Genomic DNA, 144,179 nt, shown 5'->3' with positions numbered 1-144,179 from the left:
GCCTAATAACTCTTAAATTATGCTTTCGATCAAAAAATCTATCAAATCTCGTCGGAATGACCTAAAATTTTGCACACACATCCCAAATGATACAACGGAAATACTGCAACTTCCGGAATTTCATTTCGACCTCTATATTAAAATCTCACCTACCAACCGGAAAACGTCGAAATCTCAATTTCGCTAATTCAAGCCTAAACCTTCCACGGACTTCCAAAATGCATTCTGATCACGCTCCTAAGTCCCAAATCACCTAACGGAGCTAACCAAACCATAAAAATCCCGATCCGAGATCATATACAAACAAGTTAAATCTTGGTTAAACCTTTCAAATTTTAAGTTTCAAACTGAGGACTGTTCTTCCAAATTTCATGCAGATTACCCTGAAAATCAAAACCAACGATTTACATAAGTCAAAATAAACCATACGGGGCAAGTCATGCCCGAGAACTGGCGGTCAAAGTGCAAAAGCTCAAAACGGGCCGAGCCTCGACTAAACATGTAAGTTTTTTACTTTTCATTAAGTATTTTGATATACTTTTGTATAAATTTTGAAATACTAATTCAATATAATTTTTCTTATAGGTTCGCTTCATAGCTGACGAGGAGGAATTCATCTGCAGTCAACCACCTAATGAATTGGGCGAGGCAATCCAACTTTCAGACAAGGATGCTGAAAGAACACTCCTTGAGTACTTTATATACTTTGAACTAGACAATAGAACCAGTTTTCGAGTGGGCTTGTAATAAGTGTTAACTTAGTTTTGTTAGCTTAATGCGTTAGTTGTATTGAACTTTAACTTTATTTGTTTTAATGTTGTTGTTGTTGTTGTGTTGTTGTTGTTGGTGCTTGTAATAGGGAATTTGGTATGCTGGCAGGTGGTATAACTGCCAAAACAGGCAGTTTCTGCCAAAATTATTACCAGAAAAGCGGCCAACTTTGGTCGCTTGTTGGTCGCTTTTCTTATTCAAAAAAATATTTCCTGTGCAATAGCGACTAAGGTTGGTCGCTAATTAACCCAGATTTCTTAAAAAGCGACTAACTTTGGTTTCTATTCTATTAAAAGAAATAATTTCTGGAAAATATGTTTAAAAAATAATTAAATTCTTGCAATTAGCGCCCAATTTTGGTCGATTATGTTTAAAAAAAATTAAAAAAATTAAAAAGAGCGACCAACTTTGGTCGCTATTTTTCATATTTTAAAATATAACATTTGGTTTACAGACTAAAGTTGGTCGCTATATTTTGATTAATAATAAATAAATAAATAACGTAATTTAAATATAGAGAGCAACTTTGGTCGCTAAATTTATATTATTAAAATACTAAAGCGACCAAAGTTGGTCTCTATATTTAAAACCCGGAATATTTGGTCCTTTTACCTTAGAGACCAAAGTTGGTCGCTAATTAGCGACCAACTTTGGTCTCTAAGGTAAAGCGACCAGCAAAATAGTGACCAAGCCAGTTTGGATGCTTTTTGACCTGTAAGTTGGTCGCTTTTTGTGGTCGTTTTTTTCTGGATTTCTAGTAGTGTTCTTAAAGTCTATTGTTATAGCAACAGAGATCCTCGAGATCGGGTACCATCTCGAGGCTAGGTTTATACAGGGGTCTTTGATCCCTCGAACGTTTTACGACAGCGTCAATCGTATGACACGGCCATAAAATATATAATAGTTAATTTATCACTGCATTGTTCCAGTTCCTACTCAAATATATAATAGTTAAACCATCAAACATACAGTAGAAATTAGGAGTACATTACTAATACAATAGTTAAACCATCCTAATCCTAACATACAATAGAAATTAGGAGTACATTACTATATTAGGTAGCTATATACTCAAGAGCCTTATATACGATTTTGAAGATATTTCTAATCTAATACTATACTAAACTACAGTACTCCCTCCGTTCCAGTCTATGTGAACCTATTTTTTTTTGGCCCGTTCCAAAAAGAATGACCTCTTTCTAAATTTGGAAGCAATGTAGCTTAAACTTACAATTCTACCCTTAATGAGAAGCTTTTATAACCACAAAAATACTCTAGACCCCTTTTAAATTTGTTTAGGATCACAAATTCCAAAAGTCTTTATTTTTTTTTAAATTTCGTGCTCAGTCAAAAAGGTTCAAAAGTACTAAATAAGAGTAATATTTGCAGTCAACAAAGCAGAAAGAGTAGTAATTAAAGTGGTCTATCGTGCCCACAGAAAGAACATTAGAGTGCTCAAGTGGTTCACCGTCCCCAACCCCACAAATAAAGAAAAAGTCGCACCAAGTACTCCAACCATTGGTCGATCCGTCCACTTTTATATTTTTATTTGGACTAGAAAGTTTGATCACTTTTTTAAATACTATAAATGGTCACAAAAAAAAAAATACAGGCACACACAATAGGAAAGGAGATGCTGCTGAACGAGTGAAGCCAATGACTCTCTCCGACAGGAATTTACTTCCGAATTCCTCATCCTTTTGACGTTCTCCGGCCACTTCTTCCGATCTTAGCTTGCTAACAATCTCCTTCACTATCTGCTCTATACATTCCGCTTCATTCCTACCAATATTAATGAATTATTTCCCATAATTCAACTCATCCACCAGTTGATAAATGACCTTAATTAATTAATTAAATTTGATTTGCTAGTATGAATTCAAAGAAAACAAATTTTTTCCATGAACAACCAAAGGTTAAACAGTATATGCATGCATGACCCCTGCAAGATTAATTTTATGCACAGGCACAAATTATAAGATAGAGTAAACTTAATTCTTTCATTCAAAATGAATATTCATTTCTGAATCTCAACGTCAATTTCGAATCTCTCTAGAGAAACAAATAAGATCAACAACTTTTCTAATATGGATGATTGATCTGTAATGACCCTATATTATTATTATTTTTTTAATTACATGATTCCTCACATAGATGTAAATATAACATTGAATCCATTTGATTTCTAAAAGGAATTACAGTAATACTAACCCGTCATGTGTCTTTCGGAGATCAAAGCCTGATATATTTCCTGCTTCATCCAAAGCATCCCTCCATCTTTTCACCCTTTCTGATCTTCCAATCTCATCATCATTTTCACTATCATCAGCAAATGCCTCGGCCAAGCTGTTCCTTTGCCTTCGTACTTCTGATGGTTCCACGTCGTAGAATATCGGTATAACAATCTTCTTTAACAGTTTCCTGCAATCCATAATCTTTACAACTTCATCCAAACAATCTTTAGATAAAACAAAATTCTCGCAGAAGACAACAACTATAATCTGGGACTCTTCAATAGCTCTCGACGAATCCTTTGAAACCGATATTCCTCTATCTTGGTTCCGATCATCTTTGAAGGTGTAAATCCCTTCTTGTTTCAAAGCTCCATGCAAATGGCTGAGGAAGGTTTGGCCTATATTTCCCGTCTCGCTAAAACTCAAATACGCGGCATAACTGAGTTCTTGTGCCATTTTTTGTTGATCGATGGTGAAGGAATTGCCGGAAAATTAATGATTATTGTGCAGTTGGCCGGAGAGGAAGACTTAGCTTAGAATGTGTGTGCAGTACGTATTTTTCAAACTTCTAAGGAAGACTTGGGGTCAACTCATCTCAAGTCTTTTGTCTTCTTCAAATGACTTGGGGTTTGTTTAACTTTATATTCCAACACTAATTGTTCTTTTCTATTGTTGTATTTTACCACTTAAAGATAAGAAATTTACTTACAATAACTCCAATCCATTACACTATTTTTTACACACACAAAAAAAATATTCCTTTTATATTTTTCTTTCTCTTCTATATTATATTATATTTTTTATAAAACAAATCCATTCTTTTTTCTTTGATATTTATCCCATATAATTCATATTTCTTTCTTATATAACCAGTTAGTATAAAATTATTTTATACCTTTAATTTTTAAATAAATATAAATTATAAGCAAATATTATACATTATACATATTAATGTATAATTCAAATAAAAATGAAATCATTGATAAGATATAATTAAATAAATATTACATTATGGTAATATTTAGTTTAATTTTACATAAATATTCAACTTACAAGACTAGTACGTTGCTCCCATAAATGCTCTGTTTACCGTGAAAATGGTAACAACAATTAAATTTGTGAATGAGATTCTAATTAAAAATACCTGATCTATTCTCGAGCTAGTTGTTAGAGCAGATGATGCTTAGAATGTGGAGTTTAATGATGAAATGCAAGCTAAAACGAGGCACTAATCAAACCAAGGGGCCTGTTGCCCGGATGCAGGATTGGTCAATGGGGGACCTCGGGGTCGATGTTCTGGTCGAGCTCGAGCTATCGGGGGCGATCGGGAATGGGATAACAATTAAGATATGATTAAATAAAGCTCTTTATGGCCAATACCGAGCGATAAGATGAAGAACAAGTAAGAGAACGATGAATATTAAAGTGGCCTCAGGCCAGTGAGAATGAGCAAATTAGAAAGAAGAGAGAGAGAGAGATGTATTATTGATCTTGTGGAGAAATGGAGCAACATCAATCCTCTATAAGGTAGTGTGAGTTCCCTTTATATAGGAGGGGAACCCGACTACTAGTACATGGGCATTAATTATAAAGTATGGAGATGGGACGGCTTGACGTGACGCCTCAGCATAGGCTCAGGATAGGCCGGCCCTGTCAGACTTAGCCGTGTGCCTTGGGAGCTTCCCCCTCTGTCCTGGCTTCGATCTCCGTCTTTCCTGAGTCGGGCCTCGATGAGCCCCGAGGGAGGGGGTTCGGTCGTGGCTCCACGCCCTCTTGGTCTCGAGGCATTCTTCCGAAATGTCTTGATAGCGAGAAATTAAGTCCTCTGATTTTCTCCGCATACAGATAGTCTCCGCGTTTCCCAGAATGAAGCGAAGGGAAATAATTCTGACGCTTGACTCCTCGAGCTTCTTACAGCGACGTCACACCAGTGATGCAACCTATGGCGCGAGCTTTGTGGCAACTGGGGCATTCCATGGATCTGTGTTTTTCGACTTCATTCGATGCACTGCCGATTCCCGTTCCCCAAGGTGAATGTACCGCCGTCGATTCGGTTTTTCAAGAATGCAGTAACTGCGTCTGCAGGTCAATCTTCCAAAGCCTCGATGACCGTATCATTACCCCCTATAAATGGGGGTGCATTGGTGTTGTTTTTCCTATCCTAGTGCTTTCGTTGGCTCATTTGCCCATCTTTTCTTACCATCTTCCTTTATCCTTGAAGATCATGCTTGGGGCTCATAGCCTCAAGACCGTTTGGCGGAGTTCCCTTAGATTTTGTTGTGACCTTTTGCCGGGGCTTCCCTTTGTCGAGCATGATTGTGCCACCTCGTTGCTGCTGTGGTCGTTGATATGTTTGTTGTGGCTGTTGCTGTTGGCTCGGGATGATGACATACGAATGTTGATTTTCCTTGTTCGTAGAAAGATCTTCAGATTATATACCGCTGCTCAAAAGGGGTCTCAGATTATACACCGCTGCTTACCTTTATACCCCGGCTCGACGTGGTGCTCTACCCCGAGCTGGGGGCTTGCACAGCTAGACGTTCCAAGAAGTGGATTCTAAGTAGCCGTGCAAGCGGGACCGAGGTTTGTTCGGTCCGCTGTCTCTCCGAGGTTCTCTTGGCCAGCGAGGGTCCTCGAGCTTCGGAGAGCTATGACGTTTTTTCATCCCTCCCTGCTACTCGCTTTATCCCTTGGGGATATCAGTATGGAAGGCTGGGATGAAGCTTTCGAGGATGTGCATCCGGAGGCAACTGTTGTAGGAGGTGGGCCTTCGAAGGTTGACTGGTCTTCGGGCTTTTACTTCGCGTGTGCATCCTTTTGTTTCTTCCTTTATGCGTAGGGATCCTCTGTAGGCTTTTGTAATTGTATGTAATGACCCCTCGAGGGCTGTTGTACATGGATCTTTATGAATATGAATATACCCCATTGACTTCTACTTTCGATTCTTGCCATGTAATCGCATGATCTCATGCCCTTCGAGGCCCTTTGAATGTCTTCCTTTACTGTTGACCACTGATATCTAACTCGGGCGCGAGCATTCTTTCCGATCCTCTACCGATCGACGTGACTTTTTTCTGAGCCCTTCGTCGTACCTCAGACCAAGCCTGAATAGATCTGATAGGTTCAGGCTGTTGGGCTCTCTGAGTTGTAAGGAAATAATATGCTGAGTTTCAGAGCTTTTCGAGAATGTTATCCTGAATGGAGGTCAGTTTTGGGTACCTGGGGGTCCCTTTTGATCTTGATGCAGATAGCTTTTTGAAGCGTATAGGATAGACTTCTGTTGAGGAGTTGCCTGTACTCAAGCGCTGCCTCGAGCCCTCGTGGAGCTTTCATGATCGGAGCTTCCCGTGCTCATTCCTCTTTTTAGAAAAGGGAACCATGAGACCGGGTACTGCCTTGAGTCAAGTGATGAAGTTGAACGCTTCCCAAAGTCCGACTTCTTTTTGGCGGGGATCCTCGAGGTAGAGTGATGCATCAAAATTGGAGATAATACGGCCGACTCCTTGAGTCCTGGCTTTTCATCGAAGGATGCTTCCGGGATCAGATATTACCCCATCAATTTGTATCGAGGCTATTGTCTTCCTAAGGCTAACTCTAGGTAGGCGAGTCATCGCTGCTTCTCACATCTTCGACTTTGGCATAGGGTTCTTCATTTCTTCAGGCGCAAAAAGCATTGGTGCACGTCCTTGCTCTTATCTGTTAGTTTTACCATAGTCATGGCAACTACTTCGGGGCCGGCCCGACAGGGAGTGGGGAGTGCTGCTCCAGGCGCTCAGAAACCGCGAGGTTTGCTCTGAAGACCGTGTCTTTGATAAGAGAGGGACATCTAGAGATGGTGATGAGATATTGTGGATGGAGCGAGGGGATAACGCTGCAGGTGATTTCCCCGGATGAGAGTATTACGGACTCCACTGATGGATTCTTGAGCGTATACCTATATCCTTTCCCATTTGGCCCCCTTGATAGGGTCGTGGTTGATTTTTGCTTGGAGTATCGGGTTACTTTGGCGCAGATACATCCATCGTTTTGGCGAGTGGTGCTGATGATGAGGTTCTTTGCGGAGAAGGCTGGGCTTGAATTCACGCTTAACAACCTCGTCAGGCTATACCGGCCCTTTCAGCACCAAGGCCTGCTAACCCTAAGGTGTTGTTCGTCCACGCCCTTTGCTGTCGATGATGAAGAAGATGGGGATTGAGAAAGGGCCAGTTGGATTATCCAAGTCCGGACGGCCAACATTATCCTTGTGGAGCTTTTGCCATTTCCCGAGGGATGGAATTATGCATGTGAGCGGAGCGTCTGGAGCTTTTTCAGATTTTGCCTATAGCGAAAATCAGTTGAGTAATCGTGTTTTTTCCCTTTTCGCAGCAACTTTATGGATGTCGAGCGAAGTTCTTGACCTGCCCGGCTGGATCTGGAGGCTGGTAACCCATTCGACCTGCGATGAGCGTCGGTGGCAAGTTGTATTCCGTATTAGATGGGGAACGAAATACCAAGGTATGCGCGCATGTTTCCTTTGCCTTGGCATTCGTATATTTGAGGTAATATTTCCTTCCTTTCTTTTGTGCTAGCTTTGCCGTTTGCAGGTATCAGGCGGTTCTTCAGGATGAGGTAGTGCTCTTTCGAAGGGGAGAAGGAGGCGTTGGCCTCCGAGCCGAGGGATGACAGAAATAAAAGGGATTGGTACCCGCAATGTGATGGAGCTTTTAGTGGCGCTGAACGGGCCTGTGTACTCGAGGAGAGGGCATCGTCCGAGCTTGCTATTCCCAGAGTATCTACTTCCCGGGCGGCGGTTCCTCCGAGTCAATATGCTTTGCCCGAGGTTGGTTCTCCTGGGGCTGAAGAGGTAGGATCAACAGGAGTGTGCTATGACTTCGAGGAAGTCCGTCGGCTTCACTTCATGGTAAGCTTAGGTACAGTTTTCCTGTATTCCACGTCCTCCTCCCTTTATTGAGTTTTCCTTGTGCAGGCCTGTGATAGGTTTATGTCTGAGCTGCTCCGTCAAGGGGCCAGGCTTCGGAAAATTCTGGACGAGGGCGAGTCCCTTAGGCTCCTTAGCGATGAGAAGGAGGTCGAGTTGATGTATTGGCGATATGAGGCGTACCGGAGCACGAATTACGAGAGCTATTTGATGGAGTAGGTAACCTTTTGTGGAACGTGCTTCGCTCATTTTGGACCTTAAGGTTAACCTCTTTTTGTTATATTAGCTGTAAAGACGGAGGCCTTGAAGTACCTTAAGGGTGACATTGACCGCGTCAGAACTGCTTGTGGTTAGCTAAGAGCTCAAGTGCAAGCTCAAGCTTTAGAGGAGACAGGCGCCTCGGCCAAGGTCCCTGCCTTCAAAGCCCAACTCCGCTTGGCTCGTGACAACACCAAAGTTCAGGCGGATATGATGGGGAAACTTGAATCTGATCTCTCGAAGATTAGGGATGAGATAATTGATGTCCGGGCTAAAAGCGGCACTAAGCCGAACCAAGGCTGATCAAGAGATGGTGATTGATATGAAGGATGCTACTGATGCACAAGCCGAGCTAAAGCGAGCCCTCGACCAGAAGAAGAGGATCGAGGAATATGTTCGTTGCAAATCCCGAAGAGAGGTACTGGAGGAGATCAGTGCAATGGGCTTCGTTCTCTTGGAGGAATTGGCTCGAACAAGGGCGGACGAGCATGACGCTCGGTCACTTCTTGCTGATATCGCAGAGAGCGAATCTGGCAAGCTGTAGCCCTTTGGATCAGAGTGTAGATTTCGCCGTTTTTTTGCTTTGTATTTGATACTTGTAGAGCATGTTTGTAGATGGAGAGTGCGCCTTTTTTGCGTATGTAAGATAAGAGGAATTTTGAAGCTTCATTTCTTCAGTGTCTCTTTTTGTACTGCTTTTGACCAGGCAGGCTGGTTTCGGTATTTGGCGGGATCCTCATAGGTCCGGAACTGATCTGGAAGGACCGGAGGCTTTCAAGTACAATACTTGATGTGAACAGGCATTGGGGCCTTTTTGTTTTGCCCTGCTGTTTAGGCTTAGTCTTCGAGTCAGGCCTTGACTCGAGCTTGCCCGATCTTCAATCTTTTGTGCCCGTGCAGGCAGATAGTGATTGTTCTTATTACTTGCCCTTGGGCATTTTCCGTTTCAACTATTTTGGGTCCAATCTCCGAGTTGCATTGCGATTCGAGCTTTAATTGACCCTCAAGTTCTTTCCTGCCTGCATGGGCAGACGACGGTGGCTTTTTGTGCTTTGGGTTGAAGTGATCTTACAGGCGCGTGTCCCGGAGGCTCACTCGACTGGCGACAGTGGCATTTATGTCGTGCATTTAGGCATATTGCAGTTTAACTATTTCGGGTCCAGTCTCAGAGTCGCGTTGCGACTCGAGCTTTAATTGACCCTTAAGTACTTTCGATTTTTAGACCGGCGATAGTGCCTGTTACACTATTTTGGTCCTTGAGACCTTTTAATATGTGGCTCCAAGGCTTGCATAGTTAACTTTTTTGGATCTGGTCTCCGAATCGGGTTACGATTCGAGCTCATTTTAATCCTCAAGTTGTCAATTTTTAAGCTGGTGACAATGGCTCTTACGTTGTTTGGTCGTAGAGACCTTTTAGTGTACGGCCCAGAGGCTCGTTTGGCTAGTGACAATGGCTCTTACGCTATTTTGCCCGTGGGCTTTTTGTAGGCTTCCGCTCGTTAAGGTCTTTTGAAATAATTTTGCCTGACCCGTCATCGGTTCTGGAAGAACCTCAATTTCAAGTCGTTATCGGCGATGTTTGAGCACCTCAGAAGGTTCATAGCTCGTAGGCTGAGTAGATCGAAGTCTTGTGATTTGAGCTGACATGGTCGAAGCTCGTTTTGGCCTGTTGAGTGAAGCCTATTTTAATCGGTTCTTTCCGAAGTATATTCGAAGCGGTGGCCTGTGATTTTGTTTAGCGACAGTCGGTCATCCCCGAGTCACATTTTGACCGTAGTTATATGTGTTTGGCCGGAGCCATTTTTGATCTCGAGTGATAGTTTAGGCATTTACACCGAGGATATGCCCTTTCGGGATTCTTACAAATGCGACATATAGCCTAAACTTCGAGATTTTCATGTCTGCTGAGGTCTTACAGTTTGTCATGCCTATGAGGTCTTACAGTTTGTCATGCCTGTTGAGGTCTTACAGTTTTTGTTGTAATATAGAATAGATCTGGTTACGCTGAGTCTTCCCGCTAGGGGTCTTACAGTTTTGGGTTTTCCAGTGCATGGCGATTAATGATAGTCTCTGAGTCACTGAGTTTGTTTAAGCTCGAAGGCCGTTTTTCGTGAGCTCGGAGTTGCCTTGCAGGGGCTTTATGAGCCCGGAGTTCCGACCCTGGGGTCGTGCGGGTGCCAAATTGTTTACATTAAGTCTACGAGTATTTCGGGATGCATTTGATGGAGGGGTCCCTGCCAGGAGTATACTGAGGTTTTCTTGTCCGGCATATGAGATACTGAAAAGATATCCTTTTATTGCTTGGCATAAACACACATTGTTTCATTGTCATGAGCTCGGCCCGTGCGGGCGCGGCTCCTCGGACCATTCGATCCGGTACATAATCCACTATTGTAACTTAGTCTGAGGTTTTCTGGTCCATTAGAGGGGATGGTGCCCTTAAAAGAAGATCATCGCTTGTCATTTGTCTGTAGGAGAAAACTTGTGATTTTGTCGGATCCTCCTCCGGGGGTACGTTGCTCCGCTAATAATCTTGCTAGCGAAACCCTCTTTAGGGCGAAAATCTGATCGAGGGAAGAGAGCGCGGCGGGCCCTGCTAAGGCCTTGGGATTTTCGGGTGGAGTAAGAACTTTCGAATGTCCTGGCCGATTATCAACATATAGGTTAGTGAAAAATAATCAAAGGAGTGAAGCAACTCTGCATCACTGCGGCATGTATAGGCGACGTTTCGAGATTTGGTATGTTCCCTTTGATCCTCGTGTAAGCCCTAATATAGCCTTCCGCTGTGTTTAATCAGGCTTGGCCGAAGATGTGGTTGGTGTACCCTTTGATTCTTCCAAGGGTGGAGGCATTGAAGCCGGCGATGCGCCATATGGTGGGGAATTTCCCCTCGTCACGTATTGCTCCATGTCGACGTATTTTAATTCCGCCCTTTGCGTGGAATTTTATTCTTTTGGCGAAATAGGTCGACGCTGTCTCCGGGTGGTGCGCCCGCGGCCATTTGAATAAGACATCCGTGCCTTGCACCTTCTTTGATAGTACAGAGGCCGACATCCTAGCTCGAGCTTAGACGGGTTGTATCGAGAGAATGGTCTTCCTGCTTGCTGTGGTGATCGTCATTTGGAATCCGTCAAAGATTCGGGGCGCGAGAGCGATTTGGTTAGTTAGTCCGACCCTCCCCATCGACTTTGGTCCGACATCGTTGGTATGCTTGATCGAACCACTTGTATTCATGAACACATGTTTTATTTGGAGTATATCAAATGAGGGAGAGGGTTACCAATGCGTCAATACAAGGCCGAGGTGAAGTCTCGGTGTCCTTTACTCTGGATGTAAGGGTGCCTTCTAGAATATACCCCTGGACCCGTTCTTCCCTGGCGACAAACATTTTTACTTTCCATTTTATGAGTCCTCGGAGGGTGTCGCCGCTCCTCCACTGTCATGGTAGTACGTCGTGGTTTGTTTGCTTCGTTCTTTCTGGTTGCCTTCCTCCTTTGGGGCTGGATTCGAGCATGACCGCTCGACAGTACTCGATGGCGATTTTTATTGAGTAGTGCGGTTGTTATCCTCCTGAGCTGGTGGCTATTATTTACCCCACGGCCGCGCGCGCCCTGCGGTTCCCGCATTGTGTTGTGGTTCTTTTGAAGGGGACTTAGCCGAATAGGTCTTGTCACACCTCTTCTTTACACAACATCCCGGAGGAGGGCATAAGTAAAGAGAGTTTTTCCGATTAAAGGATAATCGAAACGGGATTCTTTATTAATTTCAGAGTCGCCACCTGGGAATTTTATGGCATCCCAAGTCACCGGTTTTAATCCCAAATCGAGGAAAATATGACTCTATTTACCAGTCTGCGAACCAGAAATCCGAGTAAGGAATTCTGTTAATCCGGGAGAAGGTATTAGGCATTCCCGAATTCCGTGGTTCTAGCACGGTCGCTTAACCATTTATACTTGGCCTAATTATCTTGATTTACTAAATACATTTTTTTAACTTGTTGTATAATTTTATTACCGCTTTTGGTTAGATTGTTTATAATTATAGACCTACCTTGAAATGAATCACGCGTACGTATATTCATTTTTTTATATATAAATGTAAGGGATCATGTCACGCATACGTGTACACAATAAGATTTATAGCATATTTTTATTTTTATTATAAAAATGAATTTATGGCCGAAATTGTGCGTGCTTAAAATAAAATTACGAAAACTCGTCACTCTTGTGTGATTAAATGGTGAACTGCACATCTCGGGTTATATGAAATAAATTAATTTAATAACCTCCGGAAAAAAACCCTTTTTATTAAGAAAGTTTGCTCGAAGTTGCGCGAACGCATACTCCGAGTTGTCTTTAGAAATGTAATCATGTCACGCGACCGTGTACACAATTACACAAAATATTCTTAATGGCAATATAAATTTTTTTTTTACAAATGTTTATTATGTCCGTCTATATTAAATATGAAAGCCATGGGAAATTACTGAATGGAGTGCCTCGAGATTTCCAGAAAAATCAAGATTTATTAGGTGTTGACCACGGGTTATATGATTTAAACGTGTAAATTATATACCTCAAAATTATTCAAATTAGAAGAGTTAATGATATAAAAAATAACTAAATAAGGTGCAACTAGACTTACCATTTTATCGTGAACACAATATCCGTAATTTGTTTATGTGCCCTAGAGCTTGATAATCATGTTCACAAGTTATTTATTTTCTTCTTATGCGTAGGACTAAGTGTATGTGTTTTAAAATTTGTCAAGTGACTTACTTGGAAAGCTAGGAAGAAGTTAATTGGTAAGAAAACCAATTATTTCATCGAATTTCCATTATTTTACTCGGAGCAAACTCCACATTGTATGTCTTTTAAAAATACTGAAATCAGTATTCCTAGATCCAAGCCTCTTGTGCACGATCATTTTAGTCCCAAACAACTAATTATTCTATGGATTTTGCTCATGACGATTGAGTTTTAGACGAACAAAATCAAACTGATTATTACTTATGCAAATCATTTATAAATGCTAAATCTATACTTTATAGTGACGTTGACATCATTTTATATTATTTTATAAGAAAATGGGTTAATTGCATTCCTAAATTAAAATGGGCCATTTTATTATTAAGAAATAGAACTGATTTATAAAAAGATTTTAATAGACAAATTTATACTACATATGCCGCAAGTACATGTTTGAATCTTTCGGGATACTCCGATACCTTAAACGTAACGGATTATGTCAATTTTCCTCTCACTTATGGTTATACAAATAACTGTTAACATGCCATATACAAACAAGAAACACTTACATCAACTAGATTTAAACAAAAATCTGATGCTTGACGAGATAAATGTGCAGAAATCACAAGAAAAGCAATAGCTTCTATTTGAAAGAACAAAACAACAATTTCAGCTCGATTTCATAGGCTTTTGATCTAGATTTACTTCAATGTTCAAATGTCTTTACATACCTGGAAATGAAAGTCAAAAGGAAGTAAGATCAACAAGCATAACAACAACTATCACCAGCAGCAACAAACAGCCCCAATCGAACAATATCTCGTACATCTTTAAACCAAATTTGAAGACCAATTCTAAAACCTTTCTCCCTCAGGTGAACTGAGATTGTTTCAGAAGTTTAAAAAAACAATTCTCAATCAGTAAAAAAACTTCAATGGAACAGCAGAAATGTCTTCCTATGTGTGTATATCCGTGTATGTCTTAGCCCTCAATTTTCAGAATTTTTTAGAGTTTTAAATCTCTTTCTCCTAAATCTCTTAAGCTCTCTCCCTGCCCTGAAATCAGTCCCAACACCCCCTCTTTATACAATTGACTCCCTTTCTCCTCTAGCCTACTGCCCCGTCCCCTTTCTGTTATCCAAAACAGATTTTTCCACTAAATCTGCCACTAAGACTGCTTTTCCAATTAATCAGCCACTAAGGAAAACTTTTTCCTTAATTTCAGCCCCTCCAATCCCTTTGGTTCCCCATTAGGATTAATTAATACCCCATTGACAAAGCACTAACAATAAAGTATCATACTAACTATTTTATTCCCCAAACACCCCTGAAATTCCCTTACTATTACTGCACTGAACTAAACTGTTCAAACTTAACAATTATCTAAAATTAATCTAATTAACAGCTATAACCAACTCCTAAGATTTTAAGGCAAAGAATACCTTAAATACTAAGATTCCCAGGATTCAGAACATTGTGTACAATCAAACAGAACTTTTAACTAATCAGACCATTAACAATTGAAATTAAAACCAAACAGAATGCCAAAAATGATTCAAACTTACATGAACAAACTGAACATTGACACCTAATTAATCAATTACATATACACAACACAAACAGAATTAATCATACCAACAGGGTAATTCATGGTTTTGTTCAACACAGGGGATTTATGAAGCTAACTATTCGACGACATTAATCAAATCGACTATGTAGTTTATAACATGTACAACTTAATTACGGAAGAGAAATCGACCAAATAAAAGGGTCATTGGGGATGAAAAGATGAATTGAAAAAGTGTGGAAAATTAATCAAAACTAAATTACACAAATACACAGATAAACAAAAATCATAAATACAGAAAAAGAAAAAAGAAAAATACCTCAAAAATATTCTGACCCAAGCTCAAACCCAAATTTGGACACTTTGAAGTCGAACAGACTTTAATCGAAGTATTCTCAATTGAGAATACCTCGATTAAGGTCTATTAGACCCCAATCTTTTATTTAATTTGGACAGATTCCATGGTTTGGATTTTTAGGGTTTTGTTTTTCTTCGGATTTGGGGTTCGAACATTTTTGGGCGGATTCGAAGGGAACCAATGACGACTTAGGGGTGAGGGAGGCCTAGGGGTCATTTGGTATGAATTTGGGACGGATCTGGGTGAGTTCATGTTTGGCTCGAATCTTCAAATGAAGATTCAGAAGCTCTGGATGATTCGAGCCAAACGGTTTGAAGATCCGTGTTGGGGGTGGCTGGAAGGTCACTGGGTGTTAGTTTTGTGGTCATCGGAGACGGTCGTGTCCTCAGGCCCACCTTCGATTTAAGATTCGAAGAGCTGGGGCCTGATTCGAGGGGAGTTATGGTGATGGTTAGAAAGAGGAGGTCGAGGGGGTTCAGGGGTGTTAAGGTGGTGATCGGCGGCGTCGTTGCCGCCGGGTTTCAGGTGAAAGGGAACTGGGGCGGCTAGGGTTTGGGGGGGTGTCGTCTCAGAGATGATGATGAACAGGAAAGCGGGGGGGGGGGTGCTTGGTTAGGGAGCTGGGGTAAGAATTTAGTTTATATAGGGGAGGGGTGGTCTGATCTTGACCGTTGGATCAGGTAAGATCTATGGCTTGGATCAATTCATTTAACCAAACGGTGTCATTTGTTTAGGTTGGGGGAATGGGTCGGTCTCAGACGGGAGTGGGTCGGGTCATGGGGAAGGCTTGGGAACCATTAGATTTAAAACAATGAACGGTCCCGATTAAATACGATCATACGTCGTCGTTTGGTTTAATGAAAGAGATGAAATGGACCGTTGGATCTATTTGATCAACGGTTCAGATAAAAATACCAATACGGCGTCGTTTGATTGTCTGGAAATTACCTGGACGGGCACCATCAAAACGACGTAGCTCTTTCCCTATACTACGTCGTTTGATGGTTTTTTGGTTTGGCAGATCTGGGCCGGGTAGGAGGTGTAATCTTTGGGCCTGATTTTCTTTTTTAAAAACTGGCCCAGTCCGAATCCTTCTTCATTTTTTGAATTCTTTTCCTTTTTCCTTCTTTAATTTTCACAATTCCTGAATAATTGTAAAATCTAAATACAACTACAAATATTAATTAACACTTACAATAATTAACATACAAAACAAACAAAAATAAAATCACACAATGGCACATTAAAACGACAAAATTACAACAATTACATATTTTTGTGATTTTCCTTCTTCTTTTCTTTTTTTTTAAAAAAACATTTATGATTTAATTAATTCCTAGTTGTAAGAAACAAGAATACTAAGTGCACTTACCACGTATTTTTTATTATTTCAATTAATTATAACAGGATAACCATTTATTGACAAAACACAGTAATTACTCAAAAATGCCACGCAAATCCTAAAATTGTACACCAAGAAAAATGGAGGTTTTATTTTTTGATTTCTTTTGGAGTAGTTTTGTGAAGCAAAAATCACGTGCTCACAGCTGCCCCTCTTTGTCCGAAAATACAAAGCAGTAAAAACTCTTTGTATACAAAGAGTTTTTACTGCTGTTGTTCGGTCAAAAATCAGGTCAATGTAGTTCGGGAAGTTTTGGTAGCTGGGACTACCATGGGACTGCGACGTTACTGCTGTTGCATGCTGCTTTTACTGCTTGCTGATCTCCTTATTACACCCTGCTTAAAGAAAAACAAAAGGCTAGACTAGACCATGGCATTACAAAATCTTATCTAGATCATGCCCTTATGTCTCTTGTTGCTTTCATGTCTTGGTGATTCCTTTGGTATCTTTGCTTCTGATTTGTCTTGTATTCTCTTCAGACTACCGATCTTGAACTGCTTGTTTCTTTTTTGTATTGTTTTTCATCGAGTCTTGTACTTCCTTCCTCTGCTTGGGATTCTTGTTGTTTCACGCTGGGGATTCCAGTTGGATTCCTCTGCCTTGTTGACTCTAAGTGTATTCCTCCATTAAATGGGCAGGTTCCTGACTTCAACCAACAATGTCAAAAATAAATTGTCATTCTGTTCTTCAGGGGGGGCTCCTGACCTCTACAACATCTTTTGAAAATAAATTGTCATTCCTCTCTTCGGGTGGGCTCCTGACCTTGACCACAAATAAATCGCCATTCCTTTCTCCGGGGGGGGGGGCTATTGACCTCTTGAAATTTGAATTATATTCCCTTGTTCTCCAGGTGGACGCCTGATTGCTGATACTTCAACTGTTCTTCCTTGTTCTCCAGGTGGACGCCTGATTGCTGATACTTCCAACTGTTCTCCCTTGTTCTCCAGGTGGACGCCTGATTGCTGATACTTAAGCTACTCTTCCTTGTTTTCCAGGTGGACTCCTGCTTGCTGATACTTCAACTGTTCTTCCTTGTTCTCCAGGTGGACGCCTGGCTGCTGATACTTCAGCTACTCTTCCTTGTTTTCTAGGTGGACGCCTGCTTGTTGATACTTCAACTGTTCTTCCTTGTTCTCTAGGTGGACGCCTGACTGTTGATACTTCAACTGTTCTTCCTTGTTCTCCAGGTGGACGCCTGCTTGCTGATATTTCAACTGTTCTTCCTTGTTCTCCAGGTGGACGCCTGCTTGTTGATACTTCCACTCCTCTTCCTTGTTCTCCAGGTGGACGCCTGCTCGCTGATATTTCAACTGCTCTTCCTTGTTCTCCAGGTGGACGCCTGACTGCTGATACTTTCAACTGTTCTTCCTTGTTCTCCAGGTGGACTCCTGCTTGCTGATATTTCAACTGCTCTTCCTTGTTCTCCAGGTGGACGCCTGACTACTGATACTTCCAACTTTTCTTCCTTGTTCTCCAGGTGGACGCATGATTGTTGATACTTCCAACTGTTCTTCCTTGTTCTCCAGGTGGACTCCTGATTGCTGATACTTCAACTACTCTTCCTTGTTCTCCAGGTGGACGCCTGCTTGCTGATACTTCAACTGTTTTTCCTTGTTCTCCAGGTGGACGCCTGACTGCTGATACTTCAACTGTTCTTCCTTGTTCTCCAGGTGGACGCCTAACTACTGATACTTCAACTGTTCTTCCTTGTTCTCCAAGTGGACGCCTGACTGCTGATACTTCAACTACTCTTCCTTGTTCTCCAGGTGGACGCCTGCTTGCTGATACTTCCACTGCTCTTCCTTGTTCTCCAGGTGGACGCCTGACTGCTGATACTTCAACTGTTCTTCCTTGTTCTCCAGGTGGACGCCTGACTGCTGATACTTCAACTGTTCTTGCTTGTTCTCCAGGTGGACGCCTGACTGCTGATACTTCAACTACTCTTCCTTGTTCTCCAGGTGGACGCCTGACTGCTGATACTTCAACTGTTCTTCCTTGTTCTCCAGGTGGACGCCTGACTGCTGATACTTTAACTGTTCTTCCTTGTTCTACAGGTGGACGCCTGACTGCTGATACTTCAACTACTCTTCCTTGTTCTTCAGGTGGACGCCTGCTTGCTGATACTTCCACTGCTCTTCCTTGTTCTCCAGATGGACGCCTGCTTGCTACTTGCTTCCCTCACTGGGTGTTTCCTGAAACAAATATTGTTTTTGCCCCTGTTTCAAATCAAGGAAAATCTTGTTAGTTTAAGGCGTGGTGGTTAGTTATGGCATTCTTGCTGGGGGTGGGTTTCTCTTTGTCCTGTTTTACTACCTTGAAACGGTTGAAAGGACTGTTTTGTCCTCATAATTGATCCTTAACTGTAGGATCCCCAACTGTTGTTTTCACTTCAGACCCTTTCAATCGTAACCATAGTCTCTCATGACATTACTGAACCACTTCTCTGATTCAACTTTTGCACACACCCATATCTTATTTTCATCTTATTACCTCCCGCCTATCATGGCCGTATTTTGCATTGTGCAATTTTGAATCTTGGTAGTATACCTTGACATTCCTTTTTATTTGTTGGAACAAAATTTACCTCAAAAGCTTTAGATGAGTAAGATTATTAGTGACGAAACATGACGATTTTGACAATTAAGAATGAAAAGAAAATCCAAATTTGGATGACTGTTGGAGATAGGAATAAGGAACTTATCTGATTGGAGTCACTGGCGCCAATGATCCGGGTATGCATTTTAGATTAATCAGCCCAGCCTATTTAACCAATCTCCTTTTCAATTGTTTTACTTTGCTTTCCAAAATTTCCACAACCCAATTTTACTTTTTGCCAACTTACGGACCTTGTTCGACTTGCAGTGTCCTAAAGAGTTTTCACCGACAAACCTCCCTCATTTGTTTATTTCTTAATTCCTTTTCGCCTTATGGTGCCTGCGAAGGTTTTCACCAATAAGACTCTCTCATTTTACTTTCTCTCAGCTTCCGTCGTCTCATGGTGCCCGTGAGGGTTTTCACCTATAAGACTCTCTCATTTTCATCGCTTTTTCCTGTTAGGACCAGAGTGTTATGAATCAACTCCATTTGCTCGACTCAGCATTTTTCTAAGATTGATCGAAAGGTCTTTTGGGATGTGGTTGGAATGAAAGGGTATCAAAAGCCAAAACAATTTGATATGGGTTTAAAATTACAACTCTTGGAATCATTTTTCTTATTGCCAGTATAATTCCTGCCCCAGTTTCTTGCTTGGGGGTCTTTTGATGTTTTATTTTACTATGTTACACTATGCACATTATGCATATTATGCACCCTATGACCGAGCCGTGAGGCGCCTACGTATCCTCTTTGAGGAATCAGGTCAAACGTAGTTCACACCAATAATCTTTTTTTTTATTATTGATTCCAAAAGAGGGTAGGAAAGAAACAAATGTGGCTCAAAGGGGGAACAAAGGGTACAGTGTTTAGATAGCAGAATAAATTGTCTTCGTCATTCCAATCTTCGAAATAATGCCAAATACAAACATTCAATAATTATACCAAAGAAAAATCATGCATAATATCTCTTTACTGCATCAGAATTGATAGTCATGTCTATGCATTTTCCTTCAATATCTGTTAAACATAATGCACCATTGGACAATACTCTGGTCACAATGAACGGTCCTTGCCAATTCGGGGCAAACTTGCCCTTTGCTTCAACCTGATGTGGAAGAATACGTTTCAGCACCTGTTGACCCACTTCAAACTTTCGGGGACACACCTTTTTTTGTATGCTCTTGCTATTCTTCTTTGATACAATTGGCCATGATATACTGCTGCCAATCATTTTTCATCAATCAAGTTCAACTGCTCCAAACGGGTTTTGACCCATTCATCATCATCAATCTTAGCTTTGGCGACGATCCGAAGGGAAGGAATTTCAACTTCTGCAGGAATTACCGCCTCAGTGCCATATACCAACAAATAAGGAGTTGCTCCTACCGAAGTGCGAACAGTAGTGTGATATCCCAACAATGCAAATGGTAATTTTTCGTGCCATCGTCTTGAACCTTCTACCATTTTCCGAAGTATCTTCTTTATGTTTTTGTTGGCTGCCTCGACTGCTCCATTTGCCTTGGGCCGATATGGGGTAGAATTGCGATGTATAATCTTAAATTGTTGACATACCTCTTCCATTAAGTTACTGTTAAGATTAGCATCGTTATCTGTGATGATCACCTTTGGGATTCCGAATCGACAGATGATATTTGAGTGAACGAAATCGACCATGGCTTTCTTGGTCACCGATTTGAATGTTTTGGCCTCAACCCACTTGGTGAAGTAATCAATGGCTACCAGAATGAAGTTGTGCCCGTTGGATGCTGTCGGTTCAATTGGTCCAATAATATCCATGCCCCAAGCGACGAAGGACCATGGTGCCGACATTGTGTGCAATTCGGATAGTGGAGAATGAATCAAATCTCCGTGTATCTGGCATTGATGACATTTGCGCATAAAACTGATACAATCTCGCTCCATGGTAAGCCAATAGTAACCAGCTTGGAGAATTTTCTTTGCCAACACATATCCGCTCATGTGGGGTCCACAAACTCCCGAATGTACTTTAGACATGACAGTCGTAGCTTGTCTAGCATCTATGGATCTTAATAATCCAAGGTCTGGTGTTCTTTTATACAAAACTCCTCCACTTAAGAAGAATCCATTTGCCAACCGTCTAATAGTTCTCTTTTGATCCCCTGTGGCTTGTGCTGGATATATCCCCATTCTGATATACTCCTTGATGTCGTGGAACCATGGTTCACCATCAAATACTTCTTCAACCATGTTGCAGTAAGCGTGCTGATCGTGGACTTGAATATGCAGTGGATCCACATAAGCTTTGTCCGTATGGTGCAACATTGATGCCAGGGTAGCCAATGCATCGGCGACTTCATTATGGATCCTTGGAATATGCTTGAACTCCACTGATCGAAACCGTTGACACAGATCATGTAAACATTGTCGATATGGTATGAGCTTCAAGTCTCGCGTTTCCCATTCTCCTTGAATTTGATGTACCAGAAGATCTGAGTCTCCCAAAACCAAGATTTCCTAGATATTCATGTCTGCAGCTAGCCTTAACCCCAAAATACAAGCTTCATACTCAGCCATATTATTGGTGCAATAAAACCGAAGTTGAGCCGTAACAGGATAGTGATGCCCGATTTCAGAAATAATCACAGCTCCTATCCCGACTCCTTTCATGTTAGCAGCTCCATCAAAGAAAAGTTTCCAACTAGGTTTTTCAGTTTGCTCCATCTCACCGATATGCATCACTTCTTCATCGGGAAAATAAGTTCTCAATGGCTCATAATCTTCGTTGATCGGGTTTTCGGCTAAATGATAGGCCAATGCTTGGGCTTTCATTGCAGTCCGAGTCACATAGATGATGTCAAATTCTGTGAGAAATATCTACCACTTTGCAAGTCTCCCTGTCAGCATAGGCTTTTGAAAAATATATTTCAACGGATCCAAACGCGAAATGAGGTAAGTAGTGTAGGATGACAAATAGTGTTTCAATTTCTGAGCTACCCAAGTTAGGGCGCAACATGTCCTTTCCAGATGAGTGTACTTAACCTCATAAGTTGTGAACTTCTTGCTAAGATAATAGATGGCATGTTCCTTTCTGTCGGTGATGTCATGTTGCCCCAGTACACAACCAAATGAATTTTCCAAGACTGTCAAGTAAAGAATCAAAGGTCTTCCTGGTTCTGGCGGAACCAGCACTGGTGGGTTTGACAAGTATCCTTTTATCTTATCAAGCGCTTCTTGACACTCATCAGTCCACCTGACCGCAGCATCCTTCTTCAACAATTTGAAAATAGGCTCACAAGTTGTCGTGAGCTGAGCAATAAACCTGCTGATGTACTTTAACCTCCCTAACAAACTCATTACTTCAGTCTTGTTCCTTGGCGGTGGAAATTCTTGGATGGCTTTGATCTTTGATGGGTCTAACTCGATGCCTCGCCGACTGACTATGAATCCCAACAGCTTTCCAGATGGAACACCAAATGCACACTTGGCAGGGTTAAGCTTGAGGTTGTATCTGCGAAGTCTCAGGAAACATTTTCTCAAATCCCCAACGTGGTCGGCTTGATGCTTTGATTTTATGATCACATCGTCCACGTATACCTCAATCTCTTTATGTATCATATCATGAAACACCGTAGTCATTGCTCTCATGTAAGTTGCCCCGGCGTTCTTCAAACCAAATGGCATTACCCGGTAGCAATAAGTTCCCCATGGTGTGATGAATGCCGTCTTTTCTGCATCTTCTTCATCCATTAGAATTTGATGATACCCGGCATAACAATCCACAAAAGATCCTATCTCATGCTTGGCACAATTATCGATCAAAATATGGATATTGGGTAATGGGAAGTTATCCTTTGGACTTGCTTTGTTGAGATTGTGGTAATCGACGCATACTATAATCTTGCCATCTTTCTTTGGGACAGGAACGACATTAGCCAACCAAATAGGATATCGAGTGACCCGAATGACCTTTGCATCCAATTGTTTGGTGATTTCTTCTTTAATTTTCACACTCATATCAGTCTTGAACTTCCTCAATTTTTGCTTGACAGGAGGCACCATTGGATCAGTGGGCAATTTGTGAACCACTAAATCAGTGCTCAAGCCTGGCATATCGTCATATGACCATGCAAAAACATCTTTGAATTCGATGAGTGCTTTAATTAACTCTTCACGGATCTTTGGTTTGAGGTGAACACTTATTTTAGTTTCTCGGATATTATTTGTGTCTCCTAAATTGACGTCTTCTGTATCACTCAGTTGGGTTTGGTTTTTTCTTCAAAATGAATTAACTCTTTACTAATCTCTTCGAAAGCCTCATCCTTATCATATTCTGATTCATAATCACAATATACTTCTTGAATTATTATTTCGGAATCAAATTGATTTTTGAGACTGGGCTGAGGATTCCTTATGCATGCCATATCACTAGAGCCAGCGTAAAAAGGACTGTACAGAAAAAAGAAGAAAAACAAAAGAAAACTATCAGGAATGATAATGAAAAGGAAACTGTATTTCATTGGATAATGAAAGATAACAAGGTTTGCACACTTCAAACAAACTGTAAGATAAAATTTTGGATTACAACCCTGAAGTAACCCAAACAAACTAAAGGAAAATCAAAATAAACTACCAAGACTCCTTTCGAATGGGGAGAGGAGTGGCTTTCCAGTTATTAAGCTTTGTCTTTGGCCCAACGAATTGAACTTCTGCGTCGCTAGAACCTTCACCGCTTTCCACCATGTTCACATCGTCAAACAGCTTTTCAAATCTTTCAATTAATTCCTCCTCAGGATTAATCATAGATTTAGGAATTGTTGTTATCGGGTGATTTCTGGTACCGGACTTGACAAAAGATTTTGACAGATGTGGGACTGGCTTTGGAAGGACCCATGACTTCTGTTTTAGCTGTCTGGCCTTTCTCACGTCTGTGACAGTGGGTATGAATCCCAAACCAAATGTTCTCAAGTTTTCGGGAAGAGATACTGGTTGTATAATGCCTTGCAAAGATGAGCCCAAACCTTTACCGAGTACAAAACCATTCTTCAACATCTCATAGGCTACCATGACTGATGCAGCGGTTATTTTTGGATTCGGAATGTATTTCCCCTCCGGAATTTTCTCTACCGACATTGTGTCAGAAACCTGGTAAACCCATGGTCCCTGGTCATTTTTTATTCCCTCGACCGGTACAATGGCACTGCTGTGAGCATCTAAGTTGTCTTCCCCATGCACAACTATTTCTTGTTTATCCCATTCAAACTTGACCACCTGGTGTAGTGTTGATGGGACTACTTTAGCAGCATGGATCCATGGTCGACCCAACAGTAAATTATAGGAAACAGCTATATCCAACACCTGAAACTCTATTGTGAATTCAACTGGCCCAATTGTCAGTTCCAGCACTATGTCGCCAAATGAATCTCTGCTTCCACCGTCAAATCCCCGTACGCAAATACTATTCTTGTGGATCCTCTCCTCTTTTATTTTCAACTTGCTCAGAGTGGAGAGAGGGCAGATGTTTGCGCTTGACCCGTTGTCAACCAATACCCGGGTGACTACGGAGTTTTCACATTTCAATGTGAGGTAAAGAGCTCTGTTGTGCTCAGTACCTTCCACAGGCAATTCATCATCAGAAAATGTGATTCTGTTTGCCTCAAAGATTTTGTTGGTTATTTTTTCCAAGTGATTCACGGAGATCTTATCAGGAACGTGTGCCTCATTCAAGATCTTCACTAAAGCTTGACGGTGCTCGTCCGAATGGATCAGCAATGACAATAATGAAATTTGAGCGGGCGTCTTTTTCAATTGTTCCACGATAGAATAGTCATGCAGCTTCATCTTTCTCAAGAATTCTTCCGCTTCTTCTTCAGTCACGGCATTCTTCATTGGTGTTGGATTATTTTTAGTTTTTCTTAACTTTTCGGGAGTAAAACATCTTCCCGAGCGAGTCAAACCTTGCACTTCACAGACTTCTTCCTTGACTTCTTTTCCTTTGTACATTACCGTCACCCGTTCGTAGTTCCATGGAATAGCCTTGTTGTTGATCACTGGTAACTGGGTTACTGGCTTGATAATAACCCGATCTACACGGGTTCCTTCCACGACTATGATGGGTTTGCTGGCCACCCCTAGTACAATCACCTTTAACCCTTCCTACTTCGTGGCAACTTTGCTCGAAGATTCCTTCTCAACTACCACAGATGGCTCATCACCATTTATGTTCTGCTTAGGTACCGACTTCTCATCTGCTAACTATTCATCTGTCTTGGCTTCATAAGACCGAATCATCATGGCGGTTTATGATGGTTTCTTTGTTTCCCCATCAGCCCGTACTATTTCTATCATATTGGCCTCCTGAAGGGCTGGCATTGGATTTCTGTTGATATTGGGAGCTTCGGGGGTTTGAACTTCAATTTTATTAGTATCAATCAGCTCTTGTATTGCATTTTTTAAATGCCAGCATTTTTCTGTATCATGGCCTGGTGTACCAGAACAATACTCACAGCTAACGGTGTAGTCCAGATTCTTTGGAGGAGGATTTGGCAGCTTGGATTGTATCGGCCTTAGCATATCTAGCTGTCTTAGCCTGTGGAACATACTAGTGTAGGATTCTCCCAATGGAGTAAAGGTTTTCTTTTTCTACAACCTCTCACCCTTGAGTGCTTGATTAGTCCTGAAACCTAGTCCGGGATAGGTTCGCGGATATGGGTAGGTACTTGGTATGACAGGAGCATGCCAATGAGCGTGGGTGGGTGGTTGATTGTATGCTTGCGCATGGTGGACGGAAAAATGAGGTTCCGATGGGTGATAGTAGTGTTGGGGTGAATTGTGGTGATAAGTTGGTTGGTGGGATCGAGGTTGATTGTAGTAATGAGGTGAACCTCTGGATCTGGACCAAGTTCCTGAATCAACTATTGCCGCTTCCTCTCTTTTCTTCTTTCCAATCCCTCCTAGTCCGCCTTGAATAGCTTGAGTAGTTGCTTTGATAACCGAATAGCTCATGATTTTATTCGACTTGAGGCCTTCTTCCACCATACCTCTCATCTTCACTACTTCGTTGAATGATTTTCCTATCGCTGAAACCAAATGGCCATAGTAAGTAGGTTCCAAGGCTTGTAGGATGTAATCTACCATCTCACTTTCCTTCATTGGGGGATCCACCCTTGCTGCCTGTTCCCTCCACCGGAAACCATACTCTCTAAAGCTTTCACTGTGCTTTTTCTCAAATTTTGTCAAGGATAGTCGATTTGGGATGATTTCCAGATTATATTGGAAGTGACAAGCAAATGCCTGTGCCAGGTCATCCCAGGTGTACCATCTCCCATGGTCTTGGTGGGTATACCATTCCAAAGCTGATCCGCTCAAACTTTGACTGAAGTAAGCCATTAATAATTCGTCTCTTCCCCCAGCTCCCCTCATCTTGCTGCAAAACCCCTCAAGTGGGCTATTGGATCGTCGTGCCCGTTGTATAGGTCAAACTTGGGCATCTTGAAACCAGCTGGTAATTGCACATTTGGGAACAAACATAGGTCCTTGTAGGCCATACTGAGCTGCCCTCCTAACCCTCGCATGTCTCGGAACGATTGTTCTAAGCTTTTAACCTTTCTGAACATCTCTTCCTGTTCGGTATTTTTGACTGGCTTGTCAATTTCTGTTGGGAGGTCAAAACGGGGAGTAAATGAATGGATTTCTGAAGCTTTGAAAGTGGGCTCCGAGGGGTAGTATTGGTTGTCCTGGGCCTGGAACATAGGCTCACTAGGAGATTTGTGGAGTGTAGCTGGGGGAGGTGCTACGAAGACAGGAGTTACTGGTGGAGGAGGGTATGGAACTGGTTTAGGGGGTGGAGACTGTGGTGTATGAGAAGTGGTGCCTCGGTAGTGCTGGTAAATGGGGAAACTCGGGGATAGTTCAGTGGCAGGATTATCCTGAGATGGAGCTAGTGGTGGGGTGGAGGCAGGGTTAGCTAGGTAAGATGGGGGTGATTGTCCTGTAGACCAAGCCCGATACATCTCGGCCATCTGTTGCTTAAGTTTAAGTATCTCTTCTTTCATTTTACCGACGTCCAACTCCTCTATCTCAATACCTGTGTCGACATCCGGGATAGACATGCTTTCGGGTATCGGTCCTTTTGATCTGGTTTGATAATGATAATGTGCCAGTATACTCTAGATAAACTAACTGCTTGAATTCTGTAAATGAACAAACTTGTTAGTTTTGAGAGTTTAACACATATACAATTACACGTTGAGATGCAATGTTCCTAGACAATTAACCATTTTCTATCATGTATTTGCTCGGTTGCTTGTGTCATCCCAGCTTTTCTTGATCTTTCTTTTTATTGTCACTCACTCTTTATTTTATTCCTTCTTTTGATTGTGGTCGAATCTTATAGAGATTGCCTAAGTATCGTGTCCCCGCATGAATCAGACCGTGCGTAGTTCTGGCGGAAGGCAATTATCAACACTTTTATTTATTCTTGAAACAATACAAAGACGGAAAGGATATTACATTTGGAAAACTTTATAAGAAAATGGTTTAAAAGACTCGACACAAACCCAAATTAAACAAAAAGACATAATTCTTAACAGCTGTGAATATGCTCCACTCCCCACTTTTGTTTTCAATCATTGGATCATCTGCTCACGGTGGGGCTTGACCCGGCTGACCTCCTAGTGTACGATACATTCTTTCTAACTCCATTGCCAGATGATGGGCAAAAGTAGGTGCATGCTCTAGAAACCTTTCATAATCCATCCCTTGGCAGTTCACATAACTTTGAGAGGTGTAAACCGCCAAATCATGGATTTGTGCCCTGAAATCTTGGAGACATTGGTCTTGGTTTTGCAGTTGTTGTTGGCGAGTGGTGGCTATATCTCTTATACGGTCTTCGCGATCTAAAGCTGACTCCAATTGAGCTCGAAGTCTGGCCTGATCGAGTCTTGCATGTGCTCTTTCTCTGTCGATGTCTGCGTGCTGAGGCTCTCTATTGTACCTTCTCGTTTCTTCCAATTGTCCATGGAGTTGAGCTTCTGAATGTATCCAACGGTCCTTCTCTTTCTTGAATTGTGCCCTGTCTTTTTCGGATCGCATTACTTGGCGTTCCTTATTAGATTTGGCCTCCTCGTTTAATTGTATGATTCTTTCCTTAGCTTTGCCTAACGCCTTTTCAGTCTTTGCCAAGATGGAGTCATAATCTTGCATTTTTTCCATCAGATTGGCAATGATTTTTTGATCTTTCCAACTTCTCACTGGTGCTTCAGAAGCTTTCTTCATCTGTTGAAATTGAGCGTGGAGATTTTTATTTTCACAAATCAGACTCTTATTTTTACCTTCTGCTTCTTGTGCTTGTAAGTCTTTCTCCAAATTGAGGTTCCTCAGACTTTCTTTTAAGGCATGAATAGTTGTTTTGTATCCCTTTTCCTTTTCTCCCCAAGCCAATCGTTCTTGGATTTTATCATCAAAGGTTTGAACATGTGGTCTTTTTATAGGCCTTCTAAGATCAGGTTCTGGTGCATCATCCACGCGGGACCTTTTCTCAAACCACCTAGCATATCCTGGATTTATCTCGCCCTTTGCAGGATCTGGAACTTGAGTATCATCTTTCAAGTATCGACACCCATTCCACATTTGCTGAATTAAAGCCTCGGGGAGAGTGGCTTCGGGGTGTAGCTCGATCACTTGCATACTCAAATCCTAATCATCAGGCACTACTTGGTATCTCCCTAGTTGTCTGAGAACTCTCTGTGGCGCATATGGCTGGACGCTTCTCAAACCCAATAGCAGCAAATAACTATTCAAGGTTGACATGTGTATCACTTCTCTTACCGGGAGCCATCCCAAAGTCCACTCAATTTGACTTGTCGTTAAAGATCTTAGACGAGATATCCATGCTTCCACCCTTTCTGGAGATTTATAATCTTTTATTCTTTCTTCATAACTCTCGATGAAATTGTCATTGCTTGGACCATACTGCATGAACTTGGGGTGATGTCGGAGATGTTCGATCATCCACATTTGCAACAAAATTTTGCACCCTTCGAAGACTTTTGCCCCTGATTTACATAAAGTCAACGCCCGATAAATGTCTGAGAGAATGATCGGGGCAAGGGTGTGATTTTCCTTGGTAGTGAGGACCTGTACGACTCTCGTTGTGCGAATATCAATTGTTTGTTCTTTGTTTGGGAAGACCATGATTCCCAGAAAAGCCACCATGAAAGCGAAGCGACGGTGAATCTGCCAGGTGTCTTTGTTCTGTTTGTTAGTAAGGCCCTTTTCATGAATTTCAAATCCATCCGGCTTTCGGAACCTTGAATACAGGAAGTTGAAAGAACAACACCCTTTGACAATGTTGTTTTTTCTGATTTGATTACTGATGTTCAGAAGACCAAAGAATCGATGCACTGAGGGAGCCTTTGGGAATATAAGATTTTGGTTTCTCAAATCTCCGTCAAACCGGCATATCCAGCTATCTCTTCTAATGTGGGAGTAAGCTCGAAATCAGAGAAGCGAAAGACATTGAGAACAGGGTCCCAAAAAGTTACTAACGCCGCAATCAAATCATCGCGTGGTTTAACTTTCATAATATCTGTGAGAGTTCCCAAATACTTAATGACCCATTTCTGACCATCTTCTCCTAACTCATGCCACCATATCTGAAGCCGAAATAGAAACTCATCTACATTTGCGAATGGTGGGTTTTGGGTGGTGCTCATTTTGTATATGCGATTAATTTTAACAAAATCAAGACTCCTTTTGAAAACAGACACTCGCAAAAAAAATCATTTTTTTTTAAAACAAAAAAAATTATTTTTTTTATTTAACACTTCTTCTCTTTATTTTTCAAAATTTAAAACTATTTTGGGAATTTTCTAAAATAGCCCATTTTATTTCTCGGCTCTCACAATGATTTTTTTTTTATCCTTTCCCAATTAAGCTGGTCAACATGCAAATCCGAGGCAAATGAATGCACAAGTAGCAAGTAAGATGCATCAGGATGGTCTTTTCATTTCGGGTGCACCTGTCCTAGACAGACTCAACCCCTGTGTTGAGTCTCCAAGGTCAAATGTACATGATGCAAACAGACGTTCCTACTAGTGATCCGGTACGATGCTGAGTTATTCTAAGTGAAAAACCTGAGTCATACTATTCTAGACCTGGCTTACCCCAAACGGACAGCTTGAGCCGAAGTGGGGGCAACGTACCGGGAGCACGAAAGTCTACCCGGCCTAGTTACTTGCCCCAACTTCGTCTTATTTGGTATGAATTCTAACAGAAAGGTAGGTCACGTGCACGTGTGCACCATAAATTCAGAAGACTCAGAAGGAAGAAGGGTTTCGTAGCAGTTTTATATGCACAATTCAGATAATATTAAAGCGGTAAAAAGCAACATTTAGCACATTAAGCATAAATATGTAAAAAAAATCCGATAACAAACAAAGCCAACCATAACAGTTATTTTAAGCTCGAATTCTTGAACCCTGAACCAGAGATTCTGGGAATGTTATTCCCCAGCAGAGTCGGCAGAGCTGTCACACCTCTTCTTTACACAACATCCCGGAGGAGGGCATAAGTAAAGAGAGTTTTTCCGATTAAAGGACAATCGAAACGGGATTCTTTATTAATTTCAGAGTCGCCACCTTGGAATTTTATGGCGTCCCAAGTCACCGGTTTTAATCCCAAATTGAGGAAAATATGACTCTGTTTACCAGTCTGCGAACCAGAAATCCGAGTAAGGAATTCTGTTAATCTAGGAGAAGGTATTAGGCATTTCCGAATTCCGTGGTTCTAGCACGGTCGCTTAACCATTTATACTTGGCCTAATTATCTTGATTTACTAAATACATTTTTTTTAACTTGTTGCATAATTTTATTACCGCTTTTGGTTAGATTGTTTATAATTATAGACCTACCTTGAAATGAATCACGCGTACGTATATTCATTTTTTATATATATAAATGTAAGGGATCATGTCACGCATACGTGTACACAATAAGATTTATAGCATATTTTTATTTTTATTATAAAAATGAATTTATGGCCGAAATTGTGCGTGCTTAAAATAAAATTACGAAAACGCGTCACTCTTGTGTGATTAAATGGTGAACTGCACATCTCGGGTTATATGAAATAAATTAATTTAATAACCTCCGAAAAAAACCCTTTTTATTAAGAATGTTTGCTCGAAGTTGCGCGAACGCATACTCCGAATTGTCTTTAGAAATGTAATCATGTCACGCGACTGTGTACACAATTACACAAAATATTCTTAATGGCAATATAATTTTTTTTTTACAAATGTTTATTATGTCCGTCTATATTAAATATGAAAGTCATGGGAAATTACTGAATGGAGTGCCTCGAGATTTCCAGAAAAATCAAGATTTATTAGGTGTTGACCACGGGTTATATGATTTAAACGTGTAAATTATATACCTCAAAATTATTCAAATTAGAAGAGTTAATGAGATAAAAAATAACTAAATAAGGTGCAACTAGACTTACCATTTTATCGTGAACACAATATCCGTAATTTGTTTATGTGCCCTAGAGCTTGATAATCATGTGCACAAGTTATTTATTATCTTCTTATGCGTAGGACTAAGTGTATGTGTTTTAAAATTTGTCAAGTGACTTACTTGCAAAGCTAGGAAGAAGTTAATTGGTAAGAAAACCAATTGTTTCATCGAATTTCCATTATTTTACTCGGAGCAAACTCCACATTGTATGTCTTTTAAAAATACTGAAATCAGTATTCCTAGATCCAAGCCTCTTGTACACGATCATTTTAGTCCCAAACAACTAATTATTCTATGGATTTTGCTCATGTCGATTGAGTTTTAGACGAACAAAATCAAACTGATTATTACTTATGCAAATTATTTATAAATGCTAAATCTATACTTTGTAGTGACGTTGACATCATTTTATATTATTTTATAAGAAAATGGGTTAATTGCATTCCTAAATTAAAACGGGCCATTTTATTATTAAGAAATAGAACTGATTTATAAAATGATTTTAATAGACAAATTTATACTACATATGCCGCAAGTACACGTTTGAATCTTTCGGGATACTCCGATACCTTAAACGTAACGGATTATGTCAATTTTCCTCTCACTTATGGTTATACACATAACTGTTAACATGTCATATACAAACAAGAAACACTTACATCAACTAGATTTAAACAAAAATCTGATGCTTGACGAGATAAATGTGCAGAAATCACAAGAAAAGCAATAGCTTCTATTTGAAAGAACAAAACAACAATTTCAGCTCGATTTCATAGGCTTTTGGTCTAGATTTACTTTAAGGTTCAAATGTCTTTACATACCTGGAAATGAAAGTCAAAAGGAAGTAAGATCAACAAGCATAACAACAGCTATCACCAGCAGCAACAAACAGCCCCAATCGAACAATATCTCGTACAGCTTTAAACCAAATTTGAAGACCAATTCTAAAACCTTTCTCCCTCAGGTGAACTGAGATAGTTTCAGAAGTTTAAAAAAACAATTCTCAATCAGTAAAAAAACTTCAATGGAACAGCAGAAATGTCTTCCTGTGTGTGTATATCCGTGTATGTCTTAGCCCTCAATTTTCAAAAAATTTTAGAGTTTTAAATCTCTTTCTCCTAAATCTCTTAAGCTCTCTCTCTGCCCTGAAATCAGTCCCAACACCCCCTCTTTATACAATTGACTCCCTTTCTCCTCTAGCCTACTGCCCGGACCCCTTTCTGTTATTCAAAACAGATTTTTCCACTAAATCTGCCACTAAAACTACTTTTCCAATTAATCAGCCACTAAGGAAAACTTTTTCCTTAATTTCAGCCCCTCCAATCCCTTTGGTTCCCCATTAGGATTAATTAATACCCCATTGACAAAGCACTAACAATAAAGTATCATACTTACTGTTTTATTCCCCAAACACCCCTGAAATTCCCTTACTATTACTGCCCTGAACCAAACTGTTCAAACTTAACAATTATCTAAAATTAATCTAATTAACAGCTATAACCAACTCCTAAGATTTTAAGGCAAAGAATACCTTAAATACTAAGATTCCCAGGATTCAGAACATTGTGTACAATCAAACAGAACTTTTAACTAATCAGACCATTAACAATTGAAATTAAAACCAAACAGAATGCCAAAAATGATTCAAACTTACATGAACAAACTGAACATTGACACCTAATTAATCAATTACATATACACAACACAAACAGAATTAATCATACTAACAGGGTAATTCATGGTTTTGTTCAACACAGGGGATTTATGAAGCTAACTATTCGACGACATTAATCAAATCGACTACGTAGTTTATAACATGTACAACTTAATTACGGAAGAGAAATCAACCAAATAAAAGGGTCACTGGGGATGAAAAGATGAATTGAAAAAGTGTGGAAAATTAATCAAAACTAAATTACACAAATACACAGATAAACAAAAATCATAAATACAGAAAAAGAAAAAAGAAAAATACCTCAAAAATATTCTGACCCAAGCTCGAACCCAAATTTGGACACTTTGAGGTCGAACAGACTTTAATCGAAGTATTCTCAATTGAGAATACCTCGATTAAGGTCTATTAGACCCCAATCTTTTATTTAATTTGGACAGATTCCATGGTTTGGATTTTTAGGGTTTTGTTTTTCTTCGGATTTGGGGTTCAAACATTTTTGGGCGGATTCAAAGGAAACCAATGACGACTTAGGGGTGAGGGAGGCCTAGGGGTCATTTGGTATGAATTTGGGACGGATCTGGGTGAGTTCATGTTTGGCTCGAATCTTCAAATGAAGATTCGAGAAGCTCTGAGATGATTCGAGCCAAACGGTTTGAAGATCCATGTTGGGGGTGGCTGGAAGGTCACTGGGTGTTAGTTTGGTGGTCATCAGAGACGGTCGTGTCCTCAGGCCCACCTTCGATTTAAGATTCGAAGAGCTGGGGCCTAATTCGAAGGGAGTTATGGTGATGGTTGGAAAGAGGAGGTCGAGGGGGTTCAGGGGTGTTAAGGTGGTGACCGGCGGCGTCGTTGCCGCCGGGGTTCAGGTGAAAGGGAACTGGGGAGGCTAGGGTTTGAGGGGGTGTCGTCTCAGAGACGATGATGAATAGGAAAGCGGGGGGGTGCTTGGTTAGGGGGCTGGGGTAAGAATTTAGTTTATATAGGGGAGGGGTGGTCTGATCTTGACCATTGGATCAGGTAAGATCTATGGCCTGGATCAATTCATTTAACCAAACGGTGTCGTTTGTTTAGGTTGGGGGAATGGGTCGGTCTCAGACAGGAGTGGGTCGGGTCATGGGGAAGGCCAGGGAACCATTACATTTAAAACAATGAACGGTACCGATTAAATACGATCATACGTCATCGTTTGGTTTAATGAAAGAGCTGAAATGGACCGTTGGATCTATTTGATCAACGGTTCAGATAAAAATACCAATACGGCGCCGTTTGATTGTCTGGAAATTACCTGGACGGGCACCATCAAAACGACGTAGCTCTTTCCCTATACTACGTCGTTTGATGGTTTTTTGGGTTGGCAGATCTGGGCCGGGTAGGAGGTGTAATCTTTGGGCCTGATTTTCTTTTTTAAAAACTGGCCCAGTCCGAATCTTTCTTCATTTTTTGAATTCTTTTCCTTTTTCCTTCTTTAATTTTCACAATTCCTAATTAATTGTAAAATCTAAATACAACTACAAATATTAATTAACACTTACAATAATTAACATACAAAACAAACAAAAATAAAATCACACAATGGCACATTAAAACGACAAAATTACAACAATTACATATTTTTGTGATTTTCCTTCTTCTTCTTTTTTTAAAAAAAATATTTATGGTTTAATTAATTCCTAGTTGTAAGAAACAAGAATACTAAGTGCACTTACCATGTATTTTTTATTATTTCAATTAATTATAACAGGATAACCATTTATTGACAAAACACAATAATTACTCAAAAATGTTACGCAAATCCTAAAATTGTACACCAAGAAAAATGGAGGTTTTATTTTTTGATTTCTTTTGGAGTAGTTTTGTGAAGCAAAAATCACGTGCTCACAAGTCTAAGTCATTTGGCGTCCCTGGTTTCGCTTATGGTGATCACGATATTTGGTATAGCAATGCTGAAATTATATTCTATTGGGTGGGGTACCCCTGCCGGCCATGCCTCATCGAACCTGGTTCTACTGAAGATTTCTCGAGGATGTTTCCCTCGAGCTATTTCCCGATCGTTGCGAGGTAGGTTACATCTTGTGGCGTTCCTCCTATCCGCGGGGCACGGGTGGTACCTCCACCTATTTGGCATTAATCTCTTTGCTGGGAGCCTGCTTGGGTACACCAAGCTCGAGAAGGCTTCCGGATGGTCGCCCACGGCCCTGATTCGTGGCTGGTGCCGGGTACAGGCACCCGACCAGATCTCAGTTGGGCATCTAGTCAAGCTTCGTTTGAAATGTCCTGAAGTAGTCGGGCACGGTTTGTTTAGGCTTCGGGCAAAGGCCTGTATCACCCAGTCATCTAAACTGGGGGCGATCTCGTTCGTTCTATTAGGGAACGAGGCGCGACTTCCTGTGGAGTTTCATTCTCTCTTTGTTCGATCTCAGATGTGTCGGGCTCTGCCGTTACTACTTCGATGGCATCGGCGTGTGCCTCTGCAGAGGAATCTGCTGGTACGGTAAGCGAGATTGTGAGGTCAGGCGCCAAGCTACGATGCCACATCATGGTTCCTTTTCAGCGTGTTTCCCCGAACTTCTTCAACGAGACGGGCTCAAACTCATCATCTTGAAGCTCGTTGCCTTTTACCGTGCACGTGTAAGCCGTGGTGCGCTCGTCGGGATACGAGGTCCTGTCGTACTTAGGGAGTTCCGGCGTTCCGGATTTCTATGAAATGGGTTCCGGGACAACTTCCTCGGGGACAACTGTTGCATGAACTTTCTCGAATCTACACCTTTCAGGACCCGGGAGTGCTCCCGGGATCTGATCCCCCCTAGAGTTGTAGGTCTCGACCTTTTTATCATTGGCTGCAATCATTTCCTCACCCAATTCGATCCTTTTAGTGAGCTCCTCGAGCATCTTCACTATGGAAGGGTCGGCCACTGACCCATTATTGCTTGACCTTATAGGTACTCGTTCGGCGCGGGGAGCTATTTCCAGCGCTACCGAGCTGGGAGTCTTCGGATGGCTCTGCAACTGAGCGATAGCCAACTGCTGTGCCTGCAACATTTCAAAAATATCGTGAAGACTAACTTCCTGTGTTTCCTGAGTCGGGGTTTGTTGGGCTTCATGTCGGTCGATATGTTGTTATATGCTCCCATCAGTGTGCAAGGCTTCGTCGACCTGCTGCGCGCCTTGCGAACCCACGTCTGCTGGAATCGGCCCAGATGCTTTATTGGGGTTCTGCGGCATCGCGCCAACCACTAGAACAGCCACACCGTTTCCGCCGTGATTTTCGGGGTAGTTCTTCTCGGCTCTGTTTACCGAGCCATACATTTTGACCTAAAATCAAGAGATCTTTGGACAAGAAAAAGTGTAAAAGATAACGTGCATTTTTGCAATTAAACCAACAAGAAAATAATCACTATTATTTTTAGCCCCACGGTGGACGCCAAACTGTTTACCGCGAAAATGGTAACAATAATTAAATTTGTAAATGATTCTAAAAATACGTGATCTATTCTCGAGCTAGTTGTTAGAACAGATGACGCTAAGAATGTGGAGTTTAATGATGAAATACAAGCTAAAACGAGGCAGTAATCAAACCGAGGATCCTATTGCCCGGATGCAGGACTGGTCAATGCGGGACCTCGGGATCGATGTTCGGGTCGAGCTCGAGCTATCGGGGAAATCGGGAATGGGATAACAGTTAAGATATGATTAAATAAAGCTCTTTATGGCCAATACCGAGCGATAAGATGAAGAACAAGTAAGAGAACGATGAATATTAAAGTGGCCTCGGGCCAGTGAGAACGAGCAAATTAGAAAGAAGAGAGAGAGAGAGAGAGAGAGAGAGAGAGAGAGAGATTATTGATCTTGTGGGAAAATGGAGCAACATCAGTCCTCTATAAGGTAGTGCGAGTTTTCTTTATATAGGAGGGGAACCCGGCTACTAGTACACGGGCATTAATTATAAAGTATGGAGATGGTACGGCTTGATGCGACGCCTCAGCATAGGCTCTGGATAGGCCGGCCCTGTCAGACTTAGTCGTGTGCCTTGGGAGCTTCCCCCTCTGTCCTGGCTTCGATCTCCGTCTTCCCTGAGTCAGGCCTCGACGAGCCCCGAGGGAGGGGGTTCGGTCGTGGCTCCACACCCTCGGTGTCTCGAGGCATTCTTCCAAAATGTCTTGATAGCGAGAAATTAAGTTCTCTGATTTTCGCCGCATACATGCTCTATTAATGCATTACAAAGTGCAAATGAGCATCTTTGTCCTTAATTTTTTGTGTTGGAGTTGGACCTTCCCAAGCATCTTAGTTTTATACAAAAATAAAATATACGAAAATTAATTTCTAAAAATTATACACCCAAATTAAAATATAAAATTTATATTATAAAGATATTACATAAAAACTATAATTAATTATAAAATTATAATATGTTAAATTAAAAGTATTATATGATAAAAGATAATATTAAAATAATGGTGAATAGTAATGGTGTTGATGAATAGTGTTACATCAAATTTGGTGTAACACTATTCACACACCAAAATGGTGTAAGAAATGATATTGAGTTGGAGCAAAAAAATATCAAATCTTACGCTAAAATGGTGTTTGGTGTAAAAAATGGTATTGGGTTGGAGATGGTCTAATAACAAAAAAATATCGTTATATTCTTTTCGAATACTGTAATAAGCCCAAACTAAATGTGATAAACTGAGTATTTAAAAGGATAATACATAAAACTCCTCTATATTTTGCTTCATTTGTAACGTTCATGACTAAATTATTGTTTAACTTAAAATCTGAATTGTAGATAAATAAACTAAAGTTGAATAGTAATGCCACAAGCAATTATTTTAACCAAATAAATAGTAGATCTTTGCTAATGGAAAACAAGAAGGCAATGTTAGCTAAAACAATGTAAAGAATTCTTAGTGAGCAATCCTTGGCTAAATGAAGCCTAAGAATAATGTTAACAATTGAAAGTAATGTTGTAATGGTTCCAATATAGTAATAGTAGGTGAGACAGATTGAGATTGGGGAACAATCATGGCGAAGGGGATATCTATAGCATAAACTAATCGTAAATGTCCCCTAGTATCTCTCTCAGACGGTGTATCCGTTATCTAGGGGTAAATGTGTATCGCGGCAGTTACATTATTTGGGGGCATAATTGTAGGAAGCGGTTATGGTGGATCTCGATGTTTGGGGATCCCATTGACTGTGAAAAGATATCTATCCGGACACTCATGAGTCATGACCCTCCGGGTTTGTTGGCTCACAGAACATATCTATCAGACGCCCGTGACTATCCGGGCTCGAAACGGCTTGAATTGGCAGATGATTCTGGGACTGCATCGTGCTAGTCATTCTTTGATCCAAAGGACTATAGATGACTTGATACTAACTAGGAAATACTTGATGAAATCCTTTTCCTTTGTCTTTACCCTACTCGTGTTCTTGAATTTTTCCCAAGTATAACAACTTGTTCCATGCAATCTTCTCTAGCATCAGTGCTTCCTTCTATGAATTATTTCAATTCATCCTTTTTCTTTGCAGAATTTGACTGAAGCCTCTGCTACCCCTAGTTCTGACGTTGAAAGGCATTCTCTATCGGCCGTTACCATCGTCAATGAGATAAAGGTGGAAGAAATTGGAAGCAAAAGGTCTCACGATCCAAATCCCACCATGTTTAACCAAAAAATGGAATTTTAGTCAAAGCTAAAATTTAGAAGAACACGGGTTACTGATAATCGAAAGAATATGTAAAAGAGAGTAATTTGGGTAGCAAGAATATAATCAGGAGAAAAATAAGTAAACCAAAGTATATTTCAATAGTGTTTCGTGTTCCTACAATTGATCAATTATCTCCCTTTTATAGCTATTTAGGAGATATGCGTTTTGCCCTTGTCTTAATAAGGCTATTATGAGTAATTAAAGACATTGAATGCTACGTTATACAATCACTGTATTTAATACAGATTCTCTAACGTATTCAGTATTTAATGCTCATAAAATACTGTATATGTACTCTCGTATATTGTCAGATTCATTCCCCTTGATTCCCTTACCTAAATGACTTAAATAGATACGGGCGCCGAGTCCTTTGAATATCTGCCCGTGTCTTTTCCTTTGCCTTTGCTCGTATCTGTTGCAACTCGTGTCTCTTTGCCAGTTGTAACTCTGTGACTAGTCTGCGTGTCTTGACACGTCATCTTTATTCCACTTTAATATGTAAAATTAATTTTTCTCAATACTAATAGTCCCTCCACTTGCCATTTATTCATCAATTGAATATTTTAGAAGTGGATTTCATTAAAACGAGAATTTTTGTCACCATTAATGCTATGACAAAATTGACGCTTCAATTGTCACTTCTATTTAATGCTCTTTACACGTGTCACCTTTTTATTAGTTCTGCAATTTTGCAGCCCTTTTTAAGGCTTTTTCATGGCTCCACTATTCACGAAGCGTCAGTTATCATTATTATGGTACTTCCATCATCACACTTTTTCCTTCGACGGTCGCTTATCAGTATAAATATAATTTCTTTCTTTGTCTTTTCCACATAAAGTTTACTGAATATTCAATCTCTCAAATCCTTGTTTGCTTCATTATCGTATCATCCTTCTTCATCATGTCTTCTTCAAATTCTAACCCTAGAAGGGTTCCCATAATTGATTCCTTCCCTAATGCCCCCATTAGAAGCAGAAGGGGAGGTAGGCTTGGTAATTTAGGATCTGTTCGTGATTCTTCCATTCCTTTACCTAGTTCTGGCCCTTCTTCTAGAACTAGGGGTTCACTTTCACAAAGATCTTCTTCAAGAGGTAAAGAACCTTCTGAACCTCTTCCTGAGCCTACAGTAGAGGAGATAGTTCCTACGGAACTATCTTTTTATCATGATAGAGAATCTCTTAGGAACCAATTCTCTGGTTTAGATCATGTTGATATTTATCTCACTCAAATTACAAAAGGTTTGATTTCTGTAGTTCGTAGAGACTGTCATTGGAATAGTGATTTCCATATTATTATCCCTAATCCAAATCAAAGAATCACCTCTTACATAACCGGGTTTTCTTTTATTTATACATACCCTTTCACCTTAGGGTTTAGACCATCTATTGACCCTGTTATTCTTGAGTTCTGTCGTTTCTTCGATGTTTGCTTGGGTCAAATTAGCCCAATCATATGGAGGGTTGTTGCCTGTTTGAGGCATTTGACCAACATAGTCGGTGTTCCCTTTACTTTCCCTCATTGATTCACCTTTACTCCCCTAGACTCTTCCGTAATGGTGTTTTCACACTAGTAGCCATGAGCAAGAGAGTTTTGGTGAGCCCTGAGGATGACAAAAACCGTGGCTGGTATGCCAGGTTTGTTGCTGCCCCTACTATTGGTTTAGTGGGTGATGATAATGTTCCCTTCCCTGAGAAGTGGAATTTTTCACGTAAGTCTTTTTAACTTTCTCATACCTTTTTTCTTCAAATTTGTCAACTTTTCTAATTTTGCTTCTTTTTTTTAGCAACCATAGGAGTTGTGGAAGACGTTTTCAATTTCCGTGATTGGGTAGATAAGTTATTGAGGATCACACCAATGATGGTAGGTCTTGGAAGACACTTTCTAACCGTTTTGTTTGGAAAGTAAAAACTCATGGTAAGAACTTTTATTTCATCTTTTCGTGTATATTTTTTTATTGCACTAATTTCAATCCATCTTTTTATCAGGATTTTCTATTCGCGGAGTCACTGTTGAGGCAGTCGCGACTTCCCGTATCTCTTTGGAAAGGGCTCAAGAAATAATCTTGGGTTTCTCTACAAAAAGAAAAGTCGTTGTCGTTGAGGAACAAGACTCTGAAGAGGAGGAAGACGGGGGCTCTTTGGTGACAAGGCCACGAGCTGGAAGGTGCATCATTTCTGATGATGAAGCAGAGGTATCCCCCTGTCGTTTTGTTCCTCTTACCGAGTCTGCTGAGACTCTGGTTCTAATTCTTGATGATGACGTTGCTCCCGCTGCTGCTCATGATTCTGCTGAGCAGCTTTTTATTAGCGGGTTTGGTAGTGAAGGCTTAGGTCCTGTTTTGGATGAAGTACCCTTGGCTTTTTTTTCGACACCCGTGTCTATAACTCATTCTTTGCCAGTTTTGATTGTTTCTGTTCCTCTCCAGACTATCTTTACCACCTCTTATGTTCCTCCTTCGACAATTCCTCCTCCAAACATTCATCGCACTGAGGTTGGCTCCTCAAGTAAGAATGTCGCTATGAGGCGAGTAGTCATTGAAGTTCCTGCTAAGGGCAGTATCTTAAGGAAATCAGGTCAAGCGGATGTATGGCTAGAGCCTTTAATTGGCCCAATTGAGAAAGCTAAGCTAGAGAGCCATAGTTCCTTGACCCTGATGAACGATATTGTGCACGCCACTTTGAAGGTATTCCCTTCTCTTCTTTCTTTTACTTTGTAATTTTTCTATCTTTGAGGATTCTTTTTTCTTTTTCCCCTTTTTAGGCCAACCTAATCGGCACAGAGATGATGAAAAGAATTGCCCACTCAGATCAATTAGTGCGTGATTCTAAGTTAGAGGCATGCAATTGGAAGGAACAGTTTGAGAGCTTGCAAATTGATGTAGAATATTTAGAAGAGAGCAAGAGTACCTTGGAGAAGCAGGTACGAGCTTTGACTTCGGAGTTGGCGGTTGAAAAGGCTTCCTTAAGCCAAGCAGATAAAGGAAAAACTCGCCTTGAAACTTCCTATTCAGAACAGTTGTCCAAGGCTAGTGAAGAAATCAGAGAGTTGAAGGCTCTTTTGAATAAAAAGGAAGCTTACGTTGGGGAACTCGTACAAAATTTGACTCAGGCATAAGAAGACCTTCGAGCTTTTTCTGATAAGGTGAACGCTTTAGAAAGCTCCCATGCCTCTCTCCAAACTTCTTACACATCTGCCTTGGCTGAAAATGAGAAGTTAAATAACGAAATTGCTGACTGGGAAAGGGATTATGAGATCCTTGAAGATAAATTTGCTATTGAAATAAGTTGGGCATTTTTGAATTCACGCCGTGATACCCTAATTAGAGCTGGCCAAGAAAATGTCAACTTGGAATCTGAGTTGGCAAAAATCAATGAAACTATTGAGAAAGTTTAGCAAACTTAAGATTTTCCTTCTCCCGTGGCCGAAGCTTCCGTGAATGTTGAAGTCGATACGGGTATCCCAACTATTTCAAGTCCAGTCGAGCCTATTGCTGCATGTCAAATTGAGCCCACAACTGTTGATACCCCTGCCCAAGTTGAGCCCGTTGTTGTTGATGCTTCTACTTCAGTTCCTCCAATTTCTCAGTGATCAGCCTTAGTTATTTGAATAACTTTGTTTTTGTTTCATTTGAAAAATTGTGGTGAAACCCTTGGTTCCATTTAAGGGTTTATTTTGAGAATTAAAGTCCCCAGACCTTTTATGGGGCAGCTTGTATAATCAATTCATAGTTTTGTGACTAAGTTCGTACTTAGTCTTAATTTTTTAAATATTAAGAAGTTTTTCATGTTATTATCTTGAACTTCTGTTTATTTTATTCTTGTCTTTATTTTTAAGGACTTACAGAATAATTTGCATTTTTGTTCTTCGAAAATGCTTTTGTTATCCTCATGACTAATTAATTTGAACATGAGTTTTATAAAAGAGAGCCCTTTTATACTTCGACACTTAATGAAGAAGACGTTTCAACTTCATAATGGTGTTAATATACGATAAAAGAAATAGGAACACACATGTTTCTTTGAAATAACTTTAACAAGTTTTTATTTGAACTTTGTCTAGTTTTGAATAATACTTTACATGTATTTAAAGTACATCTATAAATTTCTCATAACTGTTTTTCTTGTAACAGATTTAAAAAAGTAAAAATAATAAACACGAGGTTTTTATTTATAACCCATTTAGTACATAGCCTTTACCTAACTATAGTAAGGTTTTCTTTGGCCTTGGCTCGTGACTTCGTGACTTTTACTCTGCACTTGACTCTTTCAAGCTTGATTTTTCCTCCATTTGCTTTGCCTTCTTTATACACATGCCCGTTTATATTATGTAGTCCCCCAAGTGTTTGAGTGTTGAAGTATGAAGCCTCGAGCACTTGATTGTTTCTCTCATTTGGTCCTTTTCCTGAAAAGGAAAACATACGGGACCCGGAGGTACGATTATAGATGAAGACTGTTTAACCCGTTCGTATTTCTATTAGAATAATTGTAACCCTAGACCAGGAATTTTAGTTTATTCCGTGTGCCTTACAGGTCGTGACTCATCATTTAGTACGGGTTAGCATTTTGCCTATCATCTAACATCGTTAGTAAAATTTTAACAATTCAAAAATTAAATTCAAAATGTTGATACTTGACCGTGGGTATTCCTTAGAAATAGTATCTCTTCAAGTGAACAGCATTCCAATGTGAAGGTAGTATCTTTCCATCCATTGTCTCCAGTTTATATGCTCATTTTCCTGCAATATCACGCACTTTATAGGGTCATTCCCATGTTGGACTTAATTTACCTGCATTAGCTGCCTTTGTAGATTGAAAAACCTTTTTAAGCACGAAGTCCCCAATTTTGAAGAACCTGAGGCGTGCTTTCCTATTATAGTATCGTTCTATGACCTGCTTTTGTGCTGCCATTCTTATTAGTGCAGCTTCTCTCCTTCCTTCGAGTAAATCAAGATTTAAACGCATCTCCTTGTCATTGGACTCTTTTATCGCCTGCGTGAACCTTGTACTTGGCTCCCCTATCTCAACGGGAATTAAAGTTTCTGCTCCATAAACCAACGAAAATGGTGTTTCTCCCGTACTTGTTTTCGCCGTTGTACGATATGCCCATAAAACACCAGGTAGCACTTCTGGCCAATTCCCTTTTGACTCTTCTAATAGTTTCTTTAAATTGTTGATAATGACTTTGTTTGTTGATTCTGTTTGCCCATTACCCACTGGATAATAAGGCATAGACGTAATCCTTTTAATTTACCAACTTTGAAGGAATTTCGTGATTTGAGCTCCTATAAACTGAGGGTCATTATCACATACGATCTCCTTTGGTACACCGAATCGACATATGATATTCCGCCAAATAAAATCTTTGACTTCCTTTTCTCGCACTTGTTTGAATGCTCCTGCCTCTACCCATGTAGTAAAATAATCAGTGAGTACGAGCAAAGATTTTACCTGTCCTTTTGCTTGTGGTAATGGACCTACGATATCCATTCCTCATTTCATAAATGGCCACAGCGCGATGACCGGATGTAATAAATCCGCAGGTCTATGCATATTGTTACCGTACCTTTGACATTTATCACATTTGGCCACGAAACTTTCTGTTTCTTCTTCCATTTTAGGCCAGTAATAACCTGCCCTAATTAAGGTTCTTACCAGTGATCTTCCACCTGCGTGGTTCCCATAATATCCTTCATGTATTTCTCTCATTACATATTTCGTTTGTGAAGGTCTGAGGCATCTTGCTAAGGGACCACCGAACATTTTACGATATAGATTGCCTTGCTTTAAGCAGTACCGAGCAAATTTTTTTCGAAGCGCATGAACTTTTTTCTTATCATCAGGGACGGTACCATACTGCAAAAAAGCAACAATCTCGTTCCTCCAATCCCAAGATAAATTATTAAAATTCACCTCATTCTTATTAGGGTCGAGAACTGAATGAAATAAATGTATAACTGAGGCGTTTGCATCACTTGTCACATCAGCCGCATATGCGAGATTAGCTAGGGCGTCCGCTTCTACATTTTCATCCCTTGGTATTTGTATAACTTTCCATGTTTGAAATTGCTTTATCAATTCCCGTACCTTTTCTAAATACTGTTGCATCCTCGCTTCCCTAGATGTATAAGTCCCCAGCATTTGATTAACCACGAGTTGTGAATCACTTTTGATTATAATCTAATTTATGCCAAGTTCTCATGCCAATTCTAGACCTGCAATTACAGCCTCATACTCTGCCTCATTGTTAGTTATAGAATGACATTTAATAGCTTGTCGAATGGTTTCACCCGTAGGTGGTAACAAAACAATCCCTAAACCTGCACCTTTCACGTTAGATGAACCATCAATGAATAAAGTCCAAGTTCTTGGGTTAGCTCCATTGAACACCTGTAATTCTTTCTCTGTTTCTAATTCCATCCCCTGGCTAAAATCAGCCACGAAATCAGCTAACACTTGTGATTTTATAGCAGTTCTAGGTTGGTACGTGATTTCGTATTCACTTAACTCTATAGCCCACTTAGCCAACCTACCTGATAACTCATGCTTATGTAATATATTACGTAAAGGGTAGGCAATTATACAGCAATAGGATGACACTGAAAGTAAGGTCTTAACTTCCTAGATGACATGATTAATGCGAGTGCATGTTTTTCTAATTGAGGACACCGCGTCTCCGCATCTAACAAAGATTTACTAACATAATAGATGGGGGATTATTTACCTTGTTCTTCCCAGACCAAAACAGCACTTACCGCTACTTCCGAAACAACAAGGTAATTGAGTAGTCTTTCCCCAGCCTTTGGTTTTGCCAGCAAAGGTGGATTTGATAAGTATGTTTTCAAATTCCTGAGTGCCTGTTGACAGTCATCATTCCATTCAAAATGATCTTGCCTTTTTAGGGCTGAGAAGAATTTAAAGCACTTCTCTGATGATTTAGAAATGAATCTTCCCAAGACTGCAATTCTCCCTGTTAATCTTTGAACTTCTTTCTTGTTTGAAAGTACATCAGGGATTTCTTCAATGGCCTTAATCTGTGCAGGATTCACTTCAATACCACGGTTAGAAATAAGAAAACCCAAAAACTTACCTGATGCAACACCAAATGCACATTTCTCGGGATTTAACTTCATATTAAATTTGCGCAAAATTGAAAATGTGTCAGATAAGTGTAATATGTGATCTTTTGAATACTGAGTTTTAACAAGCATATCATCTATATACACTTCCATAGTTTTTCCTAAATGCTCTTGAAACATTTTGGTAACTAACCTCTGATACGTTGCACCTGCATTCTTTAGACCAAAAGGCATTACTTTATAACAGTATGTCCCCCTGTCTGTTATGAATGAAGTTTTTTCTTCATCTCCCGTATCCATTTTAATCTGATTATAACCTAAATATGCATCTAAAATACTTAAAGCTCATGACCTGCAGTTGCATCAATCAATTGATCTATGTGTGGTAGTGAAAAAGAATCTTTAGGGTAGGCTTTATTAAGATCTGTGTAATCTACACAAACCCGCCAATTACCGTTCTTCTTTGGAACTAAAACAGTGTTAGCTAACCAGTTAGGATACTTCACCTCACGAATGGAACCAATTTTTAGCAATTTTTGGACTTCTTCTTGAATCACCTGATTCTTGAAAGTTCCTTGCTTTCTTTTCTTTTGCTTGACAGGAGGGTATGATGGGTCTTCATTTAATTTGTGGTCATCACCTCCGGTGGTATCCCTATCATGTCAGAGTAGGACCAAGCAAAGCAGTCCACGTTAGTTTTCAAAAATTCAATTAACTTACCTCTCATGCCTTGGCTAAGATAGGCCCCAACATAGACTTTCTTATCAGGCCATTGAGCAAATAACACAATAGGCTCTAATTCCTCTATTGTTGTTTTGATATTTTCATTCTCTTTTGGTTTTTGAATGGTATCAGGCCTTGAATCTACATCTGTTTGCCCCTGTTCAGTTGAGGTTTGTGTTGTGGTGTCCTCAACTGCCTTCTGTGATTGCTATTTTTCTTCATTTCTCGTGCTTGTATCTGTAATGGAGTTGATAGTCCTGGATGTATATTGATCTCCACGAATTTGACAAGTTCCCCATGGCGACGGAAATTTGATAACTTAACGCAAGGTTGAAGGAATTGCATCCATCTCGTGGATCCATGGTCTCCCAAGGATCATGTTGTAAGCCATCTCTATATCTACTACCTGGAACTTTGTATCTTTGTCGACTCCTTCAGTGAATGTGGTGAGTGTTACTTCTCCTTTCGTCACAACACTAGAATTATCAAATCCAGATAGAGTATGCGCCTTTGGTATTACTTTATCTTCAGCTTTCATCTCACGTAATACTCTTAGCAAAATAATGTTCACGGAACTACCTGGATTAATCAAGACTCATTTTACATTAGTATCATATACAATTAGAGATATTACTAGTGCAACATTATGAGGGGTTAACACGCCATCTGCGTCTGCATCATTGAATGTAATATTGTCTTCCTCCAAGATATGCCGCACCCGTTTCATTTGGGTAATTGCAACTTTGGAAATTTTGTTAGCTGCAGTATATGATATACCATTGATGCATTCACCCCCACTTATAACGTTGACATTTCTTTTGGGGGAAGGTGGTTTTGGAGGTTCCTGCTTGTTCTTCATGTAAGCTTGCTTACCTTTCTCACTGAACAACTCAGTAAGATATCTTAATTTTAATAAATGATCAACTTCACTTTGTAAAAATCTGCAGTCTGCTGTTTTATGCCCGTGATCATTATGAAACTCGCACCAATGATCAGGGTTGCACCTATTTGGATTCGATCTCATTTCTTTTAGCCATCGAACCTTATCACCCATGCTTCTCAAAATATCTACGAACTCGGAGGTGCTGACGTTAAAATTGTAACTACCGAATCTTGCTTTTAAGTTTTTATCATCATCTCGTGACTCATAGTTGTTTCGATCGTTCCTAAATCTTGATGAAGAACCTGATTCTCTATTCCTTGATCTGTGATCATACCTTTGATTGTCCTGTTTTGACCGTGAGTCTTTTCCCGCAGGTCCCATATACGGCTCGTACCTGTTTTTACCAGATCTTTTTTCGGTCTCCGCACGTCTCGAATTTACCTTTTCTTCTTTTTGAAATCGCGGAATAGTATCTTCTTCGATCCTTAGATTCGTGCTATACCTGTTATAAACATCATTCCACGTTGTAGCTGGGAATTCACGAAGGCTTTCCTTGAGTCTCCCCGTAGCTTCCGAGCTTTTCTCATTCAAGTTGCGTGTGAAATATATAACTGCCCCATTATCAGGTACACGAGGTAAGGTCATTCTTTCACGTTGGAACCTGTCCACGAATTCTCTAAGCAATTCTGAGTCCCCTTGCTGGACCTTGAAAATATCTTCCATTTTTTTTTCGACTTTTTGTGCTCCCGAATGTGCTTTAATGAAAGAATCTGCAAGCTCAGCAAAAGAGTTCATAGAATTTTCGGATAAAAGAGAATACCATGTTAATGCACCCTTGGTGAGTGTTTCACCGAATATTTTGACTAATACTGATTCAATCTCCTGCTTAGTCAAATCGTTGCCTTTTACTCCTATTGTGAATGCAGTCGCATGATCTCGTGGGTCTGTTGTTCCATCGTATTTTGGAATATCAGGCATTTTGAATTTCTTTGGAATTGGAAGGGGAGCAACATTTGGCTTCCAAGGTTGTTGAGAATATTTATCCATATCTACCCCTTTGATTACGGGCGGCACCCCGGGTATTTGCTCTATGCGGTCACTTTGCTCCTTGAGTTGTTTCTGCAATGTTAGTACTAAATTTTACAAATCTGAATTAACTAAATTACCTGGTTCTCCCTCTTGCAATTCACTGGGGGTTCCACTGCTACCTGAATTAACAAGCCCGAAATGAGGTTTCTCCAGAGTGTAGTTATTTGGAGTAGGTGTGGGTGGTGCAGTAGGTAACTTGCTAACCAAGGCCTGAATGACTTTATTGACCTGTGCGGTAATAAGTTTTTGCAAAGCTTCATCCATGGCTTCAACATTTTCGAATTGAGCCTGTCCATCTGTATGAGATCCATCAGGAGTGCATTCACGAGATCACTGAGGAGAGCCTCGTGGAGAAATAATCAATGCATTATTATCCTGAGGGTCTCTCTGAAGTTGTTGGTTTTCTTGGTTTCCTTGACTGTTGTCATTGTTGTTCGACATAGTTGATGCAACAAGGAAAGTTAAGAGAAAAGAAAATATATTATCAGATTCTCGGTAACGGAACCAATTTGTGTAACAAAAAAATGAAATTTTAGTCAAAGCTAGAATTTAGAAGAACACGGGTTAATGATAATTGAAGAATATGTAAAAGAGAGTAATTTGGGTAGCAAGAATATAATCAGGAGAAAAACAAGTAAACCAAAGTATATTCCAATAGTGTTTCATGTCCCTACAATTGATCAATTATCTATTTGGGAGATATGCGTTCTGCCCTTGTCTTAATAAGGCTATTATGAGTAATTAAAGACATTGAATGCTACGTTACACAATCATTGTATTTAATACAGATTCTCTAACGTATTTAGTAGTTAATGCTCATTAAATACTGTATCTGTACTCTCATATATTGTCAGATTCATTACCCTTGATTCCCTTACCTAAATGACTTAAATAGATACGGGCGTTGAGTCCTTTGAATATCTACCTGTGTCTCTTCCTTTGCCTTTGCTCGTATCTGTTGCAACTCGTGTCTCTTTGCCAGTTGTAACTCTGTGACTAGTCTACGTATCTTGACACGTCATTTTTATTCCACTTTAATATGTAAACTCAATTTTTCCCAATACACACCATAGGGGTCGTGATGCACCTAATATCTAAGACTAGATAAGCCTATCACTTAATAACATTAAATTAATAAAAAATATAATATAATAAAGCAAAGTTTAATATAAAGACAGAAATATAGTCAATATAAGCCAAAGTGGCAATACTCAATGCCTTTCCACAGAACTAGGTTGTACAAAGTCATAAGCTCTAACTGAATACACATTGAATTAATATTCAAAAAAGATACAATATTGTTCGAATGTAAAATCAATAGTAATATAAAAGATGAGACTCCAAGGGACCGCGACATCATGCATCTCTACCTTGAATCCTCACAAACAAAGCAAGCTCACAATCTTGGGGTCCGCCGCCATTTACGTAACAATTCGACCGGCTATTTTGAGAGTTGTAGCCCCCCAATTTACTGCTCATTTTTGTGCTTTATAGCTGTTATGTGACTTGTCGGGGCAGTAGATTTGGGCCCGCAAGGATTTCAGAATGAATTAAGACACTTAGTCTCGAGGTTGAAGGCTTAAGATGGTTGATCGGATAAAGACTTATGTGTAAACGATCCTAGAATGGAGTTTTGATGGTTTTATTAGCTCCGTTGAGTGATTTTGGACATAGGAGTGTGTTCGGATTGTGATTTGGAGGTCTATAGTTGAATTAGGCTTGAAATGACGAAAGTTGAAAATTTAGAAGTTTGACCGAGAGTGGACTTTGTGGTTACCGAGCTTGGATTGGGGTTTCGAGAGTTGGAGTTGGTCCGTGCTGTCATTTGTGACTTGTGTACAAAATTTGAGGTCAATCGGATGTGATTTGATATGTTTCGGCGTCGTTTGTAGAAGTTGGAATTCCTTAGTTTTATTCGGCTTGAATTGGGGTGCGATTCGTATTTTTGATGTATTTTGATATGATTTGAAGACTCAACTAAGTTTATATCGTGTTTTAAGATTTTTTTATATAATTGGTTGAGGTCCTGTGGACCGCGGGTTGATTTTAGAAGGTTAAAGGAACGAAAATGAGACTTAGTGCATTGTTGAAGCTGGGCGTTTTCTTGTGTGATTGCACCTGCGAGGGATTGGCCGCAGGTGCAGCTGGATATGCACAGGTGCAGAGCTGGGTTGACCTGGGGCCGGACACAGGTGCCGGGGGGTAACTACAGGTGTGAGAAAGGCTCTGCAGATGCGGAATTGAGGGGCGTAGGCTATTTCCGCAGAAGCGCTTCCGCAGGTGCGGGACCTGGAGCGCAGGAGAAGGCCCTGGGGACTTTAGTGATTTTCACATAAACAGATGACTATCTGCAGAAGCGGGACCGTAGGTGCGAGGCCCCTGCAGAATATTTAAATTCAAGGGTTCGCGATTTTTCTTCATTTTGAACATTTCAAGCTCGGGATTGGGCAATATTTTAGAGGATTTTCGAGGGGTTTCTTGAGGTAAGTCACTTCTGCTCATTTTAATCAATAATTTTGTTTCCCCATTGAATTTTCCACCTAGTTTGTGTGTATTTATGGTGGAATTTGAGGGTTTGAGGCTAGAGATTTGGAGAGTTTGATTTCGGGATTTGGGTGACGATTTGGTGTCGGATTTTGGTAAATTTGGTATAGTTGGACTCATGGTTGAATGGGCTTTCGGGTTCTGTGACTTTTATCGGATTTTGAGACGTGAGCCTGGGGCCGGCTTTTGATCTGATTTTTGACTTTTGATTAATAACTTAGTGTTTTCTTATGGAATTAATTCCTTTAGCTCGTGTTGATTGTATCGAACTGTTTGTGGCTAGATTCAGAGCATTTGGAGGCCGATTCACGAGACAAGGGCGTGTTAGAGTAGTGATTTGCACGGGTTGAGGTAAGTAATAACTCTAAATTTGGTTCTGAAGGTATGACCTCGTATTATATGTCATGTGGTTGGTTTTGAGGTGACGCATATGCTAAGTGACTGGCGTGTGGGCGTGCACCGTAGGAATTGTGACTTGGTCAATTCCATGGAACTGTATAGCTAAAAAATCTATTGTTATCCGTACATTCTCCATGTGTTATAGAAATTGAACTACAAATCATGTTAGAAATCATAATCCGTACATTCTCCATGTGTTATAGCTGTAAAATCATGTTTATTTGCATATCATATCTCAGTCTCTATTGTTCTTTGTTGATACATTATATCATTTTTATTTGGGATGATTTTCATGATTATTGAGAACCCGAGAGACTGGAGAGGTTGATGACTAAGTGAGGCTGAGGGCTTGATAGTGGGGATATATTTGGGATTGGGCTGCAAACCGCAACATGTTTCATTGATTTATGTCATGATTGGCTTGTTATAGCGTTTGGACTAAAGGATTCCCTCCGAAGTCTGTACACACCCCCAGTGAGTGCAGGTACCTACTGAGTGCAAGTGTCGAGTACTGAGTGTCGAGTGTTAGTGCCGAGCAACTGAGAGGAAATGAGAGACTGTGAGGAATGAGTGAATGTGAGGTTGGAGCGAATAGGGGGACTGAGTGACTGTTGCTATGAGATTATGCACTTGATTTCATTAATATTGTACTTCAGCTGACATTTATCGATGTCATGTATTTTTGAGAGATGTTATATCTTGCTTCAATTGAACTTGACATGAATTAATTGTTTTGGCATTTATTGTCGAACTTGAAAGCATGCCTATCTTCCTATGTTGAAATTACTATAATTCAACTATAATTGTGAAGCCAATTACTACTTTCAGTCCTTTATTTAATCTTGTTACTTAATGAGTTGATTGTACTCACGCTACACGCTACACTTCGTGTGCAAATCCAGGTGTTTCTGGACACGATGGGTGTTGATTCTCTATACAGCTTGATCGTTTGGAGATTTCAAGGTAGGTGTCCGGCGTTCGCAGACCTTGTTTCTCCTTCCCTATCTTTCCGCTTTATGTGTTTCGTTTCAGACTAATACAGATAGTATTTCAAGACTTGTGTTGTATAGATGCTCATGTACTTAGTGACACCCCGATGTTAGGCGTTTTCGTATTGGGTTTGACCTTCTATCCAGTTTTTGAGAGTTTGATGAATTTAAACCTGTGTTGTTTTGCTTTTCATTTAAAAGGGTTGGAATTATTTTTAAATGTTGGCTTACCTAGTACCACGTTAGGCGTTATCACGATAGGCTAGGTTTTAGGTCATGACAAGTTGGTATTAGAGCCTAGGTTACATAGGTCTCACGAGTCATGAGCAGGTTTAGTAGAGTCTTATGGATCGGTACGGAGATGCCTGTACTTACCTTTGAGAGGCTGTCGAACCCTTAGGAAACTTCACGTTCTTGTATTTTTATGGTGCGGATTAGTTGATTCCGATAACTAAACTTCTATTATTCTATTCTCTCATAGATGGTGAGGACACATACTACCAGTCAGGACGGACAACCACCAGTACCACCGGCTAGGTCCATGAGAAGATAAGGTCGCGGTAGGGGCCGCAGTAGGGGTAGGGGTAGGGTCATACATAAGCTAGATCAGTGTCTGTAGATCCATCAGTCGCTCCAGCTTAGGAGCATGTACCAGATACGGTTGTGCTAGTAGGACCAGCTCAGGCACCAGCTGTGCCCATTGTTATTACAAGCCTTCAGGTGGCTTTGGCCCAGATTTTAACTGTGTGCACCAGCCTTGCTCAGGCGGTCTCTGTTCCAGCCACTTCTCAGGCCAGGAGAGGTACTTAGACCCCCGCCGCTTGTACTCCAGAGTAGGTGATGCAAGGACTTCAGACACTGGGGGTACTACCAGCCTAGCTGGTTGTAGCTGCTCTGACCTAGGTGGGTCCCGTTATGATTGATGATGAGCATAGTAGACTAGAGAGATTTGGGAGGCTTCAGCCTCCATCATTTAGCAAGGCTGAGTCAGAGGATTCTCAGGGCTTCTTGGATAAGTGCCAGCAGATTCTTCACACGGCGAGTATTCTGAAGACCAATGAGGTCTTATTCACTACTTTTTAGTTTACTAGGCCTGCCTTCAGATGGTGGGAGGCTTATGAGAGGCACAAGCAGTCTGTGCAACACCATTTTCAAGGCAGGAGTTATCAGTTCGAAGTTCATGCCGCAGTCTTGCAAGGAGGAGTTGTATAGACAGTTTGAGCAGCTACGTCAGGAGGGCATATCTGTAACCCAGTACGAGATGAGGTTTTCAGAGTTGTATCATCACGTATTTTGGTTGGTTCCCACTTATAGGGAGAAGATTAGGAGGTTCATTGATGGCCTCACATATCAGCTGTGGTTGCTTATGACTCGGGATAAGGTATTTGGTGCTACTTTTGATAAGGTCGTTGATATTGATCGGCAGATAGAGATTGTCCATAGTCAGGAGCGTGAGGAGAAAGAGGCCAAGAGGCCTTGAGGTTCGGGCTGTTTCAATGGTGTTTCTTCTGGAGAGCAGTCCAACCACAGCAGGGGTCGTCTCTATAGGCCCGCTCAGATGGCTCATCCAGTTCATCGTGGTGCATCATCCTGTCATGGTTCATACAGTGCTCGTTAGGGTCAGTCATCTCTCAGTGCCCTTCCAACTCAGAGTTCGTCCCGTGCTCCATCGGTTTAGGGTTCATCCATGTCAAGTCCTTCTAGCAATTATTCTCGTACCCGAGCCCTCCTATAGTCCCCCACTACCATCACCGATTAGTTGCTTCAAGTGCGGGGAGTTTGGGCATATGTGGAGGCAGTGTCCTCATCGCCCGGAAGGTCTAGTACAATAGAGGAGTCAGGCTGCGACTTCCGCACCAGTTACTTTACCACCTGCCCAACCAGCTCGAGGTGGGGCCCAGACAGCTAAGGGTCGCCCTAGAGGGGCAAGCCGATTAGGTGGCATCCAGGACCGATTCAATGCTATTTCTTCCAGGCTAGATATTGTTGCTTCAGATGCAGTGATCATAGGTATTGTCTCAGTATAGCACAGGGATGCTTCTGTATTATTTGACCCTGGTTCCACTTATTTGTATGTAGCATCGTATTTTGCTCATTATTTGGATATGCCATGTGAGTCCTTAGTTTCATCTGTTCATGTATCTACGCCAGTGGGTGATACTATTGTTGTAGACCACATATATCGGTTATGTGTAGTGACTATTGCGGGATTGGATACTAGAGTTGACCTTTTACTACTTAGCATGGTTGATTTCAACATGATCTTAAGTATGGATTGGTTGTCTCCATGTCATGCTATTCGTGATTGTCACGCTAAGACTGCGACGTTGGCAATGCCGGGGTTGCCATGGATCGAATGGAGAGGTTCTCTAGATTATGTTCCCAACAGAGTGATTTCCTATTTGAAGGCCCAACAGATGGTTAGGAATGGCTTTTTATCTTATTTGGCCTTTGTAGGGGATGTTGGTGCTGATACTCCCACTATTGATTATGTTCCGGTGGTGCGAGATTTTCTGGATGTGTTTCAGGAAAACCTGCCGAGCATGCCGCCCGACAGGGATATTGAACTAGTGTCGGGCACTCATCCCATTTCTATTACTTCGTATCGTATGACACTAGCTGAGTTAAAGAAATTGAAAGAGAATCTTCAGGAACTTCTTGATAAGGGGTTTATTAGGCCCAGTGTGTCACCTTGGGGTGCACCAGTTCTGTTTGTGAAGAAAATGGATGGTACTATGTGGATGGGCATCGATTATAGGTAGTTGAACAAAGTTACAATCAAGAACAAGTATCCTTTGCCGCGCATTGATGATCTATTTGACTAGTGTTTACCGTGAAAATGGTAACAACAATTAAATTTATATATGGGATTCTAAAAATACGTGATCTATTTTTATGCTAGTTGTATGAGCAGATGATGCTAGGAATATGAAGTTTAATGATGAAATGCAAGCTAAAACGAGGCGGTAATCAAACCGATAGGCCTGCTGCCCGGGTATAGGACTGGTCGATGGAGGACCTCGGGGTCGATACCTGGGCTCGATCTCGAGCTATCGGGGGTAGTCAGGAATGGGATAACAGTTAAGATACGATTAATCTAGGCTCCTTATGGCCAAGACCAAGCAATAGATGAAGAACAAGTAAGAAAGTTATAAATGCTAAAGTGGCCTCGAGCCAGAGAGAACGAGCAAGTTAGGAATAAGAGAGAGAGAGATAGATAGATATTATTGCATTTGTGGAGAAATAGTTGGAGCAGGATCAACCTTTTACAAGGTAGTATGGGTTACCTTTATATGAGAGGGGAACCGGCTATAGTACATGTGCATTAATTGTAAAGTATGGAGATGTGATGGCTAGACGCCATGCTTCGGCGTAGGCTTTGGATAGGACGGCCCTGTTAGACTTAGTCGTGTGTCTAGGGAACTTCCCCTTCTATTCTAGCCTCGTCCTTTGTCTTTTTCGAGTCGGGCCCCAACGAGCCCCGAGGGAGGGAACTCGGTCGTGACTTCACGTCCTCGAGGTCTCGAGGCATTCTTCCGAAGTGGCTTGATAGCGAGAAATCAAGTCCTCTGATTTCGCCGCATACAGATAGTCTCCGTGTTTCCTAGAACGAAGCGATGGGAAATGATTCTGACACCTGACTTCTGGAGCTTCTTATGGTGATGTTACACCAATGATGCAACCTGTGGCACGAGCTTTTGTGACAATCGAGGTTCCCCGTGGACTTGTGTATTTTCACATTATTTGACGCGCTGCTAATTCCCGTTCTCCAAGGTGAGTGTACCGCCATCGATTCGATTTTTCAAGAGCATAGTAATTGCACCCGCTAGTCAATCTTCCAAATCCTCGATGATTATGTCGTTACCCCTATAAATGGGGGTGCCTTGGCGCTGATTTTTCTATCTCAGTGCTTCCATTGGCTTATTTACCCATTTCTTCTTATCATCTTCCTCCATCCTTGAACATCATGTTTGGATCTCATGGCCTCAAGGCTATTCGGCAGAGCTCTCGCAAGCGGTGTTGTGTCCTGTTGTCGGAGCTTCCCTTTGTCGAGCATGACCGAGTTGTCCTGTCGCTACTGCGGTCGTTGTTATGTTTGTTGCTGTTTGCTCGAGATAATGACATACGAGGGTCAACTTTTCTTGCTCGCAAAAAGCTCCTCGAATTACATACCGCTACTCAAAAGGGGGCTCGGATTATACACCGCTACTCACCTTCATATCCTGGCTCGACGGGGTGCTCTTCCCTAATCTGGGGGCTTGCACGACTAGATGTTCCAAGAAGTGGACCCTAAGTAACCGTGAAAGTGGGACCGAGGCTTGTTCGGTCCGCTGTCTCTCCGAGGTTCTCTTGGCCAGCGAGGGTCCTCGAGCTTCGGAGAGCTATGGTATTTTTTCATCCCTCCCTGCTTTTCGCCCTATCCTTTGGGGATATCAGTGTGGAAGGCCAGGATGAGGCTTTTGAGGATGCACGTCCGGAGGCGCCCATTGTAGGAGGCAGACCTTCGAAGGTAGATCGGTCTCTAGGCTTTTACTTCGCATGTGCATCCTTCTGTTTCTTCCCTTTTTGGTGTAGAGATCCTATGTAGGATTTTGTAATTGTATGTAAGGACCCCTCGAGAGCCGTTGTACACGAATTTTTATGAATATGAATATACTTCCTGGACTTCGGTTTTCGATTCTTGCCTTATTATTGCACGCTCTCATGCCCTTCGAGGTCTTCGAATGTTTTCCTTTATTGTTGACCGCTGATATCTAACCCGGATGCGAGCGTTCTTTCCGATCCTCTGCTGATTGACATGTCTCTTTTTCGAGCCCCTCGTCATACCTCGGACCAAGGCTGAATTGATCTGATAGGTTCGGGCTGTCGGGCCCTCCGAGTTGCACAGAGATAGTACGCTGAGTTTTGGAGCTTTCGATAGCGGTAACCTGAGAGAAGGTCAGCTTTGGGTACCTGGGGATCTTTTTTGAACTTGATGTAGATAGCTTTTTCAAGCGTAAGGGATAGACTTCTATTGAGGGGTTGCCTGTACTCAGGCGCTGCCTCGAGCCTTCCTAGAGCCTTCGTGATCGGAGCTTCGCATGCTTATTTTTCTTTTTAGAAAAGGAAACCATGAGATCGGGTACCGCCTTGAGTCGAGTAATGACGTTGAAAGCTTCCCGAAGCCCGACTTTTTTTTTGGCGGAGATTCTCGAGGTCGGATGCTGCCTCGAGACTGAAGACAACACGGTTGACTCTTTGAGGCATGCTTTCTTGTCAATGGATGCCTCTAGGGTCGGGTATCACCCCATTGATCTGTATCGAGGCTGCTGGCTTCTTGGGGATTGCTCCGGATAGGTGAATCGTCGCTGTTTCCCGCATATATGTGGGGTAACTTTGGCTTCTTCAAAAGGCCTCACTATTTTAGATAGCTACCCTTCTGCCTTGGCGTAGGGTTCTTTATTTCCTCAGGCGCAAAAAAGTGTTGGCGCACGTTCTTGCTTTAGTCTGTCAATTCTACCATAGCCATGGCAACTAATTCGGTCCCGGCCTGGCAAGGAGTGGGGAGTGTCACTCCCATCGCTCAGGATCCGCGGGAGTTCGCTCTGAAGACCGTGTCTTTGATAAAAGAGGAACATCTGGGGATGGTGAGAAGATGTTGCGGATGGAGCGAGGGGGTAACTCTGTAGGTGCTTTCCTCGGATGAGAGTATTACGGATTCTGCTGATGGATTCTTGAGTGTATACCTATATCCTTTCGCATTTGGCCCCCTTGATAGGGTCGTACTTGATTTTTTCTTGAAGTTTCGGGTTACTTTGGCTTAGATACATCCGTCATTTTGGCGAGTGGTGCTGATGATGAGGTCCTTTGCGAAGAAGGCTGGGCTTGAATTCACGCTTAGTCACCTCGTCAGGCCGTACCAACCCTTCCATCACCGAGGTATGCTAACTCTGTGGTGTCGTTCATCCACGCCCTTCGTCGTCGACGATGAAGAAGATGGGGATCGGGAGTGGGCTAGTGGGTTCGTCTGGGTCTGGACGGCTGACATCATCCCCGTGGAGCTTATTCCATTTCCCGAGGGATGGAATTATGCATGTGAATGGAGTGTCTAGCGCTTTCTCGGATTTTGCTTATAGCAAAAAATCAGTTGAGTAATTGTGCTTCTCCCTTTTTGCAGCAACTTCATGGACGTCGGGCAAAGTTCTCGATCTGCCCGGCTAGGTCTGGAGGTTGGTGATCCATTCGACCTGCGTTAAGCATAGTTGGCAAGCTATATTCCGTATTGTATGAGGAGCGAGATACCAAGGTATGCGCCCACGCTGCCTTTGCCTTGGCCTTCATATATTTGAGATGACATTTTCCCTTTCTTTTGTACCGGTTATGCCTTTGTACGTACCAGGAGGTTCTTTGGGATGAGGCAGTGCTCTTCCGAAGAGGGGAAGGAGTCATCGGCCCCCGAGCTGGGGGATGATGGCGATAAATGGGATTTGCACCCGTAGTATGGTGGAGCTTTTAATGGGGCTCAATAGGCATGTATCTTTGCCCAGCTGTTTAGGCTCAATCTTTGAGCCCGACCTTGAATCGAGCTTGCCATACCTCCAGTGTCTTATGCCTGATGAGTGGATGATAATCGTTTTTATTTCTCGCCCTCGGGCGTTTGTTGCTTCAACTATTTTGGGTCCAGTCTCCGAGTCGCGTTGCGACTCGAGCTTCAATTGACCCTCAAGTTTTTTTGTGCATGCATGGGTGGATGACGATGGTTTCTATTTCTCGCCTTTGGTCGTTTGTTGTTTCAACTATTTTGGGTCCAGTCTCCGAGTCGCATTACGACTCGAGCTTCAATTGACCCTCAAGCTTTTTCGATTTTCAAGCTTGCGACAGTGGCTCTTACGCTTTTTGGTCATTGAGACCTTTTAATATGCGGCCCGGAGGCTTGTATAGTTAACTATTTTGGATCCGGTCTTCGAATCGGGTTACGACTCGAGCTCATTTTAATCCTCAAGTTGTCAATTTTCAAGCTGGCGACAATGGCTCTTACATTGTTTGGTCGTTGAGACCTTTTAGTGTGTGTCCCGGAGGCTTATTTAGCTGGCAACAATGGCTCTTACGCTTTGCCCGTAGGCATTTTGTAGGCTTTGTATTCCTCCTATTAAGGTCTTTTTTGAAATAATTTTGCCTGACCCATCGTCGGTTCGAGAAGAACCTCAATTTCAAGTCATTAGTGGCGATGTTAGAGTACCTTGGAAGGTTTTTAGCTCGTAGGTTGAGTAGGTCGATGCCTTGTGATTTGTAGTTGACATAGTTGAAGCTCGTTTGCCTATTGAGGGAAGCATGTTTCAACCGGTTCTTTCTGAAGTATATTCGAAGTAGTGGCCTGCAATTTTGTTTAGCGACGGTCAGGCGTCCCCGAGTCGCATTAATTTGGTTGGATCAGCTATTTTGACCTTAGTCATATGTGTTTGACCGGAGCCATTTTGATCCCGAGTGATAGTTTAGGTGTTTACACCGAGGGTATGTCCTTTCGGGATTCTTACAAATGCGACATATAGCCTAAACTTCGGGACTTTGAGTTTTATGACTGTAGTAAGGTCTTACAAAATTGTTCATGCCTGTTGAGGTTTCACAGTTTATGCTACTTTGTAGAATAGATCTAGTTATACTGAGTCTGCCCACTCGGGGTCTTACGGCCTCGGGTTTTCTAGTGTAAGGCATTTGGTGACAGTCTCCGAGTCATCGAATTTGCTTAGTCTCGAAGGCCATTTATTCGTGAGCTCAGAGTTATCTTACTGGGGCTTTATGAGCCTGGAGTTCCGACCCTGGGGCCGTGGGGGTGCCAAATTGTTGACGCTAAGTCTCCGAGTATTTTGGGATGCATTCGGTGGAGGGATCCCCGCTGCGAGTATGTCGAGCTTTCTTTTATTGGAGTATGAGGTACTTTTGGTGGCAGGTACCCTTCGATTTATTTACGTAAACATATATTGTTTCGTTGAATCGATCTATATTAGATCGATTTTGATCGCTTGACGATTTTCATGTTGCCTCGTTTGAAGTTTTTGTGGCTTCAGAGCTTTGACCCAGAGGTCGTATGAGCGTTTGAACTGCTAGCATCTGTTTCCGAGTTTTTGGGACGTTTCTGGGAAAAGAATTTATTACCTTACTCTGAGGAGGAGTCTTCTTTTTTCTTTTGACAAAAGGCATTCTTTGATTGCTCGATATAATAGTACATGTATTCGCCGACGGGGGCCTGACTATATGGTCATGGCTCGTTCGACCGTTTGGTCCGATACATTGTTTTCCTAGGGAACCTTATTTGGTGTTTCCAAAACTCCTTCGAGCGAGTAGCTTTCTGGGGGAATGCCCCTCGCCATTCAAAAGTCGTCCGCAAGGGAAGTCTTGAGAATTTTGCGGAATTCCCCCTTAGGGAGCTCGCAGACGTTGCCTCGTTAAAAACCTTGCCGGTAAAAACTCTTCTTTTGGGACAAAAACTCGGTCGAAGGAAAAGAGTGAAACGGGTGTGGTTTTAGAGCCTTGAGGTCTTCCGACAACGCTAGCGTTCCGGCAGCTCGGGTAGGGTGCATGCATAGGGTTAGTTCCAAATTTGAAAATAAAAAGGGGGATGGTCGTACCTTGAAGTGAGATATGCTGGCAATGCCTCAGAATTGGTTCGTTATAATTTCCTGGGGCGGAGATGCGGCATGGATTTCTATTTCATTTCGTTAAGCTCGATCGAGGGTGAGGCCCGATTCAGTTTTTGGTTTATTTGGGGACGGAGGTATGAGCGTTGGTGCCACGTCGTGTATTGCGAACATTTCCCTTGCCGCGTGTTGTTCCCCGTAGACGGTTTTGATCCCATCCTTTGTTAGGAACTTTACCATCTGGTGGAGGGTGGATGGTACTACTCTCATGCAGTGTATCCACGGCCGCCTAAATAAGGCGTTATACCTCATATCTCCCTCGATGACATGGAATTTGGTGTCTTGGGTCATGCCAGCCATGGTAACTGGAAGGACGATTTCTTCTTTCGTCGTTTCGCTCGCCATGTTGAATCCATTGAGGACTCGAGTGGCAGGCACAATCTAGTCGAGAAGTCCGAGCTATTTTATTACCCTTGACCTGACAATATTGGCCGAGCTACCTGGATCCGCGAGTACACGTTTTATCTGAAAAGAATTTACAATGAAGGAAATTACCAGGGCATCGTTGTGGGGCAGAGACAGGGCCTCGATGTCCTCTTTGTTGAATGTGAGGGCGTCTTCGGGGATATATCCCCGAGTCCATTTTTCTCTGGTGATGGATATTTTTGTTCTTCTTATCACGGGTTCCTACGGGGCATAGACGCCCTATGATCATGTGGATGACATGTTGCGGCTCATTTGCCTTATTTTTCTTGGTTGCCTCCCTTTCTCAGAACTGGTTTTTGGCCTGATCGCTAAGGAATTCCTGGAGGTGTCCTTTGTTGAGCAATCGATCCACCTCCTCTTGTAGTTGATGGCAATCCTCGATCCTGTGGTCGTGCGTGTTATGGAACTCGCATACTAAGTTGTAACTCCTCTGCGAAGGATCCAACTGTATTGGTTGGAGCGATTTGGCGTCTCTGATCTTACTGATAGCGAACATGATGTCCGACACATCGATGCTAAATTTGTATTCCGATAGGTGGGGCGCATTCATTGGTACTATGTTTCGATCGAACCTAGTTCTGTTGATGAGCCCTCTAGGGTCATGGCCTCGGTCCACCCTCCGATCGTTGTGAGGTAGGTTGCGCTTTGGGGCGTTCCTCCTATCTTCGAGGTACGGTTGGTACCTTTCTTTGTTTGGTTTTGATTTCTTTGCCATGATTCTGTTTGGGTATACTGAGCCCGAAGGGACTCCCAACTGGTCATCCTCAGCTCTGATCTTTGATTGATACCGATTGTGGACGTCCGACCAGGTCATGGCCGGATACTCGATCAAGTTCTACTTCAGTTGTTTTGAAGCCACTTAGCTTCGTTCGTTCAGGCCTTGGGTGAAGGCCTGCACTGCCCAGTCGTCGGAGACTGGCGGCAGCTCCATCTGTTCTATTTGAAAGCGGGACACGAATTCCCGCAGCATCTCGTTCTCTCTTTGCTTGATTTTGAAAATGTCAGACTTCCTCGTTGCTACCTTGATGGATCCGGTGTGCGCCCTTACGAAGGAGTCTGCTAGCATGGCTAATGAATCTATAGAGTTGGGAGCCAAGTTGTGGTACCACATCATGGCCCCCTTCGAAAGTTTCTCCGAATTTTTTTAGCAATTCGGATTCGATCTCGTCATTCTTTATATCGTTGCCTTTCACTGCGCATGTGTAGGCAGTAATGTGTTCGTTAAGGTTGGTGGTACCGTTGTACTTAGGGATTTCCGACATTCTAAACTTCTTTGAAATGGGCTTCGGGGCCACTTCCTCGGGGAACGGCCTCTGTATGAACTTCTTTGAATCCAAGCCCTTGAGGATCGGGGGTGCACCTAGGATATGATCGACCCTAGAGTTGTAGGTCTCGACCTTTTTATCGTTGGCCACAATCATTTTCTCACCCGATTTAATCTTTTTGGTGAGGTCCTCGAGCACCTTTACTATGGAAGGGTCGGCTATGGACCCGTTATTGCTTTATCTTTCGAGCACTTGCTCGGTGGGGGGAGCTGTTTCCGGTGCTGCTGTGCTGGGAGTCTTCGAATGGCTTTGCAACTGAGCAATGGCCAACAGTTGTGCCTACAACATTTCAAAAATAACATGAAGACTAACTTCCTGTTCTTCCCGGGCTGGGGTTTTTTGGACTTCCTGTCGGTCATTATGTTGTATGCTTCTATCGGTGTGGGAAGTTTCGTCGACTTGTCGTGCATCCTATGAATCCGCCTCTGCTAGAATCGGTCCGATCACGTTATCGGGATTCTGTAGCAGCGCTCCAGCGGCCGGGACAGCCATGTCGTTTTCCCCGTCGTTTTTGAGGTTGTCGTTCTCGATTCTTTTTACCAAGCTAGACATTTTGACCTGAAATCAAGAGATCTTGGACAAGAAAAAGTGTGAAAGGTAACTTGCATTTGTGCAATGAAACTACCAAGAAAATAATCACTATTATTTTTAGCCCCACGGTGGGCACCAAACTGTTTACCGTGAAAATGGTAACAACAATTAAATTTGTATATGGGATTCTAAAAATACGTGATCAATTTTTATGCTAGTTGTATGAGTAGATGATGCTAGGAATATGAAGTTTAATGATAAAACACAAGCTAAAATGAGGCGGTAATCAAACTGATAGGCCTGCTGCTTGGGTATAGGACTGGTCAATGGAGGACCTTGGGGTCGATACCTGGGATCGATCTCGAGCTATCGGGGGTATTCGGGAATGGGATAATAGTTAAGATACAATTAATCAAGGATCCTTATAGCCAAGACCAAGCATTAGATAAAGAACAAGTAAGAAAGCTACAAATGCTAAAGTGGCCTCGAGCCAGAGAGAACGAGCAAGTTAGGAAGAAGAGGGAGAGAGAGAGAGAGATATTATTGCACTTATAGAGAAATAGTTGGAGCAACATCAGCCCTTTACAAGGTAGTGTGGGTTCACTTTATATAGGAGGGGAACCCGACTATAGTACATGGGCATTAATTGTAAAGTATGGAGATGTGACGGCTAGAAACCATGCTTCGGCGTAGGCTCTGGATAGCCCGCCCTATCAGACTTAGCCATGTGTCTAGGGAACTTCCCCTTCTGTTCTAACCTCGTCCTTTGTCTTCTTCGAGTCGGGCCTTGACAAGCCCTGAGGGAGGGAACTCGGTCGTGGCTTCACTTCCTTGGGGTCTCGAGGCATTCTTCCGAAGTGGCTTGATAGAGAGAAATCAAGTCCTCTGATTTCGCCGCATACAACTAGCTTCAGGGAATGAGGGTATTCTCTAAGATTGACTTGAGGTCTGGGTATCACCAGTTAAAGATTTGGGACTCGGATATTCTAAGGACAACATTCAGGACTCGTTAAGGTCAGTATGAATACCTTGTGATGTCTTTTTGGCTGACCAATGACCCAGCAACATTCATGCATCTGATGAACAATATATTTCATGTTTATCTCGACTCATTTTTCATAGTATTCATTGATGATATCCTGATGTACTATAACAACAAATCATGTTAGAAATCATAGATTGTGAGGACACACACAACTACATTTGACGAAGAGACACTTGCGCCCTCTGCTAGAGCTGCAAGAGGCCTGGGCCGGGGTAGAGGCTGAGGATGGGCACATGGTGCAGCCAGAGCACCTGCCTAAGATGCTACAGAGGAGACATCAGTTGAAGAGCAGGTACCTAAGACGCCTGTTACTACCCTTCCACTTCAGGAAACTTTTGCCTAGTTTTTTAGCATATTTGGCACTCTAGATTAGGCACGGTTGATCCCAATTGATCCTTCCACATCTCAGATCGGGGAAGGAGCACAAACTCTCACCGCCTGTACCCTAGTGAAGCAAGTTCAGATTGACCAGGTCCTACAAGTCATACTAGTACAGCCGGTTATCCTAGTTCAGCCCGAGGTTAGGGCATCAGCTTCTGAGGGGGAGCAGCTCAGGCCTGAGAGGTACAAAAAGTACCACCCTCCTACTTTTAGCGGTTTGGCTTCAGAGGATGCACATGGTTTTCTTGAGGAGTTCCACCATATTCTCCGTACTATGGGTATTGTGGAGTCGAGTGGGGTTATTTTCACTATGTTCCAGCTTAAGGGAGCGACTTATCAGTAGTGGAGAGCATATGAGTTGGGTAGCCTGGCCGAGGTAGCTTCACTCACCTGGGCTCAAGTCTCAGAGATGTTCATGAGGGAGTTTGTTCCCTAGAGTCTTAAGGATGTATGGCGCAGAGGTTGAGCAGTTGTGGCAGGGTGGTATAACCATATTGGAGTATGCAGTCCGGTTTAGTCTTTTGTCTAGACATGCACTTGCTTTAGTCTCCACTGTTAGAGAGCGAGTCCGTCGATTTATCAAAGGGCTCAACCCTGGTATCAGATTTAGCATGGCTCGAGAGTTGGAGATGGACATCCCATACCAGCTGGTAGTGGAGATTGCTAGGATATTGGAGGGTATATGGGCCCGGGAGAGAGAGGAGAGGGAGGCCAAGAGGCCTCGAGATTCTAGCACATATAGTGGTGCCTACGCCAGTTGCAGCACGTCATGGAAGAGGCTATGTGAGCCATCCTGTTCATTCAACACTTCCAACTTTCTGTGGTATTCTGGCTACTTCGAGGCCTCTTGTTTCCTATTATGCATCGCCACTGTCGAATGCACCTCCTGTACAAGTTGCTTTCAGCGGTCCGTCTAGCCAATCAGGCCCGAGCCAATTCCAGTAGCCATATCCTCCGAGAGCTTGTTTTGTGTGTGGTGACACTCGTCATATGGTGAGGGACTTCCCTAGATTCAGGAGGAGTGCACCTCCATAGACTACTTAGGCCCCACATATTCCACAGGGCCTTCAGGCTTCTCAGGCCGTGGTTACCACACCAATTGCCACTCCACCTGCACAAACAGCTAGAGGTGGAGGACGGGTAGGTAGAGGTCGCCCTATAGGGGAGGCCAGGCTAGATGTTACGCTCTTCCTACTATGACGGAGGCGGTTGTATCCGACTCAGGTGCCATAGGTATTGTTCTGATTTTTCATAAAGATGCATCAGTCTTATTTGATCCAGGCTCCACTTATTCCTATGTATCACCTTACTTTGGTCCATATTTGGGTATATCCCGTGATTTTTTGAGTTTTCCTGTCTATATGTCCACACCTGTGGGAGATTCCATTGTTGTTGACCATGTGTATCGGTCGTGTTTAGTTGTTTTTGGTGATTTTGATACCAGAGCTAACCTATTGTTGCTCAATATGGTAGATTTTGATGTTATTTTCGGCATGGACTTGGTGTTGCCTTATCATGCTATTCTTGATTGTCACACCAAGATGGTGACGTTGGCTATGCCAGGTTTTCTGCGGTTGGAGTAGAGAGGTACTTTGGATTATGTTCCTAGGGGGGTGGTGTCTTTCCTTAAGGCATATCAGATGGTTGGAAAGGGATGTGATGTGTATCTATCCTTCATGAGAGATGTCAGTGTTAATATTCCTACCATTGGTTAGTTCCAGCAGTGTAGGATTATCCAGATGTATTTTTGGCAAACCTTCTTGGCATGCCACTCGATAGGGATATCAATTTTGGTATTGATTTATTACCGGACACTCGGCCCATTTCCATTCCACCATATCATATGGCCCTAATGGAGCTAAAGGAGTTAAATGAGCAATTGCATGAGTTGTTGATAAGGATTTCATCTGGCCAGTGTATCACCTTGGGGTGCTCTACTCTTGTTTGTAAAGGAGAATGATGGTTCTATGCGCATATGTATTGATTATCGCCAGTTTAATAAGGTTACAATGAAGAAGAGATATCCATTTCCACGCATTGATAACCTATTTGATCAGCTACAGGGGACCAGAGTGTTCTTAAAGATTGATTTACGGTCAGGCTATTGTCGGTTGAAGATTTGGGAGCTAGATATTCTGAAAACTGCCTTCAGGACTCGATATAGTCATTACAAGTTCCTTGTGATTTCATTTAGGCTGACCAACGCCCCAACATCATACATGCACTTGATAAATAGTGTATAGCCCTATCTTAACTCAGTCGTCATTATTTTTATTGACGACATCTTGGTGTACTCTCGAAGCCAGGAGGATCATCTGCAGCACCTGAAGACCATGCTCCAGACCTTGAGAGAAAAGAAGTTGTATGCAAAATTTTCAAAGTGTGAATTCTTGCTTGATTCGGTGGAATTTTTAGGTCATATAGTGTCGAGTAAGGGGATTAACGTAGATTTAAAGAAGATTGAAGCAGTGCAGAGTTGGCCCAGACTGTTTTAGCTAATGAAATCCGGAGTTTTCTTAGTTTGGAAGGGTATTACTGCCGATTCGTAGAGAATTTCTCATCTATTGCTGCACCTATGACCAGATTGACCCATAAGTGTGCTCCGTTCAGGTGGACCGAGGAGTGTGAGGAGAACTTTCAAAAGTTCAAGACAGCTTTGACTACAGCCCCAGTGTTGGTGTTTCCTACAGGTTCGGGGTCTTATATTATGTACTGTGATGCATCGAATATTGGTCTAGGTATTGTGTTGATGCAAGATTGTCGGGTGATTGCCTATGCTTCTAGACAACTGAAGGTGCATGAGAAGAACTATCATGTCCACGACATTGAGTTAGTTGTTATTGTTCATGCCTTAAAGATTTGGCAGCACTATTTGTATGGTGTCTCTTGTGAGGTCTATGCCGACCACCAGAGTCTACAACATCTGTTCAAATAGAAGGATATTAATATTCTCAATTGTAGGCTCATCGTCAAACAACATCTCCTTCACCCTGACAATGTATTCCATCATAGCCAATTGCTTGAAGATGTCACCAAATATTATTCTACTCCATTTTGAAAGAGCTGCCTTCACCTTCTTGAGCTTCTGCTTGAACATCAAAAATAGATCTCCAATGAAATCTGCTTCCCAATTCTGCCTCACCTCATCCATGAATGTATCATGCTTTGTCAAAAATTCAAAAATCTGAATGGCTTTACAACATTGGTAATCTGCTCCCCACATGTCATGAGTAAAGGTGCATGATCTGATCCAATCCTAATAAGATGATCCACGTTAATGGTTGGCAACATGTTTTGAAATGGAAGGTTCACCAGGATCCTGTCCAACCTCTTGAATATACATTGTGCATTAGGTCTCGCATTACACCATGTAAATGGTCTCTCTTTGTACCCTTGATCAAATAAGCCACATGAATTGATACAAAAGGCAAAGTCCTCATACTCAGAAGGATGTCTTAGGAGTCCCCCTATCTTCTCATCTTCATGTAGCAATACATTAAAATCCCATCCTACCAACCATGGCAACTCCATATCCCTTGCTAAACAATACAAATGATCCCATAATTCCAGCCTCTCTACTGCTGAGCATTTTGCATAAACAAATGTCATTATCATGTGCTACCCCAATTCACGATGAAATACTTTCAGAGTCACTTGTTGCTCTATATCCTCCACTAGTTCCCATTCCACCACTGTATTAAAGAACAACCATATTTGTCCATTAATATTTGAGTAGGCAGTCTCCATGTTCAACCTCCTTCTATATCTATTAATGGATCTTTTCTTTTTAAAAGGTTCCATCAATTCAATTACAATGAAATTGTGCTCCCTATGCATGATGATCACTCTAGGGAAGGCCTGTTGTGTTTTTACAGACCTTATGTTCCAAATAAGAGTCTTGATCATCATTATTTAGATTGAGATGCTGCCCTTTTGGGCATTATTCTTGAAGGTGGTAGTGGCTCTTTATTCTGATTCTTCTTAGTCTTTTTTACTGTCTTTGCACTAGTTGCAGGTGATAAGTCAGCTTCCCTTTCCCCTTATTTGAAATTTTCTGCAATTGATTCATTATCTACTTCTTTGTCCATATGATTTTGTCTTATTCTATTGGTGCTACATTGTGTGTCACTAGATCATGTAAGTGCTGCAAAGTGGTCCTCAGTGGAACATAAGTTGCAGTTCCATTATCTGTTCAGGGACAGATTCACAAGCCATTAGAACTACTTCTACTTCCCCAGCTGAACTTGGTATAATTGCTTACTCCAATTGTTCCTTAGTGTGTTCATTCAGCTCTTCGTTCACCTTACTCTGCTCCATGAAGGACACAACATTCTGCATCATTTTGAATTGAAATTCATAAACATTGCCAAGCCCAGGAAGTACTATAGCAGTCTGCCTAGGAAACACTGTTCCATAGGATCACTGCCCTTCCCATTGCCTGTTTTTTGGTCTGACCCCACTGTATCATGCCTAACTTTCATACATCGAGTCCTTTCTTCAAAGCATATCCTAAAACACCATCTACAAGAGCCAAACTCTCCCTAGATTTGCTAGGGTTTACTGTTCCACTGCCTCTTTTCTTGGTCACAGATGATTAAGCTGAACTAGCTAGTTTTCCATTTTCCTTAGATGCCCCTCTATCATCTCCAATTGATAGACATTATTGCTTCACCTTAGAACTCGATTTATCCCCAACCTTAATTTCTAAGTAGTTAGGGTTAGGGTTTACTGTAGCTGCCATAACATTGCCTGCTTCTTATGGATGATTGTTTTCCTCTTTTTCTTTGTGTAGTACTGTTGTTTTTATGTCCAGCTGAGCTTCCATACCTTCAACTTCATCACTCCATAATGTCTTTCCGGAATTAACTTCATTATTTTCCTCTGGTTGCCTAACATCATCATATGTTTGATAGGGACTGTCATGGCATGAATGATTTGTTGTTCCATTGAGTGTCCTCAACTCCTCCTTACTTGTACCAAACGTTCTATGCACCCACTCAATTGTAAATTCTTTTCTAGCATTCTCGTCAATCCTTTCCTCAACAGGATTAGTAGCATTAGCCTCAGCTAATTCTTGATCTCCTTTTGTAGCTGGAAATTAAATCCCAATAGGAGTAGGATTCCCGGCCCCTTCCTTTTCAAGAACATTCTCAACAACCTCTTACTTCACACACTTCAACTCTTAGAGCTATTGAATCCCTTCCCCTTTAGTACTTGTGATACCTTCCTTCCCAGCAACCCTAGTCCCACTTCTTTTAGTATTAGGGCTAGAAATTCCAGCTTTCTTCAAGTTCTCCTTCTCCTGCCCTTTTTTGGATTGTTCCTTGCCTTGTTCTTGTCTTTTATTCTTTCTATTTTCATCATCCATGCCATCAGTGATCCTTAAGATTGTTTTGTCTGATTCTTGATTTTTCGGTATCTCAAATGAATTTTTGGTTGTAACTACATCTTCCTTGGCCTTCCCTTTCAACTTGTCATCATTCTTGTCATTAGTTTCTTCAATAATGTACCCATTCTTATCCCTTTGATACCTATTCTTCCTTCTTTGCATCTATTCTTGTTTGGTTTGGTTGGAAATAGGTTTCCCAACAACTTTTCCACTGGACAACACCTTAGAGATGTTCGCAGCAATCCTGGTTGCATCACTACTCACCACCACTGCCCTCTTTTTACCTTGATCATCAACACCTTCTTCAAATTTCTTATGTAATTCAGGGTCTATTACCCAACATTCAAACTCATCATGTCCATGTTTCTTACAAGTCTTGCAATACTTCTGGCCCAGATTCATCAGCTTCTTCAACAATGTTAATACATTTTGGAAACTTAGCTAACAAGTTAACTTCCACCTTCAACTTTGCACAACTAGGTCTAGTTCCATTTTGAGTAGCAAGGTCCACATGCAATGGATTACCAACTGCACGAGCTAATGAGAATACACACTCCATGACAAAAAAATTAGGAGGCAATTCTGGGAAGCTAATACAAGCTATGACAACGAGAGTCTCCTCATCAGGTGTCCACCATGGGTTCCACTTTGTGCATCGCATTTTCCACATATATGACTGAGCCTTTAAGTAAAAAGCTAGCTTTGAGAGAAGATGAACATAATCTCCCAATAATGAAAGTCTGATCAACACATGATTGTCCTCAATCAAACTAATAGAACAAGGTCCTTTAATCTAACATTGAATGGGAATCACTTTACGTAATTCACCGGTGATAGGTTTCCCATATGAAAATTTACCAAGAACCGCTAGTTATGACCTTGTTGTACGATTGATTGCTTCACCTCTTGTTTCTTCCACTTCACAACTAGTTCCCCACAAAGTAATTCGACTGGTTTCAATGGTAGTGTGGTTAGGGTTTGCATGAGAGCATTAATGACATTAGGTTTTAGAAGATGTACGTATGTTTTGATTGGATTAGGGTTGTTAGGGATTGTTTGGGGCTGTGGAGGTTGTGGTGGTGAGGGAGACGACTGACCATCCTCCATTGGAGGCTGGCCAATGGCCGGCAAGGCCATCGAAGCTAGGTTTAGGCGTCAAGTTTAGGGTTATTTTGGAGAGAGAAGAGAGTTTTTTCCAACCTCTCTATAGTCTCTTTTCCGTGAAAAAGCAATAGTTTTGATTTTGGGTTCAATAAGGAAGAAAAGATGATAACATGTAACTTAAAATGTAATTAAGTTTTATAACTACCTTCTTTATATATACTAGGCAAACCCTTAGACAAGGCAACAAAAATTTGACTCAGCTTTTCTCGACATTTTCTTTCTACTATAATATGATCTTGAACTTGCAATGGTGTTCTCTTACTGTCCAATAATCGACTTGCTCTATGAACTTCATTTTTCTCTGAATTATACATATTATTACAAGATTTGAAGTTCATAACTTGAGCTGGGTATGAATAAAATTGCGAATTCTCAAATGAAAGTGTTCTTTGGCATGGAGGAGAAATTGGCGGCTGAAGAATTTTTCGTTGAGCTCTTTCTTCAGTATTATTATAAATAAAAATGGATCCATAAACTGTTAGTGACGAGTTAAATTCATCAAGTGCAACACTAAAATCATCAATGTCATGAATGGCTAGATTTTTGTCCATAAAGTTTTTCATGCCTTGTCATGACCCGGAATTCCCACTATCGGGATCGTGATGGCGCCTAACATTTTACTTGAAAGGCAAGCCAACGTCAAATGTAGTTATTAACCATTTTAACAAATTTCAAATACGACGACAATAAAGAAACTGAATAGTCTGTAACAAGGTAAATAAACTAAAAGTGACGAAATTCAAATACAAATCCCAGAACTAGTGTCACATATACATGAGTGTCTAAGACACTACAAATAATGGTCTAAAATAAACCTAACCGTCTGAATCAAATAAATAGCTAAGAGAAGTAGATGTCATGACCCAAAACTCAACTTGTCATGATGACACCTATCATGGTACTAGGCATGCCGACAACTCATACATTACCAACACTTTCAAATTAAAAATACACTCAAACCATTTTAAGTAAGTAAAACTGTCATAAAACTGGATAAAATGGTATAACTCAATACAAAAGTTTCACAAAACTAGGGTATCACTGAGTACATGAGCATCTATACACTACAAGTCTGAAATACTGTCTAGGAAAAATTAAAACTAAATAAATAAGACTGAGGGATAGGGGAGGAAAGTCAAGGTCTGCGAACATCGGGGCAACTACCTAGAATATTTTCGAATGAAATGAACTCTGAGAATTAGCAACCACCATATCTAGAAACACCTTGATCTGCACACAAAGTGCAGGGTGTAGCATGAGTACAACCAACTCAGTAAGTAACAAGCCTAACTATTAGGATGAAAATAGTGACGAGCTTTACAAGTACACAATTATAGAAATTTCAGTACAGAAATGTAGGCATGCTTTAAAGTTTAACAGTTAAAGCCCTAACAAATAAATCAGGTCAAGTTCAGTTGGAACAAGATATAGTACATCTTGGTATGTACATGACAATTATATATGCCAACTGAAGTACAAAATAGTAATGAAATCATATGTATACTCTCAAAATATCAGTCACTCAGTCCTTACATTCACTCCATCCTCACAGTCACTCATTCCTCATAGTCACTCTCTCCTCACAACCACTCAATCCTCTCAGTAGCTCGGCACTCGCACTCTGTAGGTACCTGTGCTCACTGTGGATATGCAGACTCTAGAGGAAAAATTCCAGCCCAAGCGCTATACTAAGAAAATAGTGGCATGAATCAAATAACATGTTGCATTATGCAGCCCGATCCCATAAATATCCTCACAATCAGGCCCTTGGTCTCACTCAGTCATCAGTATTTCTAGTCTCTCGGGCTCTCAACAAATATGATAATCATCCCAGAGAATGGTGATATAATTTATCAATAAAGGACAACAGAGACTGAAATATAATATGCAAATAATAGTTGTGACTGAGTACAAAATGACAAATTTAGCAAATAATTCAATATGTAACACGACCTATGTGGGTCCCAACAGTACCAACTTGTAGCCTAGGCAGGATTTCTAACATTACACGCAGTTCAATTTCTCTAACACATGGTGAAAATGCAGGTAACGACAAGATTATTCAACTATACAGTTTCATAGAATCGACCAAATCACAATTCTTACGGTGCACGCCCAGACACCTGTCACCTAGCATGTGCATCAACTCAACAACCAATCAAATAAAACATAATTTGGGGTTTCATATTCTCAGAACTAAGTTTAGAAGTGTTACTTACTTCAAACTCTACAAATCTCTACTCCAATAAACCTTTGCCTCGCGAATCAGCCTCCAAATGCCTCGAATCTAGCCACAAAAAATTCGATACAATCAATACGAGCTAAAGAAATCAATCCAACAAGAAAATACTAAGTTCTTAATCAAAAGTCAAAAAGTTAACTTAAAAGTCAATCCCCGAGCCCAAGTCTCAGGATCCGATAAAATTTATAAAATCAGAACACCCATTCAACCACGAGTCCAACCATACCAAAATTACTCAAATCCAATATCAAAATCTCGCTCAAATCCAAAAACAATTGGCCTAAGAAGTTTTCTAATTTTGTTTCAAAATTTTCAATCAAAATCACTAATTAAATCAAGGATATATTAATGTAATTTAACCAAGTCCGGGTTAGAATCACTCATCCCAATCAATTCCTTAAAAAACTCACGAAAAATCACCACAAACCTGTTACGCCCCGCAATATTACATTAATATTACGCCCTGCAGTAATATATTACGATGATGTTATGCCTTGCAGTATTACATTACGGTGATGTCATGCTTCATAGTATTAAGTTATGACAGTGTTGCACCCAGTATTATTATGCGTTGAATTTGTTGTAAGGTAATTGACATCAGTCCAAGGAAAAGATTATTTGGAGATTATAAGGATTGTAAGTGATGAATAAATTTGTAAATGCGAGAGGGGAAGCAAGTCGAAGAAAATGAATTTCATTGATATTTGGTATTTCGGGATAAAATAATTCCAACTTCAAGTAAATCCAAGCCAATTTTGTTCCTCAAGTTCAAAAGCGCAGAAGCTTAAATCCGATTTTTGGGTTCTAAGTTCAATCCACGAAACTTTCCAACGGGATAATTATACGGAGTTGTTCATACTTCAAGTATGTTAAGGCTATCCCTTCTTTCTTTTGGCATGATCCACACGATACGAACGAAACGTGTAAATGCACAAATTCCATGAATGACTCTATTCATAAAAGTATTAGAGATATCTATGTTCTTGAATTTTCGTGTGCCATAATATTTTATCATCTGTTCATGGGTATAAAAAACACGAAAGTTGAATGGATTTTACTTTGTGATATTGATCAAGAGGCAAAATGGTCTTATGACATTCCGAATGATTTTATTGACGTACTTTTCATGCATTGCATTCATGTGCATTGACCCATGACCAGATGGCGTTATATATGCGTATATATGTAAATATATGTATATGGGATATGGGAAAAGGTTACGGCATTATATACGCACCACCACTTGATCAGCTGGTATATGATGATGATGTTGCCCACAATGGCTGAAATATGATTCAAACGGCGTTATATACGCGTATATATGTAAATATAATTCAAACGGCGTTATATACGTTTATATATGTATATGGGATATGAGAAAGGTTATGGCGTTATATTCACACCACCACCTGATCAGCTGGTATACGATGATAATGTTGTCCACAGTGGCAGATATGATATGATGGGATGCCCTCAGAGGCTGATGATGTTATGAAACATGTATCTATGCACGACATGACATTCATACGCATATGCATGACGCTAAAAGTAATTTATGATTTACAAAGTTATTCAGACTTACAAGTTGAGTCATGTACTCTATATGTCTTCCATGTCTCTTATGTATTTAATTATGTGCGTTACATACTCGGTATATTATTCGTACTGACATTCCTTTTGCCTGGGAACGCTGCGTTTCATGCCTGTAGGTCCCGATAGACAGGTCGAGAGCCCTCCAAGTAGGCTATCAGCTCAACGGAAGATGTTGGTGAGCTCCATTTGCTTCGGAGTTGCTTGTTTGGTTAGTATGATTTAGACATGTATTGTTTGGTATGGCGAGACTCTGTCCTGACCCTTATGACATCTATGTATTCTTAGAGGCTTGTAGACATATGTCGTGTACGTGAAAGATTGTACGGCCTTGTCGGCCTATGTTTTGAATTTATAAAGGATCATGTTGGCCTATTAGGCCCGTATGTCACATGTATATGATGATGTAATAAGAAAGATACGTTACATTGGTACTTAGTTGAGTAAGGTATTGGGTGCCCGTCGTGGCCCATCGGTTTGGGTCGTGACAAAGGTGGTATCAGAGTAGTTCTTTCCTAGGGATGTCTACAAGCCTTGTCTAGTAAAGTTTTGCTTATAGGTTTGTCGTGCACCACACTTATAAGCAGGAGGCTACAGGGTATTTAGGACTGTCACTCTTTCTTCTTACTCTAGATCGTGTGGTAGATCTCAATTGTAAGAACTCATTTTCCTAAACTCTATCTTATTCATAATACGATGATGCCTACATCTAGAAAGATGGTTGGTAAGGCATTGAATGTGGTTGTGAAAGAGTTGAGTCAGAAAAACTTGGTGAACTTCTGGAAAAGGAGCCTTAAGGCAAGAATATCTACCCACCTTCATGGTGAAAGACAATAAGAGATTCATAAGATATATACAAGTTTCAACAAGTAAAGGAAGTAAGGTGAAAGAGGGTACGAGGTACCCAGCTAATGAAGATCATCCTTATTTACCATTCATGAAGAGAGATATAAGTATTTTGAGTTACATTCAACAGTAACAGAAGTATGTACAATTGGCCACACCGATCTAAGTTATGCATTATGGAACTAACAAATATGGTTTAAGAGAAGGACATAACATCACGATCCGGCTGGGTTTAAAGTAACCCAAAATGGTGGATGAATTGTTTGTATTAGTTAACATTGCTAAAGGATATTGTAAATGTGCTAATAAATCTTCTTGTGAAACACCCAGATGGTTCACCCTAAAATAGTACAGCTAGATATGAGTACTACAAAGACATGAACTATAAGCCTTGATGGGATAAATATTACCTTAAGTGTGGCTCTCATCCCTAGTAGGGCGAGGATGTTGAGCAACCCAAAGAGCCATTGGATGGAGAAAAAGGAAGCTAAAAGCGAAAGACTGTCATATTGAAGTTTTCACAGGAAAAGGGATATGCAGAAATATTAGCAGAGTAAAGAGAAGAGAGATAAGGAAGCTTATGAATAAGGTGCGATACATTGATGAAAATGGTAGAGTGTTACAGAACCTATAGTCAAATGAAGGAAGAGACGAAAGGTGATGTGCATTATGAGAACGAAAGAGTATAGGCCATAAGGTTATATCCTCATTTCGAGAAATAAGTTCGTGACTCCAACGCGACTACCAGAGGGGAGAGTTAATCCCCAGAGTAACAAAAATCAGTATGGACTGGTAAACAAGATAAACTATATATGAATTAGGAACTGAATGATTGGAAAGTACTCGGCATCATGGGAATTTCAGATTTCCTTCTGGCAGTAATAGATGGACCACAGAAGAAGATTCACGATGAATTGATAGAATAGTCATTCAGGGAGATGCTTCCCTAGAGCAAGCAATGTGAGCAAAGTTAAGTTTAAGAAACTATATGTGTCAGTTACGCTAAGTGTCACCCTCATGAGTAAGGGAATTTGTCATCCTTGGTACAGAAGAATTGTCGCAAGGCGAGTAAGGATCATTGATGTTGAGAAACAACGCTAAAGATGAAGAGGTAAAACATCTATAGGTAGATCCTCATGGCTTCAGCTTTTAGTACACCCCTAAAGGGGGGGAATATGGAGTAATATGGCATTAAGTCAGAATTAAGTGGTTCTAATGACTATGGAATGGTAAAGGACGAAAGTGATAAATGAAAGAGGAATGAGATGGCACTTATCCAAATCTTACAGATACACTACGATTTGGTACAAGCACGACGTCAAGGAGAGGAATTAAAGGTTCCTGCCCAAGCTGTTATTAATAAATAAGAGCCAGTACGAGACGTAAGTTAAAACAAAGTAAATAACCCAAGAAAGATTACGAGGAATATTGATATGAGAATGGGCCAACGAGTAGTTAGTAATTGGTCAGGAATATCTCAGTTATGGTTAAACAGGAGGTTACAAACGAGTAATCATATCGTGTAAGATAAACATAGTAGAACTCAACATGGAGAATTCAGCCTCGGAGAATATCATTATAATACTTGAGATATATTCAAACAAGAGTCGGGATAGTTAAAGGTACCGTATGAGTGTTACGGGGATAAAAGAATGTGCTACTAGGAAGGAAGTTAAGATATCAGCTTAGAAGCAACCATACAAGTACAAGGGCATGGAAGTAGGCAACTACGGATGATTATAGGCAAGTAAGGACATCAAAAGGGTCCGTAATAAGCTCACCGCTTTACGAGAGTCAAAGGTTCTCCCTAGTTACTACAACGAAAGACTAGCTGAAAAAATAAGGAAGAAGGATTCAACCTAAGCACAACGACCTAGAGAGAAAATGGTCATGTAACAACAGTCTCGCAACAACATTGTAAGCATTCCAAAGGAAACTGGCACCTATCGTGGTTAATGATACGGGAAGTAAGAATTAAAAGTAATATTTGAGATAATATGAGTTGTATGAAAACTCTGGCAACTGTGGGCACTAAGATAAGCTAAGTATGGACGCATCAAAGGGCAGAAAGACCAGGAAAAGTAATTGCACACGTTTAAAGAAAGCTGAGATGGAATGAAAGGAATTATTCGATCAATGATTCAGAGTTAGTACGTTATGGGTACACTTAAGATTTTGGAGCATTATCCAGGCAACATATTTGTTGATAATCATACAGCTATAGAAGACTTCGATATAAGTTCAAAGAAAGAATTGAGCCTAGGGCATAGACAAAAGATTGAATTGTTAAAAGATTGTATCATAGATATTCCATAACGCCCATGAAAAGCTAAGGTAATAACTGATACCATGAGCCACAGATCGGAAGATAGATTAAGCCTATGTAAAGGCTGATCATAAGGAAGAGGAAACTAAAGAATTACGTCACCTAAGTAAATTAGGAGTCTAATTAATGGACCTAGAAAAATTATAGAAGTTGTGCTGAAAAACATGACAGAATCACTCTTAATATCAGATGTTCACGGGAAATAACACAACAACCATAATCTATAATGGCTCTAGAAAGAAGCCAGTTAGAAGAAGTACCAGTCTCATAAGAAGTCAGTACGAAGCTCCCACCGGATTGTGTATGTACCAAAGGTGCGAGTATTATAATAGAGCTTCATGTTATGGACGTGAATTACACCTAGGTGGAAGGGAGGTTATAAAGGATATAAAAGATATGATACGAGATTTTATGGTAAAAGTGAACAACGTACGAGCTACTCAAATGCAAAAAGTTGTAAATAGTCCATACTTCGGATAGAAGGTTATAAGCATGGGGATCCAATAACCGAGAATGATAGCGGCATCGTCGGCGACATGTCTTCCAGCCTATGGTTTCTAAGTACTCAGAGATCCAGTTAAGAGAATAGAGAAAAGTTGGAGACGATGTGATTTCTTGCTTGACGTTCCAGAATAACATAAGAAAATCTATGGTGCAAGCAAGTTGAAGGAAAGTTTATAAATGGATATGTATAGGTCGTAAGCTAAAGTACTGTAGAGCGACAAAGTTTTAAGGAAACATGAGTAAGGATGAGGAAAGACAAGTGAAAAGGTGACGAGAATGGATAAGTCTTTAGGATTAAGCCCATGAAAACAAGAAGAGCAGACAGTTTCTCTATGTTATACAAAGCTCACTATAGCCTGAATGAACTCAAAGGAATCTAAGATTTATAGCATTTAGAAAGAATGAAATGCTAACCTAGTAATAAAATGAGGGTATAATTGTGACAGATAAAGGATGACATTCGGGCCTTTGTTTGAATAGTGATTTGAAAAAAAAAATTAAGAAGAGAAGGAGAAAATTTTTTGCTGGCGGCACGAAATTAGGATACCCCCATAAGGTGCATCCCACGGAGACACTATGAAATATGATTATGGAAATCACTTCAAATATTCCTCAATGCAACGTAAGCCCTAGCGGTAATGTATTACGTAAGAAGTTTCAAGTCTTAAAGTAAAGGATTATAAATCAACATTGAGGCGAATCAATAATGGTTAGATACAAGTTACAAAGTATGACATGAGATTAGGCCATGATTCTTAACATGAACGGCAATGAAGGATCATTGAAGGACTAGGGAATTATACCTAAAGGATAGGCAACAAAAGTATCTGGGAGCTTGGTAAGCATACCTCAGTAAAGATAGATTGAAGTAAACATTATTGTATAGTATAACCCATGTAAATGTAGTAAAGTCATATGAATAGATAACCAGATCTATGAAATAAAATATGGCCATATTCGCAAGTTCTACAAAGTATCGAGCAAAGGACTTCAGTACACCTATAGAGGCCCAGAGAGGCATCCTATTAAGACCTGTATATACAAAGTAAGGCCTAGATAATGACTAAAAGATAAAAGAAAAAAGGAAAGATGAATCGCATAAGTGCACTTACAAAGCCAGGGTCATACAGGTTGCATGATAGGACATAACAGAAGTTGCAAGATTAGAAAGATTTCGACCACATGTCATGATATGAGCAAAAAGACTAAAGGGGGGAATACCCTAGACTTTGGATTTATTCACAAAGCAACTACTTAAATGGAAATAAGAGTATAAAGATATTCACAAGAGCTATAAGTTACGAAAATGGTAAGAGTATCAATCAACATCCGAGGACGAATGTTCCAAAGGGGGGAATGATGTTACGCCCCACAATATTACGTCGATATTACGTCCTGCAGTAATATATTACGATGATGTTATGCCTTGCAGTATTACATTACGGTGATGTCATACTTCGTAGTATTAAGTAATGACAGTGTTGCAACCCAGCAGTATTATGCGTTGGATTTATTGTAAGGTAATTGACATCAGTCCAAGAAAAAGATTATTTGGAGATTATAAGGAATGTAAGTGGTGAATAAATTCGTAAAGGCGAGAGGGGAAGCAAGTCAAAGAAAATGAATTTCCCCCCGAGCTTGTGGTAATATCATCCTTTCTCTAAACAAAAAATGAATTGAACACACATTCCAAATTGGACCAAGGCACCAAACAATCTAGTAATAGACATAATGCAGAAAAAATTATCCAAAATAAAAGAATGTGGTTGCATTATGTAATTTTCTATTTAGATAATAGGACGTATTTGTTTTAAGGGAAGATCCTACTTAAATTTATTTTCTTAAACTCTTGTCCTGCTTCATTTTTTCCAAAGTAGATCCTTCATTTTTTAAATTGGACATTCTTTTATGTATTTACCTTGCATTCATCAATAAATAAGTCATGAAGATACACATCTGAATGTTCAGCAGCAGATATTAAGGAGTTCTCTTTGAAACAGTGTTCAACTCGTGCCTTGTATCCCAAATATTCGTAATGACCTTTTAGTACTTCAAAAAGGCTTACTGCATGACTGAATAAATATCTCGACTCTTATAAGGAAGTCAGGGGTTCAAGATCAAGTACAAGATTAAACCAGAATTTTCAAAGTCCAATTAGTTGATAGTCATTTCCTTTAGAATCAAAATGTGATGTTAAGACTAAAATAAGAAGAAGAAGAAGAAAAGAATCAAAATGTGAGGTTAGTTCCTATTAAGGTGAAATAGAAGATTAGACCAGAGTACTTATGTAACAGAGAGATCACTTAATAGTTCATAACACATTTTCATTCTTTTACCGTCAGAAGAAGCAGATTTCTATCACTATGAGATAAAATTATAGTTAATATCAGTCCTATAAAAACTTTTCATTATTTCTTAGCATTTCTAAATGGCATTGCACTGCATTATCCAACTCCAAATTTTGTCAAGAAGATGTGTCAAATTGTACCTCACAACCCCATTATATTATGTAACATGCAATAGCTCACAATCACCATTTCTCTCTTTTTTTCTTTTTGTCCTTCCTGTCATAGTGTCTTGCTCGTCCAATTTACACCTACTCAATCTATATTACAAATTATAGAGAAAATCAAGGAAGAGATCCAATTTCCAACAACAATCTGGATATTTCAGATTATTGCTTAAAAACTTCAATTTAAGAGTAATTAATTGATATCAAATGGCAAAAAGATATTGAACAAACAGTTATCCAAAATAATACACAATTACATGTATCTGAGTATCCGATTCTGAACATACATGTGCGAATAATATACATTTTTAACTAAATATAAATAGACAACAAAAATTAAATTCAAGAAGTCATAACTAAAGTTAGTAGTAAAAATAACAAAATCATATATCAACCCGAAAAAAGAGTACCATATCATGCTTACCCGGAAAAGTTCAGGACTACCCAAAACGCTGAAAATCAAACTGTAAACGACTTTGCTAAAAAAATAGAAAATTAAAAAGAACACAAAAAAAAATGAATACTTTGCTAAAAAATTAGAAAATTAAAAAGAACACAAAAAAAAATGAATACTTTGCTAAAGAATTAGAAAATTAAAAAGAACACAAAAAAAATGAATAAACAATAAAATTGACTATGCATTAAAAAGAAACTATTCTCTGACTGAAAGTGAAAGGAAGAAACTCAGTTAAACATAGAAGAGCCAAGGAGGTATACCAACAGATTCCAGCCACCAAACAGAAGTAGGGGAAGAGAGAAAAGAAAGGCTACTGGAAAAGCGAAGACTGGCCAAAGCTTACTGAATACAGGACTGAATAGAGTGGAATGCCGGCAAAACAAACATGGAGATGAAGGTCAGACATATGAGAATTGAGATGAACAAAAATGACATAGAAAATGATGTCCAGCTGTACTCCAAAGTGTAACAGAAAAAGACAAACTAAACTTGGCATCAACAATGAAATTACTAAATTGTCCTGGTTCGTCCCATCTAACTCCCATTTCTATATAGAACTAGATACGTATGCCCGTGCTATGCACGGGCCCAATATAGTAAGAACGTTTTTTAGGGGAAAAAAGTTACACAGGGAATTAATTAAAGATAATTAACTTGCTAAAAAATCATAATTTGGTATGAAAGGGGATTATCAACCCAAAGAAACTTCAAATTAAAAGCCAATCCATATCATAAAATAGAAGAGACCAAATCCAGTATAAATCAAATAACATCCACTAATAAAAGAACAAAAACAACAAAAATTTGTTCAAAGGAACTCTTAGGAACATTCTGTTACTACAAATTATAATTTTTATCTCTTGGATCAAACTCTTCTTCATAAGTCCAATAAATTAAGAGTTGCACGTTAGCCTTTATAAGGAGGGTTGATTTGCACAAAAAATGAAGTATTCTAATCTTTTACCTGCAGTGAAGAAGTAGCATATTTAGTGGGGTGAAAGGAGTCATAAGTAACGTAGTACATTTTAAAATTTAGAGAAAGGAAAAGAAATTTAGAGTAGTCTTGTAAAGAAGGAGCCCACCCTTCACAATATCCTTTCATAAAATGAATAAATTTGTACTATATATAAGTGAGAAAGGCAGGAACGAACACAACTGAAATAGTGCTATTGTGTGCATCATGTGCAGAGACATGATGACTTGAACATCAAACAGCATAAAGCCATAGAACTCCCATTGAAATATCTCTGGTTCCTTTCTTTCCACAAAACATATGCCAAATCATTTTCCTAGTCCTATTCCAAATGCAAAATTTGCACAATAGACAAAAATATAAGACATCTAGCATGCGGAATCATCATCTTAAGACGTCATATGAGACTTCTGCATCAATTTTTCTATCTTATAAAATACTTCTTCAACTGAAAAAGAAAGGAGAAACTTATTTGGATTTCAATAGTAATTTATCTTGTTCAATTATGGGATTGGTTTTATTAGGTTTAATTGTGGGACCTTAGGCACGAAGCTCGGGTTTTAAGCTTCTTGTATATTTTTCAAAAACTATAGTTTAACTAAGTAAATTAAAGTGCTTCGAAGCTGAGAAGGAATATGGGGTCATGGTTATGGATAGGGATAGTTTCTGGTACACTCCTTTACTGAAAAACTGTTGCGACAAATTAATTGAAGAATAGTATTTTCTCAACATTTCCCTAACAGTTCCTTTATAGCTCAGAGTAGATTAATGTGCGATGTCTTGCTGCTTTTCTTTTTTACATTACCAAAAATATAAAAAGAAGCTAGCAAGGACAACTTCTTCTCATTTCAATCAAATTAAAAAAATCAAAGGAAATGATCTTCTATTTTTGATGAAGTAAGTGGAATATATCATAAAATGCATCAGGAAAATGCAAAAGTTACAAAGGAAGTGAGTTTGACAGCTTATTTACAATTGAGTGCTACAAAACTAAAGAGCTGACAAAGTCCAAAAAAACATAAACATCAGAGTTGTTTACAGTAGTAAAGTTAGCCCAGTGAAACAAATTAACCAAACATCTAGCCTTTAAGCAACCTATTGAAGTTGATAATCCATCAAAACATCTACTATTCCTTTCGACCCAGATACACCAAAAAATGCTTGCAGGTACCATATTCCAGACTTTGGTTCTGTCAACTTCTCTTGAGCTCCAGCTCACATATGCCTCTCTGGCATTGAATGGCATAGTCCAGTGTAGACCAAAAATACTAAGAAACATGTTCCATATGTCTGTGGCTACTGAACAATGTAGGAAAAGATGGTTAACAGATACAGATTCTGGTGAGGTTGTCTTGGGTGAGGCATGCATCCTTTAAGGCCAACCAGCTGAAGCAGCAGACTTTGGGTGGCAGTTTTGTCTTCCATATTAGTTTCCAAGGCCATAGATCAATCATCATACTGTTGGAGCACATTTTAGCGTACCTTGCCTTGACAGAGTAAGTTCCATCCTTTGAGTTTCCCCATTTCAGTTTGTCCTTCAGTTGAGTGTTTATAGTGCGATTCTCCAATAACTTTAGCAGGTCTATGTAATCCTCCACCTCCCAATCTTGCAGGTTTCTTCTGAGGATCGGGTTCCATGTGTTGCCTTCTCTGTTATGAGAAACAAGGGATTCTGTATTTCCTGCAATAAGAAAGAGATTTGGAAAAGCTTCCTTTAGTGTTGAGTCCCCTATCCATTTTTCAGTCCAGAATTTTGTAGTGGCCCCGTCGCCAATCTGAAAATGAATGTTATTAGAGAAAGCTCCCCATAAATTGTGTATGCTCTTCCATAATCATGTGCCATAAGGAGTTCTAATTCTGTTGGTACACCAATGGTTGAGTCTACCATATTTTGCTATGATAACTTCCTTCCATAATCCAGCATCATCTTGATTAAACCTCCAGTGCCATTTCATCAACATACTTTTGTTATGTAAGGCTAGGTCTTTAACTCCAAGTCCACCAAGTGCTTTCGTAAGTGTGACTTTGGTCCATTTCACCAGGTGAATCTTGTGACTGATGTTATTCCCTTCCCATAGAAAGTTCCTTCTTATCCTGTCCAATTGCTTTTGAACCTTTGTTGGGATAGGAAAGAGTGCCATGAAATAGGTGGGTATGCTATCTAATACATTATTGATAAGAGTAAGCTTGTCACCAAGAGATATGTATTGCCTCTGCCACGTAGCCAATTTCTTCTCAAATTTTTCAACTACTGCATTCCATATCTCAGTAGACTTGTATTTGGTACCTAAAGGAAGACCCAGATATGTGGTAGGGAAGGAGCCTGTATTACAACCCATAATGTCTGCTAGTTCTAGCAAATTTGGTACCGAGTTCACTGGGTAGATAACACTTTTGAGCATATTAATGTGCAGGCCAGACATAGCTTCAAATAACATAAGAGTGATGTTTAGGTGAAGGACTTGAGACTTTTCTGCTCCACAGAAGATGAGGGTGTCATCTACAAACAGAAGGTGTGACACAGAAATAGGAGAGCTCCTGCTATTACCCACTGAGAACCCTTCAAACCATTGTAGTTGTTTAGCTTTTTCAAACATTCTACTGAGTCTCTCCATAGCTAGTATAAAAAGGAAGGGTGAAATAGGGTCCCCCTGGCCACTGTCTAATCCCTCTCTTTGGAGAGAAGAATCCCACTGGGCTTCTATTAACAAGAATGGAGTACTTGACTGTAGTGATGCAGTATCTAATCCACTTGATCCATTTCTCTCCGAATCCCATTTGTCTAAGTATTGAGAATAGATAAGACCAACCCAATTTGTCAAAAGCTTTTTCAACATCCAACTTGAGCAAAAGTCCAACTTCCCCCGTTCTCATTTTCCAGTCCAAAACTTCATTTGCTATAAGAGTAGCATCAGTTATTTGCCTCCCCTTGATAAAAGCATTTTGATGACCAGAAACAAGCTTCCATATCACCTCTTTGAGTCTTTCAGCTAGCATTGTAGCTACAATCTTGTAAATGCTGCCTATGAGACTTATAGGTCTATAATCTCTTAGCTCTATAGCTCCTTTTCTTTTAGGGATGAGTGCAATAAATGATGCGTTGAAAGACTTAACCATGTGGCAGTTTTGATGGAAGTGGTTGATGGCGGCAAGTACATCATGCTTAATGGTATCCCATGACTTCTGAAAGAAGGCCATTGTGAAGCCATCTGGACCGGGGCTCTTGTCAGTGGCACAACTGTTTATGGCATCTCTCACTTCATCTTCTGAAAAGACATTCTCCAGATCCACCCTTTCTTCAGGTGTTAGGCGCTCTAGACCCTCAAAATGTGTTGTAGGTCTCCAATCCTCATCCTCAGAGTATAGATTCTGGTAGTAGTCGAGTATTTTACCTTTGATAAAATCTTTGTCCTCAATGATTTCATCGTCCACCTTTAGCATGTCTATGCAGTTGTATCTTCTGTGGGAGTTAGCAACTTTTTGGAAGAATTTTGTGTTCCTATCCCCTTCTTTAAGCCACAAGCACCTGGATTTTTGTCTCCATGAAATCTCCTCTGTCTTTGCCAGGTGCTGTAGTTCAATCTTTAAGTTCAACATCGTTGTTTTTTCAGCTTGGCTCAAGATCCTGCCTTCAGTTAGTTGCTCCAGTAGCATCAGTTCCTCCAAAGCTCTGGCTTTCCTTGTTTCTATTTTGCCAAATACTTCTTTGTTCCATATGGCTATGTCTTTCTTCAGATGTTTCAGCTTTTGGAAAAGGATAAAGTCAGGGGTGCCATTAACCATGTAACTCTGCCACCATTCTGAAATTTTTTCCCTGAAACCCTCGTGTTGTAGCCACATATTTTCAAATTTGAAGTAGGAAGGATTTGATGACCAGTCACCACTTTCCAACACTATTGGCATGTGATCTAATATAACCTTTGGGAGAGCTAATTGCTTCACAGAGCCAAAGGTGTCATTCCATTCATTGGAGATGAGGAATCTATCAATCCTAGATGCTTGAGCAGAGTCTTCTCCCCTAAACCAGGTATATGTGGCTCCCTGGAGCGGGGGATCAATCAATTCCATCTCTTGGATGAAGTCAGAAAAATTTCTCATAGCTCCGGATCTTTTTATGCAATTGAACCTTTCATGCTCAAATCTACATACATTGAAATCTTCGCCTATCACCCAGTGTTCACTCCATAAGCCCCTTATGGCAGACAATTCCTCCCAAAAAACCGTTCTTTCCCAATTGGAGTGAGGCCCATAGACTCCAGTGAAGCACCACCTAAGATCCATCTGTACCCCTTCAAGCATTGTGGATAAAGAATAGAAGCCCTGGTGAACATCAATACAAGTCCATATTCTCCTGTCCCAAAAAATAATTATTCCCCCACTAGAACCATTTGCCTTTGAGTTCTGCCCTGTCTACCCATCTTGAACCTCAAATGCTCCTTGCCATCGCAACAATACAGTCTTCCAATTTTGTTTCCTGTATACACAAAATATCTGGCTTCCACTTTTGCACCAGAGATTTGATAGTGCTTCTTTTACCACTATCATGTAACCCCCACACATTCCAGCTAATAATTTTAACTCTCATTCAGAAAGAGCTTTTTGTTTCCTGCCCCTCATAAGCCTTTCCATTGAACTGCAGCTCCTATTTTCATAATTAATCATACTCCTGAGGTTGTTTACCTCAATTTCTCCTTTCTTTTTCGATTTCTTATCTGCCTTTGCCCCGGTTCTTTGAGATTGGAGTTGATCCCTCCTCTTTTGTTCCATCCTCAATATCATGTCAAGGATTTCATGTTCAAAACCTGAGACATTAATACCAAAAGCTTGGCATGCCTTTGCCATGATAATTTTTGTCCATTGAGTTGTCTCAATCACAAATAGGTCGGCAATAGAGCGGTTGTTCTGAGAGCTACCCTTGTACCAGGGTAGTGCCAAAACTGACCGCAAGAGAGGTCAGAATCAGAAGCACTAACCAGAGTAGGTGTCAGCTTCAGACATGGGAGCGAGGATATTGGCATGCATTGTGACTGGTCTGCTTCATCGTCTGCCTCGTTGGAAGTTTCCTCGGATGCTCCAGTAACGAGTTCAAAAGTGTCCTCCATCTGTGACTGAAGAGTGTTGGCCTATGGAGTTGGAGTTCTTTTAGTGGGTTTTGCACAGGCTGCTTGTATTTCCACCGATAGAGGGTCAAACCTGTTTTCAATCAAGAGCTCCATAGACTTGTTGAGGCAAGGATCAGAGATTGGCCCAACAGCCCTCCATACTGATTTATTATTTGCTCACCTTGCTTTGTTTTTTGGACTCTTAAGTAATAAAGTTGATCCAGTTTATGGCCTAAGACCTGCTGCTTTTCTTTAGGGATTTTTACCTACCTATACCATATATCAAACATTATTACCAAAAATGTTCATAATTTGTTATTTACCCATGTAGTCCACACTTTTACTACAAATTATATACCAATCCAAAAATAGGTAGATTTTGCCATTAAAAAGCCCTAAAATGAAGGCACCAAATCTGATGTGATTCTGTCAAGGATTTTATTCCAATTTTGAAATGAAGGAGATCTCTCTTCCTGATGAAGGCACCAGTTGCGTAATTCTCTCCTTCCTCAACAGAAAGAGATTTCACAAAAAACGCAATCAAATTGTACAATTACTGAAGAGAGACTATATCTGTTCTTCGTCTCAAATTGTACAAAATTGCTCTTCGTCGATATCAGTATTCAAATTGTAGAAACTATATCTCTTCTTCGTCTTTTTTCCTATCAACTACACGAAATCATGTCAAAAATCCCAATAATGCTGAAATCGAATGGTAATTGGGATAACTATGGCAGATTTAGAGATTTTGAAGTTGATGCCATTGTGGTAGATGATAATGCAAACTACGGAATTCTCAGTTCTACAATTGCAGAACAATTATCGATTGATACATCGGATAAAATTATAGAAATCAAATACATTGTGAACGAGAATTGTCCTCCAATGGAGATTAGGAATGATATGGGGGTTCGTGCTTACATGGAAACCAAAAAGGAGAATAAAAACTTAGGTTCGTATCCTTTATGTATAAGCGTAAGAGATTTCAATATGGAATTGGCAATCAACAATGAAAGCACCAGTGCAGGTATGTTTGATTCGACATTGCAGAGAGTTATGGTGTTACTATGTTATCTACAATATTACTACAATTACCTACAATTAAACTACAAAGCTCACATAGTACTGAAAAGGATAAAGCAATGTTGCTTTCAAAATTATCTACATAGAAACTACATTTATGAATTTATTGTTTGCAGGTTCGTCTGGATCCCTAAACTTACTTGAATTTCCATCCTCACCAGCTATAGAGGAATATCAAAGTGAAATAATAACTGAATCTACGCAAACATATATTGAAGAAGGACAAGTTTATCAGGACAAGCAAACAGTAGCTGCTGCAATGAAGAATTATTCAGTGATGCACAAGTTCCAGTTCAGAGTAAAAAGATCTAGTCATAGAAGGTATGTAGTTATTTGTGGATAATATATCAGCAAAATCAGTGTATGATTGAAGATAGGTGGGTTTTATAAATTGTAGTTAAATTGTAGTCAGTTTGTAGTTAATTGTAGTTTTTTCATAAATTTGTGTAAATATTGTATTTCTTTTGTAGCTACTGGCTTATATGTGTTGATGAAAGCTGTAAATGGCATTTCAAGGCAATGTCAATTAATGATTCGGCAATGTTCAAGATAAGAAGTTTCAATCGTCAACACACATGCTGCCTAATGGACGAAACATTCATACAGCGCAAACGTACTGCAGCAGTACTTGGTAGCATGGTCGTTCCAAAGTATTGTGATCCTAAGACTGTTTACACACCAAAGGACATACAAACTGACATGTTATCCGAACATGGACTGAACCTAAGCTACATGCAAGCATGGAGAGCAAAGGAAAAAGCTTTACAGTTTTTGAGAGGGAATCCGTGTGACTCCTACAACAAATTACCCAAATATTTTTATATTCTTGAGAAGAATTATCCTGGTTCTGTTGTTAAATTGAAGAAGGCAGCAGATGATTGCTTCTTATACGCATTTGTTGCTCTTTGTACATCAATAAATGGTTGGCAACATTGTAGGCCGGTAGTAGTGGTTGATGGGACATTCTTAAAGTCAGCCTACAGGGGGATTATGCTGACAGCAAGCACCATGGATGCAGCAGGTAAATAATGGAATAATTTTGTACTTATTTGTAGACAGTCTTGTAGACAGTCTTTAAAATGCAGTTAAATTGTAGTTATGTTGTAGTTATTTTGTAGTTATATAAAAGAATGTAGTTAACATGTCTATATTTCTCAATATATATTGTAGTTGTTATTTAATCATATTTTATGTCTTAAAAATGTAGGTACTATTTTTCCCTTGGCATATGCTGTGGTTGATTCTGAAAACGACGCGTCTTGGAAGTGGTTCTTTGAGCAATTCAAGGAGGCATATGGTGAAAGACCTTCAATGTGTGTTGTTTCAGATAGGCATGAGAGTATACTGAAGGCAACATCAGTTGTCTATCCGGGATTGGCACACTACTCTTGCATGTGGCATATATGGACAAATATAAGGTCAAAATTCAAGAAGGGACATCTACAATTACATGAATTGTACTTTGCTACAGCACGGTCATACACTATGGATGAATTTAATGAAAGGATGTTGAAGATTGAAGAGGTAGACCTGCGTGTAAAGTCTTACCTATATGATATTGGCTATCATAGATGGTCAAGAGTACATGCAACGGTAAATAGAACTTTTACTATGACGTCAAACATTGCCGAGTCGTTGAATGCTGTAACAAAAGATGCAAGAGAGCTTCCAATATTTGATCTATTTGAGTATATGAGGACTCTTCTTGAACGTTGGACAAAAGAAAAGTTATCGAAGGCAAAGGGTACTTTCACATACCTTGGTCACAAATACAACAAAGAATTGGAAGACAACAGTACATTATCTCAGAAACTAAGGGTAAGATATTTTTTTTGGTGCAGTAGAATCAAAAAAGTACTAGCTGCAGTTTTTCCAGATTGTAGTTAAACTGTAGTCAAATTGTCGGTAATAATAGTTTGTAGATGAGCTTGTAATATATTTGTTGTTGATTTGTAGGTAAATTGTTGATAATCCATTTTAATGATTGATGTATTATTATTTCTGTTTGGTCTTCAATTGTAGGTGAGGGCTTCAACAGATCATATACATACTGTGTTAGATGGTGTGAAGCGGTACATTGTGTGTCTAGAAAACAAGAAATGTAGCTGTGGACAATTCCAACTTGATGAACTTCCATGTGCGCATGCTTTGGCAGCATTAAGGCATAGGAATGAAACATACGAAAACTATTGCTCTCCGTATTACACAAGGAAGAGCCTTCTGCTTACCTATGAAATGCCAGTAAATCCTCTTCCTGATGAAGGCAAATGGGATGTGCCACAACATATTTTGGATGAGGTAGTAAAGCCACCGGCGGGAGATAAAAGGCAGCCAGGGAGACCTCACAAGGAAAGATATAAAATATTTGATGAAATAAAGTCAAAGAAATACAAGGTGTCATGTGGTAATTGTGGAGGTGAAGGGCATAACAAATGAACTTGCAAGAATGCGCCGAAAAAGAAATGAATATCATGTAGTTAGAATAGTTATTCAAAATAAATGTTAGTGAGCTCAAATTATCGGATTTTCTTGTCTAATTGTTTAAGTTTTTGAAGATGAATAAGAAGTATAAACATCAATTTGTGTATCTGCACTATTTATGTTTTTATGTATTCTGTCAAGCATCTAAAGTTGTCTTTTTTTTATAGAATAGTTAAACTTTAATATTTACTGTATACAAAAAAACTGATATTAATAAAGAATGCATTCAACGTAAATTGTATCCAGATTGTAGTGAATATGTAGTTTAACTGTGTTAGAACTGTAGTCCTGTTATTCATATGTAGAGGAGTTGTAGTTAAAATGTAGTTTGACGTAGTTTAAATGTAGATAAATTGAATTTTTTTGATAAACCTTGTTGATAAAAAATGGCTAAATTATTTATATGATTCCTGTATTTATTTTATCTTTCTGCTGTGTAACAAATGACAGTTATATACAGATATTACTTGGCACTTGAAGGTATTTATAAAAATAACTTGAAGATTAAAGTCAAATTGTAAGACAAAGCTGTTGCTGTAAAAATGTAATCAGAGTACTCGAGTATAATGTAATCAACAAAAAGTGTTGTAGAAAACCAAAACGACATATTTCCTACATTGTTTTCCAATTCAACTACCAAATTTCACAGACCAAACTAGGAACACAATAGTCTATTTCTTCTTTCGTTGCACTCTAGTCCTCTCGTTTTTTGCCGGAGCACCCTTCCTCCTTGCTAGCCTGCCAGTAACCTCACTCTCACTGATTGACCCATCTTCTTGCTTCTTTGTTGCATAGTCCCACAGTAGAGCTCCATAGCGTCTACGGTGTTGGTCAATATCAGAAAGATCTTCCTTTGGGATTGCCAAATCTCCAAGGCTAACATACTCCGCAAATGCAGCCACAAATACACCACAATCGCTGCATAAGATGAGAATTTTTCATTATATAACAAATGATTAAAATAAAAAAATTAAACATATAGAAAGGGAGATTATTTTTTTACACTGAGCCTTCCTTTTGTTGTGGAATCTCAGCAACCATCCATTGTATGTCGAGAGGGTCCGTAACTGGTTTTTCGATGTATGCCTTTGTGCTCTTGAAGTTAATGTCTTTACGTTTACCATAGAAACCAGTGCATGACAAATACAGAGGGATAATGATTGAAAACTTGTCAACCAATGTCTCTACTGTTTTATGACGGTTTGCTCTCACCATGGAATCATAAACATAAAGTTGCCTGTCCTTTATGTCAAAAACTAGCAACAACCAATGGAAGTTCTCTACAAGGTTCACAGGCATGAGCACATAGTCAACAAGATCCCAGGCAACATTAGCAAGAATTCTGTACCCAAGAATATATTCTCCAACATCATCCTCGGGTTTAACAACCGAATACCTTTGTTCCGGTGGAGAACTTATGAACTTGTCATAGATTCTTTCAATCTTTGTCTTGAACAAGCAATCCGTGGTTGTGAACCTAGTATTATTGTTGGGGCCATATTTGCCTCTTTTTCGCAGATAATACATAATAACATCAATGTGCTGCCAAAATAGAATAAACATATACAATAAGGTACGGTGTAACCACACTTGTCTACAAGACAGCTACAGATTAACTACAATTTGAATTTATTAAAAACTCTAACAGATTGCTGCAAATTAGCTACACTATAACTACAGAAATATAACAGTTAGTCCAAGTTCCTCACAAAATGTAATTTAATTGTAGTTTGTATGAACCATAGTGAACAAGTACTATATGTACAATTGACCCATCAGACTACAAAACAACTACACATTAACTATATTTATGCACTGTCTACATTTATTCACTATACAGAGGAACAAATGAAACATACCACCTAACTTAAGCTCCCAAAAATCAGCAAGTTCAACCTACAGTTAATATTAATAGGCACAATCACAAGCTCTACAATATTACTACAAGGTAACTACAGTTGTGGTACACGGAGATTCCAAGTCAGTCAAAAGTACCAAAATTCCAGTTTGTACATACAATCATCATCACATATGATACATAAGGTCCATAAAAAGCAAAATTTCACAGCTGAGACATAAATATAGTAACATATATATGTTGTCTACAATATTACTACAATTACACATCATAGCTGAAAAATAAACTACAATTACACTACACAGCTGAAGACAAAACAGATATTGTGAATGATTATGTTCTTTATACTTACTGTGTTATTGATGACTTGTCCGGGGTGAGCAAGGTCATAAAACCAGTCCTTCTTATCAATCTTTTCACAACCAAAATCCAACCAAGGCTTGATTTGGTTATCCTTCTTGGAAAAGTAATATTTCCTCCTGTAATAACAAAAAAAAGATGATCAAATACAAAAAATTTACAAAATGAATTACAATTTTAAAGTATAAAAATGGTGAACAGACAGTGTAAAATGAAGCATTCATACCTCCTAGATACTTTATCACTACGAATGTATAACCAGTTGGTGAACCTTTCTGTCAATTCAGGATCTACATTTTCACCTATGACACTTGTGAAGGGGTGCTTGAGGTAAAAAAATTTAGGTCCAACAGATGTGCTGCCTCCAGAACTATACAAAGATGTGAAAGGTGATCGTGCATGTTTTCCCGGTTGCCTTGTTCTACCGGGATGAACAGGGGTTGATTCATCTCGTATGGGCTCGCCATACATGACCAACTGTGATAAGTTTTCTGGCAGCTCAAAGTCATCCAATGTCAAACCTTTGTTTTCAATGCCTTCAGGAACAACTTTTTTATCAATGCATTCAGGAACAACTTCAGTCACAGTCACACCGCGAATTGGCGACTGTGGAACTTCACCTTCTGTAGATAAGTGTAGATCTATGTAGATATGAACAGTATTATGGAGTTATAGAGAATATATTACCTGCTTGTTGTGGCTCAGCCACTTCATCAATTACTGGTTCTTCCTCAATATTTCCTTGTAGATGTTCTGCTGAAACTTCAGCTTGAATGAATAATTGGAAATGAGAATTGTAGATATATGTAGGAATATGTAGTTAAGGTGTAAATTATTAAAATTTTGCATAAAAACCTTATTGTAATGAAGGAATGGTTCTGTACCTGCTTTATATGCCTCAGCTGCTTCTTGGAAGTCAGGATATAAGTCAACATGTGGTTGAAAATGTTCTGGAGAAATTGTAGCTGCAACACATAGTAAAAAAATGATTAGTATAATTTAATAATGTTGTCTTGAAATTTGTAGATATGTATGCAGGAATTTTGTAGATACCTGTATTGCTTGTGCTTCCATGCAGTTGATCACCAGCATTGAACTGGAATTGCTGGTTGTTATCTCCTTGATGTTGGTAATTATTTTTTGTTGAACTACCAGCAAACTACAATTTTGGGGAATATTTGAGACTACTTTATTCATATGTCTTAATTAGTCTTAGTACAAAATTATATGTAAATTCTTACCTTTGACTCGTCCAAATCAAACCTCTTGTTTATCACATTCATAACACCCTTCAAAGATTGATCTATGAACTCTCGAAGGCTTGAGAGTTCCTCAAAAACATCCTTCCTATAGGCATCTAACTTTACATCAACCTAAAAATTAAATATATAATTAGTTGGTAATCTTATTCTAACTGCTACAGTTACACTACAATTCAACAAACTATAATTGTTATAGATTTATACCACAAATTAACTACAATGTATAACATACTATAATTGTTATGTAATGAAGTCAAAATGTAGCAAATTATGTCAATATATTGTAGTTATTCATAATACCTGCACAATCCCCTTTTCCAACTTCATGAGCTTGCTACTGACAGATTCAATGTCCTCTTGACAATCTGTATATTTGGGTTCAAATGATGGAGAAGCAGCAGTTGGAACATGTGATGGTTGAGCACCATGTTCATCTTCATATTGAATCTTGTCTGGCAGATTAAGCACTCCAAGCTCTTCTCCAGATTCAATCATGTTTGTGAACTGAATGATGAAAATAACAGTTAATTCAAGTGACAAAAAAAATGTAGATTCAATGTAGTTATTATGAATGTAATTGTAGCATCATACAAAAGTGGAAAAAAATACCTTGATCCACTCAGGCTTGATCATCTTCTCTTCAATTGCAGTTAACCAAATCTGCCCCTTTGTAGCTGACCATCTTAAAATGCGAGGTATAGATTCAGAACATCTCGTAGCAAGCTCGGTGCTGACGGACGAGCAACACTCATATAGCCACACTTGCAAGGCTAATGAGCATCCCCGTATCAGATAAGAATGTACATGGGGATTAAGACGATGTCGGACAGATTCAATAACCTGCTTGAAGGATTTGATACCCCATGGGTATGACTCAAAATTACCAGACTCTATTAGAAAGAACATAAACTTGTCTATGAAAGTCACATGGTCTTTATCAGAAGGACAAACAAAAAATTCCAACATATAAAGAATGCACAACTTCACCGCATCCACATCGTTTGCCCATGCTTTATTAGTCACTACTTTTTTCAAATGCCATTTCTCAACCCTTTCTTTGTTCGGAAAATATGTATTCATTAAAGGGCTAACATAGGTGGAAGTGTAACCATAGTCTGAAAACTTATTCACACAATTAAGACCAGTTATCAACCCAAATTCTCTCAAGGAAAAATTCAATTTTTCACCCTTAAATAGTACTGAAAAATATGAGTCAGTAGACTTTGTCAATTCATACTTCATCAGAAGATGAAGTGATTGGTTTTGCATACAGATTTTGGGGAGACCTAATAAGTAACCAAAACAAGTTTTTCTGAAAACCCTTAAAGCATTCGGAGAGAGTAAAGCTTGTATCTGGCTAGGTATGCTAGGATCACACAAACTGTGGAATCTAAGCACACCATAATCAACATTTTGTTGTGCAAAGTAAGGTCCATTCTGTAGAAAATATAAAATTAATGAACATTAGTAGTTTGCATAAAAAGGAAACAGTAATCTACATATAACTACATGACAAATACAAAATATAACTAGAAGAAGAATAGCCTACCCACACCTATAACTACAAAACAATAACAGAAGAACAATGCACGTGTAAACATTATCTACAGGATGTAACAGTTACTTCAAGTATGTCACATAAATGTAGATTAACTGTAGTTAGAATGAAGTTAAATATATGAGCTATACAGGCTACAATAAAAAATAACATATCTACAATTTAACCATCAGACTACACATCAACTACAAACTAACTACATTTATACACTGTCTAAGAGTCACAGTTCCAATTAAACTACAAAATTGAGACAAAGAATCTACAAAATTAGGACAACACCACATTTTCTCACATAAATGTAGATTAACTATAGTTAGAATGAAGTTAAATATATGAGCTATACAGGTTACAATAAAAAATATCATATCTACAATTTAACCATCAGACTACACATCAACTACAAACTAACTACATTTATACACTGTCTAAGAGTCACAGTTCCAATTAGACTACAAAATTGAGACAAAGAATCTACAAAATTAGGACAACACCACATTTTACCAAAATACACTTGAACAATCAAAGAAGAACAATGCACTTGTAAACATTATCTACAGAATGTAACAGTTACTTCAAGTAACTCACAACATGTAGATAAATTGTATTTAGAATGAAGTTAAATGTAGCAGCAATACAGGTTGCAATGAAAAATACCATCTCTACAATTTAACGATCAGACTACAAATCAACTACAAACTAACTACAGTATACACTGTCTAATAATCACAGTTCCATTAAACCTACAAAATTGTGAAAAATAATCTACAAAATTAGGACAATACCACATTTGGCCAAAAAACACTTGAACACTAAATTAACACTTGAACAACAGATTTTTACAACCAAAATCAAACTACAAAACAGTGAGGAAACATAAATAGTGTTTACCTTTATTGAAATTTTTTCCTTAACCAATTTTGGTACTTTTTTTGAGGGTTTCTTCTTCTTTGGTTTTGATGAAGAAGGAGAGACCTTGTGTTTTTTCACAGATTGAACTTTGGGAGAATCATCTACAAAATCGTCATCTACACTCAACTCTTTCCCCTTGCGTTTCAGTTGATTGTCGACTAGTTTATCAACTCCACCAACATCAACATCGTGCAAATGCTTGCTTCTCATTTCCGCACGAATTTGTCTAGGAGATGAAATACCAGTAGTTTGTTCACTTGCATGCGTCGTTTGTGGGTTTTTTGGTGGTGATTTTGGTGTTAAAACACCCAAATCAAAGGTTGGAATATCAGCTAATATAGCTTTTGATGATTTTTTTGGGGAGTGTTGGTTTTTTTCATGATTTAGGAGTTGAAGACAAAGATGGAAGTGAATTCAAATCGTGGGGGATACTATCAACTGAAGGTAATTAAGTGGAGAAGAAAGTGATGGTAATTGTGGGTGAGAAGAGATTGTACGAGAATGGAGGAAAAACTGAAGGTAAATCGTGGGGGTGGGGAACTGAAGGTAAATCGTAGGGGGTGTGGGGGGGTGGGAGGAGAGAGGGGCGGGTAAACCAAATAACGTGAAGATACAGTCCTATAATTATGCCTAATAAAAATGAACCCTTAATTATATCCCTAATTTGAATTATGGTATAGAAATGATAATTTGGTATGCTTAAATGTAATAAACACAAACTTTAAAAAATTGAGGGTAATAAGTTCTGATATATGGTATAGATAGGTAAAAATCTCTTTTCTTTACTCTTTTGGGCTTTCATCAAGTGGGCTGGTTTGTTGACCTGGTCAACATGTTTTTTAACCACTTTATTTGAATTAAAGTGGTTCAAACCCAATTGCAAAAGCTTAGGTTTGACAGGCTGTACTTCAGTAGCCTTTGTTTGGCTCGAGGAAGCTACTGTACTTGACTTCATCTTCTTCACCTCCACTCCGGCTGTCTCTATTCCGCTGCCGGTGATAATTTCTACGAGATTGTCATCCAAAATAGTGATTTTGTACTTCAACTTCCCAATTTCTAGTACCAAATTGTTGGGTAAACCGCCTTCCTTAAATTTAACACATATTCTGGCCCAGAAAAAGTGTGATCTAAGCTTCGTGTCTTCATCAGTGTCAATGAAGCCACCACAGTTGTCTCCAATAAACCGAAAGGAATTGGGGTTCCATGCATGCAATGGTATACCAAAAGCCTTTATCCATTTTTGCACAGATTTGTTGTTGGTCGGAGCTGCACCATTTCCGGCGACCACCATTGAAGCGCGAGACGCCTGCCATTCCAGAACCACTCACCGGCTATGATTCGCACCGCTTCAAGCCTTGATGGGAACTCAAAGAGAAATTTATTGTGGCCTAATGGTGTAACAAAAAAGAAAATGATCTTCTATTTGAAACCGAAGCCATAAAACTATTGCATGTTCCTTCCAAAATAAATAATCAGAATGAGAAAACCAAAGAGAAAAGTGAAATCTTAGAAAAAGAGTAGCACAAAACAAAATTAAGAGTCTTTATATAGCAGTTTACATATTTATTGCCTCATGAAAACCAGACTGTCTTTTCAATCTTTTAGCTCTACAGAAAAGAACCTTAGATTGAAATAAAGCACATGCTTGATAATGTTTGAATCTCTTCAAAAAATTAGCAAATAGCAGAAATGCACTAAAATTTAAACTCAGAAGAATTAGAAGAGGTTCTTAGCAAGCAAAGTACCCCCTGTAATAGATGTAGCACCACCGAAAAGAGAGCTTGTGAATGTCTTTTGATCTTGCATCAACTTTCCTAACTCCTGCTTCTATTTTTTTAGGTTTTGGATCATGTGCAAGATTGTGAACTGAGTGGAGTTTATACTTTCCTAACTCCTGTCTCTTGTGCAGTTTATACTCTTCTCAATTTTCTATCTTTACCATTTAACCTCCAATTTTACCTTATACAATTTGATGCACCAAATCATAGTGGAATGTCATTTAGCATTAAAAAGAATATGCGGCTAACACCGAATGCAACGAAAAGATCATGCAGCTCTAACTGGCTTTCACCTGGCAGAAGGGTGCTAATTCTCAATGCTACTCATCGAACTAAAGCTAACCAGAAATCTATAATGTACTCCTCCCTCCATATTCTGTTTATCCTTCCTTCACATCATTTTTAGTTTCATTCTGTTTAGTTAAAAATTCCTCAATCCATTATTGAATTCTCAATTTTACTTAGATAACTCAGACAGAATAAGAAAGAGGAAAGGAAATAAGATGAAGAAAGAAAAGTGATGCATTGACGCTCACCTACAACTGCAATGTCTTTCCAGTTCACTCATTAAAGTGTCGAAAGTGGCGAATGAAGCTCACTGAAATTCATCAGAGAAGAAGGTAGAATAAAGTCATGTACCATTAAAAATTACATAAATAATGAAAATATATGGATGTAAAAGCTTAAATATGGAACATAGAGAAGAGTTACTTGGATTATAGAGAAAGGTCAGGCAATTCCAAGATAGGAAAATAAATTCCACCTAATTGTCAAGTTCTCACTTCCGTAATAGGTAAATAGAAACACTTAGTCACAAGGAAACAACTCAGTATCTAATGAGAATCAGTAACCAACCAAACAAAAAATGCTTAAAAGAAATCCTTAGAGAAAAATGCTTAAAAGAAAATATTATAAAAAATGCTTAAAAGAACTAATTCTAGGGCAATCTTGAAATGTCGATTCGTGAAACCATAGCACACTTCTTCCACATAATCACACATTCATGTGCACAACCAAGGAAATTACGCAATAAATTAATTATTGTAACAGAAAAATACAACAGAAAAGGTATCTTAGCTATAATGCAAACCTTTGAGAAGTTTTTAAACACGATCAAAAGTGTAATTATTGTTGAGCTAGATAATTCAATCATCATTACATACCGAATAGAAAAATGGATCAAAAAAAGAACTCCATGCCAGTTTGGATTGTATCTGATTTTCCCTGTTTATTTAGACAAACAGTAGTAATACTGCAATAAACATATAGGAAAATTAAATGCATTTCAAATAAATATAATGCACATTATTGCTCAGTATTCCTATCCAATAGAAATAAGTAATATACCTTTGGTGCCGCCAGATGATAGATCTCTGCCTTATAGATTACCTACAAGTAAAAAGAAATGAAATAAAAAAATTACAATAGTTGAGGCATATCGTCAAACATCTTTGCTGCATCTAAGTTCTTCCCTTTTCAGTACTATTTTCTCTTTCTGATGGTAAATTCACTGTACTTTTATAGAAGCATTTAAACAATCAACCACATGAATGTACAAAATCCACTAAGAGAACATTAAGAAAGAGCAATGTCCATATATGAAAGAACCAAATAACAAAAATTATATACGACTAACTGAAAACAAAAAAAAGCAAAAATACAAGGAGAATTTCAGAGGCAGAATGATAATTGTAGATCAATATTATCTAAAAAGGATAGAATCGCATGTTTAGATGTCCGTCGAGATATAACAGATAAAACTAAGCAAAATTCACAAATGCCACTAAAAACAGGAATCAAAATGTAAATGAATAAGACTGTAACATCGTGGTTACCTCATGTTTGTACTCCTAAATCCTAATGCACAATCTATCGTCTTAGTGACATTTCTCTATTATTATTTGGAATTGGGCCTCCATAGCCTGTGCCTAAGTGACCCTTTATTTATTAGTTAGTAACAGAGAAGTGTAAGTAAGAGAGGAAGGGAGAGAAGCGAGAGAATGAGGAGATGGAATTAGGTATTAACCATTTAGTTCAGTGGGAGAGGTAAGGGTTACACGTGTTTGTAGAAGCAGTACACGTCTTGGAGTGAGAGAGGTAAAGGTATACATGTCTATATAGAAACCAATCCGAGAATACAACTTTTAAGGCTTCTGGTACAATAACATCTAGCACATGTTCGTCCCATCAACTCCCATTTCTAAAATATAGTAATATATATATGTGCATGCATGTATGTACGGATGCAGGACAGCAGGGGCGGAGCTAGATCTTCGCGTACGGGTTCGGCTGAACCCAGTAACTTTTGTCTAAATCTTGTATTTGTCTTAAAAAATTATTGAATTATGTACAAATTATTAATTTAGAACCGAGAACTTAAAAGAATTAGAATAATGAACTCATAGGTTTCAAATTTTGACTCCGCCTCTGTACGTCTAGATTTTTTACAGTTGTGATATACTGTCTCGCTTTGGTAAAGTCACTAGCAATATTGCGCAACGAAGAGAGGCACTGGGGACAAGTTAGTTTTTGTTTTACCACACAACATTCTCCTGTTTTATCACAGATCATTCTCCCTCTCTCTTTCAAATATCGAATACATGTAAACTTTTTTATTTAGTAACTCAACATGGGGAAGATGGCTCTTAAAGCTGCAGTAATGACTTTGTCGGTCACCCTTCAAGTTTATTGGAGGTTATGTAAAACTTGGAGGTTCACTAACAAAGTCATTCCTGCAGCTATTAGAGTCATCCTCCACATGTTGTGTTACTAAACAAAAAGTGTATCTGATATTTGAAAGAGCGAGGGAGAATGGGAAGTGTATCTAAATGAAAGCTAACTTAGTGATTCGTCTCTTTGTAGGTGGCAAGTATTTATAATCGCCCATCGCCTCTCTTGGCTGCGCAATATTGCTAGGGACTTTAGCAGGACTACCAATATAGATTTGATAGCACCAATATAGCTAGCACACAGTTAACATGCAACAGTCATTATCTTTTATATATATATATATATATATATATATATATATATATATATATATATATATATATATATATATATATACTCTTTGTGAGGTATTATTGTTCGTGACTTTAGCAAGAGAGGTGCTTGTTGCAGGAGTTTGGTAGCAAAGCTACTTCGCATGAGGTTAGTTGGCTCATATTTGATGCCATTTCAGCTCTTTAAAAAACTAAGCAAGCTTAGTTTTTAACAAAAGAAAAACTTGTGGACTATCAAATACGTTAAATGATTGTTCGTCTATTTTTTAACTCATAGGATGACAAGTCACTGATTTCATCTCTCTGAGATGGGGAGGAATGGGAGCTAAAACTGACTATTGTTTGTTCGAAGGGTACAACTGTTAAACGGCAAAGGGCCAATATTGCCCACGAAACTATACGAAATGGTACAAGGATTAGAAGTTAGCAACCCAAAACGTGAGGGTACAAACATCAAGAGTAGGGGGTACTCAAAAAGTTAATGTCCTGAGCTAAATTCGCCATAAAAAATTGCACATTTTATTGCCAACTCACCACAATATTCCAATAAATATGCTCTCATCTTACGAGTATTCTAAAGGATTGTACAACCAGAAGCCGCTCTTTGGACTAATCTATTTTTCTGTTTCCCTTACCTATTGTATAAGAATCATTCTGCTTAAAATATGTAAATGCAACTTATTACAAAAGAATTGCGGTTTTCCAGGCTCTGCTCCAATGGGAGATCAGGCCGAGAGGATGGCTTGGAAAAAATCAATGCATCCACTCTCTAAATTATAAAAAGAAATTCCAGATTTACTATCTCTTGATTGTTAATTGCTTTCACTATGTCAGTTCATTCAAGGACATCCAATAAAATTGGACAATACTTGCTTTCACAATGTCAAGGCTTTCTGAAGTTGCAAAAGCCACACTGCTATATGCATTGCGCAAAGTCGGCCTTCCAACAAAATCTTCTGTACCCAAAAATTGATCCAAGATAACAACGACCTCTTTTGCGACAGCATAGACTCAAGAACGGCTTCAGATGAAACCCTTCCAATGATCAGGAATGACTCAAGAGAAGGTCCTTGAACCTGTTGATAAAGCATGAGAGAAATATCAGTTGATAATTCCTGAAGTCACGTTAGAGAAGGGAAGAAGAAGAATTTACAAGATGCTTCATAATATCAAAATAAAAAAATAAAGAAAAAATAAACCTTTTGGAGAAGGGATGAAAGTTTTTTCCTCAATTTGCTGTCTCAGGAAGGTTGACAGTTAACTAAAAAGTGTCGAGAAGCATTGAATTTCTTATTTCAAATAAGTTGGTTTATGAATCCGACAAAAGAAGGTTTTAAAAATGACTTTTTTTCTCTCTGACTTGGGAAATGTGTCCTCTCATTATTCACTCTGATTTTCTCTCCGGTGAATCCTCTTCTCCGGCGGAATTATTTCTATTATGGGGGAAAAAGCTTTCTTTATTTCAGGGGACAAATCTTTCGAAGTCATTAATATTGGGGATGATCTTTCTCGGTGGTTCTCACTCACTGAGAGAGGCAGACGGTTTACTAGCAGCATTAATATTGATGAACCTAGTCTCAGATGGGTCTGCGATACTTTAAAACGAGCTTCAAACGGAGTGGGTGATCTATACAGAAGATGGGGGAGAACACCACAACAATATCTCTACAGGGTCTATCAAAACTACAACATTCATGGCAGATTTGTAAGAATTGAGGTATGGCAAGGAGGGAGAAAGAAGGGAGTGATCATTCCAGAGATTGATTACAACAAGGGTTGGGATGCAATAGCAGAGAAGATTCTACGCTTCCTGGAGAAAACAAAAAAAATATTCCCAATCAGACCTCCAGCTCCAATGTTATGATCCTATCACGAAGCAGCAAGAATAGGAAGTTGGCCGGATACCTCCATGAGTTCAAGCTCTAACACAGGGACAATGGCGGATATACACCCACTTTCCAGGAGCTTAGTTGGGGTTTTCAATGACCCCTTCCATCACAGCCCTAATGCAGAAACCATTCAAAAATGGTTCACTACAAGATGGAAAATCACAGCAGGGATCAGAGTTACCCCAATAGATCACAATCGTTTCTTATTTGAATTCCCTTCTAGACAAGAGGCGATAAGAATCAAAGCTGGGGACTGATTTTGGAACGGCAGGCATCTGTCGCTAACGTGGTGATCGCCGATCAGCGGCACAGAAGGTACGGACAGCAGGTCGGAGATTCGATGGATTAAAGCTTTTGGGATACCTCTGCACGCTTGGTCATAAGAGACTTTCAAATTTGTAGGCGACAAGTGTGGAGGCTACATCGATGCAGATGAAGACACCAAAAACAGAGCTCACTTCTTCTGGGCCAGAATTTGCATCAAAAACTCAGACTGGACAATTCCGGCGAACTTGAATCTCGAAGTGGGGGACTTAGGCTTTGATATCCAGATTCTGCAGGAGGACCGGGCACCTCCAAAACCCATTGGTCACAACCTCGTACCAAATACAGCAGCAAAGCAGTTGGTGGAGACCTCGAACAGTGTGCCTATTGAGGTCGCATCTACCAGTCTGTCCATAGGGGATCACGTGAAGGAGAGAAATTGTATTTCAAAAAATCGGGTCATTCTAAATGGGGGAAAACGACCCGTCAAAGCTACTACTAAAGGTAGGTCAAACAAAGGGAATTTAAATATGGGCCTCAACTCTGGCTATTATTCAACAGGCCCAGAGCACAGGGTAAACCACAAAAGTCCCAAATCAAATCTTCTTTGGAGAGCAGTCGGGCCAATAAACGACTCATGCATTTTTAAGCCGTCTCCTTCACAGGCATCTTCCGACTACGATCCCCTCTCTCTCGAAATTCAAGCCTCCAAACTCACGGCAACCAACACCACAGGGGAGACGTCACACACTCAATTCGATGCCGATGATGAAGCTGAGACTTTGATTCATTTTAATCCTCCTCCTCTATTGCCACAATTATTATCTGCAAATTCACCAAAGGTTAGTGAACCGGAATCTGAATTCTCTTCTCAGTCACTCAATGATTTTCTCCCTTTGCCCTGGCATGAGAGAGAAGATCTTTGCATGCAAGTGGTGGACACATCAACAGTATATGAGGCATCAAGGTGGACAAAGATGGCAATGTTAAAAGCTTGTAAAGCTTTTGGGGTTAATGTTGCTGGCTTTGAACATGAAATTATGGGCATTATTTTAAGAATGCAAGAGAGAAGAAGAACTCAATTGCAGCAACAGTCACAAACTGAGGTGGAGTCTAGAAAAGGGAAGTCCAAAGGGGGAACTGAACTCAAAAAATTGGAATGGGGTTTACAGGAGGGTAGTGGCAAGAAGATTAGGGGCAGGTCTCAAAAAACACACTCTAGATGAAGATAAAAATATTAAGTTGGAATGTACAGGGTTTAACCAATAGGAATAAGAGAAGTACGCTAAAATCTCTCATTCACAAGTGGGGGCTGGACATTCTCTGTTTATAGGAAACAAATTGAAAACTGGAGCTCTTCATTGATCAGGGAAATATGGGGAAGCAGATGGGTGTCATGGGTTGATCTTCCTGTAAGTGACACCAAAGGGGGGATTCTAATTATGTGGGACAGGAGAATCCGGCACTGTGTTGATTCCCAATCTGGAACATTCACATTATCTTGCAGATTCGAGAGCTTAGCTGAAGACTTCAACTGGGTGTTCACAGGAGTCTATGGACCTCACACAAACCCAGAAAGAACTAAAATGTGGTATGAACTAGCATCAATCAGAGGGCTTTGGTCTGATCAATGGGTAATTGGTGGCGATTTCAACATATGTAGGTTTGAAAGTGAAAGACTTAACTGCACAAGGAGGTCCAAGGCAATGAAGGGCTTCTCTGATACAATTCTAGACTTAAGCTTGATTGATATACCATTACAAGGAGCAGAATACACTTGGTCAAGAGGGGAGGATCACCTTCAGGCTTCAAGAATTGACAGATTCCTGATTTCTACCGAATGGAGTGACACCTTCAAAGCTGTAAAGCAGACGGTAATGCCTAGAGTTATTTCTGACCATAAACCAATCATGCTGGAGGGTGGAGACTGGGAAAACTCACCATCTTATTTCAAATTCGAGAATATGTGGCTTCAAACAGAAGGTTTCCTGGACTTAGTAAAAGGTTGGTGGTAGTCCTACACAATTAGAGGCTCTCCTGACTTCATACTATCTCAGAAATTAAGGAGCCTCAAGAAGGACAATACAAAATGGAACAAGGAGATTTATGGCAAGATCGAAACTAAAAGAGACAGCTCTTGAAGAACTGGGAATGCTGGAGCAAATAGCAGAACAGAGGGCACAGACTGCAGAGGAAAAATTGAAAGCTTTCAACCTGCGACTAGAAATCCAACAGATTGGAATTGCAGAGTTTCTTCATGGAGACAAAAATCTAGATGTTTATGGCTGAAGGAGGGAGACAGGAACACCAAGTATTTTCAAAGAATGGCAAACTCTCAGAGAAGAAACAACCATATTGACAAACTCAAAGTGGGTGAAGCCATAATTGAAGACAAGATACGCATCAAGGAAGAAATTTGGATTATTACCAGAAACTATACCATGAGTTGGAACCTTGGAGGCCTACAACTAACTTTGGAGGGTTGTCCTCTTTAACCACTGAGGAGAGTGAAGGGTTAGAAGCACACCATTTGATGAATTAGAGGTTCTGGCAACTCTGAAAGCGTGTGCCCTTGATAAAGCACCAGGGCCTGACGGGTTTACTATGGCTTTCTTTCAACAGTGCTGGGATTTCATCAAGGCAGATATTTTGAATACTCTTAATTACTATCATCAGCATTGACATATGGTAAAATCTTGCAATGCCACATTCATTGCACTTATACCTAAGAAGAAAGGAGCAATAGAGCTAAGGGATTTCAGACCTATTAGTCTAATAAGCCGCGTGTACAAGATAACTGCTAAAATTCTGGCTGAAAGACTAAAGAAGATCATTGGCAAACTTGTTTCAGGTCAACAAAGTGCCTTCTTGAAAGATAGACAAATAACAGATGCTTCCCTGATAGCCAATGAAGTTTTGGATTGGAAACTCAAAAGTGGAGAAGCTGGGATATTGTGCAAGTTGGATATTGAAAAGGCTTTTGACCAATTAAATTGGTCATTTCTCATCAACATTCTGAAGGAGATGGGATTTGGAGACAGGTGGCTAAGATGGATTTTTTTCAACATATCCACAGTCAAATACTCAGTGCTGGTTAACAGAAGTCCTATAGGTTTCTTCTCCCCCGAAAAAGGCCTAAGGCAAGGAGACCCCCTCTCCCCTTTCCTCTTTATACTAGCAATGGAAGGACTCACCCAAATGCTGGAGAAAGCCAAAGAAATGCAATGGATACAAGGTTTCCAAGTAGGAAGGAACCCTGACAATGCAGTTACTATCTCCCATCTGTTGTACGCTGATGACACCCTAGTATTTAGTGGAGCTGAGAGTTCTCAAGTATCATATCTAAACCTCAGTCTTCTGATTTTTGAGTCTCTCTCTGGTTTGCACATTAACATGTTGAAGAGCATCATTTATCCTGTCAATGAAGTCCCTATCCTAGAGGAGCTGGCAGACTTACTATGTTGCAAAATAGGCTCTCTACCTACCACTTATCTATGGTTGCCCCTAGGAGCTAAATTTAAGTCAGTAGGTATTTGGGGTGGCATCATTGAGAAAATGGAAAAGAGGTTGGCGACATGGCAAATGCAATATCTTTCATTGGGCGGCAGACTCACACTGATCAACAGTGTTCTTGATAGTATTCCAACTTACTGTATGTCACTCTACCCCATGCCAAGCTCAGTTCTGAAGCAGATGGATACATTAAGAAGAAGATTTCTACGGGATGGAAACAGCACAACTCAAAAGTTCTCACTGGTGAAATGGTCCAAAGTCACTCAGCCAAAAATCCAAGGGGGTTTGGGTATCAAGAATTTGAAGAATCACAGCAAAAGCATGTTAATGAAATGGCTTTGGAGGTATGGGCAACAAGCAGCAGGTTATTGGAAGACAATTATAGATGCTAAATTTGGTGCTCATGGCCACTGGTGTACCAAGGAAAGCACATTAGCACATGGGGTTGTAGTTTGGAAACACATCAGCATTCGCAAGAACGAATTTTTCCAGAACACATCCTTCAGAGTTGGCGATGGTCAACACATCAAATTCTGGGAAGACAAATGGATTGGCAGCACAACCCTACAGGAATCCTACCCTGGGTTATATCAGCTTGCATGTAACAAGGATGCTTCTATTGTCCAATACAGAGAAAACAACAGCTGGAACCCCACATTCAGAAAGACTCTTCAAGATTGGGAAATCAATGACCTACTCACTCTCCTTGCAGCCTTGGAAGACTATAACTTTAGTCCACATATACATGACAGAATTTTGTGGGGAAGCTCTAAAGAAGGTAGGTACACAGTCAAAGCTGGTTACTATCATCTGTGCTCTCAGAATGGCATCCTGGAGGATTGGCCGTGGAAACATGTGTGGAAGATTAGACTACCTCTGAAAGTCTCATGCTTTTCTTGGATAGCACTTAATGGAGCATGCTTAACACAGGACAACCTCAACAAAAGAGGCATAACCTTAGTGAACAGATGCTATTTGTGCCACCAAAGTTCAGAGGATGTCAACCACCTATTTCTACACTGCCCTCTCACAGCTGATCTCTGGAACTTCTTCCTTTCTATTTTAGGTTTACATTGGATCATGCCTCAGAACATTAAGGAAGCATTTATTAGTTGGCATTTTTGGAGAGTTGATAAAACCATTAAAAGGATCTGGAGGATGATTCCAGCCGTAATCTTTTGGACTGTCTGGACTGAAAGGAATAGCAGATGCTTTGATGGGATCTCAACTCCAACTTACACTCTTAAGGCCAGATGCTTAGTTAGATTGTTTAGCTGGCATTTTCATTCCCCTGTAAACAATGTTGATAATTTTTTGGATTTTGTTAGCTCCTTAATTCTAGCATAGACATAGGTCTGGAGCTAACTTTTGGCTGCCTTGTATTCTGCATCTTCTGTATGCCTTTTATTAATGATAATTACTTCATCAAAAAAAAAAAAGGGTCTCAGAGTTTGTACGATTTTCATTCTAGTCTAACCATACTAATAATAGCAAAAATAAACCCGTACCAATGACCCGTTAACTGCTCGTAAGCAGTCATTTGTCTTGAGCATTAGAAGAATAACCCGGGGCAATCTCCTCAGTAGTTCAGTGATTTGCGGAAAATATTGAGAAGCATACATCTGCGGAACAACAGAAATAGTTGATAAAAGCAAATGAAATTAGAGAGATTCAGACCTTCAGTGACAGCAGGCACTAGGAAAAATTAAATAATAAGATAATACTTAGTGTTCTACAAGGTAAATAAGACTTCTCTGTCACAAATCACTTTCTCTTCCTAGCTTTATTTCGACATAGACCCAAAAAAGGAGGAGCACAGGCAGGAAGAAGTTACAAGAGTTAAGGTAAATGCACTATAATTTTCACACAAGCATTACATGATACAGTACTATAATATTATGTTTGCCCCACAAAATACAGCTAAAGCTAAATGAATTAGCCTGCATGACAGGAATATCTCTGTAACCCATTTTACTTACTGGCGTTTTTTGAAATATTCCATGCAGACTATCCAGAAAAAGTAAAAAGGAATTAAGGAAAATATTGCATTGCTAGATAATAAAGCTAAGCCACCAAAGCTAAGGAGAAATAAGAACTCATCCTAGATTCAGGGAGTGCTTATTTTATTTTCTCCCTGAATCTAGGACGAGATTCTTAGGAGATTCATAATCTTAACTAGCTCCGTGCTGATAGAATAAGTCACCTGTAGTTCTGAACGGTCACTGTCCGTGCCTTTGACAACAAGATGATCAACTGAAGGATCTATCACTTTATTCCATGGCCTCATTGTGAGAATACCAGCAAACAATGCGTAAAGATCGTCTCCAGCACCCAGCTTTACACAATTTTCCTTTATTCCATTGGCATCAGAATATACCAAAGCCTGCAGGAAATGCCACATTGTAATGTTAATAGAACGAGTAAACCAACGGCTGTATATACAACTTATCAAGGATATGCAATTCACCTTCCACAGTGAAGCATAGTTTATTCTGGTGTTGTAATCAAGTTCTTTGTATAACCCATGGTCCAAAAGTATCAACTGGGGTTTTCTCCTCCCTGTGCAAGATGGATAAATATTGAGAGAAAGAAACTACACGATGTCAGCTTTATTGCTCAAGCAGACATTGATTTTTTTTTTTTTTTGGCAACCACTAAAGCTCATCTAAGGACTGATTAAAAGAGCGGAAAGACTACTAATACGCACAACCGGAAAGTGGATTCTGAAGAACCACCTTGCCCATTCCTGAGAAAAAGGAGATTTTTGGATCCTAAATTGGAACTACTCCTAGACCGAACACTTTCAGGGTGAGGGACTAGGAAACACATGGCATACATGCATGAAAATACGCATTTTTTATGAGATATTAAAGGGTTTCACTGAAGCAAAGGGACAAAAAGGATACACCCGCATACTAGAGATTTTGAAGGGAAAAAAGCAACCAAAGAGGTTAAGAGTTCCCAATCACGATGCTCATAAGTCATTTATACAAGTTGGGGACAAGGAAACACATGGCATACATGCATGAAAATACAAGGGTTTCACTGAAGAGGGACAAAAAGGATACACCCGCATACTAGAGATTTTGAAGGAAAAAAACAACCAAAGAGGTTAAGAGTTCCTAATCACGATGCTCATAAGTCATTTATACAAGTTGGCATGAGAATTGTGCTCAAAAAAACAAACAGAAAACATCAGGATCAAGTCCTCTTTCACGCCATTTTGCATTATCTACTTCGGCCCAAGTAAAGGTAAGGTTTGACAGTTCTGAGGGTACCTAGGAATGGATTAGTTGATGGTCCATGTCTTTTCCATAGATTTGTAAATATTAACCCTTTCATAGTAATGAACAGTTAAGCCTGTTTATATCCTAACATGGTGATTGGATTCAAAAAGCTTATAAACAAACTTAAAACCAACTTTTGGGGGGTGAACAACACAATTTGGTATCACGATTGCGTAAGTTTTGGATATCCGCCCAACAGCTGATAAAATTTGAGACCCCCCCCCCCCAAAAAAAAAAAACCTTTTTTTTTCCTTTAGTGCTCCAAACATTTCTTAAGTGATTTTTTGTTAATTTTCCTACTGGTTCTCCAAACTTTACGGACAGTCCCTTTCTCCTCTTTTCTTTCCTTACCCATTTATTCAATTCGTATGGCCTACAAAGAGATTCTCTTTTTTGTTTATTGACCAAGTTGCTAGCAAATACAGATATTCAGTTGATATTTCTCGTGATCTTTTAACCAACATCTACAATGTCTTAAGGCTTCAGTCATAATGCTTCAAAAGTTTATAACTGAAATCCAGATATAGAAGTTTTTCAAAACCAAATCTTTTTAAAATTAAATCCAAATACACACAATCGCTTTCCGGAAAACAAATCCAAAATCAATTCTTTCCAAGCAAATACCTCAACCAAATCCAAATGGGATCATTTTTAGGTCCACATAGTAACTATAGCTTGACCTAGAACAATTGCATCTGCAATTTTGGAGGTGAAGTATCTTCAGTAGGGAGAGTGGTGGGTGGAGATAAGTCCCCCCACACCCATCCATATCCAACTTATCTCCATCCTCCAAGATGGCTCACATGCATCGTATTGACAAAGCCTTACCTCCCTAACCTATGTGCAGGCAGCCACAGCAAACAGCAATTTATTCACCTTTGAGGTATGCTGCCACAGATATAACCCAAAAACTGCCACCAATTTGCCTCTCTAAACTTTGAGGGACTCAAAACTATATCTCCTTAAATCCAGTAATTGGAAATGAGTTTGAATGGTAAGAAAAATATTAGAAAGAAAATGTAAGACAAGTGCACATAACTTCAATGCATGACATGTTTAAGATATTTCAACATTGGATAATTGAATTACACTTTTCACTAAAGCAAAAGGAAAAACAACTTTCAGCAATATCGAACTTAACTTGAAATTCCTTGGATAGACAGAAGGTATAAATACGATCCAACTCCATCAAGAAACATAACAACATTACGAGAGAGATGAAAGGCTTACCAAAAATGCTCCTACGCCCGGAAGGCGAAGGGCGGACTAGCAAGTTTGCAGCATGTGGATCACAATGCACAAAACCATGTTTAAACATCATTTCAGCAAAGGTCTCACTAACCTGCATATGTGGCATAATGAGCTTTTTATAATTACTTCAAATGAAAAGTATAAACTATATCAGAGAAACTGATGTACACCTATTGATTTAATCTTCTAAAAGAATGTCATGAGATAGAGACATCAAAGAAAAATCAACAGAAATTAAACAGAATGTTGGATAATGATTAACCAAAAGTAAAGGTCCTCGCATCAAGTCATGAAATACCCCAGTAAGGTAGAAATGCGAAATAGCATGATAGTTTCAATGAGAGACCAGTCAATCCAGGTACCTCAGAAGTCATCTATTTGAACATTGAAAATTGAAAAGCAGGCAACTATACCCATGGGACATGATACATGATACATCCAAAAAACATGACCAATATACATAAATTGCAATATACTAGAAATGAAAGCTATAAAGCATCTTGACCAAGGATCCATGAAAGCTTGCCATAAATCATAATCATAATGCATTAACGTGAAATCAAACAACTTACCAACTTTACAACATCAATTGGCTGAATTCCAAATCTTTGGATGCTCTTCAAGTCATTTACTTGCGCAGCCTCCATATATTCCATGGTTAACAGCTTTGATGTGCTTAAATTCCAATATACCCTTGGGGCATAAACATAGTGTGCAATATGAGGAGATAGCTTCCGAAAGTTATCCATACACTTTACGCTGTTTTTGGCCTCAACCAAAAAATCCAGTTCCTGATTAGACAACATTATAACTTATCAAGATTTTGTTAAAACCTTAAAAGAAAACTCTTCATGAAAGTAAAAGGTATGAAAAACATTAATATCACAACAAAAGAAAATAAGAGAACGTATAAAGCAGATTATTGACAATAAGTAGAAGATAATTAAAAGAGCAAGCATAAGAGACATGGGTGGCGGAAAAGAAGATAGTTTGCTGAATGCCTGAACCTTTATAATTTCTGCTAACATGGGAATAGCACCTGTAATCACAGACTAGACTAAAGGAGTACGATATGTTCATGTACCATCAGAACAATTCTACATGTTGCTGCAGCTTTTCCTTTCAACAACAACGTATGATCAACTAATCCATGAACACATTAAATTTTGCATCAAACAGGTGATACTTAGAAATGTACAGCATCAGCTTGGTCCTACTATAGTTCAAGACCTCATAACATGAGAATGAAGTCTCATATAGTTATAACATTTAAACATGCAAATGAATGTTCTCTGACAACTTTAAGGGAATAACAGTAACACACCTTCGATTAATTTTTCTGTAATATCTTAAAGAAACACAAAGTAATTTTTCAAAAACATTAAAAATCCATATCTGCAGCAAATATTGACTTGCATTCTCAAGCCTCAGCTTACAAAATTGTAATAATTGTTATTAACTGCTAATATGTTTTGTATAGATCGTCATGCGTCTGGCTATTTCAGGGATTATGCCTGCTTTCAGAATGTTGACTCCAAGCATTTCAAAATTGATACTTAAAGATAAAGAGTACTATCTGAGTTTCCTATGATGTTTAAATAATGTAGTACATACATTAGAGAAGTGCATCAAATAAGTTTTCAGAAGCTTATTTAGCAAAAGACTTTATTGAAACCGTTTTTTGAAGTTGTGATTTGAAAGTAACTAATCAAAGCAAAAAAAAGTTCTGCTTTGAGAGTGTTCCCCAAAGATTTTTTTCCAAAAAAAAAAAAAAAAAAAAAAAACTTACGGACAAAACAATCACAAATCTTCCTAATTGTTGTATTTTTCTTTTCTCTTGTTAATAAAAAACTAGCCCTAGGCGCTTGCCTAGCGGATTGCCAAAAAAAAAAAAAAAAATCACAAATCTTCAAAGAAGCTACAAATATTCAAACACATTTCCACGAACTCTTTTCCCAATTATTTTCAAAATTTATCCAATTTTTTTAATTTTCTTAAGGGACCTACCAAAGAAAATTTCCATTTTACAGGAAACACTAGAGAAATTAAACAGTACCAAAATCAGAGCACCAGCTGGTACCAACTTGCGCTAGGAGCATACTTTCTCCATAATTTCAGGAGAAGGGGAAACCCCGTGTGCAAATTGTATACACAAATATTAAAATCTTTGACTTTGAAAAGGAGCAATCGTATGTATATAGGAATTAATGACCACCAAAAATGTTCAGGAAACAAAAAGACTCCAGTACACGGGGACAAGAATTCTCAATGTTTTCTCAAGATGCAGGTTTAGAAGACGTCAAGATCAAAGGAGCTAAAAGGCGCAAGAAAAGTTGGAAACTTAATAAAAGTCTATCCTAAAACATGCAGTGCTCACAGAATTTAGCACCCGTCATGAATAAGAGAAATGGAGAACAGTCAAATTGATACTAGGAAGATTTGACTAAGTTTCAGCAGCTACCTTAGGTATACTTTCACGAACTTCAGCAACCAACCACCTGCATTCCTCAAGGAAGCTTGGTCAGAAACAACCGCAGATCATAGTCAAACAAAACAAACTAGGCATTGCATCATGAGTGTCCTTCAACTCCTTTTGAATTAAGGGTTTAGTTTTTACTTTGAAGCATTAATCTGATTAATGCAACATACTATATATTTTTTTATGCATACGAAGGCAAAACCAAACAGTATAATATATCGTGCAAAGGAAGTAGTTGGATATTGGTGTACACAATATATATGTATATATAAAAGAGTCAAATTCAGATAGGTGGAAACCTAGGCTCGTTGACAAAGAAGTCAATAGACTTGGTGGATATCTTTAAGAGAAGAGTTAATACTGCATGTCTACAAGAGACAAAAGGGAAAAGGCTAGAGAGATCTACAATACGGTTTCCAATTTGTGGTATTATGTGGTATAAAAACAGAAAAGGATGAGAATAATTGTAAAACGAAAACATAAGAATAAAGTTGCAGCAGTAAACAGAATAGGATTATCTCGTGAAGACTACTATGCAGATAAGAGACAAGACATAATTATTATTCTGCAAATAAGATTCAATGAGGCAACTTAAAGTAAAATCTGAAAAAGATACAGATATCCTGGTCTAACGGATCTGAATGACCAAATAGGTCTTTATTGAGGAATCAGAATGGACAAGCGGGTAAATATAGTGATGGCTTTGGATAAATACATGGGAATGTAGTTATGGTGCTAGGAATGGAAAATGAAAGCCTATTTTAGAGTTTAACTTAATTTATGATTTAAGTTTAGGTACCACCTACTTTAACTACAGGGGATCACACTTGATCACATTTAAGAGTTGATAGCCATAGCCAGCAACAGCCAGACAAACTTCATTCTTACAAGAAAAAGTAGAAGGGCCACAAGTAAAAACTGCAAGGGTATTCCAGGAGAAGCTGTAATCACCTAACACAGACTGGCAATCCTCTATGTGAAGTAAAAAACTAGAGAGGAAAAAGGGGAGTTACATTCAACCACAATTTAGTGGACACTAGAAGGCATAAACCAAAAGCATTTAAGGACAAGCAATTGAAGGGGAGAGCACGAGGCTTAGAAGCTAACGCAAATAGCGTGTGGAAGGCAATGACATGTTACATTAAAAAAGTAACAAGTTAGTCCGAGGGCTTCATGACTAGAATCATGGTGGTAGGATGAGAACGTGCAAAGATTATTAAAGTGAAAAAAGAGTGGTATAGAAACTTACCAATAGCAAAAGATGGAGAAGCATTTGAAGAATACAGGAGAACAAAGAGAAGGGTGATACAATAGAAGTATGGCCATGGAGGACCTTGGTGCACCAAACCAGTATCATCCCCACATGGAGTTGGTGTATGGAAAACAATCAGGGGACAATGAAGGTTCATTGCTAATCATTCTAGTATCAAGGTTGGAAATGGAAGAAGAGTTCTCTTCTGGTGTGACACATGGTTTGGGCACACTCCTCTGAAAGATCAGTTTCCAGACTTATATAACATTGCTGCGAATCCAAGAATTTCAGTAGCAGAAGCAAAATCCACACATGGGTGGAACATTGTTTTCAGAAGGAACTTAAATGACTGGGAGTTGCAAAGTGTGGCAGATTTCTGGGAGACCTTAGAAGCCTTCCAAGGTCTCACAGAAGAGGAAGATGCTTTGATGTGGAAGGGTCACAAATCAGGAGCCTTTTCAGTGAAATCTGCTTATCATTTCATCAACAATACTCCTAATCCTACTCAAGGATGGCCATGGGAACAAATTTGGCGGGTCAGGGTGCCACAAAAGTCTTATGCTTCACATGGTTAGTAGCAAGGGAAGCTGTTCTAACTCAGGATAATCTTATTAGGAGAGGAATTCAGCTACATGCTAGGTGTAGTCTATGTGGCAAAGATGGGGAGTCAGTTTTCCATCTCTTTATACACTGTCCAGTCACTACTCAACTTTGGCATTGCTATCTTAATTTGGATGGAATCACCTGGACAATGCCCAATAACACTACATCTCTTCTCAGTAGCTGGAACAATGGAGGGCAAATATTAAACAGAAGAAATGGTGGAAAGTAGTCCCTGCCTGTATCTGGTGGGTCATATGGAAGGAAAGGAATGCCAGAGTTTTTGAAGATAGGCCTAGCTCTTACCAGAAAATTAAGCTTAATTGTTTTTTGTTATTTCATTTTTGGTGCAAAGAGAGCTATAGGGAGGATGTACATTCTTTACTACATTTGCTAGAAGAAATGTAATCGGACAGAATAGGCTAGGCAGTCTCAGATCTTTTGGGGTCTGATTGTGGCTCACACAATCTCTTGTAAATATTACTCATTTATAAAATTTGTTACCATTATCAAAAAAAAAAAAAAAAAGAACAAAGATAGAAGCTAAAGAGGCGTTTCACGAGTCCCAAAGTAAGTGTGAAACGTTTTATTCCATATTATGAACAGAAAATGGAAAGTGTGAAATGTATAAGCTAACACAATTAAGAGAGTAGAAGGACAAAGAACATAACTAAACCAAGTGATTTTATATCACCAAGTTCTGAGAAAGAAATAATGAGATAAAAGAGAGATGAAGATGCTTTTGATCAATTGCCCAATACAAACCTTGAGAACAAGTTTACAGACCTTCATACATCGTTGACAGACAAATTGCCTTTGTTACGGTCGTGGAATTATATCTAAGTAAAAGGTTGTCATGAAAAATGTGAAGATTATTAGACTGTTCTGCATCGAATGAGAGAATAAGATGGTGTCTCTTTATATGGCATTGGGCTTGGGCAATCCTTGCTTTATGAATAAGTTTTTTTAGGTTGAGTTAGGCCCAAAGTCTATTTTCTTAACATCCTATCAGAGGCAGAGAATCCTATCTGCGGTTTACCTGATTACGCCCCTATGCTATGTTGTCAACGCTCTGATGTTCAACACTGGGCGTGTCAAAAGGTGTTAAGTTGTCTCACATAGGTTAAGGGAACGGCTGTTGTCTTCTTAAATGGTTTGGATGATCTGAAACTGTTATAGTCCAAATAGTCATAAAGTAGGGTCGATGCCTGCTTCCCAAAGGCTATCTCATGAGCATTTTCATAACATGGAATCAAAGACAGACCCATTCCTATGCTTGGTCTCCCAAACGTTGGACCCTCATATTATGTTTTCCACACTCCAAAAGTTCAATGCTCAATTGTTGGACTACCTCAAATTGGTTAAGGGAATGGGCTGTTGTCTCTTTATAAATCTTGGATGATCTTCACCTCACGAGCTAGCCTTTGAGGTTGAATTAGGCCCAAGGTCCACTTTCTTAAAGGTTACAAAAACATGTGGTTCAAATGATAAACTATAGGAGGTATTTTGATGGAGAGAGGAAACATATAGCAGTTGTAGAGTATAATTGTTTAGAAAATCTGTTTCAATGGTGTAAGGAGAGGACAGTAGAAGACTTCTCTGATGTTCATAGACTTTTTAGATTCATTGAGATGAGTGCACTTAATTGCTATATGGTGATTTTGTACTGTTGTAAAGTTGTTTTTGCAGTACCATCTTGGTACTAGCCTTAATAATCTTTACTTATCTTATCAAAAAGAGATACCCTATAAAGGTATGGAGTAGTTGGGGTTGAGGAATAGTTGATTGCTATTGATTGATCGATATACATGATCCTAAGTGCTTAATACTCTCCATGCGAAAAGTGAAGGGGTGGGCCCATTATCCACCAAGTTACAAACCGTGTGCCAGTGTTTCGTGAGATTTCTCGGTTATCAAAAAAATACTCTCCCCTGGAACAAATCGTATTAGGAGTTACATGAAACTTAGTAAAAAGTAGAATATTTATAACCTGTAATCAAAGGAAGGAAAATATCGATGCAATGTGTTTACTATCAACTCCACAGTTGCATAATCTGCAGCAGCAGTATCTGTCATGTGTGTGTGCTGAACCTGAAATTAGCGAAATGAGATCCCTAAAAGTTTTGAAAATTCTCCACTCCAATTTATAACAACATTAACATTTAGGACCTTGACAGCAACTTTTTGCCCTTCATGCGTTCGAGCAACATGAACTTGAGCAAGAGAAGCACTTGCTATTGGAACCGGATCAAATTCATCAAAGATCTGTAGGCAAAAGTTTTAACTTAGTTGAGTGCACAATAAAGCAACGAAGTCCAAGAATTTATAAGCCATTTGTTCACCAAATATCAGATTCACTGTGCTGGCAGATTAAACCATAACATCCGTTTTGAGGAGAATTTGATAAATTAACAGTTAAAACATACTTCGTCAGGTGCACCTCCAAGCTCTTTTTTGACAACTTCACGCACTTGATCAAAAGATGAATGAGGACATCTATTTAACATGGATTCCCTCATTATACGAACGTACTCTTCTGGTACTAAGTATTCCTGAGAAAACCAAAGGTCAAGTTGGATAAGCCCAAGGCCTCTAGTGCCTCAGAATAAATATAAATATGATACAGTTATCTATACAATAACCTAAGGAGAGAAGTAGCATACCAGCTGTCCTAAATGTTGACCAAGCTTAATGTAAATTCCACCATTTCTGAAACAAAGTTCTTCGAGCCTGAGTGCACCCCTCATGTGAACTTCATGTTTGACTTTTGCTCTCTCTGCGCTACCTTCTGGCAGTCCCCAGAGTGAATATTCATAATCTAACAAAAAGTCACAATTGGATCATATCTTAGTATATCGAAAAGTAATTCCCCTTAAAAAATGCCTAAAGCAGACCTTTTTAACTATCAAGCTTATCCTAATATCACATGAAGGGGTAGCAATGATTATGTGTACACGTGTTTATTTCATAAGATCTCATCAGCGACCTGAAAATCTTACAATAGCTTATATTGAAAGATAATCACCCCACAAAGCCAAAAAAGAATGCAAAAAAATTCATCCCCCCTGTAGCTTTATGATAGCAAGTTAACGAGGTTAAAGGAAAAGGCAACGAAATTCTCCAACAAAGCTCATAGCATGTATATCCAAACTGTCTAACTGTCAGGTAGGTCTTAACAGAAAACAGCTAAAATACAGAATGAGTCTGCATGTGCACTGCTAACTCATAGCTTCATTACTTGACATTCCGAATGAAACACTGAACTTTCAACTAAGAGCGCTACATAATAATGATCGAAGTAAGATGATGGTTAATAAAAGCCACAATCCCAGTCAAGTTTCTTCAAGATGCATTTTAGTATTTTCATCCCTCATGAGCACCAAAAATGCTCTGTCATTAATTTGCTCAAATGTCTAAAACCAACCCTTAACTTATATGCAAGGAAAGCATATGAAGGTACAACATACATGACAATCAAGCCTTCAATAACGCTTCATGAACCTACTAAATCATGCATGTTAAGCTGTTAAATATGAAACGGACAATTTACTCCAAGGATGTATAACTCAATACAAGCAACCATTTTGATCATCTAAAATACACCCAAATAATTTTTATGTATTACTTACACAAAAGCCATCATCTATAGACCTTACCCTTTGTTCCCACTATTCCCTCCCTGCTGTAACTAAGGGTTTATTCACCATGTTTGACAGAATAGACTTAAAGCCTACATACCGGAAACACAAAAATGAGTTCCCTACCAATCAAGCATACGAAAACTTAGTCATGAGATTTTTCAAAAAAGCAAGTACAACAATAAGATGAGATGAACTAATTCTTTGGTTAAAAATTTCTGCCGAAAAGCATATAGAAAATAGCATGAGTATGAGACCGAAAGTGTTCACATTATGTTTTTCCTCTATCTGTAGAGCGCTTTGAGCTCAGACTTGGGTATGTGAAAAAGGATCACGTAAATTTCAAACAATATGTCAGCTAGGAATACCTTCATTCTCTGCTTAGCTAATATGGACTTTTTCTGTGTTCGGTTAAGAGAAGAGGAGGGGTTGCAAAAATTAAAAGTAAAGTGAAGCAGTAGACCCCTCTTGTTTGTAAGAAAATACAAGGAGGTGATTAAGTGAAGCAAAAGAGTAAATAAAGACAAAGAGGAGTTTGGTTCCCCTCCTTGTCAACTTTTTCAATCTGTTAGAAACAAGGCAGAAAGGAGAAGGTATTACTTTTTATTGAGTTTGTTCCACGTCGGTTGTGGGATGGGAACTTGAAGTGTATAACCATCTCATCAAAAAGGTTAAGCTATTAGAGAGAGCACACATCTATCTATTAATTATGTCTTCAACACGCCCCCTCACGCGCAGGCCTATTCCATGTTTCAAATGTTACGTAGGAGTTGGCTGAAAAACTTTTGCTGCTTTATTGACTCCTTCCCAACGACTTATCTGGCCAATTAGGTGCTAACTACTGAGCTGCTGCTATCTGGAATGGTGTGATTGAGAAATTTGAAAAAAGATAGTTACTTGGCAAATGCAATATCTCTCTCCGGTTTGGGGGTTGGGGTTTTTTTTTTGGGTGTGTGTGGGGGGGGGGGTGCTTACACCGATAAATAGTGTCCTGGACAGCATTACAACATACAACTCTATTTCCCATTCCAAACAAGGTCCTGAAGCAGATTGATAGGTTCAGAAGATCCTTACTGTGGGAAGGTAACAGCAAGGAGCATAAATTTCATCTAGGGAATTGGTCTAAGCAAGGCCAAAAATTTATGGGGCCTTGGGCACTAAAAATTTGGCAATGTATGACAAAGCACTATTAATGAAATTGCTGTGGAGGTATACGCAAGGGATCAAGTCCTATGGAAAGAGGTAGTCAACACTAAAGATGCTATTTAGAATCACTGGTGTACCAAGTTATGGAGAGCCCCATATGGAGTTGGCCTTTGGAAGGGAATATGCAGACTTTGGGGAGATTTCTTCCAAAATTTCTCACTTTGAACTTGGAAATGGATCGGTAGCTGTAAGCTAAAGGATGATCATCCTAACCTGTTCCGATTTTCTTGTGATCCTGATTCCTCTATTCCCCAAGATAGAGAAGGTAGCACCCGGAACGTACTTTTCAGGAGAAATAAACAACTTTGGGCGTTTGAAGAACTACTTAACCTTCTCTCTAAACTGGAAAGCTGTGTTATCAATCCTCAGGCAATGGACAAGTAAAATGGGGCAACTCCAAAGATGGGAGATACTCGGTCAAAGCTGGATATGCATCTTTTTGTGCACAAAATAAAATGGACTGCTGGCCACGGAAGTTAATATGGACAACAAAATAATCTCAGTAAAAGAAGCACAGGTTGTGAATAGATTTTATATGTGTCTTTAGAGTATAGAAACCAACAATCACATGTTTCTGCATTGTGCAGTTGCAGCTGATTTGTGGAACATGTTTCTATTTATTTTTGGAGTTAGTAGGGTCATGCCACAAGCATTATAGCCTTTGAACATTGGAGCTGTTGGAAAGTTGGTAAAGCCATCAAGAACATTTGAAAAATGATCCCTGCTAGTATTTGTTGGTGTCTATGGACAGAAAGGAACAGAAAATGTTCTTATGTGTTTATTAAATCCTAATCACTCTATTAGGCTAGATGTCTCTTGTAACTTTTTTGCTGGCATAACATCTCCTGTAGATTCCCCGAGAGGCACTTTATTAGCTCCCTGGCCTTACAATAGCCAATTATGTTTTGGAGCTAACTTAATATCTTTTGTAACCTCTTTTCTACTACTTTGCATCTTCTTGACGCCAATCAATGAAACTTTTTACTCATAAAAAAAACAATTCTTCTTTCAGATTTTGTGTACCCAAACTACAATTTGACATATAAATGGACAAATTTGTTCCTTATACTTAAATATTATTCTTTGGCGTGCAAAACTACATTATCATATTTTATTGGATCATGAATTTAACCCAACCATTCTCCATTCAACTTCTTCGGATGATTTTGCATTACTAAAAAGATAAATAAATAACAAAACTATTAAAATTTGCAAAATAAAATAGACAAGAAAGAGAAAAGCAATAGGTTTATTTCTTATTTCTTCTGCACTTTTCTCTTTTGAATGAAATTATTTTGTATTTCTTTCTACTTTTCTTTTTTTTTTTAATCTATTTTTCTCATTGCTATTATTTAAGAATATACTCTCTTTGTTCCGCTTTGTTTGACACATATACTATTTGGAGAGTCAAAGAGATTCTTCTTAGACTATGCTTTTCTTAAGTATTTTTCTAACATTTTGGATTATTAACCACTCCGACTTATGGTACTTTTTCTTTAGTTTTAAAATGTGTAATTTTATTTTTAAAAACTTGAATAATTTAATTCACATCGAAAATAAAGTACTTTGACCCTCGCACTCCGAACCATAACCAAGCAAAGTGAATCAGGGGGAGTAATAGAAAAGTTTAGTGGCATAAGAGGACTAAATATATGCATAGAATGATATGATATCAGCCTAATAAAGTAATCTTGATACATGAAATAGACAACAACAACAACAACAACAACAACGACCCAGTATAATCCCACAAGTGGGGTCTGGGGAGGGTAATATGTACGCAGACCTTACCCCTACCCCGAAGGGTAGAGAGGCTGTTTCCAGGAGACCCTCGGCTCAAAAAAGCAATAGGAGATGATATATTAGTACCATAAAAATGCGTAATAAAAATAACAACAATATATAAGAGATATGAAATATGAAATACGAAATACGAAATACGAAATAGATGGCTGGTATAGTACAACTAGAAGGTACAGCCCTGCATCAATAGACGACCAATGACATTCCTAGTCTAACTCCTAACTAGATAGTCTCCCTCTATTGTGCTGTAGAAATATTCACACTCTCCCCTAACCTACAACCTTAATGCTCGACCTCCATAATTCCCTATCAAGGGTCATGTCCTCAGTAATCCTAAGTCGCGCCATGTCCTGTCTGATCACCTCTCCCCAATACTTCTTAGGTCTCCCTCTACCTCTCCGCGTGCCCACTACAGCCAGTCGCTCACACCTCCTCACCGGTGCATCAGTGCTCCTCCTCTGAATGTGCCCAAACCATCTGAGTCTTACTTCCCGCATCTTGTCCTCCATGGGGGCCACACCCACCTTCTCTCGAATATCTTCATTCCTAATCTTATCCATCCTTGTATGCCCGCACATCCACCTCAACATCCTCATCTCTGCTACTTTCATCTTCTGGGTGTGTGAGTTCTTTACCGGCCAACATTCAGTTCCATACAACATGGCAGGCCTAACCACTGCTCTATAAAACTTACCTTTTAGTAACGGTGGCACTTTCTTGTCACACAAGACTCCCGACGCTAACCTCCACTTCATCCACCCCACCCCTATACGGTGTGTGACATCCTCGTCAATCTCCCCGATCCCCTGAATAACCGATCCAAGGTACTTGAAACTACCTTTCTTGGGAATGACTTGAGAGTCAAGCCTCACTTCAACTCCCGCTTCCGTCGGCTCAACTCCAAATTTGCACTCGAGGTATTCCGTCTTCGTCCTACTCAACTTGAAACCTTTAGACTCAAGAGCATGTCTCCAAATCTCTAGCCTCTCGTTGACGCCGCCTCTTGTCTCGTCAATTAGAATAATGTCATCAGCAAATAGCATGCACCATGGAACCTCCCCTTGAATATGATGAGTCAGTGCATCCATCACCAGGGCAAATAGGAATGGGCTGAGCGCAGACCCTTGGTGCAACCCCGTAATAACTGGAAAGTGTTCAGAGTCGCCTCCTACTGTCCTAACCCGAGTCTTAGCTCCATCATACATGTCTTTAATCACCCTAATATAGTTACTCGGGACCCCTTTATCCTCTAAGCAGCTCCATAAGACCTTCCTAGGAACCTTATCGTACGCTTTCTCCAGATCAATAAACACCATGTGGAGATCCTTCTTCTTATCTCTGTACTGTTCCACCATCCTCCTAATAAGGTGGATAGCTTCTGTGGTAGATCGTCCCGGCATGAACCCGAACTGGTTGTCTGAAATAGACACCGTCCTTCGCACTCTCATTTCTACCACTCTCTCCCAAACTTTCATGGTATGACTTAGTAATTTGATGCCCCTATAGTTGTTACAGCTCTGGACATCACCTTTGTTCTTATACAACGGGACCATTGTACTCCACCTCCACTCTTCAGGCATTCTATTAGTCTTGAATATAACACTAAACAATGCAGTAAGCCATTCCAAGCCTGCTCTACCCACACACCTCCACAGTTCAACCGGAATTTCGTCTGGCCCGGTAGCTCTGCCCCTTCTCATCTTACGCATTGCCTCCATGACTTCATCGATCTCAATGTCCCTACAATTACTTACTTCATGGTGACTGTCGGCATTCCTCGATTCCCCAAGTATAATATCCTGATCCCCTTCTTCACTTAGAAGTTTATGAAAGTAGGTCTGCCACCTCCTCTTAATCTGGTCATCTCCCATCAAAACTTTGCCGTCATCATCTTTTATGCACCTCACTTGGTACAATAGACCCTTGTGGAAAACTAAATCCGTTTTTGGTGGAAAACTTATCCGTTTTTTATCACAGTATAACTTTAAAAAAAAAAGGCAGTCTGGTGCACTAAGCTCCCGCGCAGAAAGGACCGGACCACAAGGGTCTATTGTACGCAACCTTATCCTGCATTTTTGCAAGAGACTATTTCCACGGCTCTAACCCGTGACCTTATGGTCACATGATAGCAGAGTTGTATGTAATATTCGGAATCACAAAGGAGACATGTGTTACAAGCTAAGTTGCTCAGACTCGGGTGCGGGTATCCGATACGAGGACGGATCCGAGTATCGGATTCGGCAAAATCTAAATTTTAAGATTCAGGAGTGGATCTGGATATGGATACGGATGCGGGGATTCGGCTAATAAAAAATAGAGCTAAAAAAACAAAAAACAAAAAAAAAAAGAAATTCAATGCAACTAAAAGACAAAAAATGCTCTCTTGGGAAAAGTGCAACAACTCAAAACCCTCTCTCTCTCCTTTCTCTCCCCGGCAACATTCTCCGATGACTCCCACACATCTTGATAGCCATGGGAGAGAAAACTTTCTTTATTTCCGGAGATAAATCCTTTGGGTTGATAACTATTAGTGAAGATCTTGATAAATGGTTCCTATTGATCGAACGCAGCGCCAGATTTACTAGTCGTATCAAAATAGATGAGGAAAATTTGCGTTGGGTGTGTGAAGCACTCTTGGAAGCTTCACAGGGAAAGGGAGATCGATGAAGAAGGTGGGGGAGAAAAATACAAGTATATTCATACAGAGTTTTTCAAAACTTCAACAGCTATGGACGTTATGTACGAATAGAAAGCTGGTTGGGGGCCAAAAGATCTGCAGTGATAATCCCAGAAAATGATTACAACAGGGGCTGGGGAGATATCACCGGAAAAATACAACGTTTCCTAGGGAAGCCGTTTTACCCAAAATTCCAGCTTGCTAATCCACAACTCAAATCATACATCACTGCTGCAAGAATCCGTCAATGGCCGGAGGAAGGTGAAAATGCAGTTCATGAAAGCTCGGAGTTTCTCTCTAAGTGCCTGATTGGGTGCTTTAATGACTCTTTCAACAACAGCCCAAGCACAGAGGTGATACAGAAATGGTTTGTTACCCGGTGGAAAATCAGTACTGGCCTCAAAATCACACCCATCAACCATAATCAGTTTTTATTCGACTTCCCCTCAAGGCAAGAAGCAGTTCGGATAAAAAATGGTGAATGGTTTTGGAATGGTAGGAAACTGTCACTCGATTGGTGGACTCTGGTATCAGGATCGAAAATAGCTGCCCGAAATTCAGAGAACAGATGGGTTAAAGCATTTGGGATACCACTTCATGCTTGGTCGATTGTTACTTTCAGAACTATTGGGAACTCATGTGGTGGCTATATTGGTATTGATGATGACAACAAAAACAAATCTCATCTTTATTGGGCTCGGATTTGCATCAACGACTCGATCTCTGCCCTGCCAGCGACAATAGACTTGACGGTGGATGACTGGTGCTTTGAAATTTCCATCATGGAGGACTTTTCCACTAAACCTAGACCGATCAGAAATGTCAACTCCGGTGGTCCTCTGAAAAAGATGATGCCTCCCTCGAACAGTGGAATTCCATTAGTGTGTACCCACGTGGGTGGTCACGTGGTGCCCTCAAATTCAAATTCTACAACACGTGTTGGACCTTCAAATTCAGTCACTAAAGGAATACGTTTGTGGCCTGAAAAGAACAAGACTTGGGAAGTTCAGAAATTGGATAACACTTATCATAAAAAAGGCCCAAAGGGTAAGGCCCAGTCCAATAAGAAAAAGCAAAAACAAGGGAAAAAAATCTGGAAGGTCACTAGAACATTACCCAACCCAAGATCCAATAGATTTAGTGCTCTATCAGAGGAAGCTAACGTTGAAATAGTGGGGCCTGAGACTCAGACCATCGTCTCTCGTTCTTCCTTCCCCTCAACATCGCAAACAGTTCAATACAGCTCTTCTGAGGCCGACGATGAAGCAGAATCAGTCAAATTTCCTCTCTATCTTCCTTGCCAACCAATTCTAAGGATGGAACCTTCTCAGGTCAGTAGCTCAGATACCGAATTCTCTACTTGCTCTGAGTGAGGCTCTCCCTCTTCCTTGGTACAATGAGAATTCTTCAAAGTAGTTGGTACATACCCCAACTCTAATTGAGCAGTCCAAGTGGTCAAAGTTCACTATGGTCAAAGCATGCAAGGTTTTTGGGGTTAATGTTACTGGGTTTGAGCATGAATTGCTTGACATAATTTTGCGAATGGAGCAGCAGAAGCCATGCCATAAGTCAGGAAAAGATTTCAAAAGCAAAGGGGAGGTGGAACGAAAAAGATTAATATGTGGGATCAATTATGACGGGAAAGGAAAACAGGCAAATGGAAGTAGGGGCAGGTACTACAAATCCTTCTCAGGATAAAAGTAAAAATTTTGAGTTGGAATATCGGGGGTCTGAATGACAACAATAAAAGGAGTACACTCAAATCTCTTTTACACATATGGAAGGCCGACTTAGTATGTTTACAAGAAGCCAAAATAGAAGAATGGTCAGCTAATCCCTTGCATCAGATATGGGGAAACAGGTGGATTGGTTGGGCTTAACTAAAGTCTTGTGGCACAAAGGGGGGAATTATAGTGTTGTGGGACAAAAGGCAGTGGCAATGTATGGATATCCAGGTGGGTACATTCTAGGGGTGTGCATTCGAAATCGGTTTATCGATAAATCGAATCGATTATTTGTTATCGGTTTATCGATTTATCGATTTCGATTTCGATTTCGAAATTTTCCTTATAGAGTTATCGATTTCGATTTTGTCCTCTTCGATTATCGGTTTATCGATAAACCGATAAGATATACTAAAAAGACAAAAAAAAATTACTCTTATTCTATAATACCCTTTCCTTTACCCTAAGTCCCTAACCCTATTATTTCCTCTACCACATTTAAGGAATGATCATATTTAAAGTTCAAGGGAACGAAGTTCAAATTAATGGAAAACAGAATTAGCCTTGATGATGTATTTTGTTTTGTTTTGTTTTTTTATACCGTTGGAGTATTGGTGGCATACATTTGATCTCTTACTTTAGTTTTGTTACATGTGCTTGTTGACACAATTTTTATGTTATAAACGGTGTTCGTCTTATTTTAGCTTCTTTTTGTCCATATTAGTTAGGCGTGTTTATAGCGAATACTTTCCGTGGAATCCCGCAAATTTTCTTATTGATGTAATCGATAACCGAATCGATAAGCCCCCAAAATCGATAAATCGAAATCGAAAAAATCAAAACCTTATTGAAACGATAATGATAAGCATATGTACAAATCGATAATCGATAAGTAATTATCGATAAGGGTCAAAATCGAATCGATAAATCGAATGCACACCTCTAGTACATTCTCCATCTCATGTATGATGGAGTCCCTTCAGGAGGACTTCAGATGGTGCTTCACTGGCATATATGGCCCTCATACCAGTCCTAAGAGAGAAGAATTATGGCATGAAATTGCTGGAATAAGGGGAATCTGGGATAGTCATTAGGTATTGGGGGTGATTTCAATGTATGCAGGTTTGAAAGTGAGAGGCTCAATTGTGTAAGAAGAACAAAAGCAATGAAAGACTTCTCAGAATTGATCCAAGACTTATGTATCATTGACTTGCCATTACATGGTGCTCAGTATACTTGGTCCAGGGAAGAGAATCACATACAAGCATCAAGGATAAACAGATTTTTGATTTCAACAGAATGGAATGACAGCTTCAAAATTGTTAAGCAGGTGGCCTTACCAAAGGTTATTTCTGATCATAGACCTATTCTGCTCGAGAGTGGTGACTGGAGGCAACACCCTCGTACTTCAAGTTTGAAAACATGTGGCTTCAGGCTGAGGGGTTTCTTGACAAAGTGAAGGCTTGGTGGCAAAGTTATATAATTAGTGGTAGTCCAGATTTCATACTTGTTCAGAAGCTAAAGAATCTCAAAAAGGACATCACACACTGGAACAAGGAGGTTTTTGGCAAGCTAGAGGCGAGAAAGAACAAAATCTTAGACGAGCATTTTGCTCTTGAACAAATTGCTGAACGTAGACCACTTTCCACAGCAGAGAAATCACAGATGTTAGCTCTACAACAGGAATATCAGCAACTGATAAAGGCCGAGGAGATCTCATGGAGGCAAAAATCCAAGTGTTTGTGGTTGAAGGAGGGGACAGGAACACAAAATATTTTTCAAAAGATGGCTAACTCTCATAGGAGGAACAATTGTATTGAAAAACTCAAAGTAGGTCCAGAGATTATTGAAGACAAAGACTATCAAAAGGGAAATTCTGGAATTCTATGAGAAACTATACACTGAACAGGAGAGCTGGAGACCTTTTGCTGAATTTGAAGGTTTAGCAAGCATTTCAGAAGAGGAGAAAACAGATCTTGAGTTGGCATTTCAAGAGGAAGAGGTCCTGGCAGTAATTAAGTCATGTGCTCCAGACAAAGCCCCTGGTCCTGACGGCTACACTATGGCATTCTTCCAGAAGGCTTGGGAGTTCATTAAAACTGATGTAATGAATGCACTTGATCACTTCCATCAACACTGCTACATGGTAAGGTGCACAAATGCTTCTTTCATAGCTCTAATCCCAAAGAAAAAGGGAGCAATTGAACTAAAGGATTTTAGACCGATTAGTTTAATTGGCAGTGTATACAAGATTGCAGCCAAAGTTTTGGCAGAGAGGCTAAAAAGAGTCATGGGGAAGCTGGTTTCTAACCATCAGAATGCTTTCATAAAAAATAGACAAATTACTGATGCAGCCCTAATTGCAAATGAAGTCCTAGATTGGAGGATGAAAAGTGGGGAACCAGGCATCCTATGCAAACTAGATATAGAGAAGGCATTTGATCAACTCAATTGGTCATACCTCATTGCTATGCTAAAGAAGATGGGATTTGGAGACAGGTGGATTAGATGGATCAAATTCAGCATCACAACAGTTAAATACTCGGTGCTGGTTAATAGGAGTCCAGTGGGCTTCTTCTCCCCTCAGAAAGGCCTAAGGCAAGGTGATCCATTATCACCCTTTCTCTTTATTCTAACCATGGAAGGTCTTAGCAAAATGTTAGATAAAGCCAAGGAACTACAATGGATCAATGATTTTGATGTTGGCAACATAGCAGCAAACTCAGTCAATGTCTCGCACCTTTTGTATGCTGATGATACCTTAATTTTTTGTGGGGCTGAATCAAGACAAGTGCTTTACCTTAATATTACCCTACTAATCTTTGAAGCTTTATCTGGACTTCATATCAACATGCTCAAAAGTGTTATATACCCTGTCAATGACGTTCCCAATGTGGCAAAGTTAGCAGAAATTTTGTGCTGCAACACTGGCTCCTTCCCAACAACATATCTGGTACTTCCATTGGGTGCTAAGTTTAGAGCTACTTGCAGTTGGGGCAGTGTGATTGAAAAGTTTGAGAAAAGGCTAGCCTCCGGGCAGATGCAGTACCTCTCAATGGGTCGTAGACTTAGTTTGATTAACAACACTCTAGACAGCATTCCAACATACACTATGTCATTATTCCCCATGCCTAGCAAGGTATTGAGACAGCTCAACAAAATCAGGAGGAACTTTTTGTGGGAAGGGAACAATAAGGAACACACATTCCACCTTGTAAAATGGTCTAAATGCACAATGCCTAAGATACAAGGTGGACTAGGCATTAAAAATCTGGCTGCACATAACAAAAGTCTACTAATGAAGTGGTTATGGAGATACTCTCAGGAAAACCAAACACTTACAGCTAAGCATGGAGCCCAAAACCATTGGTGTACCATGTGAGAAAGCACGGGAGAAAATATTATTCATATGTATTGACAATGATACAATGAGTCATATATAAATAATACATGTCCTACTCCTAATACATATGAGATTAGAGTTATTTACTACTATTTAACTACCAAACTAACAACTTGAAACTTATGTGGTTCTTAACTTGATGTTTTGGTATTGTTTGAGGCTTCCATTGATCTTATGATTGTTCCTCCTTGTATTATTATTCATTCTATTAAGAGGGTATTTAGCTATACATACTAGTGCTATTCGACGGTACTAACGTCCCTTTTGCCGGGGGGTTGCATCTTTATGGATGCAGGTGGTTCCACAGCAGGCGGCATTGATCGGTGATAATAGTACACCCTTTTCCCAACTGACTTGGTGAGCCCCACTTCTTTTCGGGATCATGTATCTTTTGTTCCTTGTGTATTGTGTTTGAGGTATAGCTGGGGCCTTGTTGCCGGCACTATCATAGTACTCCTTTGTATCTATTAGATCCGTAGACATAATGTGGGTTGTATGTTGGTGTTGGGAAAGTCAAACAAGTTATGTTATGTTTTGATCACTTGTTCCACTTCAAATCATGAAAATGCGTGTATTTTGAGACTTGTTAAACAGAGTAACTAATGGTAATGAATTGGTATTGTCTATATGACCTCCCTATTGTTTAATAGATGAAAAATGCATTCGCTTTAATCATGAGTGACCTTGGGTAGAAAGTAATTAACAGGCTTGGTCAGCCAGGTTCACTCGGTTGAGCGCCGGTCGCGCTCCCGAGTTCGGGGCGTAACAAATAGTCTACTCAATGGATCAATCAATGGAAACACAAGCTTGAACACCACCATTAAAAAAAAAAATACTAGCAAATAATAAAATTGCATGTATTTGATTGTTCTTCTTGCCACAACTACCACCACTTCTGATGTTATTGTTCTCATTCCTACCTATTTTATCATATTGTATGCGTTATCATTATCATTTAATGTCCAAATTAACTGGAACTCCAAATGCATCTTATTCCACAAGGTTTCCTTAAAAGATGACTTACTTCACCTGCTCCCCATAAGTGTAACACTATTGACCGACAAAAAGAAACATTAATTGACTCAATGATCTTCTACCCACAATAGGGCGCCATGAATCATCTCATTTGATCCAAATCCAACTTATATCATGAGTGAAATGTGCACTCCATATAGAGATGTGATCCATTTCCAAATATTCCTGGAAACTTTAGCTGGGCACCTTGGATAAACTTTAGCATGAAACGGAACCTCAAAAGTGCAATCTCGTGCTTTCATATACTCCCGATTCCTCTTATGGCAGCAAATTTTGTAATCTTGATTTAATTGACCTAACATCCTGGTTCCATGTATATTCTGAAAGGGTTGAATCCACATATAAGAGAAACACCATTTAATCAAATGAAACGCATGCCATATGGAACAGACTGCAGAGTCCTTCTTACAACCTTAAATATATAAATGGGAGCAAGTGAAGAAATGACAGTCCTTCGCAAGTCTTTTTCTTTGTAGTCAGTCCTTCGCAAGTTATTAAAGCCACAGAAATTCAACAGGCTATGAAACTAATGTGCACCCCAGTTGTCTTTTATCTATTAGCAAATGGCTCGGAAGTAGCAAATTCTGCAAAAAACACGCTTCCAATAAACTCTTAATTCTGTTCATGACTAGGCCAAAGTAGCGACTAGCGGGGGACAAAGCACTATGGACCCACAAAAACAAAATAGCTCGAATTTAATCATATTTTGCCGCTAAGATCACACCAACATCATGATAATAATAAAAATTAAGAGTTACACGTTCTTAAACTTTAGGATGAAGCGCAACCCATCAGCTTGCGTGTCCATACAGGGCTTCAAATTTTCAGAAACTCACATACGATCCAGCATTAATTGTACAAGGAGAAATTTTCATAATATAAATAAAGCTATATGTTTCTAGCCAAGGCTACAAGCTTCATAGGACGGAAAACGAAAAAAAAGAGGAGAAATTGTGAGGATTGAATGAGAAGCGTACCGAAAGCAATGGTGGCAGCGGTGACGGCATCGCGATAGAGGCGGAGAGGGACAATTGTGCAAAGCTTGAGGGCCATGGCTGGGTCGTCAGAGCTGGCAATTGTGGCGGCGGCGGCTCCGCCACCTAGGGCGGTGCTGGCCACTAGCAGCTTGTTTGTGGCGCGCCACAGAGACCTACCAGCCATTTTTTTTTGTGGGGCCCCTGTCGACGGAGAATGTAAACAGAAAAAGATGCTAAATGTTGCTGTTACCTTCTCCTATATTCTATTTCTAACATTAGCCCCCGCTATTTTTGCGCTTTTTGGTCTTTACGACGCTTTAATGCCCGCTCCAACTGCCTAACTTCCCCGTCTATATTTTTCTTCCTTTTTTCCTTTCTTTTCTTTTCTGCCCTTTTCTCCAACCTACGTGTGACGTGTCTTTGTTTTGATCTTATTTTTTTAACTAATTTTTTTTTTTTTTGGCAACCCGCTAGGCAAGCGTCTAGGGCTAAGTTTTTTATTAATAAAAGAACAGAAAAATACAACAATTAGGAAAAGTATAAATAAGGGGGACAATAGCACCGGTATTGTTACCCATATGTCTTGGCTATATAATCACTCCTCTGCGCCTCACAATGCCTATGGCAGCCTCATGTAGAGGATTCATGGTGCAGCTGCCTGCAAAGTCTCACGAGGGCATATAATCTCATAGCCGTGTGGATAATTTCCAAAGGCATAGGATCAAGGTAACACAAACCGGGTTAAACCTTATCTTACTAATCCTATTGAGGCGTAAAATAGCCTCACCTACTAGCATGCATGTAAAAAATAAGAACTGGAGAGTACCAAATATTCAATGATCATCACAGAGTTTATAACATACTCTCTGATGATATTACAAATGAGTATACTAACATAATGGTAGAATAAAATGAAGAAGGAGTTAAATTGTTGTCCCTTCTTGCCCAAACTTGTAAATTCTTCAATTTGTAATTCTTTGTCATCACTGTCCCAACTCTTCAAAATGTCTTCAAAATTCATGACTTCTTTTTTGAACGGTTTGACCTCGTTGAGGTAGTTGGGGCAACCTTCTTTTGTTTGGCAACTCTCATTGGAGGTCGCCTAACATTTAAAAAAATACTGACCTTGTCGTCCCAACTATTTTTCCTTGTATGTGCTTTCATTATTTTGCCGCTATGCATAGGAGATAAATCACCTTGTTTTGCTGCATGTGCACGGCATTATTTCAAAACAGCATCTTCTTCTCCTTCCTCATACATATCTCTATCCACATTCACAGGATGCGGATAGTTGTCGACGAGGTCCCGTGTCATCAAATCATTTCCTTGTTGTGTATTTGCCAAAGTTGTCGTGTTGTGATGTTGCTTTATGACTTGCATTTTATTCCTGTTTTTACTCACATTTCCTGTACTAACAATTTGCATTGAACTTACTGAGTTTCGATGTGTAGAGTCTGCCAATGCATCAAGCAGTTTTCTATCTTCCTCATAAATCATAGGAGTACTGGAATCCTGTTGTTTCTGTCCAGCATTTGAGTTCATTATTGCAGTACTTGGTGTGCTTTCAAGTTGTTGTTGTCCAGTCATATTTCTTACAGTAATGTCCTGTTGTTGTCTTGAATTTGATGAAAGGACGGTTGCTCTTGATGTGTTTCCTATTTGCTGCTGCTGTTGGAGTGGAGTGTTAGCATTCTGCAGTTGTTGTCCAGATTCAAAGCTAGCCAAATATTCCTGTTGCCTCTGTTGCATAATAGCTGGTTTGGTTGTCACCACATATTGCTGCCCAGATTCAGTAACACCTCCAGTTGCAGTGTTTGCAATGAGTTGTTGTTGCTGCCCAGATTCAGTAACAACTCCAGCTACAGTGTTCCGAGCGTTCGCATCATTCTGTTGCATTGCATCCAAAAGCTGTCTCTCTTCTACTGAAAAGCTGTGGAGGTTGTCACAGGTTGCTGCTGTCCAGTATTTAGTGTTACTGTTGCTCCTCGATCATCAATAGGAATTGTAGCTGAGGGGTTTGGATTAAGCTGCTTCTGCTCTACATCAAGGATTGGGTTGGTTTCAACTATTTGCTGCTGTCCAGTTATCACTGCTACTGTTGTTCGATCATTAGCAACTGGAACTACCTGCTTTGTTTGTGTTGTTGCAGCTTGCTTTGAGCTTCCAGCTGGAGAATTTCTGGGCAGAAAAACTGGAGCATAAACGTTCAGTTTGCTTTTGGAAGTTGTTGCTCCTTCAGGTTTTGAAAATGGTGTTGAGTCAATCTCTTCACCTGCACTATAATGATCTTCTTCCTTGTCTGCCTCTTCCGATGAGTATCCAATAAAGCCATCTCCCCAATGTTCTTCATCATCCTCCTCACGTTGGTCACGCCACAACTTGGAATTAATAGTCATTTCCCTCACCTTGGCTTGTATAACATCATTATTGTTTCCAGTTGATAGCATTAACTGTCCAGATTCACCCTCAAACTCCCCAAAGGATTCCACTGATTGAGAGGGAACATCAAATACGGAAGTATTCAAGGTAACCAAGTGTTGTTTAACCAAAGTAGACTTCAACATCATTTCATTCTGTGCATCTTTAATTATTTGTTCTACATTAGGGTTGGAGAAATGTAAAGTAGGTGCATTGGAACTGTGTGCTTGAATACCAATTAGTTCAACCCCCAACCTGTTCTTTGAATCCTTATGTCGAACACCCAACTTTTTTTCCAAAATCAACACTGCCTGGGCCTTCTTGTTCATTGTTAGCTATTGGGACAATTTGTTTGCACGTCCCACTTTCATTTACTCATGTTGTAACAGTTTCTGAATCTCCAGCAGCAGCAAGAATTTCGAATGAATTTGAGCTGGAACCATTACCGAGGTCATTTCGTCGAAAATCTTGGGTCTGATTTTTTGGTGAAACCTCCTTCTTTGAAGGGGATTTTCTACCTGTTACGACCTTCCAAACTCCCTCCTTTTTGTTCATATATCCTCTCTTACTATCCTCAAACACCTTCCCAGTACTATTTTCCATTAACAAACTCTTTTTCCCAGTTTTGTTATTCCCTAAATTCTGGGCAGCTACTGCTCTGTCAGAGATTTGCCCTGTATTTTTTTTATTGCTCACCTTCAGCAATATTTTGTGAATTAGCCTTAACACCATCTTTAACACCTGAAGGCATTGATCCCATATCCATATTACCAGATCCTGCAACATGCTGATCTCCTGCTGCTCTATTAATTGCTTCATTCACATGAGGTGCATTACCTATAGCTCGATTCGCAGCAGCTTTCAATGCACCAGCAGTAGCTAGGTACATTCGTGCAAATATAGTAGAGGCAGGGACATCTCTAAAGGGTTTAGGAGGTCCCTTGTCCAACTTCAACACCTCTTCTATAGGCACAACTGGAACTGCAGCATGTGGTGCAGCTAAATCACTAACACCCACAGCATCACTCCTAGCCACTACACGACTTAGTCCTGCATCACCCCTGTCATTGACCTTATCTGAAGATTAATTTTGTACTTCATTACTCACTACTGCTGACTTCATAGGACCTTTGGCAATCTTGGAAGCTTCTGCTACCTGATTATCGTTTACTACACGATTCATAATTTTATCCTTGTTCCCAGTATCAATTAACATTCCACCCTCTGTGTGTAAAGCCTGCTGCTCTACAAGATTTTCCTTTGCCTCTTGATCCCTCAGTTGCACAGCTCTCTTGGCATAAGGTAATCCCTGGCATCACCAGCTAATTTGTCAAGACTGCCCAAGCCTTCCACTACATCTTCTCGAGCAACAGTTTCCTTACCATCCTCGGTCCTCTTACGGCATGAGTTTTTATCATGCCCTTGGTGCTTACAACAAGTACAATATTATGGTAGATTGTCAAACACTATCTGCTGATAATGTTCTACATTTCTCCCAGAATTCTTGTCAACGATATTTATTCGAACTCTCTTAGGATGTTTGTCTAATAAATTAATCAAGACTTTAACCCTTGCCGTACTTAGTCGTGTTCAATCTTGAGTCACTTTAATCTTATATATCATATTATTTTAATAAATATTAGTTATTATTTTATTATTTAATACAGTGCACATAAATATAATAAAATCTATAAAAAATCAAAGGATACAAAGTATTATAGTAAACAAATAAATTATTTATTTCTTGTTTATTCTTTATTAAATTAGTAAGTACTTAGTACCATACATTTACTAATGTGATTTTTTATTAATTTTTCAATTGGCTTAATATTTTGATACTACTTCTCTTCTAGTAGAACATACGTATATATTTTCTTATTCTGGAAATATATATTCTTATACTTATGTTATACTGCTTAAAATTCTTCAATCGTCTAAATTTATCAATAATTTTCTTGAGTGCTATATATTTATATTTTATTTATTAATTATTTTAAAATATAAATAATATAAAATTATCTTTATCCACCTCTTTTCGTACATTCTTTTCTACTATAATTTTGATTAGTTTTTTCATTTTATATTTTGCTGAAAATTTAAATAATATAATTTTTTTTACTAAATTATAATTTTGAATTCATCAAAAGTATAAAGAGATAAGCCTTTTATTATTTTTATAAAAAACGTACTAATATTTTTACTAACTAATAAAATGTGTTTTATGTATCATATATTATCTTATGTATAATATCCTAATAGTTTCTTTATAATTTGTATTTTTCATTATGCAATTATGAGTTCTATTTATTAACTAAATTTTCCTACATGAGAAATTTAGTTTGTATATGTATGTTTACGATATCATTTGATTTGTTTTTTAATATTCTTCATTTATGACTAATCGTTTATTATGATTTTAATTATGTGTATATGTACGACTTTTCTCATAATAATTATAATGATTTTTATAAGTCTCACACACACACGCACATATACACACTACTACAACTATATTAGGAAGAAATTATTCTCCAATTTGATTTGGTAGTTTTTTATTATTTGATATTTTTGTTTTTTTATTGTAAAATAATTTTAAAAACTCCAATTTAAATGAGTAGAATATTTTTTTGTATTTTTGTTTTTTATTGATAACTAATAGTCATACCCGCGCGATGCGCGGCCGATATTAAAAAATATGAATTAATTTAAATTGTGATCGGGGTTATTTGAACATATTAGATCGTATTGTTTTATAAATTTTAATTGTCATCTTATTTGTCAATACAATATACCCAATAATAAAATCTATATTAAATTAAATATACTTATATACAACAACAACAACATACCTAGTATTATCTCATACCGTGTGGTCTAGGGAGGGTAGTGTGTACGCAGACCTTACCCATTATATTAACCAATATTTAGCATTATTATATTGTTAATAAAAATTTTTATTAGCATATTACGTTGTTTAATATTTTTATCTGCTGCTATCTTTTTGTAATATAATAGAAATATATATTTTATTACTCTAGAAATATTTTTTATTTAAATTTTGTTATGTTGTTCTCAGCAATATTATTTGAATTTTAATGAATAAAATATCTATTAAATTAAAGGGACTTATATAGACATTATTTTGTTCTATACTTTTTCTTTCTATATATCCAATATTTAGTATTATTATATCGTTAATAGAAATTTTATTAGCATATAACTTTATTTAATATTTTTGTCTACTACTTTCTTTTTGTAATATAATAAAAGATATATATTTTATTACTCATGAAATATTTTTTTGTTTTAAATTTTATTCTATTATTTTCAATAATATTATATGATTTTAATGAATAAAATCTTTATTACATTAAAGGGACTCATATAGTCATCGAATAATTACGCGAATATGTATTTTTTATTATTATATTATCCAATATTTAGTATTATTATATTGGTAATAGAAATTTGTAGTAGCATATTAGTTCGTTTAGTATTTTGTCTGCTACTTTCTTTTTGTAATATAATAAAAGATATAAATTTTATTACTCTTAAAATATTTTTTTTGTTTTAAGTTTTGTTCTGTTGTTCAATATTGTCTGATTTTTAATGAATAAATAAACTTTTTATTTAAAAAAAAAAGAAAAACGAAAAAACATATTAAAAAAAAGAAACAAAGAAATTAACTAAGATAAACTAACCCTTACCCAGTTTGAGTGTTAATTTTAGGTAGTTAATTTCTTTCTGATTTTTTTTTCATTTTAAAAAAAATAAATTTTGAATATTCAAATTTGTTGGACGTTTGTCCAAAATTTGACAGTTGCTAAGTATTTGTTGTTACACTTGACATTATCACATTGATTTGCTTCTCTTATTCTATATAGATAGATGTTTAATATTACTATATTATTAATTAGAATTTTTATTAGCATATTATTTTATCTAATATTTTTGTTACTATTTAAATAATATTTTTGCTAATAGAAATTTTTATTAACATATTAATTGATTTAATATTTATGTATGCTACTTTCTTTTGTAATATAATATTTTTTTATATTCTTGATGAGTGAATCTATATATAAATATAGATATAGATATATAAATATATAATTTAAATTAATCAAAAATAGTTTAGATTTTATTCTAAAAGTGCCAAATCTCTCTTTCTTAATACTATCAAATTAGTACAACAATATTCTCTCTCTTTTAATGGAATGAAACAACTATTTATCTTGGTATACATTTTTTAACATCAAGGCATCTGATAAACACTCTGAATGTTTACTTTTGAAGAGAAAAAAGAAGGTTCAATTTGTAATGTGACGCTAATTCTAGAGTTCTCTTTCCATTTGTCTGATATCGGCAGTTAATTATTTAGACTTGGAGCATTTATGTTTTTCGAATTTTTAGGTTTAACAAAACATTTAAAAAACTGTCCATGTTGATGTTGTAGTAAAATGTATCAGAAGGTTTAAGATTTTTATTTTTTATTTTTATTTTAAATTGTTTTTGAATATTCAAATTTTTTGGAGGTTTGTTCCTAAAATTTGGCACTTGTTGAATTTGTTTGTGAAACTTGGCATTCTCGGACTGTTTTGCTATTCATATTCCCTATAATATAATAATAAATAAATATAGTAATATATATATATATATATATATATATATATATATATATATATATGTGTGTGTGTGTGTGTGTGTTTGTGTTGATCAGATTTCCCTATAATATAATAATAAATAAATATAGTAATATATAATAATAATAATAATAGCTATATATATATATATATATATATATATATATATATATATATATATATATATTTGGAAGAAACTAGTCCCAAATTTGAATTATTAATTTTTTTTTCTTATTTTAATTTTTTAAATTATTTTTGAATATTCAAATTTTTTGGAGGTTTGTTCCTAAAATTTGACACTTGTTGAATTTTGGTTGTGAAACTTGGCATTCTCGGAGTGTTTTGCTATTCCTATTCCCTATAATATAATAATAAATAAATATAGTAATATATAATAAAAATAATAATATATATATATATATATATATATATATATATATATATATATATATATATATATATATATATATATATAGTGTGTGTGTGTGTGTGTGTGTGTGTGTATTTGGAAGAAACTACTTCCCAATTTAAATTGTTAATTCTTTTTCTTATATTAATTTTTTAAAGGTATTTAAATTAAAAAATAATAATCAATAGCTAATTATTAACTAAATATGCTAAGTGGTTTTTTTTAGGCTGTCACTTGACTTAAAGAGATGACTTTTTCCTCTCCTTTTAATAATATATAGATTATAAGACTAATTCAAGTAGTGTAACCAATTAATTCAAAATTTAAAATTCAAAAAAAAGTTAATTAAAAAAGTAATTTATTTTGTCTTAACAATGCCACTTGGCTTTTTATGGTTAAGACACTTGTCTTAATATAATTTTTTTGCTTTTGCCATTCTATATAGATAGATTGTTAGAAGTTACTTACGCTCTTTTTTTTATGTTTTTTGTCTCAAGTTAGTAATTACGTGATGGCTAAAAAAATAAAGAAAGACTTTTAAAATTTATAGAATAAAATAAACTATAAATATTTATCTCATCATAAGTTATTTTATTAAGGGTAAGGAAAGTATGAACATAAAAGAGTATCACTTTTGACATATTTATTTTTTTTTTTGTTTAAAAAGATATTAATATAACTGGTTGGATAGTCCGTATGAACGACACAATTTTGATGCGATTAAAATATGGAATAAAAGAATTTTTTATTTTTCTCACTTCAAAAGAATAGAGAAGTTAGAAAGAATACACTCATTTTTACATTTGATTCGGACGTAGGGATAATATTATATAGGGGTGTTCAAACCGAATCGAAAAATCGTACCAAACCGAAAAGTCAAACCAAACCAATTCAAAAATCCAACTAGATTTGCTTTGGTATTGAGTAAAAAAACTTGAGCCAAACCAACATATAAATATATAATTTTTATATATACTTATATTGAATTTTCTTTAAAAAAAAATATGTAGAAATAAAGTGCATTCATTTTTATTTACTATAAATAATGGATTGTATCACTTTCTTATTAAGTGTTATTGAAATGCATCAATCATCTTTTTGTTCTTCCATATTCATATATCAAGATTTCTTATATCTTTTTCGAATTTGAAATGGTATTTCGATAATTTAAAATTAAATAGAATATATCATTACTTAGGTATCATCTTGATTTTTATGTTTAATTATTAAATTCGGTTAACCATGACAGCGTACATTAACGAAAAATTATTGTTAGACAATAAGAAAATAACTATTTTGTGTAACTAAAAAAAATTCTCCCATAAGAATATTTTTGGCCAATTACATATGCAATCCCTTAAACTTGTCCAACAATTCATTAAGACACCTGAACTTAGAACGGTACCTATTGAACACTTTAAGTTGCTAAAAATTGTGTCAATTAGGCACATATTTGGCAACTCCAAACAAAGTTAAGTGAGTGAACGTTACGCGCTATTTACATGGCAAATAAGACAAATGAAATTATGACACGTCAATTAATAAAAAAAATTCATAATCTGAAGGAGATTGAAACGTCGACCAACCAAAAATTATCGATGATAGCTAAGCTCTATTTTTTTTTTTTTTCCCATCGTCTTCATCAATCCACTATTGTTCTTTCCCACTTCATCGGATATCTTTTAGGCTTTCGTCTTTGCCCGATCCTCAATATACTCGATTTGATCCAACGGTATCCATTTTCATGTTATGTGAATTTGGATCCAAATATCATAGCTTTCTATAAATTTGGATGGAAGGATTGGAGTTTCAGTCTTCTCCTTGGAATGCCATTGATAGTCTAAACATAGTCTTAAGGTAGTCTAAACATTGTGAAATCTGTTAAAGAATATACCTGGGTTTTGGAGAAAAGTGACTGCATCTGCTGGAAAAAAAATGATGGACAGTAGGACTGTAGGAGGCTAGAATTTGTTGAAGAAAAAAGCCAATTTTGGAGAAAAAACAGCGGCCTAATCTGTCAAAAAATGGTGGAGGAGAAGAAGAAGATAAAAAGAGGGAAGGGGAATATGGGGGGGGGGGGGGGACGACAAGAGTGGTGGCGAGGGTGATGGTGGACGATGGAGGAGTAGGTGAAAGGGAGAGAGAATGAGGGGGAGGAGAGAAACTCTTTTTAATAAAAACAAGTTAAAGCTTTTCACGCGCCTAAAATAGGTGTGATCTATTTTCTGTGCCATGTCAGCAATATGTGTTGAATAGACAGTTTGAGTATAAATCTACTTGTTCAATAGGTGCAAGTGATAATTGAGCAAACTGAGCAAACATCAGATCCGGGTCTTATGTGGAAGTGATAATTTCACAATGCCATGGACAAATATGGTTTCATTAACTAATACTCCCTCCGTTTTAATTTATGTGAATTCATTTGACCGGGTACGGAGTTTAACCAAAAAGAGAAGACTTTTGAACTTGTGGTGTAAAATGAGGCATATATATTTTGTGTGGCTATAAATCATTGCATAAAGGTAAATTATTTTCAAATAAGGAAAATGATCATTCTTTTTGACACAGACCAAAAAGGAAATAGGTCCACATAAATTGAAACGGTCTCATGGGCCAACCTGTTAGCAGTTAGGCACTAAACCTGCAATGAAGTGGCAGCCCATTTTTTTTGTCTGTGCAGTTGCTATTAGGATTTAGGAGTGGCATTGGCAGGCCCAACCACAAAGCATATGTATAAGCGTAGAAAGGACTCTGAAATGTCAAAGTGGTTACTGGCCTAACAGCCAAACTAACAGTGCTAAAATCATAGTAGAACTTTGCTTTAAAAAGTTTGGCAGCAAGAATGGGACAAACGTGTCTTTACGAGAGGAATTTAAGTCAATATTATGGACTGGCTAACCATTTTGCAGCCGCCTTCCAGTTCTTACTACTGTTTTGTTCTTAAGCTTTTCACGAATTGTGAGAAGAGTATTCACGTAATTTGTTTACCCTTAAAAAAATGATAAAAATTGAATTTATACGCGATTTTAACGATATGTGGACTAATTCAATACAAGTGATTAATGATGTTAGATAAGCAGATAAAAATTAGATTAATAGCCAAACCAGTGATGATGCCGAATTCGGGCTCGGTTAAAAGCTTAACAAGTAGCCTGCTTCGATTAGGAGCCAACACCTATAAAGAACTTATGAACAAAAATAAGAACCTTGAATAACTCTAGAAATAGAGAAAACATATGTGGATTGCCTTGGTACGCATGTTACAACGTGTGCATTGAATAATAAACTTCCCCTTTATATAGTAGGAGAGTTTTACCGTAAGTACAATTCTAAGAAAGGTAAAGATCTTCCTTTTCGCTAATCACTAATCAACTGCTGATACGGGTCGAGATTCACGTTGTGATATCCAATCGGGCACGAATATCACAACCCTTTGTTAATCGTGTGCGGACATTTGGCAATGCTCTTCGAAGTCTCGTTATTCCAATTGGGGGTCCG

General features: G+C 39.0%; 7 protein-coding genes and 1 long non-coding RNA gene across 8 annotated transcripts; 1 reads left to right on the top strand and 7 right to left on the bottom strand.

Moving 5' to 3' along the window:
• Positions 1–2,289: 2,289 nt before the first annotated feature.
• On the bottom strand, positions 2,290–3,614 carry LOC104233815 (TMV resistance protein N-like). Its single transcript, XM_009787264.2, has 2 exons — positions 2,983–3,614; positions 2,290–2,553 (listed from the first exon to the last, which is right to left on the bottom strand). The coding sequence occupies exons 1-2, from the start codon at positions 3,459–3,461 to the stop codon at positions 2,364–2,366; spliced, it is 669 nt and encodes a 222-aa protein (XP_009785566.1). The 5' UTR covers positions 3,462–3,614; the 3' UTR covers positions 2,290–2,363.
• Positions 3,615–43,395: 39,781 nt separating this feature from the next.
• On the bottom strand, positions 43,396–43,960 carry LOC138887454 (uncharacterized). Its single transcript, XM_070169209.1, has 2 exons — positions 43,550–43,960; positions 43,396–43,467 (listed from the first exon to the last, which is right to left on the bottom strand). The coding sequence occupies exons 1-2, from the start codon at positions 43,958–43,960 to the stop codon at positions 43,396–43,398; spliced, it is 483 nt and encodes a 160-aa protein (XP_070025310.1).
• A 24,025-nt stretch (positions 43,961–67,985) lies between these two features.
• On the bottom strand, positions 67,986–68,426 carry LOC138887453 (uncharacterized). The gene has a single exon (XM_070169208.1). The coding sequence runs from the start codon at positions 68,424–68,426 to the stop codon at positions 67,986–67,988; it is 441 nt and encodes a 146-aa protein (XP_070025309.1).
• A 13,731-nt stretch (positions 68,427–82,157) lies between these two features.
• LOC138887452 (uncharacterized) lies at positions 82,158–85,417 on the bottom strand. Its single transcript, XM_070169207.1, has 4 exons — positions 84,706–85,417; positions 84,303–84,501; positions 83,992–84,190; positions 82,158–82,298 (listed from the first exon to the last, which is right to left on the bottom strand). Exons 1-4 carry the CDS (start codon positions 85,415–85,417, stop codon positions 82,158–82,160), a joined length of 1,251 nt encoding a protein of 416 aa, XP_070025308.1.
• A 5,280-nt stretch (positions 85,418–90,697) lies between these two features.
• Positions 90,698–91,441, top strand: LOC138887451 (uncharacterized). Its single transcript, XM_070169206.1, has 2 exons — positions 90,698–90,823; positions 91,028–91,441. Exons 1-2 carry the CDS (start codon positions 90,698–90,700, stop codon positions 91,439–91,441), a joined length of 540 nt encoding a protein of 179 aa, XP_070025307.1.
• Positions 91,442–92,157: 716 nt separating this feature from the next.
• Positions 92,158–97,643, bottom strand: LOC138887450 (uncharacterized). Its single transcript, XM_070169205.1, has 11 exons — positions 97,413–97,643; positions 95,576–96,403; positions 95,267–95,470; positions 94,946–95,077; positions 94,758–94,863; positions 94,589–94,669; positions 94,392–94,460; positions 93,931–94,327; positions 93,697–93,823; positions 92,490–93,028; positions 92,158–92,404 (listed from the first exon to the last, which is right to left on the bottom strand). Exons 1-11 carry the CDS (start codon positions 97,641–97,643, stop codon positions 92,158–92,160), a joined length of 2,961 nt encoding a protein of 986 aa, XP_070025306.1.
• Positions 97,644–98,060: 417 nt separating this feature from the next.
• On the bottom strand, positions 98,061–101,296 carry LOC104245374 (uncharacterized). Its single transcript, XR_715719.2, has 5 exons — positions 101,047–101,296; positions 100,559–100,600; positions 100,375–100,463; positions 99,748–99,809; positions 98,061–98,821 (listed from the first exon to the last, which is right to left on the bottom strand). It is a non-coding gene; the product is annotated as an uncharacterized lncRNA (long non-coding RNA).
• A 1,413-nt stretch (positions 101,297–102,709) lies between these two features.
• LOC104245376 (putative ABC1 protein At2g40090) lies at positions 102,710–133,486 on the bottom strand. Its single transcript, XM_070170797.1, has 12 exons — positions 133,212–133,486; positions 119,412–119,566; positions 119,175–119,300; positions 118,918–119,013; positions 118,739–118,839; positions 114,879–114,915; positions 112,990–113,208; positions 112,397–112,508; positions 110,347–110,438; positions 110,083–110,262; positions 109,388–109,501; positions 102,710–103,289 (listed from the first exon to the last, which is right to left on the bottom strand). The coding sequence occupies exons 1-12, from the start codon at positions 133,393–133,395 to the stop codon at positions 103,089–103,091; spliced, it is 1,617 nt and encodes a 538-aa protein (XP_070026898.1). The 5' UTR covers positions 133,396–133,486; the 3' UTR covers positions 102,710–103,088.
• Between the last annotated feature and the right edge of the window lie 10,693 nt (positions 133,487–144,179).

This window comes from Nicotiana sylvestris, chromosome 3 (genome assembly GCF_000393655.2).
Source record: "Nicotiana sylvestris chromosome 3, ASM39365v2, whole genome shotgun sequence".
Lineage (NCBI taxonomy): Eukaryota > Viridiplantae > Streptophyta > Magnoliopsida > Solanales > Solanaceae > Nicotiana > Nicotiana sylvestris.
Note: the sequence above shows the minus strand (reverse complement) of the source record. Positions and strands in the feature narration are given on the sequence as shown.

What these genes read in the sequence shown, in the direction of transcription:
- LOC138887451 (XM_070169206.1), top strand. Translation starts at nt 90,698, where the DNA reads ATGAGGACTCTTCTTGAACGTTGGACAAAAGAAAAGTTATCGAAGGCA. An exon ending in CATTATCTCAGAAACTAAGG is followed by an intron (nt 90,824 to 91,027) that starts GTAAGATATTTT and finishes CTTCAATTGTAG; the next exon opens with GTGAGGGCTTCAACAGATCA.
- LOC138887450 (XM_070169205.1), bottom strand. Translation starts at nt 97,643, where the DNA reads ATGAGAAGCAAGCATTTGCACGATGTTGATGTTGGTGGAGTTGATAAA. An exon ending in AGGAAAAAATTTCAATAAAG is followed by an intron (nt 96,404 to 97,412) that starts GTAAACACTATT and finishes TATTTTCTACAG; the next exon opens with AATGGACCTTACTTTGCACA. An exon ending in TCAAGCCTGAGTGGATCAAG is followed by an intron (nt 95,471 to 95,575) that starts GTATTTTTTTCC and finishes TTCATCATTCAG; the next exon opens with TTCACAAACATGATTGAATC.
- LOC104233815 (XM_009787264.2), bottom strand. Translation starts at nt 3,461, where the DNA reads ATGGCACAAGAACTCAGTTATGCCGCGTATTTGAGTTTTAGCGAGACG. An exon ending in CTCCGAAAGACACATGACGG is followed by an intron (nt 2,554 to 2,982) that starts GTTAGTATTACT and finishes TAATATTGGTAG; the next exon opens with GAATGAAGCGGAATGTATAG.
- LOC138887453 (XM_070169208.1), bottom strand. Translation starts at nt 68,426, where the DNA reads ATGACATTTGTTTATGCAAAATGCTCAGCAGTAGAGAGGCTGGAATTA.
- LOC104245376 (XM_070170797.1), bottom strand. Translation starts at nt 133,395, where the DNA reads ATGGCTGGTAGGTCTCTGTGGCGCGCCACAAACAAGCTGCTAGTGGCC. An exon ending in TTGGAGGTGCACCTGACGAA is followed by an intron (nt 119,014 to 119,174) that starts GTATGTTTTAAC and finishes TTTTGCCTACAG; the next exon opens with ATCTTTGATGAATTTGATCC. An exon ending in CAATTGATGTTGTAAAGTTG is followed by an intron (nt 112,509 to 112,989) that starts GTAAGTTGTTTG and finishes CCACATATGCAG; the next exon opens with GTTAGTGAGACCTTTGCTGA.
- LOC138887454 (XM_070169209.1), bottom strand. Translation starts at nt 43,960, where the DNA reads ATGCCTTATTATCCAGTGGGTAATGGGCAAACAGAATCAACAAACAAA. An exon ending in GGGACTTCGTGCTTAAAAAG is followed by an intron (nt 43,468 to 43,549) that starts GTTTTTCAATCT and finishes GTGATATTGCAG; the next exon opens with GAAAATGAGCATATAAACTG.
- LOC138887452 (XM_070169207.1), bottom strand. Translation starts at nt 85,417, where the DNA reads ATGTTTGAAAAAGCTAAACAACTACAATGGTTTGAAGGGTTCTCAGTG. An exon ending in AGTTATCATAGCAAAATATG is followed by an intron (nt 84,502 to 84,705) that starts GTAGACTCAACC and finishes TTCTTATTGCAG; the next exon opens with GAAATACAGAATCCCTTGTT. An exon ending in GAACCAAAGTCTGGAATATG is followed by an intron (nt 82,299 to 83,991) that starts GTACCTGCAAGC and finishes TTTGGAGTACAG; the next exon opens with CTGGACATCATTTTCTATGT.